Source organism: Prionailurus viverrinus, chromosome B3 (genome assembly GCF_022837055.1).
Source record: "Prionailurus viverrinus isolate Anna chromosome B3, UM_Priviv_1.0, whole genome shotgun sequence".
Classification (NCBI taxonomy): Eukaryota; Metazoa; Chordata; class Mammalia; order Carnivora; family Felidae; genus Prionailurus; species Prionailurus viverrinus.
The window spans coordinates 105,125,634-105,269,812 of NC_062566.1; the positions used below are offsets into that span (position 1 = coordinate 105,125,634).

Consider the following 144,179-nt stretch of genomic DNA (forward strand, 5'->3'; position numbering starts at 1 on the left):
GAGTCATCATTTATGTTGGCCTAATGTGGTCTGGGAAAGTCTCACTCATGTTTATATTTTCAGAAGGCCCCCAAACAACCCCTTTAAATTGAAAGAGATACAAATAAAGAGAGCAACAATAAGGAAACAGAGGTAGAAAATGCCACAGGGATTCTGTACCACCAAGGAACTCCAATTGCTGAATAAATTAAGTATAACTGGCCACTAACAGAAAGATGGTTGAAAACAGATCATTAAAATCATGATTTTATATTGAATTTCATTTTAAAATGGGCATTACAATGTAGCTTTGTAAGTGACCCAAACTGTTCATTTCCTAGGAATTTTCCGTTGGAAGAAAAGGAAATCTCATCATTTCTCTCTTCCCACGTTTACATACATCTTACCTGTACATACAACATATTGTATGTACATTTACACATGCTACATATGCATGTTTCTTTGGCGATATGTAAGGGATGTGCAGAATATTGGTGGGAGAAGGATATTACAACATTCAGTGTTTGGCAATAAAACAAGAGGCTTGGTTAGATCATGTCACTATGATGGCAAAACAGTTTGGGTTCTAGCCTCTTTACAGTACAAAGACAAAATAACAAAATTTGGGCTAGCTAGCAGGCACTATTTCTTACCTGCCCCTTAAGGCACACCTCAAATACCATGGGTTCCATAAAAACAGTTTGATGCCTACCTCAGCCCATTCATCTTCTCCTGCTGTAATCATATAATTCAATAGTACCTGTTATTGGTCAGACACTTCCAGCGTATGTTAATATATATAATTTTCCCTCACCCTTCTTCACAGTGCTGTAGCCACATTGGCTTCCTTCTTACTATTCCTCAGATGTTAACATTGCAGGCACAATCCCATCTTTTAAAAAAATTTTTAAGTGTATTTATTTTGAGAGAGACAGATACAGCATGAGTGGGGGAGGAGCAGAGAGAGAGGGAGACAGAGAATCCCAAGCAGCCTCTGCACTGCCAGACCAGAGCCCAATGCAGGGCTTGAACTCACAAAACAGTGAGATCATGACCTGAGCTGAAACCAAGGGTTGGATGATTAACCGACTGAGCCCATCCATCCACCCAGGAATCTTTTTTAGTTCACCATTGTTTTCCAAGAATTCAGAACAGTATCAGACAGAATAGTAGGTGCTCAACAAATATTTGATGATTGAACAAATGAACACCTGTCTCTAAACCTCACATCAACCCATTAGACAGGTAATACTTTTCATTTAAAATAAGAAACAAAAACTTAAAGATATCAGTAAATGGTCCAAAGTGACACAACCAGAAAATAGGAGCAGAATGACAACTGCACTGCTCTAGAGCACCTACATTATTGGATCTACTACTTTGACCTCAAAAGTGACATTAGTTCTATGCAGGGCCTCATTTTCCTGACCAGCACAGTGTCTTGTGTTCAATAAACACAGGAGTACTCTAATAAAATGAAGCAGTGACCCTAAGAATCTGTTTTTTGACTTGTTATAAAGAATAACATTAAGGAGTTTGGATGCTCAATAAACATAAGAGGGAAGGGAAGGAGGAAGAGGTCATAACCATCATGCATCATTAGCAGTTCCAATTTTCAGAAAGCAATCTATACGGGGGAAAACGGCAATGCAAATTAATTGTCCATTTTCTGGCCCCAACATCCTTAAGAAAGTCAAGTAGAACTCACATGTCCTAAGAGCCTACACATTCCCAGTTCCCTTAATTTTTCTTTAGAAGAATGGTATCTTACATTCTTATTCCAGTCTGTACTAGTCTAGAAACTGACTTGAAATTAATAAAATAACACTTTTAAAGTTTGACAGTCTAAAAACCAATGCCATGAGTTTACTCAAACTTTCTTTATGTCATTTTTCAGCTTGAGTATAAAGTATTATTGCCCTGGAAAAAGGGTTTATTAGAAATTATCATGAGGCTAGGTTTTTTGATATTTCCTGTACGTTCCCTTCTCTTACTACTTAAGGAATCAGGAACAAGGTTAAATTATATTTCATACCCAGCCACACATGAATACACTACCACTAAATGTGGAAGTGTTTATATGCAGAAATACACAAGGGCCCCTTGTAATCTGGCAATTAACTCTATGCAATACTGCCATATGAGATATTACGAAAAGGGAACATATTTGATAAATTACTCATGAGGATATTCACATCTCAAATGTGCACGCCTTGCCATTTGAGCAGTGAGAATAGTCAGGAAGTAAATCCTCAAGCATAAATTATGAATTTTGCATTCTGCCTTCCTTGAAAACAGGGTCTTTGTCTTATTCACCTTTGTAATTTCAAAGCTGAGCCAGTGCCTGGCACAGAAGAGACATTCAGTAAATGTTTATGGAATCAGATCAATACACCACAGGTCTCAGCCAGAGATCACCTGCTCCAATTAAACAATATATGAGAAGTGGCAATCTTTTTATTTAATTGGCTATCTGACTTTATAACCAGCCAAAAGTCTTGTGAGGTTCATACCAATTATGTGGGTAGAACTAATTGTGCTTTTTTGTTATCTTTTCTGCATGCAATTAATGCCATCAACCCACTGTATAAATTTGTATATTCTTCCAAGTCCTTCCTTCTCTATTTCTTGAAAGAGGAGACCATATGTTTGGCATGCATCACACTGAATACAATATTTAAGGCTTGCAAGTTTCCCAAACTACTGTCACTTGTAGAAGAAATCTGATGAATAAATACCAGAGCAAAAAGTGGAATACTTATGGGTGGTACACTTATTTTCTTGCCCTGTAGACTTTTCTAGGATTGCAAATGCCATGAAAATGCACACATGATATTTAAACAAGTGAAGGCAGTAAAAGTGAAAGTGGAATTGTTTATCTCCTGAAGTCCTTTGGAACAAGAGCCATAGAGTTATTTTTTCTTAGTATCCCAATCTTGAACACATTGGCCCTCGTTCATGATGAAGCGAAGGTATAAGGAAGTGGGGGAAAATGTTATGCCAAAAAAGCTTTTCTAAAGGTCAGCTGTTTATGGAAGCACCAACAGTTTGGTAACAGTGCTAAATGATACAACTGAATTCTTTTTATTGAACTCACTTGATGGCAGGTACTGTGAAAGCATTTTATGTGCCTTACCTAATTTAGCCTTCAATGTAACTTTGAGGAGAGAAAGGCATTAATTCTCATTTGACATATGAGTAAACTGTGGTTTAAAAATAAGCGACTTGCCCAGAGACACCCACACAGTACACGGCACAGCCAGGATTTGAATCCAAGTGTGGCTGATGTTCATATTCTTAACAACCATATCCAGAATAATTGGTGGACTGGAGAACACACTGCTATAAAGGTCAATTAATTTCTTGAGCATCCAAATTCCTGAGCATTATTCCTTATAACGTGTCAAAAAAATATCGGCTTCTTCTTATGGTCATTACTTCATTCTATTAGAAAGAACAACCCTGATGTGAGAAGTAATTAACTTTGGGAAAAAGATTTAAGTTAGAACACCAAAACGATTAAGTTTGCTGTATCACTGAGGTGCCTTTTCTGATTTTCTGATGAGAAAAAAAATCTTTCCCCACTGCCATAGAAACCCTGGATTCTGTTCTGAAAACCTGGAGGCCAGAAAACACTACTGATAGGATTTGAGAACACAGAGAAGCTCTGGAAACGAAAGGTTTGCTTGGAGAGGAGAGAAGCATGACTCAACAGAGGGTGGTGTCAGCATGCTGCACAGTGCGACACAGGGGCAAAGAAACGCTGAGACTCAGAACACGGTCTTATTCTTTCCAGCTCTGAATCCTAAAAAATGACTGATTTAACTCAACTCTAAGGGTGGGATGGGGGGATGGGGGGGGGCGCACCTGGGTGTCTCAGTCAGTTAAGTGTCTGACTCTCAACTCTCAATTTTGGCTCAGGTCATGATCTCCTAGTTCGTGGGTTTGAGCCCCATGTCTGGCTCCACACTGCCGGTGCAAGACTTGCTTGGGATTCTCTCTCCCTCTGTCTCTGCCCACCCCCTCAAAAATAAATAAAATAAACTTTAATTCAACTGTAAGAGGAGAGGTCAAGGCTAAGGTAAGAATAGCAGAGCTCACAGGGTACATCTAGGCCATTTTCTATTAACTTGATCACCAGGAAGAGTCCTGAAAGATCCAGAAGCAATTCATGTGGGAGGTATAGTGGTTTGTTTTCTAGAAATGCAAGAAATTAGGGTTTGAGGATCCACACCAATGAAATAGGAATACAAACTAACATAAAAATTGGAACTTACACACAGTTCAAATTATATTTAACTTTTATGAAATATGGTAAATTAGAAAGCGATGACCCGTGTTTTGCTCTAGTCTGTGCAAAACGTGTGTTACTCCTGTTATATAGCTTTGCGTTGTTATATAGTTTCTCTTGCTCTGTATTGAATTTCCTAATTATTTTTGATGAGACTGAGCTCTGTTCATTTCACTGCAAGACCAGGAGTCAAGCACTTTCTGCTTCTTACTCAGATTTACCCTTACAGTGGGAAAAAAGGGCAAAAAAAACCCCACAATACACCTTTTACTTTTTGCGTTGTCTCAAATACAGTGCTTACCAAAAATAGTGCATTCATGCAAGTGCTGATAATTAATGAAGTGATATCAACTGAAATCTATATGCCTTTTTATTCTAATGGTAAATTCTGCCCTGAAGACTGGAAGTGTTCTGCGAATGAGAAATTTATCTGCATCAAAATCCAGTATAATACCAGGCATGAAATCCTTTCTAATTGTACATGTAAAATCCTGCTTAATACTTGCTCTGACTACTTACTGGAAATGAGATGAGGGAAGAATTTGCTCAATATGCCTGCCTGAAAATGGACCAAGCATTCTGATATAGTGCTCTCTCACTGACCCATTTTTACAAATTCATTTAACTACTTGGACATCATCCTCTTAATTCTTAAAATCCGAAGCACACCCCATATTATTTAATACCTTAACGTTCCTATGTCTTTTTTCCTTTCAACATCTGATTGCTTTTGCACTGAAACTCCTTTCAAAAGTCTGAACTGGAACTCGATTACACATATTAACAGTTAAGGATTCCATTCCTAATCTTTCTATCAAAAAGGGGGGGATAATTTTCAGCATGAGACAGGCCATTTAACCTTTCTATTCCTCTGCTTTCCCATCTACCTAAGGGATCATAGTGTACTCCAGGGCTAAAAGCATGGCTTTGGCATCAGACCAACCTATAGTCTAATCTTTAGTAGATGTGTGATTTGGAGTATTTATTCTCTTTGTCTCATTTTCATCTGAGAAATATTAATAATAATATTATATTGTGAACTGAATTAAATGAGGAAGTGTTTGTGAAAACTCAGTAAACTTTAAAGTGACAGACACATAAATGACAGTTACATGGTCTGGTTGCGTGTCCTATTAAGATGCAGCCATTTCCACAATGTTGGGGTAAAGACAGTTTTATTAAAAATGGCTCATAAGCCAGAAGAAACTATTAGAGAAGAGGTTTGTTTGACCACATAAAAGTTCAAAAACCCTATGTGGCAAATAATAAATAGATAAAGAAGTAAATAAACTACTAAAACAAGGCTGAAGAACTAACTACCATCTGGGAAAAATATCTGCAACACATAAAATAAACAAGACTCATATCCTTAATATGCAAAAAAAAAAGTAAGAAAAGAAAAAGATAATAAAAAATCAGTATAAAATAAACTGTCACTAACAAAAATAGTGGATATAGGATATTCCAAGGTAATTTGCAAAGCATATACAAATGGCTTATGATCATAATAAATATATATATTCAACCCCACTAAATGTTGAGTGTCAGAAATAAAAATTAAACATTTTTTCAACTATCAGACATCTTTACATTGACAAAATCAGCAATGGCAAGAAGTAAAGAGGTGGGCACACTCAAAATATATTGTAGAGGATGAAGTTGTTACAGTCTTTCTTGTTTGGCACTATATACCCAATAAAAAATGTGAATGTCCTTTGTGCCAACAATCCCACCTTCAGGAATTTGCTCCCAAGTAATAAAATGTCCATGAACCAAAATATTTGTAGAAATCATGTTTACCATAAATTTGCTTATCATGTAAATATTGGAAGTGGTTTAGATGTTCATGAATATGCTTAAATGAAGTCTGTCGCAGCCATACAGAGCAGCACCATATTCAAAAGCATGGCATATACTTATAGTCACTGCCACAGAAAAGACATCCCCAATTCCTCTGCACTGTGAGCCTAGGAGTAGGTTAAAAAACAACAGGTGTAATATAGTCACATTTATAAAAATGCTATATACACATACATGCATGTGCATAGAGAAATGTCAGAAAGCATATCTACTCAAGTACCGGTAGGTAGTTATGATTTCTCATTTGTATTTTCTGGATTGTTTCATTTATCTTCACAAGGATGAATTATTTTTATAATCAGATAAAAACTGAAGCTATTTTCATATTAGAAAACAAATACCATAGCTACTTCCCTAGAGATGATATTTTAATAATGATATAAGTGCCCCAGGTCTTTTTTTTAATATGTTTTATAAAGTTAGAAGAGCATTCTGGGGTCCACAGGGATAAAAAGAAAAACATAAAAGGAAATTACAGCATTGTTGAGATGATAAAGCAGTGAGCATCACACATTCTGGCCTAGAGTAATACTGCCTCACCAAGTTTCTCGTCTTACTAGCTAGGCGTAAGTTACTGAATCTCTCTGTGCTCAATTTTCTCTCTTTTGTAAAATGTGAGCAATAATATCATTTAACTCATAAAGTTACAATGAGGATGACATGAGTCAATTTTATGTAAAGCACTTCCATTCATACCTGACATCCTAGAAAAAATGCTAGCTGTTCATTGTAACATGAGATCATGTATAGAATCATCCTTGCCCAGCATGGAAGTACAATAAATATTTACTATTTTTATAACCTACCTGCTCATCACGTGTCACCTAAGGACACTGAGAAGATGAATCATTTTCTCTGTCTCAGAATAAGGAGGGTCAAACAGTCTATGGAACATGAATAAATATATAGCATTTCCAAACCAAGGGTAGAAAGAGAGGTCAATGAAGGCTTGGAAGGCATGCCAAACAGCCCAAGTCCCAGGATATCTGAGGTTGTCCAATCTCAGCAAGGTGATATCAATTACTTTGACAAATCAATAAACTCCTATATAAAACTATTACTAATGCCTTACATTTATACAGTGCATGACAGTTTTCAGGGAGCTTGCCCATCTCCATAACAGGTTGGCAGTGTTTCTGATCACTGTGCCGGTCCAATGGTGAATGGAGACTGGTGTTTGGCCATCACTTTAAGATACCGACTCCCACTGGGGCAAGTGATACAGGGGAGCTGGAGGCCTAGGAAGAGTGGTGGAGAGAAATGCGGAAGAGAAGGCAGATGATAGGGAGAGGAGCCAGGATGCTGAAAACTTGTTCCTTTTTTTTTTTTTTTTTCTTGAGGTGGGGGAAAGGGCAGAGGAAGAGGGAGAGAGAGAAACTTAAGTAGGCTCCACCCTCAGCACAGAGGACTCCAATAAGGGCTGAATCTCACAACCATGAGATCATGACCTGAGCCGAAATCAAAAGTCAGACACTTAGCCGACTGAGCCACCCAGGCTCCCCCTGAAAACTCAGTCTGAGTGCAACAAAGAAAACAGGAAAAACAGAACTTCTCAAGTTAAAGCAGGGTGGAGGGATAGGGTCAGTTTGTTTATTCATTCATTCCAATGTACTGAGTGTGCTAAGGGCTAGATATACAATTAGGTACAAAAACCCCTATGTAGCTCACTGTGTGGTACCCTATCTGCTCACCCACCTTACCAGTTCCAAGGTGACCCTTTACAAATCTTCAGCCCTCCAGGGCAACTTAAAAACCACTGAACTTAGGTTTGTTCTATGTTAAAAAGAAATCCTCAAAATAAATTTAGGGTGTGTTCCCATCAAGCAAAAAAAAATACAATCTTGAAAATAAGATTCATTAAATAGAAAGAGTGAGTCAAGGGAATAAAAAGCAGAGCATAAGGAATACAGCCAATGGTATTGTAATAGTGATATAATGGGACAGATGTTAGGTACACTTATGGTGAGAATAGCATAATGTATAAACTTGTCAATTCACTAAGTTGTACACCTGGATCTAATGTAACAATGTGTGTCAACTATACTTAAGCAAAAAATAATAAGCAAGCAAGCAAGCAAGAAATACCAATAAATTATTCAAAGATGTTAGATATTCTAAAATGATTTTGTTTTCCTTCCCTTCCCTAACTACTACTAATAATTTATCTCATTATGAACTCAGTTCTGGATTTACACAATAAGAAAGAAAAATACTGCCTGAAAATAAAAACCAAGTAAAAAGTACAGAAAGAGATATGTTACCAAAACTCCCTAAATCAGAGGTCATGCATCAATTTATAAATTTATGAAACCTTCTTCTTACACAAAGAAATTATGTAAACTGCAAAAGAGCTTTTTGTTTCAATAAAGCAATTAAGTGCATTAATTGTTCTGTGTTATCACTTAAAGACGGCATAATTAATTTGTCATTCCTACCAAAGCCCGTGAGCTTTTGTATGGTTCTCTATCTTTAGCTATTTCAAAGCACTTTTCCAAACATTTATTTTATTTTAATCCTTTGTTGTAGAGCTGCAAAACATGTTCCATGGCAGACTGGAGAAGCTGACATTAGTTCAGAAACAAAAAATGGCCAAATGTGGCTCAGCATGTTCCCTAATTAAACACAGTTGCAGGGACATGGGCTCCATTTTCATTCTCCTGCTACAAAAAACCTACCGCCAAGTAAAAATAGGAGCTTAAAACCTATCACTTCTCTAAATAAATAGAAGATAAATTATGCTTGTTCTTTAAAATACAGGGAAGTGGTTTGTGTTTTCATGACTTTGTGGGTAGAATCTCAAAACCCTAATTGAATATGAAGTGTCTAATAGGCCATTTGTGATGAGAAGAAAATGCCTAGAAATTGAGCGTGATGGAGAAAAGGTTTGGAGACAACGCCAGCCTGGTGTGATCTAGTTTTGAGTCATCAACATTCTGGGAAATCTCAAATAAGTCGTACAATTTCTCATGACCATAAATGACCGGCTAGAGGTCCACACCTCTGGACCCGGGAAGAGCAGACAATCATCCTGGGGAAAAGCATCACACCAGAGAACTATACTTGTGTAGCTTTCCACACATCCCCCATGGCTGTGCTCAAGGCCTCAGATGAAATCAAGACTGACCTCTCAGGGTCCACCAGTTATGACCTGATTTCAGAACGGACAAGGACAGGTCCTTTCACCTGCCAGCCTGAAAGGCCAAGATATAATGAATAAGATACATCTTATTTTGCCCCTTTTGGCAGTGACAGACACATTGGTGGCTGAATTTTGAATATTCTGAGAATACCAACCACCATTTTTTATGCTTAAAAGCTTAAAACATGCTCCTTATGCTTTCTTTTATCTGGCCTTGTAGCAACCCTGTGACATACATAAGACTGCCCGATGGTATCTATGACCAACACTCTTATATTGGCTTATTCCAGGACAGAGTGATGCAGAGGATATATATTCTGGGTTTCACTTCGTATAGTGCATTTAGGTATCGAAATTGTACTTCCAGATTCAACTATATAAGGTAGTTTTCCTTCAGTATCCCTGAAGTTTTGAGACCAGGGAAAAGATTTTACTTGTATCCCTAGGCTTCAATATCTATATTTATATCTATACCTGTATCTATATCTCTCTCTACCTTTCAGAGACAGAGAAAGATATAAAAGCACTGAGGACATAAGTATGTACATGCACATAAATTTGTATCATAAAGTGGCTATACATATGAAATATGTCAGTTAAGTGTTTTATTAATAAATGAATAAAGATTTAAACGTTCTTTCTTTTCAGTTAAGCAAAGTGTGATAAAGAAAAAGAAAAAATAACAGATTCCAAACACATTAAGGATTGTCTGCCCTGTGTCTCTATGGACCACATTTTGTTGGCTAACTGGAACTCAGATCTATCATGAAAAACAAGGGAGAGAATACCATGTAAATTACTCTGTGTTTAACTAAAAGACATATGCCTCCCTATCGCACTCCAGAACTAATTAAAGCACATATTCATTTTAAATTGAAAATAAACCACAAAGGTTTAAAACAAACTAATGTATGGCATTAAACCATATGGGCTTTCTTTTGTGCAACTGCAGCTTGCCTACTTAACTGCTCTTCTAAATGTTTCCTCCTCCTCCTTGAAAATTCTCCAAAAGTACACTGTTACATTTTTCTCCTTGAGTACCATAATGAATATTCTTCAACATCAGATTTGTGTCAGCCTAAAATATACATTTGTACATATAATAAGATATACAATGTTATATAGAGATATAGGCATATATACAGGTAACGTACAGATACATATTCATTCTGCATCTCACAGGTAGAAGTTAGAAAATTCTAGTATCAACCAACTCCTTCCCACTGCCCTTGGCACATATACCTGGTGTCTTTAAAGACTTAAATTCCCAAAAAGTAGCCATTCTCTTTCAGGATGGTCCTAAGTCTGGATCTTGTGGCCACAAGGCAGCTTCTAATCAGCTCATGTAGGCTCAATTCTGGAATCGGAAGTTAGATTTCCAATTATGGATTTCCAGAGACTACAAATAATAGTGTAATATTTTAGTGCTTTCTGACATGATATTAAAGAAGAAAGAAATGCCTACATTAAGAAAAATAAAATCTGGAACATTCAGAGAGAAGACCTTGCAGGTACTGGCATTTTTGTTGTTAATGTAGAAAGCAGGAAAATAGGTAAATGTTTGTTCTCACCACTATAGGCTTGCACAGGCGTTAAAAATGACAACAGCTACCTACCGATCAATGCCAGATGAATGCTCATGTATCTTGAAATACCATATAGTAAACATTTCTAAATGTTTCAGGCAGAAAATATTGCAGGCGGTTAATACAGAAGGAATATACGGGGAGTAAGGGGGGAGAGGAAAGAAAAGGATGCAAAGAAGGTAAGGAGGGTAGGCTTGCATCAGCTACCTTGCTCTTTAATTCCAAGAAATCAAAGTTTATTTAATGCTAAGGAGCCTGAGATAAACTAGAGGTGCATCTTTATAGTCACTGTGATAAGTTCATGAAAATTTTAGATGGTCTACAACATAAAGCACTATGTTGGACATGATTAAAGAAGCTGCCGGTATTTCAAAGCTTAAATAGGAATTTTTTTAATGCAGATGGTTATCTAGATTATCAGGAAATCTAAAGTCCCCAAAGAACTAATGTTTGAAAAAATGCTAGGACAACAAATAGTAGAAAGAAGAGCCTCCACTGTTTTAGTCCATCCAGATTGCCTGAACAAAATGCCACAGACTGGGTGACTTACACAATAAAAGTTTATTTTATTTGCTCACAAGTCTGGATGCTGGAACTAGAGTTCCTACATGGTCGAGTGCTGCTGAGAGCTCTCTTCTTGGCTTGCTGAAGGCTGCCTTCTTGCCATGTTTTCACATGGTGGAGAGAGAGCCCTTTTATCACTTTCTCTTGTCACTTGCTTTTATCACTTTCTTAGAGCACCAGTTCTATCAGATCAGGGCTTCACTCTTATGACTTCACTTATCCTTAATCATCTCCTTAAAGGCCCCAGCCCAGGGTACCTGAGTGGCTCAGTTGGTTAAGTGGTTAAGCGTTGGACCCGATTTCGGCTCAGGTCATGATCTCATGGTTTGTGAGCTCGAGCCCCAGGCCAGGCTCTGCACTGATAACACAGAGCCTTCTTGGAATTCTCTCCCTCCCTCTCTTTCTCTGCCCCTCCCCAAGTCAAGCACATGCTCTCTCTGTCTCTCTCTCTCTCTCTCAAAACAAGTAAACATTAAGAAATAAATAAATAAATACATACATACATAAATACATAAATAAATACATAAGTAAATAAATAATAGAGGCCCTATCTCTGACACAGTCACATGGCAGGGGGTAGGTAGTGTCAGAAATATTTGGAGGAAACACAACTCAGTCCATAGCACCTACTTCTTGAGCTGTGAGTCAATGTTTATGGATGACCCAAAGGAAATACAAGTCTTTGACTCCTGTTCTGCCTGTTGTCTACTTCAAGCAGAATACTACTCAGGCCAGAGCATAGATTATAATGAGCACTTGTGTGAGAAGAAATAAACCCAACAGAAGACAAATTGACTTAAAAAGAAAGCAAAACATGAATAGCTGTAAAAGGGTTTATGTGTTCTGGGCCCATCAGAATTCATCCCAAGACACTGGAGAGTCTGCCCAAGAGATAGCTGTGCCCCTGCCACCCATGTATGAGGAATTTAATCAGCAAAACACTAGAAATAGGGCAAACCAGATTGTAGTTTTCAAATAAGAATAACAAAATTGTCCTGGGTTCCAAGAGCAAACTGGTGTACTAAGTATTATCCTTTGACAATGTTTGGAATGAATAAGAACGCTGAAATGAGAGGAATCGTTTCTAAGACCCATCAGTGATCCTGCAGTAGTCACAAGATAACCTCACTTCTTGCCTCACAGTCACTGTGCCTTGCATATTTACCTATACTTTAGTGAGACAGTAAACAGGTTTTCTATGATAGCCTGGAAGGGAGTTCTATGGATTGAGTACTCATTCGGATAGGTGGATTCTCAAGTAGTTGCATGACCTCTCCACGAGACGGTGACTGACAATTAACAGAGGTTTCCAGTAAGAACAAAACTAGTTATTTAGCATATACAATGTACCAGGCACTGTTCTGAGTACTTTATATGAGTCCATTGATTTTTTTCTCACAACTCTCTGAAATGGGTAATGTTATACCATTCTACAGATGAGAAACTGAGGCTTAGAGGGCTAGAGTAAAAGCTTCTCTTCCCAAGATTCCATCAAATCTTCTCAAGATAACTGGATCACCCTGACTGAAAAAAACCCAACAGCCAGTTCCCAGGTCCCATTCTGCTTGATCTATAAGTGGCACCTCCCATGGCTTCACTCGCCCCTCCTTAAAACACTTTCGTCACCTGGCCTACAGGACACTTCACTCCTAGGCTTCTTCCTACCTCACTAAGTGCCTTTTCTCAGTCTCTTTGCTGGTTTTGTCTTGTCTTACTGACCATTCAATATTAGAATGCCCATGGCTTCATTCTTAGACATCTTCTCCATCTCAATCCTATGGAGGGTTCAACCAGTCTCAGCCACATTTTAAATATCAGCTCTATACCAACAATTCCCAAACGTATACTTTTAGCCAGAATCTCTGCCCTAGAATCCTCTCTACCCAACTGCCCATTAGATATCTGCACTTGTATGTCCAATGAGCATATCCAACTTAACATGACCCATCAGAATTTAACTCCTAATTCTATGACATCTTCCGCCTAAAAAATCCCTCTGCCTTCTCCATAATCATTTCCATTCCTAGAGATGCATAGACCAAACCAAAACAACTTTGAATCATGCTTAATTTCTCCCTTCCTTTAGCACCCACATCTGATCTGTCAGCAAATCCTGTTGGTTCCAGCTTCAAAATATAACTAGAATCTAACCACTGTGCACCTTCTCCTCTATTGTTACCTAAGTCCAAGCTACCATTATCCCTTAGGAATATTATTCCAAAGCCTCCTTCAGTTGTCTTTCCTTCCCCTGTTACTCAGAGTGACCCTGTTAAAATGCCGTATCATGTTGTTTTCTGCTCAGAATCCTCCAGAAGTTCCCATCCTCAGACTAACATGATCTCTAGGACCCTGCGGGATCTGGTGCCCATTACCTTTCTGGCCTCATCCCACACCATTTTCTCCCTACTTCACTCTCCTAAACTCTATGGTTACTCAATTTATAATGGGGACAGAGCCTTTAATCATGATACTTTTAAGCCTGCCTTTTAGCCACTAATCACGAATTTTTATTAGTTGCTCTTCCCTTGCTTTAAATTTACATAGGCAAAGTTCTATCTGACAACAGAAAAGTCCCAAATACCACAATAGTGAGACATTTTATTTTCACTCCTGCAGAGCCAGTAGGGCCATCCTGTATAAACCTATTTACTTGAGACCCAAACCAAAGATTTTAAAGGCAGTGCTTATATAACAATGTTCACAAGATAGAGCTTCACAGGAATCCCTGTGATTTTCACCGCAAAGCAGCTTTCATCAAAGGCACATATGTTCCCCTCCTACACTGACTGCCTCAGTGAAGTGTTCCAGCTGACAGTATTCCAGCTGAAACACAAACTGAGAAACACCTATAACAGGTTTATCAACAAAATCCAAGCATCACTGTGCTGACTCACTGTGGACTATAGAATGCTATTTATTTAAGGCTGACAGAAGAGGAATTTTAGCCACTGCTTTAAATTTCGCTCATAGTACTGAGAGTGGTTTTTCCTCTCACCCCTTCATTGTTGACCATGTCTAGTCCTAAGACTACAACAGAATCTCGACTTTAAGACATTCAAGATACGTAATCCCGGCTTCACCCATGAACCCATGATGCTTGTAAATTGCATGCTTTCCTTTAATTCTAAAGTGGAAGCCTATGTGAAAAAGTTAAACTTCCGACTCAATCTGGCTAACAAAATAGACTATTTATACAAGGTTAGTCTGTATATTTAAGGGATTGGGGACAGATGCTCTATTGGAGATTGGGCTTGAGGATGAATGTAGTATCAGAGAGAGCCTGACTCTCATGAATACAGAGGGAAGAATACCACAGAGAATGATTGAGCAGAGGTTGTAATAATAGCACAGGACTTCCAAGGAACAGGGACCATGCAGCGTAGCTGAGAAGGCAAGCAGAGAGTGGAAGAGATGTATAGATTCAGTAGACAGATATTATAGCAGTGTGGAGTTAGCAAGATTGATATATTAAACTTGAGACTAACCTAGTAGCTTCAGACAAATGATAAATAGCAGTGGGAACTTTTAGATCAAGAGTTATATAAAACTGAATAATAAACAAATGAAAGAGAAACAAGAACCAGGAGAACTGACAGAACCAGGCCAAAGGGAAAGAGAGGCTCAACGAAAGATAGAGGATTGACCACATGTAGGTGCCTCTGCTTTCTCTCAAAACTCCATAAAATAACAGTAAATGGGTTTAAAGCCATAAAACCATAGGGATACAGAAAATGGGAGAACATACAAAAACAACAAAATTTTGAAATCTGGAAAAAATAGAACAAGTACTAGCTGACTTAGCAGATTCAAGAAAGCTGAATCTTACGTCAGCAAAAGAGAAAACCAAGGTTCACGCTGGTGTGCACTATAGAACCGGCATATATCCCAGGAATGGCTGCTACTACTACCCCCAAAGTGCGGGGGCAAGGGTGGAGTTGAAACTGGAGGATTTATTGCAAATCTATTTAAGGGGTGCCTGGGTGGCTCAGTCAGTTAAGCATCCGACTTTGGCTCAAGGTCATGATCTCATGGTTTGTGAGTTCAAGCCCTGCATCAGGCTCTGTGCTGACAGCTCAGAGCCTGGAACCTGCTTTGGATTCTGTGTCTCCCTCCCTCTCTGACCTCTCTCCCTCTCTCTCTCTCTCTCTCTCTCTCTCAAAAATAAAAATAAAATTAACATTAAAAAATTTTCAATAAATAAAAAATAGAAAATATTTAAGAAGCAGATAGATATCCATCTCCTATATGCCCTGCCTAATTCCAAAATCAGGCACTTCCCTTTCCACCCATTGCAGACTGAAGAGGGTCTCTGGACTGAGGGAAGAGCAAATAAAAATACCATATTGAAACCAAGGGGATTGTGTGAAAGTTTATGCTCTAAACATCACACTCTCAGCTCTATTTCCATTCAGCTTCCCAAAATCTGGAGCAAGGCTTATATTCTGCATCCTGGAATTTGGAAAACATTTTCTCTGGGAAAATTGAACAGAAATGATGTAAAAATATTGATGTTGATTATTCTCCACAAAATAAGCCAACAGATCTCTCTACATCAAGGCCATGGTCATAAGTCCAGCCATAATAAAACAACCACAATTCCCACATAATCTGCATAAAGCCTCCAACATAAGCAACAGAGACCAAAGCCAACAAACCAAAAATCAATTTGAAGGACACAAAGACTATGTGGGGATCTGAAAACTGTACCTAAACTATCTTACATCCTCAGAGACAATAGAGAAGATTTTTGAACTGATAAAGCAAAAACAGGATGTTTTAAGAAGGAACACAGAGAAAACTGTAGAGCTCTTAGAAATTAGCAGAAATGAAAACTTAGTAGAAGGATAGAAAGGCTAGAAAATGAGCCGGACAGGAGCACCTGAGTGGCTCATCTGTTGAGCATCCAACTCTTGACTTCAGCTCAGGCCATGATCTCACATTTCCTGGGATCAAGCCCCCTGACCAAGTCTAGCCTTCCTTCCCACACCCTGTCAGGCTTTGTGCTGAGAGTTCAGAGCCTGACTGGGATTCTCTCTGTCCCTCTCTCTCTGCCACCACCGTACTCCCTGCTCGTGCATGCTCTCTCTCTAAATAAATAAATAAAAATTAAAAAAAAAGAAAAGAAAAAAGAAGATGAGCTTGGCAGAAACTTCCAGACTGCAGACGAAAAAAACCCAGAAAATTATAGAAAGAGAATAAGAAAATTAGAAAATCAATCCAGGAGATCCAATATCCAAATAATCGGCATTTTAATAAAGGGGGGAAAAGGAATTTATCAAAAAAATAACTCAAGAAAATGTCCCAGAAGTGAAGAATAAATATTTCCAAATGACGAAGCAGACCTACTGAGAGTCTAGAAGAGATTGTAGAATCTAAAAGAGTAGATGACAACAGACCCATAAAAAGAGACTTTTGCCATAGTATTTCATAATACTGGGTACCTAAAGATTCTAAAGTTTTGCAGAAATAAAGAGAGAAGAAAACATATTTATAAGAATCAAGACTTGAATAGAATCAGTCTTTTAAAAAAAATTTTTTTAATGTTTGTTTATTTTTTGACAGAGAGAGAGAGAGAGACATGGACAGGGGTGAGACTGTGTGTGTGCGGGGGAGGGGGTGGTACTGAAAGAGATGGAGATACAGAATCTGAAGCAGGCTGCAGGCTGTCAGCACAGAGCCTGACCGGGAGCTTGAACTCACAAACTGCGAGATCATGACCTGAGCCAGAGTCCAACGCTTAACCAACTAAGGCACCCAGGCGCCCCTAGACTCAGTCTTTTAAATAATTCCACTGAAAACTCAAAAACAAAGGAAGGATATCTCAAAATTCTGTCATAAAATTATTTCTAACCTTCTTATCTTTACCCAGATGAGCTATCAGTTAAGCAAAAGGGTAAATGAAAGACATTTTAAGACATACACAACTTCAAAATATTACCTTCTATGCATCCTTTCTCCGTAAACTATTGTAAGAGTTGTTCTATCAAAACAGATGTAGTAAACAGAAGGTCCACAAAAGAGAAAGGAAAAGGAAACTCTGAGGTTCAAAGATGAAGGGAAAAATCAGGCTGAGTGAGAGATGTTGGTCAAGTCTATAGAGACTAGTCCAGACTGGGGAAATTCAGAAGATTCCAAGGAAATAGCCTCCAAAGACAGGAAGTTGATAACTACCTAATAAAAGCATATTTAGATGAGTGTTATATGATAGATGAGAAGTACATGGAAAACTAAGAAGGAAGGGCACCTGGGTAGCTCATCCAGTTGAGCATCCAACTTTGGCTCAGGTCATGATCTCAGTTCGTGAGTTCAAGCCCCCCATCAGGCTCTCTGCTGTCAGTACGGAGCCTGCTTTGGATCCTCTGTCCTCCTCCTCCCTCTGCACTTCCCCTGTTCCCAAACTCTCTCTCAAAAATATATAAACAGTAAAAAAAAATAAATAAATAAAAATAAAAAGGAAAATGACATAAAACCAAAAGTTATACAGGAAAATAATCATAGTAAACCACATAATTCAATTACAAACAGCGTTTGTGTAGTCATGATTTTGAAAACACACTATTGATTTCATCAAATTTGTGATCTATATATTTTTAGAGGCTAGAAAATTGAAAAATGTATATATGGGTACGTAGTGGTGGTTAAGGGATGGGGACAGAGCCAAATATAATTAAAAGAGAATTATATTTTAATCTTCCAAAGATGGAAGTCAATTTATAATGACTAAAATTGAAAATCCTCTCCAATAATCATGCTATTTATAGATAAAAAGATAGATATTTTCAAAAAACTGAAACAATTTTAAAGTGATTGCTGGGAAATGGAAAAGTGCATACGGATTAGAAAACTTCTATTTTTCAAAAATAAACCTTATAGCACTATTTGGTTCTTTATGTACATATATTACTTTGATCTAAAAATTAAATTAAAAAAATAGGCAGACAATCCGAATTGGCCCACAGAATAAATTAAAAACAAGTCAGGAAAAACCAGAGGTCTGAAAAATTCTTGATTTCCTTCCCTGTCTTTGTGGGTCCTGGGTCCTTTCCTGTTTATTTCAGCTCTCTCATCTCTGGAGTTGTCATATTAACCAAATCCCATTCTTTTCTAACCAAATCACCTTCCTATCTCTGGGAATCTCTCCAATAACTAAATTAGCAGTTAAAGTCACATAGCTATAGAAAGTCTTTCGCCAAACATCAGCAGCCAATGAAAGTTCCCTTTGGGTAAATGGACTTACTTGAACACATTTGTTTCAAGCTGCAAATTTCTCCAAAATACAGGTATATGATTTTGTTTCTTTAGTAAATAGTAATAACAGCAATGACATGGATATTTATACTTCTGATTTAGGCTGAAGTAGTTCTAACCTTGTCTGGCCTCTAAGAATAGAATATCCAAACTTTATCATTAAATTCTACATGTGGTACAGTTACTTCCAAACCATTTGAATCCCATTTGGTTCTCTTCTATACCCAATGAACAAAAAGGGATTGGGAGGTTGCAGTGAATCCCTTTATTCCAGGACCTACCCGTGATTGTGGGTGAGGAACACACACAGAAGTATTTTCAGTGCCTTTAACCCCTCATTCTTCCTAATGGCCGCTCTGCTGCCCTCCCACTGAAACAGTGTCAGTCACTTGTCAAGGGGAGTATGCATATAGCTAGGAACAAAGAAAGCAGCGTAGCTTTGAGTTTCAAATTAGACCTTTTTTTAAGCCCTTAGCCAAAACAATAATCTTGAAAGCATAGATTTCCTTTGCAAGTGCCAGGCCCTTGAGACAGCAAATGGCTTTTTTGTTATTGTTGTTCTTGTTGTGTTTTATTTTTACTGTTAAAATCTTAGCTCTTTTCCCAGAAAATATTGGAGGCAGGGGGAAAGGCAATGAAACATAAGTGGGCAGAATAGCAAGAAATATAGATGAAAAAAGAAACTTGAAATAGGGTAAGGGGAAATCCAAGAGCAACAGAGAAGTGTATCCTGCTTCCCATCCAGAACTCTCTGGTACATGGCAAAGACTACGGAGTGCAACCATAGGACAGATACAGCATGAAAGACACCTTCTGGAGGGCACCTGGGTGGCTCAGTTGGTTAAGTGTCTGACTCTTGGTTTTGGCTCAGATCATAATTTCATGGTTCGTGAGTTCCAGCCCGGCATCAAGCTCAGCGCTGCTGGTGCAGAGCCTGCTCTGTCTCTCAAAATAAATTAATAAACTTTAAAAAATATTAAAAAAAAAAAAGAAAGATACCTTTTGAAAGATGGAAAAGAGTGAGGTGGTAGGTCACAAACTAATTGAGCTCTGTATAGAAAAATGAAGTCAGCCACATATTCATATATCTAAGTTCTACTGTATAAAAATTTAAACTCCCCATTAAAATACTTAGATCTGGAGAGCTGGTATAGTTTTGCTTTGCTCTGAATACACAACCTTTTGAATATGGAGTATCAAAACCCAGTCACTTGTTCAAAAAGAATTTACTGAGCACCTACTATGCTCTCATTATACCAGATATATAGAGGTGAACCAGACAGACAAGTTCCCTGCCTTTATGGCTCCCACTTGAGCTGGGAAGACAAGCAGCAAATATGTAAAGAAAGAATTAAAGAACATAATTATAGCCCATAACAGAAAGATAATGATACGGAGGACAGAGACACTTTAGACAGATTAGGGAGGAAACTGCTCATGGCAAGAAATCGGAGAAAAGGGGCATATTTTATTAATCTCTGATTACTTTTCCCACCACAGAGCTAGGAAGAATAAGAGTTTATCTTGAAGAGTCTCTTCCCTCATGGCATCATCACCTTAGCCCCTTCCCGCCCCGGCCTACCAAGCAGCTCCCCACGCTCCAAATGTTTTCTCTACTCTGCTCTGAAATCTCAGACTCTCTTTCTTCTTCACTGTGACAGTGAGCTAGTTTGAAGCTCAGTCCATGCTGGTGTGCTGACAAGAGACTTACATCTTTCAGAGAACAAAGTGGCAGGTGTACAGGGGACTTTTGGAGGGAAAGACACACAAAATAGGGACCATCAGACAAAATGATCAGGGAGATATCTAGAAGTTGTCTAGCTCCCCTAAATCACTCCTTGGTGGGGGACAGTACTCAGCCTCAGATCAAGAGCTGCCCTTGATCTTTCAAAAATCTGTTCCCCAAATCACACTTTCCAATATTTAAGAGACAGAATATAATGATCCAGCAAAAGAAATAGAAGAAATAGCCAGAGAAATGGGAGAGAAACCAGGGAGAGATAAACATCAAGAAGCCAGAGATGTTTCTGCATGGATGAAAAAATGTCTATGAAATTTAGCAAATGTATTTCAAGTGGTGGAAGGGGAAAGAAGTCCACTTTTTAGGTAGTAAAATAAGATAAGAAAGTAAAGACTCATACTTCTGGAAGCTTGCTTTAAAAAAAAAAAAGAACTGGTAGTTAGATCACAGGCAAAGAGAGTGTGAACTCGAGTGTTCTTCTATTCATATATGTGTATTTTTTTGGATTGAAGAAACAATGAGCACGTTTACTGGCTGATGAGAAAGAGCCAGTAGAGAGCTAGAGAGATGGAAAACACAGCAGAAACAAGAGCAAATAATTGGAGGAAATAAACATTAAAGGATGAAACAGATAACATGACCATACCCTGGACCATCCACACAATTCTAGACTCATATACATTAACTGCTCACTCAACATCACAAAGGACCATTCCCAATTTAGCAGTTGCTTGCACCAAAAGCCTTAAATTAAATCCTGACTCTTGCTTTCTCTCATATTTTGTGGGTCTTAACATTTGTCCAGAGTCTAACCGATTCTAACTACCACTGCCATCATCTTGTACCTTGACTATTACCCTATCTGCCCTCTTCCATCCTTTATCTCTTGCAGTCTGTTTTCCACACAGCCATCAGATTGATCTTTATAAAACATAAGACAAATCATGCCACTCTTTGGCCCCAAACCCTCAAAAGCCTTCCCATCTGACTTGGAAAAAAAGTCACTAATTTGACCTATCAGGTCCTGTGTGGTTTGGCTGCCCCCTCACTCCCAACCTGCTTCCCTCTTCCAGCCAGTCTTTGTAAGAGGGTCAAGAAGGTACAGGGATGCATGTCTGCTACAGCCACCCTTTCCTTTTCAGAGAAATAAAAGAAAGGCCATCTGCTAAAATAGGAAAGGGCAGTCAGAGATTCAGGAGAGCTGAGAAGAAAACATTAGAATTGCACAAGAATAGCTACTCAGCAAAATGTGAGAGGGAGATGACCTAAAATAAGCAAAGATTTGTAAGATTATGAACAACGTATTGTAGTGGCACCTGTTCACATAGCTGTGGTTTACTCCAGCCAGTTCTCAGCAATCCCGAAACAGGAGCAAAAGAGGCAGGTAGGTAGATCCAGATTGGAATTTTTTAGGACACAGTGCAGTGACAGGACAAGGGAGGATGGAGTCTAGAATTCTGGTGTGTGTCTGGGATTGGGGGGGGGATGGGGGGAAGGAAGAGTGCTCTCTAGCTAGCTCCCCCTAAGAGAAGAGAGTTAGAAAATACACCTACTATGGGGTTCTTTTGAGGCCTTTTCTAAGAAAACTGAAAAGGCAAAGTCATAGGCAGCTTAGCATAAGAAAAGCTCCTGAGGTCAACACCACCCATCCCAAAGTCTCATTAGAAGAGTCACCTGGAGTGCCTGGGTGACTCAGTCAGTTAAGCATCTGACTTCGGCTGAGGTCACGATTTCATGGTTTGTGAGTTCAAGCCCCGCGTTGGACTCTGTGCTGACAGCCTGGAGCCTGCTTCGGATTCTGTGTCTCCTTTTCTCTCTGCCCCTCCCCAACTTGTGCTCTGTCTCTCTATGTCTCTCAAAAAATAAATAAATGTAAAAAAATTTTTTTAGAAAAGAAAAATCAACACCCATCTCTTTTGCCAAGTCTTAACTAGAGGTAGGAGTTTAAGTGTCCTTCCCTTACATTCATTTTAAATCAGTAAGGCTCCCAAATTAGATTTTCACAGATTAAGACTTTTGGGGGGTTGTTAAACATAAATTCAACTTTAAAGAAGAGAGTATCTAAAGGGCTAGCTCAGAACTAGCTTCAGAGAGAATCTTTTAAAGCCTCCAGTATTTCCTGACAGTCAACCAGAACATAACTCTCATCCCATAAAAATCTTCCTATCTACACACACAAAGCCCAAAACTACAACCATGTACCTGGCACCTCTACTCCCAGGGAGGCCTGATGCAGTCATTGCAATTTATGTAAATATTATGTAAAGACGTAAGAAGCAGTCACTTAGGAACTGGCTTAGAAATTGCTCCAAAGAAAATCCCCTGTCTGAGCATACCAAAGTAATTCTTAAATCCATATATAAAGCCTTCTGGGTATAACATTTATTTTAGCAAATTCTAAATATATTCATATGTGGACTTGTTAGTCTTTCAACCTTTGAAAAATTTTGTAAGTATTTTGTTTCCAGCAAAATTAAAAGTATAAACCAGTTGACCCTTGATGCCACATACATAAGGATCCTGTAAGTCCCCAGTGCTTTCTCTCTAGCAGAGCACAATTTCACCCACCAGGCAAACACCCACCTTGGGCAATAGGCACGTTCATAGGAATCAACACAAATTTATTAGAAGGTTACCATATAATTTCATAAGTAAAATTCTTCCCTGGCTGAAACCCCTGTTCTTAGAATGTGGGATTTCATAAAAACGTCTTTGCAAGTCAATTTCCTTTTCTATCTTGTAACATGGAAAGAAAACTCCAAGTGTATGTACCCTACCTAATAGTCTAATGTATATATATTTTATTGAACTTGAATGGTGATTTAGAAAAATAAAAGGCAACATTGGCAGTGAAAAATATTGTGTAAGCATTATCTGTCTGCACTAAGTTAAATTTTTCTTCATATTTTCCTTCATATTAGAAAAAAAAAGGTTTAGATCCCAAAAAGGCAAATTCCCCCATGTGATTCTCTCCCCTCAACTATCCAATGAAACTACTCATAGAAGGTCACCAATGACCTCTTAATGCTAACCAGACCCTCCTGAGTCACTGTCCCATTTCTCTTGTTGTTCTCCCTTTCTTCTTGAAGTTGCAAGAAACTTCTTCTGGAGCCATGCTTTCTTTTTATCCTTCTGGGCTCTCTTCTTTATCCTTCTGTGGCTCTCCTCCCTCAAGTGTCATCCTTCACCAGCTTCATTCTGAATCTACCCTGCCACTCTCTTGATATTGGTTACTTTCTCTACCCTGTGATTCACAAAGAGATCTCACCATGTTTTACATCTCTGGAACCCCAAAATCACACTTTTAACTGTCTAACCTAATGTACATTACCACCTAAATGACCTCAGGCACCTCACACTCAAACATGTTCACAATAGAACCATTCTCTTCCCCCAGGAATAGTTGCTTCTTTTTTCCTATCTCAGAAAAGAACGTGGTCATTCACACAGCTGAATTAGCCAGAAACCTTCCAGTCCTTTTGGATTCTTCTCTCTGTCATATTTGACACATTTATCCACTCACCAATAACAACTTAAAAAAGCATTTCAGTAATTTTATATACAATCTATTTTTGAGTATTCCAAAAAAACTCTGCAATGTAGTGATCTCCATTTTACAGATGAAGGTCTAGATAACTGGTGTAAATTCTTAATAATTGAACATAGGTTTGTCTGACTCTAAAGTCCATGGTCTTTTCATAAACTATGTTGTCTCCCTAGACTGTGGGAAAGTATGAATATGCCGCACCTGGCCTGCCACCTGCTTAAAGTTTTATTGGAACATAGGCATGCCCATTTATTTATGTCTTTGCCTCTTCTAACACTACAACAGCAGAGGGGCACCTGGGTGGCTCAGTCAGTTAAGCATCTAACTCTTGGTTTTGGCTCAGGTCATGATCTCACATTTCATGGGTTTGAGCCCTGCATCAAGCTCTGTACTGATAGTGCAGAGCCTGCTTGGGATTCTCTCTCTCCCTTTCTCTCTCTGCCCCTCCTCTGCCCATGCTCTCTCTCCTCTATCTCTCTCTCTCAAAATAAATAAACATTAAAAAAAAAAACACTACAATACCAGACATGAGTGGTTGCAACAGAGACTTGACCATGAAGCCTAAGATAGTTGTTAACTGTCATTTTACAGAAAAAACAATTTGCTGGTTCTGAAACTGTCACCTTCCATATCCCTACCCCCTCAATTTATGACTTCCTGAATCATTGCAACAGCCTCCAAACTGGTTTCTCTACCTGCAGCTTTTCTCTGCCCCAATTCATCCTCCACACCGAAGAATGAAATTCTTCTTTATCTCACAACCTTTAGGATAAATGATAAACTCTTTGCCAAGCTATGCAAGTGAAATACATGGAGTTCTACAAAAGGGCCAAGCCATTTCATTCCTGTTTTTTTCACATATGTTCTCTTTATTTCAAAAAGTACCGAAGTCCAGTATGTTTTTCTATTCTAATCTCATGAGTCACTTCCTCCCAGAAATCTTCCTGCATTCCTCAGGATAAGCTAGGTAAACTTTTTTCATTCATTCAACATGTTTAATGAGCATAACTTTCAACTAGGCACAATACTTTGTGCTAAATATGTAATGACAAATAGGACAAGGAACAGACCCTGTTCTTACCTGCTCTGTAGTTCAGCCCAACTTCTTTGTTCATCTGTTCAAAGTCTTAGCTTTTAGCTCACCGTATAAAGACAAATAAGAAGGAGATGACGATGGAGAGAAGTAGTGAAGATGGGGAAAGAGTTGCACATGGAAATGGGGACAGAGATGGAGATGGGGATGGGATGGGGATGGGGATGGGATGGAGATGGGGATGGGGATGGGGATGGAGATGGGAATGTGGATGGGGATGGAGATGGGGATGCGGATGGGGATGGGGAAATAGTTGCATGTGGAAATGGGAACAGAGATGGGGATGGGGAAGGGATGGATATGGGATGGGGATGAGGTTGGAGAAGGGGATAGAGATGAGGATAGGAATGGGATGAAAGGAGGATGGACATGCAGATGGATATGGACATGGAAACAGGGATGGGCATGATGATGGAGATGGGGCTGGAGACTGGGATGGGGATGGAGATGGGAATAGAAATGAGGATGGAGATGGAGAGAGAAGGTGGATGGACATGGACATGGACATGGGGACGGGGATAGAGATAGAGGGAATGGGAGAGAAAGAAAGATGATTCAGTGATTCTCTTGTCTGACACTCACCATACTACTAACTTACTGAGAGCCACAAAGTATCCAGTTTGTCTGCTTAATAACTGTCTGGGACAATGATGAATGAATTAAATAATTTTGAGTGATACTGAGACACAAGGTAGTTCCAGAGACCAGCTCTTTCAAAGAGACCAGACTAATTACTGAGCCACTGAGAAAATTTCCTGTTTTCTGGGAAAACTCAATCTTTATAGAATCTGAGAGGCTTTGTGAAAATGTGACTAGGCATAAAAAGAAACATGAGTATAAAAGAACATTCCTGCAAAAGATACAAGTTCTATTGTGATTAAGAAATGGAATAAAGTACACACCACATAGCCTTTTCCTAACTACCAGGCTATACATCTGCAAGTACTAAACCATGAATAAAGGTACTTATAACCCTGAACTTTGTGTTCCACAAAATGTTTTTCCTCATAGGATACTCAGCTTATTAAAGAAAAGAGATTTAAAAAAAAAGAAAAGAAAGAAAATCTTTTTTACAAGCAGAAGTAAAGCAGACACAAAGAATTGACCCAGTTTCCAAAATAAACATTAAGCTTAAAAGTCTCTCCATCTGGCTGAATCTAAAACCAGAAATGAAAATCAGCATGTTCACACTCCACTTCCTACCTACACCACAACAGCAAGGGCAAGAAAAAATTCAACATGTAACTTAGGATTGTATCTCAGTCACCTAAAGTCTCATGTTAAGATCCGAAGAATAATTGTTTTAATATTGGAAAAGGGCAACAGTTCACTTTTATTTTTTTAAAGCAGCATTTCTTTAATATTTATTTTATTTCATTCTACTTTTTTTCTTCCAAGTTTTTATTTAAATTCCAGTCCACTTTGAAACCTGCCTGCACATCTGTGTAGGCCAAATATCCTTCAGAGTTCCCACTGGTCTGGTGCACACACTTCTCCTTGGGCCCTACTCTTATGTCCTGAAGCAAATGTCTTTCAGTCTATCTAGCTGCCTAATTTCTATTCAAAAAACACTCTTCTTTCCAAAAACAATATTTTCTTTTGTCTACAAGATTTCCTGACAGTGTCCCCTCATTACTGAATATATTCCATAAAAGATGCACCTTACTCTCAATAAAATTGGCAAGATATGTAATATACATGAAAAACCCTAAAACCGGTAAGTGGAACGTCTTCCATTTCATTATTAACCTCATTACCAACAGCCAACCCAACTCTAAGAACAGTGGCATAACTGCACTAACAGAACCTGAAATATTTGTTAGCACAGACAGGAATATTAAAAGTCATTTATTTCAACTCCTGCATTACACAACTGAAAAACTAAAACCAAAGAGATTCAAAGACTCTCTAAGGTCACACAGGCCTTCACCCTCAACTTATTCTATATTCTCCCAATCTCTGGGTCTCACCATTTTCTATTTATTTCCTTTTCCTATGGAGAGAGATAAAAGCAATGTCTATAATCTCAGCTTGGCTTTTATCTGAACTCCACAGAGAATGCTAAATTAGATCATCAACTGGAGAATATGGTGCATGGCATCAGCCTCCTCTGCGTGATGTTGAGTGACCAGTGTGTAACCAAGGGCTCCCTGGTGGCTTAACCACCCACATGAAGATTCGAATTTCTCTTCATGCACATCTCACTAGCAGATGGTCCTGCTGTACTTCTAAATATGCTAAACCATTTGCCTGCTGCATTGTAAACCGTATCAGTCAATTACACAAGAGTTCTTAGACTGTTTGGGCTATCATCTATTACATCCTGTTTGAAAATTGCAGATTAGAGTTTTTATGACTACCTGCCTACCGATTAATCTCAGCAGTTTTCATATTTATAGTTTTTAGTCTTTCTTTGTTTTACTTTTAAAGATTTAATTTGCACGACATCCCACCAGGACAGATTCTGATTGCCATATACCACATGAGTCAGGCTGCTTCAATCTAGCAACTAAGCAGGCAAAAATAGGGAAAAAATGCTTTTAAATACAATAAGTACCCCAAGTCTAATCTTATTTTAATTTATTTTCATTTTTATTTATTTATTTACTTACTTACTTACTTATTTTTGAGAGAAAGAGAGAGAAAGAGAGTGCAAGCAGGGGAGGGGCAGAGGGAGAGAGAAAGAGAGAGAAATAACCTTAAGCAGGCTCCACTTCCAGCATGGAGCCCAACGGGGCTCCATTCAATGCCCTTAAGATCACGACTGAGCCAAAAATCAAGAGTCGGACGCTTAACCGACTGAGCCACCCAGGCGCACCCCTGCAAAGTCAAATCTTATAGCCCTTTGAAATATGCTGTGTACATGTTTACTAATGTATTTAACAGTGTATTAAAACAAAATAGGGGCGCCTGAGTGGCTCAGTCAGTTGAGCATTCTACTTCAGCTCAGGTCATGATCTTGTGGTTTGTGAGTTCCAGCTCCGCGTCAGGCTCTGTGCTGACAGCTCAGAGACTGGAGCCTGCTTCGGATTCTGTGTCTCCCTCTCTCTCTGCCCCTCCCCAGCTCATGCTCTGTCTCTGTCAAAAATAAATAAACATTAAAAAATTTTAAAAAAGAAAATTTTAAACAAAATAAAGCAAGCAAATGAACAAAAAATAGAGAAAAAGTGAGAGAGAAAAAGAGAAAGAGAAAATTTATGGTTGGACATAAATTATTCATGGCATAAAGTTATTTATAACTTATATTTTATTTTATATGTTTCTTTTTTTAAAAAAAAATATAGTGAAAGATGCAAGTGTATAGATTTTTATAATGGTTGGATTAAAGAAAAATACAATTTATATGATCATTTAGTAATGAAGAAACTAAGTAAGCAATTGCTTCTCTGATAAATCTTTAAAAGCGGATTCATAAAAATACATTAAGACAAAAGGATAATCATATCAGAAACATTCCATTCTCATATTTCTTTGTTTTATAGTCATCAAAACAAATCATCAGTGCACTAAGGTGCTTTCTGAATAGAAGCAAAATTAGTCAGTCTGCTAATCTTTGTAAAAAAGAAAAGAAAATAATTAGGGACTCAATAAGATTATACAAATGAAATGGATTAGAGAGCATTTCATGAAGGCATCATGACATATTTACTCTGCAAATAAGCAAAGACATTACCCACATCTTGATCTTTAAAAAAAAAGTATGCAGGGTATGCAGTATGCAGTTGAACTTCCGAGTCTTGATTTCAGCTCAGATCATGATCTCGGTGTTTGTGAGTTTGAGCCCTGCATCAAGTTCTGCACTGGCAGTGCAGGGCTTGCTTGCAATTTTCTGTCTCCTGTCTCCCCCCTTTCTCTGTCCCTCCCTTGCTCACTCTCTCTCTCACTCTTTCTCAAAAATAAATATAACATTTTTTTAAAGTATGCTATTTTCCACAACTGCTGTAGAACTCAACACAAAAATATCTTTTCGCAAATGTCCTCTGGCAGTGAATTTGATGAATGTCAGCAGAGCTGTCAGGTTCATTCATGAATGGACAAATGCAGAGGAATGAGAGAGAGTTAACTACCCTGCGGTAGTGTAATGGCTGCTACCAGAGCCATGGAGTTCTACCCAAGGCATAGAGCATGCCAAAGCTGAGAAGAGACAAAATTGAGATAAAGAATGCATGGTGGTAGATATATGTTGAGAAGATCGAAAAAAACTTTTCCAGTTCTATAATCTGAGCAAGGTGATTCTCCATCTTGGGCAAATGATGTAACAAAGGATTTAAGTCTAGTAAATCTCCGGGTAGCAGGAAGAAGAAATACCCTGGGATCCTGCTGATGCAGAAGGGATCAAAAGGGAACACAGAGTGACTGGAATTGAAGGGAGGCCACAGTCATAAATTTTGTCTGAAGATTTGTCTGATAGCAACAAGGAGAACCTTGGGACTGTGTTCCTGGATGGAGTCCGCATGCAATTCAGCATCAGGGGGGAAGGACCTAGAGGTCAGAGAGGAAAGCCCATTAAAGGAAGAAGAGGGCTCAGAAAGGACCTAGGAACTGGAACTGTTGCCATTAAAATTTCTCAATTTTGCTAGAAGGCATGGAAATTTCAGATGACTTTCTCCAGAAAAAGAAGCTATGATTTGAAAGTAGTGATTACTTCTTCCACAGAATATAGGCATTTTTCACAACAGAATATAGGCAGTTGGTATCTCCATCAACGTTTTGATAAAATACTTTTCTTAGTTACTGTGTTTAAAAGGTTGTAAGTGGTGCTTCTCAAACAGCCAGCATGAATTGACTAGAATCTTAACACAACTAAAAGCATGAACCTTTCTGTTTTCTATCTCCCTCTTCTCTTGCTCTCCTACTCTCCTTCCCCATCACACACACATACAGAGAGAGAGAGAGAGAGAGAGAGAGAGAGAGAGAGAGAGAGAGAGATGGACGCTAAATCCCTGGCTGTATCTATGGCTGATAACACATAGTGGGAACAGTAGTAGTTTGTTTTGTTTTCCTTGGTGTTATTGTAGGGGGAAAAAGTGATACTAAGACTACAAATAGCTTCAGTAGGTACATTTGGTTGATATTTTGAGCTTGTGTGTCTAATAAATTTTGGAATTATGAGAAGTTACTGTTATACTTCATGGGTCTTGACAGTTTTCTATCAACTTCTAGGGTTGTTTCAAAGGAAACATATCATTAAATTACTAAGGACCCGGGGACTAAGAAGGAAATTAAAAGGCATCTCCCTGGGGCGATCTTGGCAATAGAAACTGGACTTTGAGGCATAAAAAAAGAACAAAAACAAAACCAAAAACAAACAAACAAAAAGCTAAAGTCAACAGACAAAAAAAATGTCAGAAGCTAGTTTATAAACAGAAAACTGCTCAGGTGTTAAAAGGAAATAGCAGAAACTCAGAAAAGAAAAGGACAAAGTTTGAGACTAGGTGTTCATCTTGAAATCAAGACAAGAACTAAAGAGAAAGAAAAGAAGGAGAAAGACATTTAGATATAGCAATATATTTGGCCACACATGAAGTAGAGAAAGGATGGGCCCAAGTGAACCGAATGAAGTTTTGTTGGATTTCAAGGGGTAATGATGACTGAAAAAAGCCAATTTCAAAAGGTCACATTTTTCATGATTCCACTTACATAACATTCTCAAAATCACAATATTATATAGGTGAAGAGCAAATCAGTAGTTGCCAGGGTTTAGGGATGCTTTAGAGAAGGGGTGGGTATGATTATAAAGGGGTAACATGAGAAAGGTTTTTGTGGTGATGGGACAATTCTGTATCTTGATTTCAGTGGTAGTTACAGGAAGCTACACATGTGATTAAAAAAAAAACAGAACTATACACGCATGTTGTATCAGTGCCAATGTTGATCTTGTGCTGGATTATACAGGATGTCATTATTGGAGGAAACTAGGTAAAAGGCACAAAGGCCCTCTCTGTACTATTTTTGCAACTTCCAGTGAATCAATAATTGCTTCAAAATAATTTTTTTTAATCTAACTACGCTCAAGTGTAAGGCAAAATGCATTATATAATACAAAAAGTAGTATAGTAATAAATACCACATCTGACAAAATGTCTTCTGAATTTATAAAGCACCAATACATCTTACCAAGTTGGGTATATACACAACAGTTTAAGAAATCATCAGGATCTTTTTGTATGAAGGAACATATTTCTTCCTACAAGCCTCTGAAGCAGACAGCACCTGGAATTCTCAGTCTACCTCTTTAAACAGCGAGTGGAACCTGTGCCTTCTTGTTTCTGTACCTGCACAGAGGAGCACAGAGACGGAAGCTAAACTGCCAACATTGGTGCTCTGATAGCTATCAAATATTCTCACCTCTGAAACTGTGAAAACTGCCTTACTTTGACCTAAGACATTGACTTTTCATAGGCCTCTTGATACTCCTGGACTCTTAACATCTTTCCCATCATTCACAAAATATAGGGGTGCCTGGGTGGCTCAGTCAGTTAAGTGGCCGACTCTTGATCTCTCAGGTCATGAGTTCAAGTCCTGCGTTGGGCTCTGTACTATCAGTGCAGAGGCTGCTTGTGATTCTCTCTGCCTCTCTCTCTGCCCCTGCCCCACTCATGCTTTTTTTCTCTCTCTCAAAATAAATAAACTTTTAAAAAAATGTAAACCTCCCCAATGTGGAATCTCAGAAAGGAGGTCTTATACCACAAACCAATGACCATGACCTAAAGGCTTAACAAGTACTAATAACACTAATCATACCTCCAGTACAATGATCTTAAGGTTACACTGGGGGGTTAGAATTAGGCTTGGATAAATCATCTAAGTCAACTTGAAGGGGTATATAATGGTGAAGTCTCCCCCATAATCTTCTTTTAAAATAGCTTCTTTGATACATATTTCCTTAATTTCTGATCTGACACAATCCAGTCTCGGTCTGAGTGTAGAACACATGGTCTTTCAACTCCTTTAGAGAACATTCTAGTCCCAAGAACACCATCCAGGCATTTAGTACTCAGGAAGCCTGCTAACTCCCAGATATTTTTGTCATTGCCAAATGAGCTCGTATTTACTAATCCTTTAATTCTCTCAAAGGAGCATATATTAAACCTAGAGTGTTTATTAACCTAGAGTATTTGCTACGGAGCCTAAATTTATGAAACTTTTATTCTTCTTAATTGTAAAAACCTGCAGAAAACTATCCTGAGATCATTAGTCAAGAATTCAATTACTAACTAAAGTATTTTCTAAACTATGTATCACCCATCATATCCTGGCTGCTTTTTTTGGAATTTAATACACTGCCAACAAAACCTATGGGATGTGCCAGATGCTGCCTTTCTAGATGCTGGTTTCCCTTGGAAAGAGCTCTGCTGGTTACAAGGCTGTGAACAGAATTAAATCAAAGAGTTCCCATTCCGATTTTCGTACCACTCTATCAACACTGTTTTTCATGTGCTCAATACATTCTGAAAAGTAAAATGTATTATTTTGCATTTTATTTTCTAAGGCTGAATAAAAATTAAACCAATGCAAATAATATGGAATAAACACCTTTCTGAAGACAAAGTAGTTTCATTTTAATCTTGTTAGAGACTGGAGACTGGAAAACCACCAACAACAATAATTTTTTGGTAATTAAAAAAGAAAAATGAGATACTTACAGCCAACCATCATCATGGCCACTGAAAACATCTTCTCCACATCGGTGGTAGGAGCTATGTTTCCAAATCCTATGGTAGTAAGGCTTGTCATGGTAAAGTAGAGAGAGGACACGTACAGAGAATCCTTGCTGGGTCCTCCTTCCCATATCCCTGCACTGGTATTATATCGATACGGAGTCCCAATGCTCAAGGCCAGCTGGTAGAGCCAACTGTCTATTTGGATCGTGTTCGTCACTTCATCGATGACCTCATAGTCCCCAATGCTGTACCATATGCAGGCCAGCCAGTGGGCAACTAGTCCAAATACACATACCAGGAGCACGAGGACTGCGGCTCCATACTCTAGGTAATGGTCCAATTTCCTAGCAACACGGCCCAGTCGCAAGAGACGCACCACTTTTAAAGAACTGAAGAGACTGCTGATTCCCTAAAGAAAAGAAAAGAAAAGAAAAGAAATGACAGGACACTTTCAGAAAAGAAAAGGCTGGGAAACAATTCAATGGTTTACCTTCATGAACTTGATTGCCCATTTATATGCTAAGAACATACACATAATATAGCTATGACTTTAAGTCCACAAAAAAGCTAAAATGCTAAGGAAACTTTTTTCAAAAGCAGATTTATTTTTCCACCAAGAAATAAGATATTTCTGAATTATTAAATAAGACAACTTTTCATTAGCTGAGGAAGATCCAATTTATCTTCATAAGTGAAGTATAAATAGCACAGAGGAAAAAAAACCAAAGGAGAAAATTGCTCAAATGCAATATATACAGAGTATAGAAATGGGATGATGAAATCAGACCTTTTATTACTTCTTTCCTATAAAATTATTCCTCTACTCGAAAACATTTATTTTTACTTCTCATTTTGTAATAGCTATGAGCAGTAAAACTTCTGAAAAAGGAATCCCAATCTTACTGGCAAGCAAACAGGAAATACTTCTGTGCATACGAGGACAATGAGCAAATGCCATTGTTGCTTCCACTACCTCCTGTCACAGTCATGATAAGCACTAAATTTGTAGAGCTCTGAAAAAGTTAAGAGTTGAACGTAGAATGGGTACGTAATCTACAAAATCCGATCATCCTTTAGCAATAGTTACAGAAAAGAATACCGTAAGGGAACAGCAACAAGATAATTCATATTTTGCTCAAAGCTTAAAATCCAAATACAGCATCATCCAAATGGAAATACAGCATCTACTTTCTTCAATCAATGAAAGCCCCATAATTATTCTTTTTGGAAGCACATAATAAGCCATGTGGGGAAAGACGATAAATTCACTCCTGATGCAGGTAGGGAATATAGAGCTGTGATCTGGAAGCCTCTCGTCTGACCCTCACCTCCAAGACTCATGAAGACCATGACTCCCTTATTGCTAATTTTTTCTCCCAGAGAGGAGACAAGGAGTCTAGCATAACTTACCCTGAGCTTCCTTCTGACCAACACAGAAGAATTGGTTGGGATAGTGGAACAGATGTGACAGCAATAAGACTAATTTGGGCATTGTAAAGTTCTTGACAGTTAAGGTAAAAGGATTACTAATGTATTTGGTTATGTTCTACCCCATATGGTAGGTAGCATATGATTTCAATTTTTCAAAATAAATATTTGAAATAGAACAAAGAAAAGTAGAAACAAGAGAACTTGTACAAATGAAAGAGTAGCAGGAGCATTTTGACAGTTTTCTGTCTCAACCTCAATACCTTGGGCTCTATTTCAGCTCCTATTCTCAAATGCTGTGGCATCAGTACAGCCTTAAAATAAATTCTCATTTTGCTTGAACACTTGAGGGGGGAAAACAGATACCAAACTTTAGGCAGTTAAAAAAAAAAGCAGAATTATGAAAATTCAAAAGATGAATTGGCATAATTTACTGACAACAGATATTGAAAGGCAAGAGCACTGGGTGTTGTATGGAAACCAATTTGACAATAAATTATATTAAAAAATAAATAATAAAAGAAAAGAAAAGATAAAAGAAAAAGAAAAAGAAAGGCAAGAAGATTCAAGAGAGCTTGGAGGCTTTCAGAAATGGAGCCATGTAATCACGAACAATGAAGACAAAAATAAGCAGTTCTTAAGCACTTCCATGGGCCAACCTCTGAGTTAGGCCCTGAGAACATGAACATAAATATGCCTTGCTTCTTCTCTGAAGAAACCCATAGTCCAAATGCATGACAAACTCAAAACAGCATTAAATTAAAAATGAAGAGACTAGGGCAAGATGGCGGCTTAGGAGGACGCTGGGCTCACCGCACGTCCTGCTGATCACTTAGATTCCATCTACATCTGCCTAAATAACCCAGAAAACCGCCAGAGGATTAGCAGAACGGAGTCGCCGGAGCCAAACGCAGACGAGAGGCCCACGGAAGAGGGTAGGAAGGGCGGCGAGGCGGTGCGCGCTCCACGGACTGGCGGGAGGGAGCCGGGGCGGAGGGGCGGCTCGCCGGCCAAGCACAGCCACCGAGTCTGGCTTGCAAAAGCGGAGGGGCCTGACGGACTGTGTTCCCACAACAAGCGCGACTTAGCGTCTGGGAGGTCATAAGTTAACAGCTCTGCTCGGAAAGCGGGAAGGCTGGAGGACAAAGGGAGGGAGAGCTGCTGAGCCCCCTGACAACAGAGCTCAGTTTGGTGGGGAACAAAGGCGCTCGCCAGCGCCATCTCCCCCGCCCATCCCCCAGCCGAAATCCCAAAGAGAACCTGTTCCTGCCGGGGAACTTGCTCGCTCCGCGCAAACACCCAACTCTGCGCTTCGGCGGAGCCAAACCTCCGGCAGCGGATCTGACTCCCTCCCGCTGCCACAGGGCCCCTCCTGAAGTGGATCACCTAAGGAGAAGCGATCTAAGCCTGCCCCTCCTGCCCCCGAGCACCTTGCCTACCCACCCCAGCTAATACGCCAGATCCCCAGCATCACAAGCCTGGCACGGTGCAAGTAGCCCAGACGAGCCACACCACCCCACAGTGAATCCCGCCCCTAGGAGAGGGGAAGAGAAGGCACACACCAGTCTGACCGTGGCCCCAGCGGTGGGCTGGGGACAGACATCAGGTCTGACTGCGGCCCCGCCCACCAACTCCAGTTATACACTACAGCACAGGGGAAGTGCCCTGCAGGTCCGCACCACTCCAGGGACTATCCAAAATGACCAAGCGGAAGAACTCCCCTCAGAAGAATCTCCAGGAAATAACAACAGCTAATGAGCTGATCAAAAAGGATTTAAATAATATAACAGAAAGTGAATTTAGAATAATAGTCATAAAATTAATCGCTGGGCTTGAAAACAGTATACAGGACAGCAGAGAATCTCTTGCTACAGAGATCAAGGGACTAAGGAACAGTCACGAGGAGCTGAAAAACGCTTTAAACGAAATGCATAACAAAATGGAAACCACCACAGCTCGGCTTGAAGAGGCAGAGGAGAGAATAGGTGAACTAGAAGATAAAGTTATGGAAAAAGAGGAAGCTGAGAAAAAGAGAGATAAAAAAATCCAGGAGTATGAGGGGAAAATTAGAGAATTAAGTGATACAATAAAAAGAAATAATATACGCATAATTGGTATCCCAGAGGAGGAAGAGAGAGGGAAAGGTGCTGAAGGGGTACTTGAAGAAATAATAGCTGAGAACTTCCCGGAACTGGGGAAGGAAAAAGGCATTGAAATCCAAGAGGCACAGAGAACTCCCTTCAGACGTAACTTGAATCGATCTTCTGCACGACATATCATAGTGAAACTGGCAAAATACAAGGATAAAGAGAAAATTCTGAAGGCAGCAAGGGGTAAACGTGCCCTCACATATAAAGGGAGACCTATAAGACTCGTGACTGATCTCTCTTTTCAAACTTGGCAGGCCAGAAAGAATTGGCACGAGATTTTCAGGGTGCTAGACAGAAAAAATATGCAGCCGAGAATCCTTTATCCAGCAAGTCTGTCATTTAGAATAGAAGGAGAGATAAAGGTCTTCCCAAACAAACAAAAACTGAAGGAATTTGTCACCACTAAACCAGCCCTACAAGAGATCCTAAGGGGGACCCTGTGAGACAAAGTCCCAGAGACATCACTACAAGCATAAAACATACAGACATCACAATGACTCTAAACCCGTATCTTTCTATAATAACACTGAATGTAAATGGATTAAATGCGCCAACCAAAAGACATAGGGTATCAGAATGGATAAAAAAACAAGACCCATCTATTTGCTGTCTACAAGAGACTCATTTTAGACCTGAGGACACCTTTAGATTGAGAGTGAGGGGATGGAGAACTATTTATCATGCGACTGGAAGCCAAAAGAAAGCTGGAGTAGCCATACTTATATCAGACAAACTAGACTTTAAATTAAAGGCTGTAACAAGAGATGAAGAAGGACATTATATAATAGTTACAGGGTCTATCCATCAGGAAGAGCTAACAATTATAAATGTCTATGCACCGAATACCGGAGCCCCCAAATATATAAAACAATTACTCATAAACATAAGCAACCTTATTGATAAGAATGTGGTAATTGCAGGGGACTTTAATACACCACTTACAGAAATGGATAGATCATCTAGACACACGGTCAATAAAGAAACAAGGGCCCTGAATGAGACATTGGATCAGATGGACTTGACAGATATATTTAGAACTCTGCATCCCAAAGCAACAGAATATACTTTCTTCTCGAGTGCACATGGAACATTCTCCAAGATAGATCATATACTGGGTCACAAAACAGCCCTTCATAAGTTTACAAGAATTGAAATTATACCATGCTTACTTTCAGACCACAATGCTATGAAGCTTGAAATCAACCACAGAAAAAAGTCTGGAAAACCTCCAAAAGCATGGAGGTTAAAGAACACCCTACTAACGAATGAATGGGTCAACCAGGCAATTAGAGAAGAAATTAAAAAATATATGGAAACAAATGAAAATGAAAATACAACAATCCAAACGCTTTGGGACGCAGCAAAGGCAGTCCTGAGAGGAAAATACATTGCAATCCAGGCCTATCTCAAGAAACAAGAAAAATCCCAAATACAAAATCTAACAGCACACCTAAAGGAACTAGAAGCAGAACAGCAAAGGCAGCCTAAGCCCAGCAGAAGAAGAGAAATAATAAAGATCAGGGCAGAAATAAACAATATAGAAACTAAAAAAACTGTAGAGCAGATCAACGAAACCAAGAGTTGGTTTTTTGAAAAAATAAACAAAATTGACAAACCTCTGGCCAGGCTTCTCAAAAAGAAAAGGGAGATGACCCAAATAGATAAAATCATGAATGAAAATGGAATTATTACAACCAATCCCTCAGAGATACAAACAATTATCAGGGAATACTATGAAAAATTATATGCCAACAAACTGGACAACCTGGAAGAAATGGACAAATTCCTGAACAACCACACTCTTCCAAAACTCAATCAGGAGGAAGTAGAAAGCTTGAACAGACCCATAACCAGCGAAGAAATTGAATCGGTTATCAAAAATCTCCCAACAAATAAGAGTCCAGGACCAGATGGCTTCCCAGGGGAGTTCTACCAGACGTTTAAAGCAGAGATAATACCTATCCTTCTCAAGCTATTCCAAGAAATAGAAAGGGAAGGAAAACTTCCAGACTCATTCTATGAAGCCAGTATTACTTTGATTCCTAAACCAGACAGAGACCCAGTAAAAAAAGAGAACTACAGGCCAATATCCCTGATGAATATGGATGCAAAAATTCTCAATAAGGTACTAGCAAATCGAATTCAACGGCATATAAAAAGAATTATTCACCATGATCAAGTGGGATTCATTCCTGGGATGCAGGGCTGGTTCAACATTCGCAAATCAATCAACGTGATACATCACATTAACAAAAAAAAAGAGAAGAACCATATGATCCTGTCAATCGATGCAGAAAAGGCCTTCGACAAAATCCAGCACCCTTTCTTAATAAAAACCCTTGAGAAAGTCGGGATAGAAGGAACATACTTAAAGATCATAAAAGCCATTTATGAAAAGCCCACAGCTAACATCATCCTCAACGGGGAAAAACTGAGAGCTTTTTCCCTGAGATCAGGAACACGACAAGGATGCCCACTCTCACCGCTGCTGTTTAACATAGTGCTGGAAGTTCTAGCACCAGCAATCAGACAACAAAAGGAAATCAAAGGCATCAAAATTGGCAAAGATGAAGTCAAGCTTTCGCTTTTTGCAGATGACATGATATTATACATGGAAAATCCGATAGACTCCACCAAAAGTCTGCTAGAACTGATACAGGAATTCAGCAAAGTTGCAGGATACAAAATCAATGTACAGAAATCAGTTGCATTCTTATACACTAACAATGAAGCAACAGAAAGACAAATAAAGAAACTGATCCCATTCACAATTGCACCAAGAAGCATAAAATACCTAGGAATAAATCTAACCAAAGATGTAAAGGATCTGTATGCTGAAAATTATAGAAAGCTTATGAAGGAAATTGAAGAAGATTTAAAGAAATGGAAAGACATTCCCTGCTCATGGATTGGAAAAATAAATATTGTCAAAATGTCAATACTACCCAAAGCTATCTACACATTCAATGCAATCCCAATCAAAATTGCACCAGCATTCTTCTCGAAACTAGAACAAGCAATCCTAAAATTCATATGGAACCACAAAAGGCCCCGAATAGCCAAAGGAATTTTGAAGAAGAAGACCAAAGCAGGAGGCATCACAATCCCAGACTTTAGCCTCTACTACAAAGCTGTCATCATCAAGACAGCATGGTATTGGCACCAAAACAGACACATAGACCAATGGAATAGAATAGAAACCCCAGAACTAGACCCACAAACGTATGGCCAACTCATCTTTGACAAAGCAGGAAAGAACATCCAATGGAAAAAAGACAGCCTCTTTAACAAATGGTGCTGGGAGAACTGGACAGCAACATGCAGAAGGTTGAAACTAGACCACTTTCTCACACCATTCACAAAAATAAACTCAAAATGGATAAAGGACCTAAATGTGAGACAGGAAACCATCAAAACCTTAGAGGAGAAAGCAGGAAAAGACCTCTCTGACCTCAGCCGTAGCAATCTCTTACTGGACACATCCCCAAAGGCAAGGGAATTAAAAGCAAAAGTGAATTACTGGGACCTTATGAAGATAAAAAGCTTCTGCACAGCAAAGGAAACAACCAACAAAACTAAAAGGCAACCAACGGAATGGGAAAAGATATTCGCAAATGACATATCGGACAAAGGGCTAGTATCCAAAATCTATAAAGAGCTCACCAAACTCCACACCCGAAAAACAAATAACCCAGTGAAGAAATGGGCAGAAAACATGAATAGACACTTCTCTAAAGAAGACATCCGGATGGCCAACAGGCACATGAAAAGATGTTCAGCGTCGCTCCTTATCAGGGAAATACAAATCAAAACCACACTCAGGTATCACCTCACGCCAGTTAGAGTGGCCAAAATGAACAAATCCGGAGACTATAGATGCTGGAGAGGATGTGGAGAAACGGGAACCCTCTTGCACTGTTGGTGGGAATGCAAATTGGTGCAGCCGCTCTGGAAAGCAGTGTGGAGGTTCCTCAGAAAATTAAAAATAGACCTACCCTATGACCCAGCAATAGCACTGCTAGGAATTTATCCAAGGGATACAGGAGCACTGATGCATAGGGCCACGTGTACCCCAATGTTCATAGCAGCACTCTCAACAATAGCCAAATTATGGAAAGAGCCTAAATGTCCATCAACTGATGAATGGATAAAGAAATTGTGGTTTATATACACAATGGAATATTATGTGGCAATGAGAAAAAATGAAATATGGCCTTTCGTAGCAACGTGGATGGAACTGGAGAGTGTGATGCTAAGTGAAATAAGCCATACAGAGAAAGACAGATACCATATGGTTTCACTCTTATGTGGATCCTGAGAAACTTCACAGGAACCCATGGGGGAGGGGAAGGAAAAAAAAAAAAAAGAGGTTAGAATGGGAGAGAGCCAAAGCATAAGAGACTTAAAAACTGAGAACAAACTGAGGGTTGATGGGGGGTGGGAGGGAGGAGAGGGTGGGTGATGGGTATTGAGGAGGGCACCTTTTGGGATGTGCACTGGGTGTTGTATGGAAACCAATTTGTCAATAAATTTCATAAAAAAAAAAAAAAAGAAAAAAAAAAAAAAAAGAAAATAGTGCTGCTATGGACGTACTTCTCTAGCTAGCTTAAAATTTTAAAGGAACTATGATACTGCTGTGAAAATACTGCACAGAAAAGGTATTTCTACCTGAGTTTTTTTCTCTAAAAATGAAGAGAAGAAAAAACAGAGAGGAAATCGTTATCCTCATTCGAACTAAAGAAGTCACAACTCTCAACCAGATTGTGAAAATCAGGGCCTACTAGAATTAGGTCCAAACAGTGGCAGAGCAAACCCTCCTGATCTCTGACATGGGCAGAGCTCTCCAAAAGGAGATGGTCCACCCCAAAGGATACCTGCTCTGGACCCCACTTAATCAAAAAGCACCATTTTCTATGGCCATGATTAACACTACTTAAACATTACAACATATTTTGCAAGCATGCAAACTCTGCCACAGGTTCTACGACACCACTTTCTCCTGGGTTTTGCCAACTCCCCAACCGATATCTCTTTCAAAATCGTTTTCTAGGGCTACCCTTCTCCATGCTTCTATGATGTATTAGGGTTCTCATCATGATTTTCCTCAGCCCTCTCCTGGCTGATCTACTGCATATGCATGATCCTACTGACTTCTCTATATGGATGATTCACCGGTCCTGTCTCCTGAGTTCCTGACACAGAGGCCAAATACTCACTATACATCTGCATTTAAATGTGTCATGGGTGTTCACAAGGTAATTGGTCCCACAGGGAATCCCTTGTTCCACTTGAATGAGTTCTCCGTCACCAACTGTCATGAGTGACATCATTACCTTCCCTGTCCCTCAGACCTGGGCCTGAGCTTCCTGCCACCCCCAGCTGATTATCAAATGTTATCACAGGACATGAGCAAGTGCTCAAAATACATCTACTTAATAAACCTCTCAAAAATTTCCCTTCTTTCCTATTCCCAAGGCCTTGTCTTGGTCATGACTTCATATTTTTTCTTCCTTGTGCCACCGGAAGAGCCTATCAGCCACCCTAGCTCTGTTCCTACTCCCTTTAATTCAGACCACACTATACAGGCCACCGGTCTGGTATATATTTAAATCACATCTATCTATTCATGTACCTCTCCAACCTTCACTGTTACTTCATACCTACAGGATTAAGTATTAGCTCCTGATACTCCTAGTCCCTCAGATTCTTAGTGCCTGTTCCACAACAACCAACCGCTGTGCAATCTTCCCGTCCTTACCCCCAACGAACCCTGCAAGATTCATCTTTCTAATACACAGTACCCTCCAGGGACTCATCACAGACATTACATCAACCACAATCTCCAGGGCAGGCCTTCAAGGTGCCCAGCCTCACCTCTGTCTGGACCGCCAGGTCATCTCCACTATGCCTGTGCGTCTCAGTAGTGCTCCCATCAAACCAAACTCCTGTTTGCTCCCAAACATAATCCCCAAGGTTCACTTTGAATTTGTCCGGAGTGTACCCTTCAAGGACTTGTAAAATCAGAAACTGTTATTCAAAATTATTAATATGCAAATAAGCAAGCTTGCTTTATTTGGAAAGCTGTTTTAACTTTCTCATTCTCTATCGTTTTGTATTAAAGAGAATTTAATGCAATCATCATCAAAACTCAAACTGAAACAACTTGCTTTTAAAATGTGATGAAAGGGTGCCTGGGTGGCTTAGCCGGTTAATCATCTGACTCTTGATTTCAGCTCAGGTCATGACCTCATGTTCGTGGGTTCGAGCCTCACATCAGGCTCTGTGTGACAGCACAGAGACTACTTGGGATTCCCTCTCTCCCCCTCTCCCTGCCTCTCTCCACTTGTGCGCACATGCACGCACGTGCGCGTGTGCTCTCTCTCTCTCCTTTCTATCTCTCAAATAAATAAGCATTAAAAAAATAAATACATAAAATGCGATTAAATACTTAAAACTTGAAATCATGCAAACGTTCATCACCAGTATAATGGATAAACATCCATACATTCATTTAGTGGAATACTATTCAAAACTAAACATGAACAGACTATCTATATACAATAACAAGAATAAATCTAAAAAACATCATGTGGAGCAAAAAGACCAAATACAAAAGAGTGTATACTGCATGCTTGCACATACAAAAAGTGTAAAAACAGGTGTAATTCCTCTGTGGAATTAGAAGTCAAGATACTGGCTCCCTTTGTTGGTGGGGAAGGGTAGTGACTATGATGGGCATGAGGAGGATTGTGGGATTCTGGCAACATTCTGTTTCTTAATATGGCTAGTTATCATTACATGTGCTCACTTAGTGAAAATTCTTTGAGTTCCACACTTAAAACTGTCATTTTCTTTAAGCATATTATATTTAAACATAAAAAATAATGTCAAGGAAAATCCAGCAGTCACTGCTCTGTTGTTAACATCTCACCATAGTACACAACTCAAATTCGTGATTTCTTCAGCATCATGTGATTTTTTTGAGGGAGGGTCATATTCAATATTGTATTAAAATAAGAGACTTCCCTTACTTATGATTCACTCTCACAACTTTTAGATTGGGCCACAAATTGTATTTAATTCCTTGTTTAAACCAGTCCTCAAAAAATGCCCTCCTTCTGTACCAACACCTTTTTATTTTTTTTTATTTTTTTAAATTATTTTTTTCAACGTTTATTTATTTTTTGGGACAGAGAGAGACAGAGCATGAACGGGGGAGGGGCAGAGAGAGAGGGAAACACAGAATCGGAAACAGGCTCCAGGCTCTGAGCCATCAGCCCAGAGCCTGACGCGGGGCTCGAACTCACGGACTGCGAGATCGTGACCTGGCTGAAGTCAGATGCTTAACGGACTGCACCACCCAGGCGCCCCAACACCTTTTTAATAACAATTTCTTGATTCTGTATTTTCCACCAGTTTTATGTGCTCATTTATTTTCTGCTTCATTTCACACCACACTTTCCAGACCTTCTGTGCCCTCCTCTGAAGTCCAGAGGATTTCTGCCTCTATCCCAACCTCTGAGCTCTTAGCACACGAATCCCTGGGGTTCCACAGGTGGAAGAGAATTTCAAACACATGAAATGCATAATAGAACACAGCAGGGTTAATGGAGAACTTTCAGTCATCAGTCTTCTGCCTTTCCAGCTTATTTCCTTACTTGACAAGCCCCTCAGGCCACAGGAGCACAGCAAACAATATCCAGCACATATCGCTGAGGTATTAACTCCTCAATATTTTTATGGATTCCCACACTAAAGAGATGTGGGATGTTATTGGCATAAAAATCATATATTTCAATGATAAAGCCACCTAAAACACAAATCAATGCTCTCATTGGACCATCACTAATGATAGTAGGCAAATGGCTACTATCAGCTAATATATTTTCCTACCTTCTTCCCTTCTTGCTTTATAAAGAGAAAAGGGATGCTCCAAGAACTTTTTTATACAAAGATACATGACAAATAAGTGGGAGTGACAGAGGAGGAATGCAGGTTTGTAAAATCCAGTGCATGGTGTTTCACCTACATCTTACATTGCCACACACAGGATGTTGTGGTAGATTGTTTGCAAGGAAAAAAAAATGTAGCTGTGGTTATTTTCCTTCTTATATCCACACTGCTTGGCTGTGTGACTTTGCAGCTCCTCCCTCCGGGAAATAAGGTCATTCTCCAACCCTTGAATCCAAGCTGGCCCTATGGTTTGCTTTGGCCAACAGCATGTGGTGTAAATGACTTTGTGCCCGTGCTAAGCCTACACCTCAAGAGGCATAGCACCTCCACTCAAGGTCTAGGAACCCAGCTTACTTGCCATGTAAATACCTATGAGGTTTTTGAATGATGAGAGACCACAGAAGCAACCCTCTGAATCATCCATTTGAGCCATCCCAGATCAGTCAGCTACCAAGCAACTCAGCAGTTTACCACAAATGCATGAGCAAGCTTATCAAGATAAGTTAAACCTAGCCCAACTTAGCAGAACCACCCAATTTAGCCAAAAACTTGTGAGTTAAAGAAATGGTGATTGTTACTATCCATCAAGTTCTGGAGTAGTTTGTGATGCAGGGAAAAAAGGTAACTGATAATGGGCCACCTGGGTGGCTCAGTCGGTAAAGCATTTGACTTTGGCTCAGGTCGTGATCTCAAGGTTCCTGGGTTCAAGCCCTGCGTCGAGCTTCGCACTTACAAGGCAGAGACTACTTGGGATTCTCCCTCCCTCCATCCCTCTACCCCTCCCTACTCTCTCCCTCAAGATAAATAAACTTAAAAAAAACTGATACAAATGTGGGGAAAATATATCTGTTATGTGTTTATGTGTATAGAATTTCATACTTGGTATGACTTAATACTAGGGACTATATAGATTGTCACTAGATACAAAGGTCTCATTTTAATAAGACTGTCCAATATAGGTAAGATATGGGTATGTAAAATAAAATTTAACATATAAATGTTAGACATTATTTATCTTTTATATTGGGAAATGTGTCCCTATTCTGCTTTGAATAGATCCATGCCAATGAATATACCACGAGAATAGAAAACTCAAAATTATTACTTCACATATTTCCTAAATATTTTTCAAATCCAACCTCACCTAAAGTCACCATAGATAACTTTATTATACATGTGAATGAGTCGTTCAATACCTTGGCCTCACAGTTTCTTCACCAAATCCTCTGCAACAATCTTTCCATTTCTCCTCAGATACCCACTCCCAGGGTCATAACATGAAATTTGCCATATCCTAAAAGTGTTTCTAGCTCTGAAGTCTTGAACTTAATCACCCTGCTATCTGACCATTTCCTCTTCTCTATTGAGCAAAATGGTCCAATTACACCAACTGCAGAGTTCAATCTTATTGAACTTCCAGTCCACCAACAGATCTACTTTTTCTCAATCTATCAACTCTCTCCATTCTCCACTTTCTTCTTTATGCAGTCCCATAACATCAGTAACACTATATACCCTGAATTTCTTAACATCTCTGCCTCTTCATTGTAGCCTCTATCAAAATCCAAATCCTAGCTCCATTATCAGCTTTCTTCATGCTTGTGTTAACGGTCAAGAAAATCATAATCTTGAGCATATAATAGGGCAGATTACCTCCACTATAAACTCATTATCATCAATCTCAAAGCATCTTTCAACTACCTAGTAATTTTACTGCTTTTCGTAAGAATTTATGTACCCACTAGATTTCAAACTTTCTCTACTCTGCTCAAAATTCCAACCATTCCCCTCTTCAACTACATTCTTCCCTAGACATTTAAATATCTCATGTGTCTCTTATTAAGAAGAAAGAAAGAAAGAAAGAAAGAAAGAAAGAAAGAAAGAAAAAGAAAGAAAGAAAGAGAAAGAAAGGTAGTTTACAAGAAACTCCTCCCCCCTTCTCCCATTCCACACTATATCTCTGGTCCTCTTTTAATATCTAAGCAAATGTCAGCATTGGCCATTTGATTAAGCAAACCAGAAACTAAGAAGTATTCTTGTCAGAAGTATTCTGAAATTCCTCACACCCAATCTATCTTAAAATCCTGTTAATTTCGGCTCCTAAGTATCTCTCAGATGTATCCATTTCTCTCCATCTCTACTGTCACTACCTAAGGCCATGCTACTAGCATCTGTCTCCTGGATCTATAGATGTTTCCTAATAAGTTTCAAGTCCTTTATTTGTCCCCATCCAATTTTCTCTGAACACTATGTAACTCTTATACTTTTCAGGGCACCTGGGTGGCTCAGTTGGTTAAGAATCCGACTTCAGCTCAGGTCATGATCTCACGGCTTATGAGTTCGAGCCGGGTGTCTGACGGCTCAGAGCCTGGAGCCTGTTTCAGATTCTATGTCTCCCTCTCTCTCTGTCCCTCCCGACTCATGCTGTGTATCTCTCTCTCTCTCTCTCTCTCTCTCTCTCTCTCAAAAATAAATAAACATTAAAAAATTTTAATGAAAAAAAGAGTTACTTTACAAAATCACTCCCAGTTTAAAATCATATGATGGCTTCCCATTGTTCTTAAATCTGTTTTGGTTTACACAGACTTGCATGGTGTGGCCCGTGCCTACCACTCTAACCTCATCCTTCAACATTCTTCAGCTCACTCTTCATCCAAATTTCAGGTTTTGGATATGCCATGCTCCCTCCAACACAGGGCCTAGGCACTTGCTAGTCTTTCATGCCCTCTATCCTTAGCTTACTTAGCTAGCTCTTTTCATACTTCAGATCTCAGCTCAGTCACTGCTTCTCCAGGAAAACTCTCTTCTCCAGTCTAGATCAGGTCATTCCATTATATAGTCTCAAAGGACCATGTACATTCCCTTCAGGACATGTGCCTTAGTTGTGAGTGTATATGTTCTGTTAATCCTTTTATTTAGCACTCCCTTGCAAATAGTAAGTGCCAAATACTTATTGAAAGAATGAATACGTTATTTAAAGAATAAACTAACCAATACATAAGTCTCTCATAATAATTTCTGATTCCTCCACCACTGATAATTGTATTAATAATTAATAGTTATTTCATCTTCATGGATAGCACCATAGCAGGCAACTGAATAGAAACCACAGAACAGTAATAAGCTCCATTTCATAAGCATTGGGTCCTTATTCTAAATAGATTATATACATGAATGACTACATAGTGCATTTCCATTTTCTATTGTAGAACACAATCTAAAGACTGAAAGAAAATTGCAAAGTACATTTATTATCTGAACCTTTAACCCAGATAACAAATTCTATTGCCTCCTTTCTATTCAAAATTCACTTGTCCAATTCCTGCTACCAAGAGATCCATGGGGAAATAATCCTAATTACTCCATACATTAGTTAACATGCTTCAGAGAAGGATCTCAATTTAGATAACTTGTACATACTACCTGCTTTAGCCAATTTATATTCTTATCAAAACACAGTGGCATAGATAGATAGACAGACAGATGAAGAGCAGACATCTATCTTCAGTAATATCCATAATGTACTAATTTTTTAAGTGCTTCTTGTGGAAAAGACTTTCTCTTTAATTGGATCATAATGAATATAAAGCAGGACCAAAATACACACCCTAAAAAGAGGTATATTGCCTGAAGCTTCAATTTTTTTTACACATTATGATACATGTACAAGCAAATTAAGTTGAAGGATGCTTTAAATTCTTCAATAACTTGTTGCTGTCTTTACAATAATCCAAACGCCTTAATGCAACCTGCCTAACTCTATAGTTTTGCCTTGTGCATCTCTGTCTTCTGCTCTCTGTACTCCAGTCATAGAAAACTTAATTCTTTTCTTCAAAAATGTCATATTCTCTCACCTGGGAGTCTCTAAACATGATGTTTAAAGCACTCTCCTGAACCTACAAATCACCCCTTGTGCCTGGTTAACTCCTACTCATCTCTCAGGTCTGGGCTTAAATGTCTATCACTTCTTCAGAGACTTCCCTTAACTATCCCCATCCTCAAATAGATTAAGGCCCTTGTTTTAAAGCATAAGTACCTGGTCCAGGAAATGCTGAGGGAATAATGGAGGAGGCAGTGAGAGTTGAAACAAAGGAAGGCTGAAGTGGCCATGATGGACCAGGTAGCAAAAGTTATGAAGATTCAGGGATGAGATCCAACAGATAAAGAAAAGGAGAAGAGAAGGTAAAAATTTAGTCAGTAGAGAAAAGGCAGGAGAGGATACTGACAGGACTAAGTGAATCTTACTAATAGTAGAACACTCAGATCTACAAATTCTGGAAAAATAGAAGAGGAGGGTGAACAGTCATGTCCTCCAAAACCATTTTCTAAAAGTGGTCCTTTTCCAACAATTGTAATGATAATATGTGACAATGTGGTTTTTAAGGCTATTCTAAAAAGATGATGCAATCTCAAAGCAAACCTGGGAGACATGCAAAGAAGGTGGTCAAAGAGTAGTAGCTCCCCTTTTGTAAACTTTTTCCTCCCGACCCAATTCTTTGGCCCAACATCCACTTCCAGGCTCACTCCCCTAATATTACAACTTGGCTGCCTTGGACCAAGGCTTCCATAGCTCTGATAGTCCAGAACCACACATTAGTTCCTAAGGTCCCATGTTTCTTTTCCAATTTTCTAAAAAATACCTGCTCTTATATCTCCCATCACTTCAGGTTACTTGAGTCTCTTTTCTTTGCAACAACAACAGCAACAAAACCTTAACCTAACAGTTACATTTAGCCCAGTACATGTTTTCCCACATGGTTCAACTCCTGATCATCCCAGTTATTAGCTGTATCTTATTGCCCTATATTATGTCTGTATATAGATCATGTCACTATCTGAAATTACATATATACTTCTTAAATTTTCCATACATGTTTGCTGTTTTTATCCGCCAGAATAAAAACTCTGACCAAGACAACCTTAATGCACCTTGATTAAACTTTAGACGGGCTTTTTTCCTGACTCTAGGCCCTGACCTCCCTTTTCTTAGAGTCTTTACTTTAGAAAACTTTCAATTATAAATTATTTCTCTGCCCCTTTGAGATATAAATCTTCTCCCAGACTTTTGACAGTTGTACAAGCCAGGAATGTCTTTCTCAAGGACTTGGGAGCCATCCTTTTGAAACATAATCAAAAAAAATAGTACCCCTATCTCTCAGCATCTGTGGGCAGGTAGGAGTCTAACTTTGATGACAGCAATTAGCAAATATAGATGGCTTAATCACATTGACCAACTTCTCTGCCTTCTGTTTCAGCATGGTTGAGTTCAATCTCTCTTCCCTATTACAATAGTCTTGAATGAAGTCTTTGTTGCCATTTTTAACAAGTGTTCAGTACAATTTCTCTTTGACAGTTCCATGAAGATAAGGAGGATTTGTGTGCTTGTTCACTGTTGAGGTTCCCAATATTTAGAATAAAGAAGTAGCTCAATATATATCTGTTGAATGAATGGAGGAATGAAATCACAGAAGGTATTTTTTTTTTTTTGCATTTAAAGGATAACTTTGAGAGAAAAATAAATCCCTCTTGGCTATTCCTTTATATTTCTGAATATACTGCCACATCTCAAAATTCAATCTAAGTACATGGCTTACTAATCACACTAAGGAGAAGAAATTATCAGTCTTAGCGATATAACTTTATTACACTCACTGACAGGCTTCTACACGTGGAAACTGTATTCCCTAAATATGATTACTTTCTTTGTCAGTAAAGGTGAAAATGGCATTAAATATATGTGCTATTATTAAACTTTAGTTATATTTTAATACTGAACACAAAAAGTTCAAATGGTTCTAAAATTCTAGCAGGACAATATTTGAGTTAAAAATTCTGCTAGTCTAACAATTTGTAACTATTATAAAATAACTGTTGCACAAGCTTCTATCATCTATGCTTCTTCACTCATCATGGCCAAAACAATTACAACATCTGCAGAAGCTCAAACAAAAAATTTTGAGTATGGCCATTCACAACTCAGTATAAGCCTGTGTATAAATGTGAATATAACTTAAGATGGCTGATTTTGCCTAACACAATCACCTAAGCACAAACAAATCACAGTGAAAACTAGCATCTTCTGGAAAAATGCACACCAGGCATCTGATTGTAAAGTCCATATTTTTGTCTGCAATGCTGACCAAGTAAGCATTCACGCTCACAAGACTGTCATAAGCCATGCTTGTTCTCATTAGATATCTCAGAGGGATACAGGGAAGAAATCACTAGTTATGAGTAGGGCAGCAACAGGCATCCTCTTCCATAGGATTTGACCTCATAGCAGTCTATGTAGCAGTCCAGAAAACTATGCTTTGTACCCTCTCCCAAGGAGACAACCATCCTAACTTAAAAACTAGGGAACTGACCCTGCGTAACCCCACACTCAGCCTGGAGACTCAGCGCTGAAACCATGTTAACATGACTTTTATGTAATTCCTCTATCTTCCTTAGCATGACTTTATTTTTCCAGGACTCCAGAAAATCAAATGGTTTGATTTTTCACCATAGGAACTTCCCAAAGACCCATTAACTCTTCAACAGAAAGCATAAATAGTTTATGCCCTAAGGTTCTTTGAATTCTTTGCCTCAAAATCCTCATCTTGCTGTCTCCAGCAATCCTGGATTATTACATCTTGATACTTGAACTTTACTCAATCCTGATTCTTGACTTGAAAGATTTAAAGGCTTTAAAGGATGCCAAATATGGTTATCCATACACTTACCCCTGAGTGGATAGGAGAAAGTCAAGTGTGAGTGAACTACCAATCTAATCCTCAATAAATGTTTTGGGGCACTTGAGTGGCTCAGTTGGTTGAGTGTCCATCTCTTGACTTCAGTTCAAGTCATGACCTCATGGCTAATGAGTTCAAGCCCCGCAGCAAGATCCACACTGACAGTGCGGAGCCTGCTTGGGATTCTGTCTCTCCCTCTCTCTCTTCCCCTCCCGACTTGTGCTCTCTTTCTGTCTCAAAACAATAAACTTTAAAAAGTGTATATATAGATATACATATACATAGATTTTTTTTATTGTTATTAGAATCACTAGGTTGTAAAGGCGCTTTCTCACTCAGAGAAGGACTGGGACGTATATAGGTCTTAAAACTGTAGCTAAGATTTTTTTAAAGCAGGCTACTAAAAACCTAAGTCCTGAATACAAGGTAGAATCACCCCACAGGTAATACATGAAAATTTCATCACAGTAAAAGTCTCAAGCTCTTCATCGGAAAGAAAATTATCAGGATAAAGAGGGGCATTGCATAATGATGAAAAGGTAAATTCTCCAAGATGTAATAAGCCTTAATGTATATGAACATAACAAGAACATCAAAATATGTGAGGCAAAAGCAAGTAGAACTTCTAGGAGAAATAGATAAATCCACTGTTATAGTTGAAGTCTTCAACACCTCTCTGTCATAAATGGTCAGATCTACCAGGCAGAACATCAGTAAAGACATAGTAGAATTCAACAGTACCATGAATCAACTGGATATAATTGACATCAGTCAACTACTTTATACAAAAACAGCAAAGAAAACACATTCTTCTCAAGCTCACATAAAACATTAGCAAGATAGAACATATTCTAGACTAACACACACCTTAACAAATGCAAAAGAATAGAAATCATACAGTATTCACTTTTAGATCACAATGGAATTAAGCTAGAAATCAACAGAAAGATAGTTAGAAAATCCCAAAATACTTGAAGACTAAACAACACACTTCTTTTTTTTTATTTTTTTAATGTTTATTTATTTTTGAGAGAGAGAGAGACAGAGCGTGAGTGGAGGAGGAGCAGAGCAAGAGGGAGACACAGAATCCAAAGCAGGGTCCAGGCTCTGAGCTGTCACAGAGCCTGACACGGGGCTTGAACCCACACTGTAAGATCATGACCTGAGCTGAAGTTGGACACTTAACCGACTGAGCCACCCAGGTGCCCCAACAACACACTTCTAAATAAGAAATGGTTAGGGGTGTCTGGGTGGCTCAGTCAGTTAATGTCCGACTTTGGCTCAGGTCATGATCTCACCACTTGTGAGTTCAAGCCCCGCATCGGGCTCTGTGCTGACAGTTCAGAGCCTGGAGCTTGCTTTGGATTCTGTGTCTTACTCTCTCTCTGCCTATTCCCTGCTCATGCTCTGTCTCTCTCTGTCTCTCAGAAATAAATAAACATTTTTTTTAATAAGAAATGGTCACAAATAAATCTCAAGAAAAATTTTAAAAGTTTTTGAACTAAATGAAAATGAAAATGCAACATATCAAAATTTGTGTGGCACAGGAAAGTAGTGCTTAGAGGGAAATTTATAGCTTTGAATGCAAATAATAGAAAAGAAGGAAGATCTAAAATCAATAATCTAAACTTCTACCTTAGTAAACTGAAAAAAAGAAAAGAGAATTAAGTACAAAGTAAACAAAAAGAAAAGACATAATGAAAATTAGAACAAAAAAATCAATGAAATTGAAAATAAGAAATCATAAGGGAAAATCAACAAAACCAAAAGCTTATTCTTTGAAAATATAGATAAAATTATTAAGATTCTAGCCACACTTACTAAGAAGAAAAAACAAAGAGAACACAAATTACTAATATGAGAAATGAAAGAGAGAACATCACTATAGGTATCATAGACATTAAAAGGCTAATAACAACACTAATAAGAGAATACTATGAATAAATCTAGAAGAAAAGGACCAATTCCTTGAAAGACTCAATCTGCCAAAACTCACACAAGAAAAAATAGACTATTTGAAGAGAACTGTGTCTACTAAACAAACTGATTAGACAATAGCCTTCCAAGACAGCACAAGGCCCAGATAAGTTCATGGGTGAATTCTACCAAATATTTCAGAAAGAAATATAACAATTTTATACAGTCTTTTCTGGAAGATAGAACTAGATATGATACTTCCTAACTTATCTTTTGGAATACAGGATTACCATAATGCCAAAATCAGACAAAGACATTCTGAGAAAAGAAATCTACATACCAATATTTCTCATGAACATAGATGAAAGAGTCCTCAACAAAATATTATAAATCACATCAAGCAATCTATAAAATAATTACACAATATGACCAAGTAAGATTTTTCTTAAGTATGCACGGCTGGTTCAACACTAAAAAATAAATTAAGGTAAGACATAACATTACAGACTAAACAATAAAAATCGCATGATTACATGAATAGATGCAGAAAAACCATTTAATAAAATATAATAGCCACTCATGATTAAAAAAAGAAAAAGAAACCTCCCAGAAAACAGGGAACAGAACTTCTTCAACTTGATAAAGAATATTTACAAAAAACCTACAGCTAACATTATAGTCACATACATACAAGATGTATATACATGAGGAAAACCACAAAACTTTGATGAAAGAAATCAAAAAAGAACTAAATAAATGGAGTGATATCCCATGTTCATAAACAGGGATACTCAATATTGTCAAGATGTCAGTTCTTCTCAATTAGATCTATAGTTACAACACATTCCCAATCAAAATCCCACCAAGTTATTTTGTGGATATCAATAAGCTGATCCTAAAGTTTGTATGTAGAGGCAAAAATTGTGCAAAATAGCCAACACAATTAAGAAGAATAAAGTCAGAGGGCAGATGCTACTCAACTTCAACATCTGCTATGAGTCTCTAGTAATCAAGACAGTGTGGTGGAAGTAGAGACAAATAAGTCCATGGCACAAAACAGAGAGGCCAGAAATAGACCCAAATAAATACAGTCAACTGATTCTTAACAAAGGAGCAAAGGCAGTACAATGGAGCAAAGATTCTCTTTTCAACAAATGTTATAACTAGACATCCAAATGCAAAAACAATGCATCTAGACACAGGCCTTAAACCCCTCACAAAAATTCACTCAAAATGGATAATAGACTTAATTTAAAGCGCAAAACTATAAAACTTCTAGAAGATAATATGGGAGAAAATCTAGGTGACCTTGTGTATGGTAGTAATTTTTTAGATACACCAAAGGCATGATCCATAAAAGAAATAATTAATAAAATGAACTTCAGTAAAATTAAAACTCTGCTCTGTGAAAGATACTATCAAGAGAATAAGAAGACAAGCCACAGATCGAGAAGAGAAAATATTTGCAAAAGACATATCTGATAAAGGACTATTATATAAAATATACAAAGAAATCTTAAATTTCAACAAGGAGAAAATAAACAATTTGTTTAAAACATGAGCAAAAGATCTGAATAGACACCTAACCAAGGGAGACATTCAGATGGAAAATAAGCATATGAAAAGCTGTTCAACATCTTATGTTATTAGGGAATTACAAATTAAAACAACGAGTTACCACTGCACATCTATTAGGATGGCTAAAATCCAAAACACTGACAACACCAAATGCTTGTGAGGATGTGGATCAACAGGAACTGTCATTAATTGCTGATGAAAATGCAAAATGGTACAGCCACTTTGGAAGCTAGTTCAGCAATTTCTTGCAAAATTGAACATAATCTCCCCAGATGATCCAGCAATTGTGCTTCTTGGAATTAACCCAAATGAGTTGATAACTTACTCCTACACAAAACCTGCACACAAAGTTTGCAGCAGCTTTATTGATAATTGCCAAAACTTGGAAGCAACCAAGATGCCCTTCAATTGATGAATAGATAATACACTGGTACATCTAGACAATGTAACATTATTGAGCTCCAAAAAGAAATGAGCTATCAGCCACAAAAAGACATGAAGGAACCTTAAATACATATGAAAACCTGAAAGAAGCCAATCTGAAAAGACTATCTACTGTGTGACTCCAACCACATGACATTCTGGAAAATGCAAAACTATATAGACAGTAAAAGGATCAGTGATTGCTAGAGGGGAAGGGGAGGAAGGGATAAATAGGCAGAGCACAGAGGATTTTTAAGGCAGTGAAAGTATTCTGTATGATACTGTAATGGTGGATACATGTCATTATATATTTGTCCAAACCCAAAGAACATACAGCTATGGGTTTTGATAATAGTGTGTCAATGTAGGTTCATCAGTGGTAATAAATGTACTGCTCTGGTGGGGGATGTTGGTAATGGAGAGGCTAAGTGTATGTGGGGGCAACCTCTGCATGGAAAATCTCTGTACTGTCCTCTCAATTTTGCTGTGAATTTAAAACTGCTCTTAAAGTCTATTATCGTCTGTGCAAACACACTGATAAGAAAAATCAATAAATTCCAAGGTGGACTGGCCAGTGTTTCTAAGGATCTAATTAGATTAAATGTAGGAAAACTAAAAAAAAAAAAAAAAAAAAAAAAAGATTATGTAATCTCTACCTATACCACTCAAACATTATTGCAAATTATCTGTAGGCTTTAATGAAAAAGTAATGGCAACCAAATTGTATTAAATAGCAATTTCTAACATGCTCTATTTAGTTGAGGGTCTGAAATTCAACAGAAGTGAGAAAAAGAAATCAGAGGCTGAAAAAGTCACCAAAATCTATAAGTAAAATTAGCCTCTTTAATTTCCAATTCTTGTTTTGATGGCTAGATAAGAAACAAAAAATATGCAATGTAAATATGTATGCCAAAACATAATAATGCATGTGACAACTTCATAAGCATAAACTGCAAATAATAATAATAATAATAATAATAATAATAATAACAATTTAGAAATGTTTTTCCATAAGCTTTTCAGAAAATTTAAAATATTTATATACTTCCACTTAGCAGTAGCTGACCGATCCATTTTGCCCCCTGAAACAATACATTAGTGATCTTTTTCCCAATTTCAATGTGTCACGACCTAGTTTATCATGTTTAGCACTTACTAATACCACTCTCTGTCCTGTGTATATCAGGTTTCCTATGTCCACTTACACTATCAAATGGTGTTACCTGCAGCTGCCATATCTTTCCCTAATGCCCTATAATTCATTTCCAGGCCTCCCAGAAATCAGGTTCCGTGGACCACCCAGAGTGGCATTCAAACACACATACAAAAGAGCTTGAAATAAGATAAAAACAGAGAGGGAGGCAAACCTTAAGAGATTCATAAATACAGAAAATAAACTAAGGGTTGCTGGAGGGGAGGTGGGTGGAGAGATGGGTTAAGTGGGTGATGGGCATTAAGGTGGGCACTTTTCTTCAGGACAAGCACTAGGTGTCCTATATAAAAGATAAAGCACTGGGTTCTACTCTTGAAGCCGAGACTATATGGTATGTTAATTAACTTGAATTTAAAGAAAAAAAGAGCTTGATTCTGGGGCACCTGAGGGCACAGTCTGTTGAGCAACTGACTTCAGTTCAGGTCATGAGCTCCTGAGTTCCCGCCTGCATCCTCAGCTCAGAAATCCTGTCTCCCTCTCTCTCTGCCCTTCCCCCGCTCACGCTTTCTCCCTTAAAAAAGAATAATAAAAAAAAAAGTGCTTGATTCTATTCCTTGGATTCCTCGTTACATTTTTACCCTGAGTTATGGTTTCTAGGAAATCTGCATTACGTCTTCTCAAACAGAACATTTTCCTCTAATGGACGCTGTCTTCCATGCCTCACAACTCTCTTACAGAATCACATATTCAGTTTGTGAATTCCTAGTAAATCAAATTACCTTCAGAGTGCACATCAACTGAAACAATGTTGAAAATAAAGAGTTATTAAGTCCTGCACCCGCATCACATTAAAGGATTAAACTGCTATTTTCAGATTCATACTCTCCTATTCCCAAGCCACCACCAGCTCACTTCATCATAAGTTTTATGTCATTGTACAATTTACTAAAACCTTGCTAATACGTCATTGCTTCAGGTCAGTGAGTCACTGATATGCACAAAGAATAATAAAGGATTACCAAGGAGATGGGCCACATTCTTCCCTATCACAGGTCTTAGAATCAAGCTGAGGGGGAAAAAAATACACAAAGGAAATAATAATATTCTCTCAGATAGGAAAATTCTACAAGTAAAATTCACTCATGTCTCTATTCCCATTTATTCCTTATAACCACCCTGTGGTGTAAGTAATTAGGTATTCCTTCCTTTTTCTTACAGACACAGAAACTGAGAGCCAGAGTAACCATCCCAAAGGCTCACAACAAACATATCCTAAGGAAGGAATAAGACCCCAGGTCCCACAACAAATGGTACATGTTCATGAGCACATACAAAGCAACAAAAGAAAAATAACTTCAATTACATTAATGTGCACTCATGTACATAAATGAAGATGAAATACGATGAAGATATTCATTAGAGTTGCTTTGGAATAATTACTTTTTTAAAAAAGGCCCAAAATGGGAGTCACTTGTGCTAAGCCCGCCCGTGTCACAGAACCGAGACTTAACATCAACTTGATTGCAGTTTCAGCCTCTCCCAGGAATGTAATCTTAACCAGTCCATCTGGAATTACCTGGTCAGCACTAATGAAGTAACCTGCCTGATAGACCCCTGGCCTTCCCCTAAATGAAGGTGACGTTGCCTGAAATAACCCACTCTTTGCTAATTATGTCTTTGTCTTGCCCCCTTCTGCCTATAAAAGTCTTCTGTGTTGTACAGCAACTCAGAGCTCCTTTCTATTTGCTAGATGGGAAGTTGCCAAACTCATGAATCACTAAATAAAGCCAGTATGGCCTTTAAAATTTACTCGGCTGAATTTTGCTTTTTAACATAATGTAGGCAGGTTTCCCTGAAGAAGTATGTTCCAGAAAGTTGGATGTCATATAATAGATAATACAGAGTTGATCCACAGGAACTAAACCAGAAAGAAGCCAAAAATGGATAAAATAATGTGATCAAAGAAACTGATGGATATGTGGGTACATCTAAATAAGTATTGAAATTAAATAAGACAACAATTGGGGCACCTGGGTAGCTCAGTCAATTAAGCAACCAATTCTTGGTTTCCACTCGGGTCATGATCTCATGGTTCATGAGTTTGAGTCCTGCATTGGGCTCCACACTGACAATGCGGAGACTGCTTGGGATTCTCTCTCTGCTCCTCCCCGGCTCACGATCTCACTCTCTCTCTCTCTCTCTCTCACTCTCGCTCTCTCGTTCTCGCTCTCACTCTCTCTCTAAGAAATAAACTTTCAGGGGCGCCTGGGTGGCGCAGTCGGTTAAGCGTCCGACTTCAGCCAGGTCACGATCTCGCGGTCCGTGAGTTCGAGCCCCGCGTCAGGCTCTGGGCTGATGGCTCAGAGCCTGGAGCCTGTTTCCGATTCTGTGTCTCCCTCTCTCTCTGCCCCTCCCCCGTTCATGCTCTGTCTCTCTCTGTCCCAAAAATAAATAAATGTTGAAAAAAAAAATTTAAAAATTAAAAAATAAAAAAAAGAAATAAACTTTCAATAAATAAATAAGACTATAATATAATAATTAAAAGGGAAAGTTAAAAAATATAGATGCAAAATACAAGACAATAATAATTTCAAAGATGAGATGAACAAAGGTCCTTGAATTAATTAGGAAAAGAGTAAAGATACTAATAAGCCACATAATGATGCTAGAAATGTTAAGAGTAATCAGGGGCACCTGGGTGGCTCAGTGGGTTGAGCATCCCACATTGGCTCAGACCATAATCTCATGGTTCGTGACTTCAAGCCCCATATTAGGCTGTGTGCTGTCAGTGCAAAGCCTGCATCAGATCCTCTGTCCCCCTTTCCTTCTGCCCCTTCCCCACTCATTCTCTCTCCCTCTCTCTCTCTCCCTTTCTCTCTCTCAAAAATAAACACTTAAAAATAAATAAGTAAAATTTTTAAATATTTTTAAAAAGAAATGTTAAGAGTAATCAATTAACAGAAAAACTTCCAAACTAATGGAAGATATCCAGTAGGTGAGAGAAAAAAATCAATCCAAAAAATAGAAGAAAAAAGAAAAAAGGAATAAAAACAGAGAGAAAAGAACAAAGGTATTTTAAAGTAGAGAATAAAATGCTTTACGTAAATAAAAATGCAATTAATCTCAAAATATATGCATAGATTAAGCTTGTCAGTTAAGACTCTCAGATTTTACTGCTTCCAATTCTGTGTCTCCCTGTCTGCCCTCCCCTGCTTGCTCTCTGTCTCTGTCTCTCCCTCTCTCTCTCTCAAAAAAATAATATACATTTTTTAAAAAGCCTCTCAGAATCTATATAAGATAAAGATACAGCTAGAGTTGAATAATCTATAATAATAAAATTTAAAAGATATATCTATATATGCCAATACTAAATGAAAGCTAATTTAGCTTTATTGATATCAAGTTAAATAGATCTTGAACAGAAACAATCATTAAGGACAAAGAAAGTTAGACAATAATGTTGAGGAAATCTCCCAGACAGTATAGCAAAAATAGAAAGTGTTGGAAAATTGGAAAGAAGAAAAAAAGAAAACCAGAAGGCCAGTCCAATCCATATAATGTCTGAATAAAAGGAATACCAGCAAGAGAAAAGTGAGGAGAAGGGTGGAGAAAATAATTTCAGGAAAAAGAAATTAAGACATAAGACACACTTTTCCAGATTGAAAAGGGCCACCATCAGTGCCCAATAAAACTGATGAAAATGGACCCCACACTAAGGCCTATCATCAGAAAGTTTCAAAATCCAGAGACAAAGAGAGCACACCAAACTTCCAGAAAGAGAGAACAGGTGCCATGTAAAAGGGCCAAGGGGGCGCCTGGGTGGTGCAGTCGGTTGGGCGTCCGACTTCAGCCAGGTCACGATCTCGTGGTCCGTGAGTTCGAGCCCCACGTCGGGCTCTGGGCTGATGGCTCAGAGCCTGGAGCCTGTTTCCGATTCTGTGTCTCCCTCTCTCTCTGCCCCTCCCCCGTTCATGCTCTGTCTCTCTCTGTCCCCCAAAAAATAAATAAACGTTGAAAAAAAAAATTAAAAAAAAATAAAATAAAAGGGCCAAAATCCTAGTGGTTACAAGTTTCTTAACAGTTTTTAGAAGATGGACTACAATGACATTATGTCTTTCAAAACTCTGAGGAGAAATTCTCTCTAGCTTAGAATGTTATAAGTAGCCAAATGGTCGATCATGTGGGAGGTGGGAGCAAAAAGATTTGTTTAAGAAAATGATGTTGATAGGGGCACCTGGGTGGCTCAGTCGGTTGAGCTTCTGACTTCGGCTCAGGTCATGATCTCATAGTTCGTGAGTTCGAGCCCCACGTCGGGCTCTGTGCTGACAGCTCAGAGCCTGGAGTTTGCTTGGGATTCTGTATCTCCCTCTCTCACTGTGCCCCTCCCTCATTCATGCTCTGTCTCTCTCTCTCTCTCAAGAATACATAAAACATTAAAAAAAATTTTTTTTAAATGATGTTGATAGAATATTGCTTGCATCGATGTAATGAGAGAACATTTAAACAATTGGCAGAGAGCTTAGTGTTTGAATTAGTGATAAGTACATAAAACCAAGCAAATAATAAACCCAGACATTTATTAATGCTCGGGAAAATGTAAAGTGCAGGAAAACAATCATAGCATGTTTAAGGTTCCATATCTGTAGTAATAATATTGTGAACACCTAATATTTATTGAACCAAAAAGATGATATACCTGTATTGTGAGAACTAGGTGATGGGAAAAGTGCATGGACATAGTAAGAGTAGGGAGAAAATGCCATTTGCGAAGTCAAAGACTAGGCCTCAAACTGAAAAATCAGGGACGCCTGGGGGGGGCTCAGTCAGTTAAGCATCTGACTCTTGATCTCAGCTTGGGTCTTGATCTCAGGGTCATGAGTTCAAGCTCCGATACTTTAAAAGACAATTAAAAATTAAAAAAAGAAAAAGAAAAGAAAAACCAAGAGTTAGGTAGGTAATCTTGTTGTTTGCTGACATGCAAGCAATAATAAAAGAATCTCCTAAACAATGTGAAAGTGGTTGGCTCTAGGGTTGTTTTTGTTTGTTTGTTTGTTTTGTTTTTTCCAAAATGAGGTAATGTCAATCATTCTGCATAGAAGTTTTACCAATTTACCTTCCCCTTGGGCAATGTATGAGACTACCCACACGTTCACTTTATTAGTTCACGTCCCCTACAGAGTGCTGCCAAGTCAGGGTTACATGTGCAAGAGTTTTACTGAGATGAATACCTGGGAAAGATAAAGGGAAGAGGGAGGAGGCTTCAGACCACAATGCAGGTCTGACACATCTGAAGAGGTATTGGGTAGAACAGTCTCAGACCAAGTACAGGTAAATGGGGAGCCCCAGAGCAAATGCTACTCAATAGAGGAGTTCTCCATTGAGCAGGAGTCAACTATACTGTTTACCACCATTCTTAATTATTGGCTAAGAGTAGCCTTGGGGAAATATGGCTTCAGTGTATGAAATGCAACAGATCAGAAAATGCAGCAGCTGTCAGTCAAAAAAAAAAAAAAAAAAGCCTTTATTCATACCATTTGTGTCTTTCTGGGTGAAAATACTCCCACTGCGGCCATGGCCAGTTTCAAGCTACTAGTGTGACAGTGTGGTAACTCACTGAATGAATGCTGAGTTCGAAAAAGATGCTAACAGTTGTCTTTCCCAAACCAAGAGCTGGTTGCAGGAAGCTATGAATTGTGCTCTGGGTAGTAGGTTTTCATGAAGGAAGATCTGAGCAGTGCACCTTCTTAGCCACCATACTCACCATCCTAGTGTGTTAGCAAAGTTTTTGTTTGGTTTTTGGTTTTTGGTTTTGTTTGGGGGGGTTTTTTGGTGTTTTCTTTTGTTTTGTGTTTTTTTTTTGTGTGTGTGTGTGTGTGAGAGAGAGAGAGAGAGAGAGAGAGAACAATCGCATGTGGGGGGAGGGACAAAAGGAGAGAGAGAATCTTAAGCAGGCTCTGAGCTCAGCAGGTAGCCTGATGTGGGGCTTGATCCCATGACCATGAGATCATGACCTGAGCAGAAATCAAGAGTCCAACACTCAACCAACTGAGCCACCCAGGTACCCAAACTAAGCTTTGCTTGTAACAACCTGAAAATGGTATGTCAGTGTATAGTTTTACTTTGCATTTTACTTAATATGCATGAGGCTGAGGATCTCTTGATATATTTATATATTATGTCAAATACATTTATTATTTTGTAACACATTTAACGTATCTTCCCTTTTATGAGCTGAGCCAATCTTTTGATTCTTGTTATTAAAATATTGGTGTCTATGTTCTAAATGACTGAAATCTTAATATATAAATTCATATAGTAAGTGAAATATAACTTCTATCATCTCCTTCCCATATTTCACATTTTCAAAATAACCTCCTCTCAAGCCTTTCCAGAGGGTAAATAGGAAAGAAATAAATGTACCTTTAAAAGCTTGATGTAAATGGAATCTAAAATTATAAAATAATTTACTATCATTGCTCTTTTTTCTGTAATTTTTAAACTAATGTGTATGGCATCAAAACACAATGTCTGCACTTAACTTTCAGGGAAATAGGGTTTTTTTAATAATATTAAAGTTAAGTGAGCATAGAAATTGTATGGGAAAAAGTCACCAAATAGTTTCTATCTACCTCCCAACATACATAGAATAACAACAACAATGTAGTGGAGAATTTTCCATCTGGGCAGCTGACAAGGACCGAGTAGAATCTTTAGGGAAATTAAGTTTGTAATATTATCATTATGAACATATTTTAATAATAGATGCATTCTATATTGACTCATTTTTATGTTATTAGTTGAGATTATTGGTTGCATCCTATTAGCTTGATGTAGCAAGTTGAAAATCATCCACTATTAAGTTAGAAGTTAGGAAGCTCTGGATAAAGTGGTCTTTTAAGACATTACATATTTTAAGTGTTTGTAATTGTATAGATAACACACTGAATGAGCAGAACCTTGAACTAGACCAGACATCAGAAATCATCCAATATAGTCTCTAGCCACAAATGTGCTTAGACAAAATTTAAAGCAAAGGCTATAAAGAAGAACCCAAAAAGGCAAAAATTTAAGACTTTTCCATAAACTTTTTTTTATATTATCTCAATCAAGCACTGCTACCATATATATATGGAGAGGAGGAGACAAAAGATCTATGGATGCATAGCGTTTTAAAATGCTACAGTTTTCCAAAGAAAATACATCTGTTTCATATCTTTTAGTCAATTACCTAGTTCATAAACTGTTTTGCCCCAAATGCTATGACTTTTCTTCTGTTCCACCTCCTCCAACCACAACCTCCACTTTTCAAACCACAATTTCCAACCACAACCACTGTCCCAGTAATTGGTATTATCAACCAGAAAGCAAGAAAAGGAAGCAGATGAAAATTAACATAAAGTAATTGAATATTACAATTTATGGCAAGTAGGGTGAATGCTGAACATGTGGCTAAAAAGAAGTTTCGATTATCTGTAAACTTTTATCTTAATTTTCTCAAAACATATGAACCACAGTACTCAGAAAAAAAAAAAGAAACTTACCTCATCCACATTTTCAAAGGCATTGATGATGTCATAAGGTAAACAAGACAACAGATCGATCACAAACCAAGTTTTCAGATAATTCATCCTTATCAGCTTGGGGTCAGAAATGACCTCTCCACCAGGTCCCACAAAAGTCGTGTGAAAATTTAAAACAATGTCAACCAAAAATATAACGTCCACCACACTGTCCAGCACCAGCCAGGCTATGTTGTTCTGCTTCGTTTTGAAGGAAACGTTATAGGGAACCATAATGGCGGTGTAGAAGGTAAGAATTAAAATCACCCAATCCCAAGTAGTTTTAAAAGCACAATAGTGTAAAATAATGTGTGGTGGCGTCTTTGGCGCTTCTTGCTTATACTGAGGAAGGATATCTGATCCCAGCTGAAGAACCTAAAAGAGAGACAATGTGCATATAAATGACTTGGACATCTCTGTACAGTTAGTAATGACTTCAAACTCACCAAAACTCAAACCACAGCATAGTTTTCATGACTCCTGGTTTCCAGACTAATCACACCCCATAGTTCTGTCTCCCACTTCTGAGTTGTACCAAAGTTTGTTCAAAGGAAGTTAATCTGCTGTTCCACCTGGCTTTCTCTCCAGTGGCCAAATATTGGTTCACAAACTGGCCCCCAAACACCAAGGGCAAGAAGAAACCAAAGAAAAAGGCAGACCACACCATACTGTTAGGTGGAAGGTTTAATAAGCTAGGGAACATACCTATGAGGCTTGTGGCAGGAAGCCATGAGACTAGTAGATATCTACCACCCACCCACCAGAATCTTAAAAGATTAAGAGATGCCCTGGTCCGGTTACATATATCATCCAATGGTCCCCAAAACATCCTACTCTTTCAGCGCTATGTCCTTGAAAATGGTTCCCACTATGGGAACGGTGGGTAGAATGTACATTCGAAGGACAGGAATGAGAAGCCTTCAATTCCCTGGATTCAGCTCAAGAGTCAACCAGCAGTCACATCCTCTTGATGACTTCCTCCAACACCAACATTGATCCACAGCACTGCTGGAATCCACTTCTGAGACTGCATTCTGTACACTCACTTGCAAGCCTGCCTAAAATCACATCTCTAACTGATTATCCAGCACTTATTTGGGTGACTCACTGTTATCCATTCTTCACACATATTTAGCACCTCAGAGAGCATAACTTTGATTCTGATGGCCTCACTGAACCCCAGGACCACACTGTTGGTGATCTTGCTGTTGAGTGGGACTCAGCAAGGGCCCTAATGACTGGCATAGTGATATCAGGGTTGTAAATATTATAGCCTACTTTCTCCTTTTCTCCCTTCAACCAGGACTTGAAGAACTGTGTTTTCTGCCCAGATGAATGTTCTCTTTAGGGAAAAAAATGCTAAATACTCAGGTTTGCTTGTCTATACCTTTTTGGACAAATGGAAAATTTTCACTGCAAGGTTATATGAACCTTGACTTACTCTAAGCAGGTCTAATTAAAGAGGCAAAGACAAAAAGCAGATGACAGAGCAAGAGCAGAAGGCTGGGCAGCACTGGGCAAAAGTAACAAACACTGACTTAGCATTGTTTTGCAGAACATGGAACCTGGAAATTGTGAAAAGGAGTTGAAAGAATAGATCTGAGAGCTCTGCTCCATGCCATCAATGAAGCTAAGGCTGAGTGAACCTATATGTAAGGAGTTTATAAATGTGACTTTCATAAATAGTATTTCCAGCAGTTTTGTCATATTATATATCCAATTATTCAGTGTCTCCAGGGCTAATGGGGTCCAGTAGGAGTCAAAGGGTTACCATAAAATCATAAGTGCATCAATATTTTTTTTAACGTTTATTTATTTTTGAGACAGAGAGAGACAGAGCATGAACGGGGGAGGGCCAGAGAGAGAGGGAGACACAGAACCTGAAGCAGGCTCCAAGCTCCGAGCTGTCAGCACAGAGCCTGACGCGGGGCTGGAACTCACAGAGCGGGAGATCACGACCTGAGGTTAAGTCAGACGCTTAACCAACTGAGCCAACCAGGCGCCCCTAAATGCATCAATATTTGAATGTAAAAATAGATATAAACAAAAATACCTACTAGCATGTAACTCATAAGCCGCAAAGCAAAGCAAATATACTAGCACTTCTTGAAACTTGAGAGAGAATTATCCTGAAAAGTTTCTCTCATGCATAGAACTTACATAACTGAAAACTATGTATATAATACCCATCATTAATATTTTGAAACATAAAAAACATCACTGGTATTCTCTTTAGTTGTGTATTAAAACTATTGTTATTAGTTTGGGGGCTATAAGAACTATTTCTAAAGATTTTTATGTATTTATCCTCATTATCAGTGCCCAGCCATATTTGTCCCATAAGGTCTTAAATTACTTGGCAGCAAATTTTCTTACCAGGAATGAAAGCTTCATTTGGGGATAGAGCTTTATATATATAATCATGGTTTCTCTCTCACTTTACAACCAATGGTCTATCCATTCCAACTTCACTGTATTAGACATGAAAACTTTCTTCAAAGTCAATGTTAATATTTTACTATCTATATCTACACAGACCATAGACTGAGCACAAAGAAAGTATACCTAGAAAATAAACTCAGTGCCAGGGTGTATTATGACCTTCATGGGCCCTGAGCATTTTTGCTTTCCTGGACCCTTCCTCCAAAAAATATAAAATAAACTAGGAGCACCTGGGTGGCTCAGTTGGCTAAGCATCCAACTCTTGATTTCAGGTCAGGTCCTGATCTCACGGTTCATGGGATCAAGTCCTGTGTTGGGCTCTGCACTAACAGCATGGAGGCTACTTAGTATTCTCTCTCTCTCTGCCCATCCCTGCTCTCTCTCTCACTCTCCCTCTCTCTCTCAAAATAAACATTTAAAAATAAATAGATAGATAGATAGATAGATAGATAGATAAAAATTGCATTTTACAACTGCATTGTTGCAAAAAATAAATTAATATTATATATTCAATTTTTTAACCTAAAAGTTTAGTTTTTCCTTCTACTGTTAATAGAAATCCAAACATCCCATAGACCCCTAAAAGCACTGTAGCCCCACACACTGTGTTTATAGACAAGCCTGCCCTGCTCAGCACCTCAGCAGAACATGAGATGTCTTCTCTAGAGATGGAATGGGATCACTCCTAAGGTCAGTATCCCTTAAATCTGGTTACAATCTAGAATCATGTGGAGAAATTTTTTAAACTATGGTATACTCTTTCTCAGGCCCATATTTTCAAAATCTTTCTTGGGTGATTATAATGCACAGTCCAAGGTAAAACTCTTGTCTTTTATTTCCTTAGCCATCCAGGACCTAGTTCTTCAGACAGTGACTTGCATATGTAAAAGGATCCAGAAATGCTACAAGAAGACAAGGAGCAGGAGCACGCATGAACAACAAAGGAACACACATGCTTGTGCTTTGATGTCTCTCAGATGCAGAGCACTACTTTCATCTTCACTCTGACGCCAGTGCTTTTATAAAGCAGTGAGTAACAATTCTTCACTTTCATTGCTATTCCACTTGTACTTTCATAAGTGATGAGCCTGAGGTGGAGGGGGTGAAAACACATTTTCCGATGTATTTTTATCCCAATACAGACACATTCTTTCTCTCTGAATATCTGAGAGCATTGACGCTAATAGAATCAGGACCATGGACATGGCATTATTACGGAAGTTTATCTCTCCACCAGTATAAAAGTGAGAAGCTGAAGCCAGTCAGCAGGATATGGGTTCACGTGGACAATAGGGGAACTGCCTACACAGAGACCAGGATCTCTGAAACTGGGAATCGGCTCCAAATGTAGGTGTCCGGATGGAATTGAGATAAAATTTATATTTTTATCTTGGAAATTTATACTTTATCTTGGAAAAAGTGAAAGCCTGAAATTTACCAGCAAATCCATATACTCAGGTTGAACACATTATAAGACTCAGAGTAAAATTTTTGAAATGATATCCTTTTGCTAAATTGATGCTTCTTGTGGGTCAGCCTTTGGATTCAGAGCACATGCAAACAAAATATCTTTTGAGAATCTTGTTATCTCTTCATGTTCTCTGAAATCAAACCTACAACCTGACAGAAAACAATTTTGTGTCTGAGTCAGGTTTGTGAATTAGGGATGGTCAACAAAGAAACTAAAAATAATCAAAAGGCAAAGCAAAAAAATAAAAACAAAATAAAATCAGATGGGAAGAAACAGGAATGAAATTTCCTAAAAAATAAAAGTAAAAGAAAATCATGAGCCGTTGAGGGGAAGCTTCCCCAGTTGATGCAGAAGAAAAAAACCAACGAATGATTCAGGGTGCTAAGGTAAAAAATTTCCTCTCTATGATCCCTTTCCTCTTGTTCTTTCCCAGTGGTATAACAGAGAAAAGAAAAATTCTGAATAAGATATCATTAAGACCAGAAAGGAATCATAGCTATGAAAGTCAGCAGTCACAGAAACAAGCTCTTCCACTCCAGTTTGTTTTGTAAAAGGAAATGGACAATTAAGGCAGAAAAGAAAGTTGTAAAATCAAGTAGTACTTCATAACAACAATTATTGACAAAGGAAGTTGTATCTAACAATCTGCTTTAAGTCTTGTGCTAGTTGAGGGGCGCCTGGGTGGCTCAGCTGGTTAAGCTTCCAACTTCAGCTCAGGTCATGATCTTGCGGTTCATGAGTTCAAGCCCTGCGTTGGGCTCTGTGCTGACAGCTTAGAGCCTGGAGCCTGCTTCGGATTCTGTGTCTCCCTCTATCTCTCTGCCCCTCCCTTGCTCATGCTCTGTCTCTGTCTCTCTCTCTCTCTCAAAAATAAACACTTAAATTTTTTTAAAAGAACATTAAATCCTGTACTAATTGCATATTGTCTTTTAAAATATTGCGATTATCATTATTATTAATATTTAGTTGTAATCATGACCTTACCTTGGCTTTTAAAAATGTGTTTGCACATCAAAGTTTTAGTTTCTCCCCAAGATAACAGTGCCATTTAAAGCAGAAAGCCTTCCAAGTCCCCCAGTTAGCTATGGTCCAAGAAAAACTCCAGAACCCTCCAAATTCAAGGAACATACTTTACTTTCTAACCCTCTCCAAACCAAATTTAATATCTACAACCAGTTCAGAAAGATACTCTAGAATGCTTCAACTCACTTTTCTCCAGCAGAGCAAACTGATGAACATATACATTTAATTTTATCTCTCTCTGCTTTGGTAGGCCACCTCAGAACATTTTCTGAGTGCCCACTAACTGCTCTGCAGAGCTTTGGTAGCTTCATTAACTTTTGGCAACACTGGGAAGACAAGTGATGATTATAGAAGACACATGAACACCAAAGCTTCTACCTGGAGTTCTGTCCTCAATTCCTTTTCTCTCTGGGTCACTATACTTTCTCTGGGCAACATCATCTCATCCTATGGCACCAAGGTCTGCAACTCAGACCCAGACATCCCTCCAGAGCCAGACCCATAAATTCCTCTGCCTTTGAGGCATCCCCTCTTGGATTTTTCTGTCAGGCACTTCAAACTTAATATGCCCCAAACTGAACTCATAACCATTTCCCCTAAACCTTCTCTTCCTGTTCTTATATTTGCTATTTTATTAGCCAACAGTACTAGTCAACAAATGTGTTGACTCTAATCTTGGCGTGTCTGCATTCTGCCCACTTCTGCTTCTGGTTTCCTTGCTTAAAGCCATGGTCAACCTAACTGATTTACCATTAAGTCTCTTAACTGGTTTCCCTATCCTCCCATTCAACACAGAGCCACTAGGTCAAGCAGGGGGTCTTAATCATTTTTGTACAATGGATCCCTTTTGACAATCTGGTGAAATATATGGATCCCTTCTCAGAATCATGTTTTTAAATTAATACAAGAAAAACATAGCATCGTAAAGAAAACCGTAGGGACTAATCTCCCTTTGAGAGGTTTCTCTGAAGTACAAATATGATCATATCTTTTCCCAACACATGGGACACAAACCACCACTGTTTTACTACACATCACTTTAACTTTCCTTCCCCTGACCTCACCCACACTGAATTCATACTCAAAGTCATCATACTGTCTCACCTCTGTGCCTTTGCACCTGCTGGTCTCCCTGGTAGGAATGACCTGCATCCCTTCTTTACCAATCTCTCATATTTTTCCTTCAAGATTCACTCACCCCAGGTAAGCTTCCCTAGAGCCCCAAGTCTAGGTAAATGCTTTTGCATGTGTGTCATCCTACCTGTCACATTCTATTGTCAGGTTTTTTTGCAAGGATCTTTAGTTCCTTGATGGTAGAGCCCATTGCATATTCATCTTTCCATCCTTGATAGAGTACCAAGCACAGAGAAAACCCTCAGGTTATGGATGAAATGAGTGAACTTCCTATCTCACTTACTCGAAGAAAATCTCACCATCTACAGACCTCTACAGATATGACTTGGGATATCATGAACTTGTTTCCCATTTCAAAAATACAAGAGAATAAAAAGATATATTTGAAATTTCTATAAATCTACACAGGAAAAATAATTAGAGGATGAGTACTTATAATATAATAACCACAGATATCTATATTGAATCATTTCAGGGGGAAAAATGTGCTACCACCACCATCTTGGGAAGGAAAGTTAGTCTCCCACTTACTTCAGCTAATCTTGAATGTTTGTGGACCACCTCTGTTTTATTCATTGGCGTGAGCTGCTGCAAAACACTTCGGCTATTTGTCAAAGCCCGTGTCAATCGGGCAAATTTTGTCCAACCTTAAAATAAGGAGAGAAAGTCTCAGTTTTTCACATATAATGAATATGGAACCCAACATTCTTGCTAATATTCAGGGGATCTCAGAAATAGCATAACATCCAGAACTAATAAAAAGTATCAATCTAAAGCACTTTATTTCTACATAAACATCACCACATATTTCAAGTGTAGCTATAAAGTAATGGCTAATTTTTATGTGTGATCTTTGTGTTTTGCTCATATCTATTACATAGTCCCAGTACCCAAGGTACAGCTGTCCACAAAATTCTGTGTTCCCCCTTGCATTATATAGATTTGTTACTGGAAAACAACTGTCCAGCCAGGAATGTATTTCCCAGCACTCCTTGCATCCAGCTGTCCCCATGTTCCCAGTTCTCATCAATGGAATGAAAGCAGAAATGATGTGTGTCACTCTCACACATGCCACAACTTATGAAGCAGGTGAGACTTCTCTACACATTCTCCCTCCTTCTACCAGCTGGATACAAGTGACAACAAGCCCCTAGGGAATAGTAAAGCACTGAATCTGTGCATGGAAGGCTGCCATATGCCAAGGATCACCTGCCTCGGACTGTAACGTGAGCAAGAAATATGCTTCTGCTGTGTTAAGCTGCTGGAAGATGGGGGGGGGGGGGTATTTATTATAGCCTAATAAAAAACAATTTTATTGTGCATTTGTGTGTAGATATATACACATAAGAAAATGAAACCCAATTTCAACAAATCTCACATATTATGGTTCATATCACGCTTCCATCTTTCTTGTAACAGCAAAATGTTATTTCTCTCTTGTTAATTGCAGTGGTATCTAAATATCATTCTTTAAATATCTAGAATCTCTAACATTGTTTTCTGAAAGAGTAGTAATTTTAACTTTGGTGGGGGAGGGGATGTGAATTTAATGAGAAAGAAATTTCTTCCCAACGCCTCAAATTCCCATTATTAAATAATTAATTTCAAGGAAACATCAATGAGACATGAGTAAATAGAGCAAAACTAACCATACTCTGAGCCTGTCTCAATTATCCTTTTCTGGATATTCCAAAAGCTCTAATTTATTAAAGATTCCAATAAGACCATTTGATAACTTCTATGATATTGTACTTCACTAGGTTATTTGCCAAATAACTCCTTAAAAAAGGAAAACTTCTGATGGTCTCAAGGAATGACGGTAATGGCAATGATGAAATTTCAGACAATGTGACAAAAGATGAAGGAAAAAACCCTCAGCAGACACCCGTCAAATGCCTTTCAAATTATACTAGGTAGATGACATCATGTTTTACTACCATTCTTCAGGCTAATTCTGACTTCATTTAAGCTTTGTATTTCCCCAACTGTTCAGTTCCCTTTATGGTATCCAATAAGTGGATTAGAAAAAAAAGTAATCTGGCATCAGTTGATAGAATGTCCTTAATTCTTCACCAATGGACTTTATCCTAGTGACTAGAACAACAACTACAACAACAACAACAACAAAAATGTTAGGCTTTGGGGATTGTATGCAACCCTAAGGCTAACCCTGTGCAATGTGCTAAAAGGAGAAGAAGAACAACAACAACAACAACCATCACCAGATATGCCACCAGCTCTCTAAGAACTTAACATCAATGTAAAAGACCAACATGCAATCTGTATCACCAGTCTAGACTCTTCTTCTCAGCATTAGACCTATCTTGTATCTAATCAGCCATTAGCCACCTTTTACTAAGATGTTCTATAGGCATCTGACACTCAGCACGTCCAAAACTGATCTCATCATCGTCTCCCTCCATTTCCAACTCTTCACCTTTCATGTATTCCTGGACTTGGTGAATGGTCCCATGATATTTCCAGTTGTCCAATCAGAAACTTGAAATTTACCATCCTCCTTCACTATTACCTCCACACCCACATATCCAATCACTTTTAAGACTTATAGACTATAACATTAATAAATTCACTCAAGTTGAATCTCGTCTTTCCATCCCTATATGTCAGACAATCTTCCACCTGAGTTAGGTTGGCAGTATCTTGAAGACGATACTCTCTATCTGCTCTCTGACCATATACTCCCAAGCAACTCTACATTGCTGCCAAAGTGCTTCCCCTTTCCCTATTTCAAACTCTTTAAGATCCCCGGAGGCCTTCAGGATAACATTGCATTTTCTTGGTATATAGGTCATTTAGTTTCCGGCCCCAAAGATCTGCTCTGCATTCATCTCCTTCTACTTCTTTATACATGCTCTGTATAACAACTCTACCAAAATTAACAGCAAATTAAAAGAAGAATAAATTCAAAACTAAAATTAAATCTCCTAGGAATTCTCTGTACACCCCATGATATTCATTGTGTCCAGGTTTTCAAGCATTATAATCATTCTGCCTGCCTGAAATGCTTCCCCCCATCCCCTTATGTCTGGCTAACACTGACTGGAACCTCTAGACTCAGTTAAAGCATTATCTCCTTCTGGAACCTTCTTAGATCCACTCATAAGAGAGGTATCCTCCTCTGTGCTTGCACATCATAGGATAAATACCTCACATGGCACTTGCAACACTAATGGCAGTTGTTGATTAACATGTTAGTCACTCCCACTGAACTACTGTTCATCTCTCCATATTCAAGCACTTGATAAGGGCCTGGCATAAAACAGGCCATTAATTAATTAATTGACTTATTTGTAATTTAAAAATCAAATTTAAAATAAGTCCCATTTTGTTTTATTATCAGGGGTTGGGTTTGGTTTTGCTTTGTTCAGTAAAAGTGGCAAGGGTGTCTTCAGATGACATGTTGGCAATAGATACATTACAATATTTCAGGTGATCATTTTCTTTCTTACTTCAACTTGATATTATAATTGCATTGAATATTTCTAGAAACTTCCAAGGCAATGTTATACTAATTGAAGCTTCATATTTCTAAGACAAGTAATGTTACACACTTAGTACATCTAAGGAATGGATTAACAAAGAAGCCAATTTTTATTCCCAGAATGTAATAAGGTTTATCCAGAAAATATTTTGAAAAAAATTAAAAGAGATACTGAAAGAATAAATTCATTGATACATGGAAGAATACAAATCATTAAATGGCATGCGTTCTCTCATTTCCTACAGCCATGGCTAGGGTTAGGGCTTTCTTATAATTCTCAGTTCTAAACAATTAGCATTTTTCTCAAAACCCTTATACTACTCCTCTCTCCTCACTCTCAACCAATTACCTCGTCAAATGTTATTGAATAAGCAGAGGCCATAAGAAACATGATAGCCTTCAATTTCCTTTCTGTCCCCTCCATCTCTAGACCCACCCACATGGCACTGAATCTTGCCTGCCTCTTTATCATCTCAGAGAAGTAGGTATTTGCTCTTTTGTGACCATGCATATGTTCTATTTATGGGCATTTAAGTGGTTTCTAGATTTGTCTCTATCACTAACAACACAACAGCGAATTTCCTATGCCTATCCTTTTGTGCCCTTGGACACATCTGGAATTGCCTATGTTATTAACTAAATTAGTTCATTTGCTCTGTCACCAACCCCCACTATACAGTCAAACTTTGAAAAAATTGAGCAGCCATACTGTCTAGGTCAGAAAAAAGGCACATCAGCAGTTCTAACTTTTTCCAGCGATACATTTACTGGTCTCACCTTTACAGAGACCTAACTGGTATAACTGATTATTCAGCACAGTTCGCTGATGTTACTTAGATGTGGTCGATATGGGGTAATGTGAACAGACAGCTGAATATGAAGAGCCTAAAACTTGTTCTATGAGTTGTTCATGGAATTATGAGAACATTTGTTCTCCTAAAAGCTCAGGATGCCAACTCCTTCTTAATAAAACATTAGTTTAGCTCTATTGGGTTGCAATTAACCTCTTTGTCATGGACTGCCTAATCTTAAAAATAAGAGGAAGTCACAGAGGCAGTTAAATCAATCTTACTAGACTGCAACACAAGATTCTAATCTATAAGAAAAAAGCTTAGGTAAACAATTATATACTTGGCCAAAGAGACTACATGGTATAATTACTCATATTTCATCTGTTGTTTCCTCTCTAAAGAAAACCATTGGCTTCCCACAAGGGGAAGGTTGCTATTTTTGCTGTTAGTTTCATTCTATAGGAATTTTTTGTCTCAATTATTGGCATGAAGATGCCATAACTATTTGGCACAGGATATTTCACACTGTGAGTGTCTTGGCAGTTTTGGAATCTGTTTGAAAATACCGCACAGCTAAATGGGCAGAGATTTTGGTCATCTCTTTTAGAACACATATGGATAATCAACAGAATGGATTTCTTGGCTGTAATTTTTCCCCTTTGCATTATTACAAATGATGAATCAGGTACCATTGACTGATTAGCTGAGCAACAGTTCCAAGACCTCAGTACCAGGAACAAAAGATAACAAAAATGCTTTGCCCCCTTGATTATTATCAGTAAGTTTCATTGCTTTAATACAGTACAATACTGTCAGAATCAGAGTGTTCTCAATTGTTGCAGGAAAAAAGGAGAGCAGGGGATTAAGGTGACAAAAATGCAATAGTAAGTTTCCACTAGAAAGGATGAGACAGCATGATGCAATAGAGAGAATATGGGATTGAAAATCAGTCACACTTTGCATGTCAGGATCTTCAACAGTAAAGCAGAGATAGCAATACTAATTTTCAGAATTATAGGTAAGAGCAATAAAGAATATAAAGTTCCTGACATATAGTAACTACTCCATCAAAACAGGTTTCCTTCCCTTCAATGATTTTTACTACCATCCATCATGATGTACGTCAAAGGTATCATTGACATCAGTAAGTGCCATTCATTTTAAAGGCAAAAATCAACCTAGATTGAAGTTTTGGTATCGTGAGATTCATTATGAGGAAGAGGTGCACGTAAATTGCTATCACATTATAGTTACTATCCCAGATACAATTTAGAAACAATTGTATTTATTCAGAATTAGTTTACTCAAGTCTTTCAACTATGTGTCTGGGTTTCTTGGTAAAAATACCAAATCATGTAGAAGGAGATTAATGTTAATTCCAACCTTGGCAAATCTTCAAAGGACTTTCGACATTTCACATTAAGAAGGTAAAATGCCCTTGCTCTGGGATTAAAAGTCACATTCTGGCCTGTTAATGTATGGACTCACTTGTCTATTCTGCATCTTAAAACACTATTTCCTATGTCCTAGGTAGAACTCTACTATCTAAGTGCTTCCTCAGAATTTTGCAAACACCCTCCATGTCCTCCCTTGCAACAGCCACAACTCCCTGATCCTTCTCTCTGATTCTTTTCATCTTACTCACCTTATCAAATCCCAACTCTGGTTACATCCAACTCTTCATTACTTCTGCATCTATACACCTTCGACTAAACATAGGTGGAGTAAAATATATAATCATGCTCATAGATGCTTGTGAATTCATGATCACTAGCCCCAAGCAGACCTTCATGTTCAGCAAACCTGCTGAATTCCCGTTGCCCACTCACTTTTCCACCCTCTTAGATCACCATTTCATGCCTACTCCTCTCTCCCCAAACCTTCAATACTTCATCTCCTTCACCATGCTTACTCTCAGGTGAGAACCATGTTTTTTATATTACTGAGAAAATAAGGGCAATAAGAAGAAAATTTCCAATCTATATTTACTTGTTTGTCTTCCCCTCCCCCATTATCATATGAGGGAAGGAACTATGTACCTTCAGGACACAGGTGCAGAATGGCCTGCACCATTCTGTGTGCTTAATCAACATTTTTGGTTAGGGGGGAAAATTGGTAAAATAGATAAACAAGGGGAACAAAATTTCCTAGAAGAGTCCTGAAAAGTCTCGTGTTAAGTATTTCTGGTGCCCAAGCCCGAATTAAAGTAAATCTACCGTCTCCCAGTTTAATGCTCTACACCCAAATCATTTTGATATTACGGTGTTATCACGAAATCTTATCTGCACTTTCTTAAAAGTTCCACACTCCCTTTTACCCTTTTACTCAACTTAAGAATTTGAGAGACATATTTTTCCGCCAAGATTTCCAAACATACTTTCCTATGCTTCTACCTTCATAGAGATAGCAGGATAATTACTTAATGGCATAAATATTTTATTTCTATTGAATTTTTCATATTAATTTTACAGCTCATACGAATAATGGAAAGTAGCTCATATACAGCCTTCATGGTTACATTGTGCATTACTTGTTCAATAATCTGTTATGTATTTGACAGGTGTGGAAGAGTCTCAAAATAAAAGTCTGTTTAAAACAAGCTCTTCCTCTACAAATTCAGGCCCTGGAAAGAGATACTCTTCCCTAATGCTTTTCACAGTGAGGTCTGATTTCCCCTCTAAATTCTAATTTACATATCTATCCAGCACATAGTTCAAAATCAAAAGGTCTAAGTCGTTTGGCATTTATTCAAATACCATTTTTTTTATAAGAATGCGTGATGCAGTTAAGAGATTCTGCCACAGGAGGAACTCTGTGATTCTGATGTAAGGATACAGAGATGGAGGTGTAGGCAGATAAATGGAAGGGCATTAATTTGAGAAAAGTCAACTCTCAATATTAGCACCTTTTCCAATCTCACTTTGAATGCTGTCAACTTTCAGTTTCTATAAATAGGCTAAATATACTGACACCATCAACGTTCAGCAGGCCAAAACTGCAAATGTACCATATTCTCCCTAACTTCAGCTGTGTCATGAAATCACTTTTAAAAAGTGAGAGAAAATAATATTCATTGAATATAAACATAAACATAAACATAAACATAAATATAAATATAAATATAAATATAAATATAAATATAAATATTATTTAAGGGAAAAGACTGTGACATGAAGGCTTCTTACTCTGTATTATCGTCATTCAGTGCGAAGGCAAGAGAAATTCATCTGAAGAATATGTTAGGTCACAAATCGTATACCAATTATTTATCTCTTATTTTAAAACATATTATTTTAAGATATAGTCAGCTGTTGGCTATAGGTTTTTCATAAATGTTCCTTATTAAGTTGAGGAAGTTCCTCTCTATTCCTACTTTACTAAGAGTTTTTACCATGAATGGGTGCTGGGTTTTGTCATGTTTGTTCTATGTTGAATGATATGATGGTATAATCTTTCTTTTTCAGCCTGTTGAAGCGAAGATTACAGGGATTGATTTTTTTTCATGTCGAACCAGCTTTGCATATGTGGAATAGATCCCATTTGGTTGTCATGTGGGTTCAACTTTTATTGAGGGTTTTTATATCTATATTCATGAGAAATATTGGTCTGTAATGTTCTGTTCTCGCAGTGTCTTTTTCTGGCTCTGGTATGAGGGTAGTGCTGGCCTCACAGAATGAGTTAGGGGAGCTCTCTCTGCTTCCATTTTCTAGAAAAGACTGTAGATTTGCCAAAAACAAAAAATAAAAAACAAAAACATGCTTTGTTTTGTCAGTTTATTAACTATTGATTAAATTTATTTAATAGATATAGAATGATTTAGGTTAGCTGTTTCTCCCGGTGTGAGTTCTGGCAGTTTGTTTTTCAAAGACGAGGTCCATTTCCCCTAAAGTATCAATTCAGTGGCTACAGAGTTGATCAAAGTATTCTTTTGTAATGCTTTAATGTCCTTCGGATGAGTTGTGATGGCCCTTCTTTAATTTCTGATACTGGTCACCTGCATCTTCTCCCTTTGTTCTCACTTAGCCTGGCTAGAGGTTTATTAACTTTGATGATCTTTTCAAAGAACCAGCTTTGAGTTGTGGTGATTTCCTCTGTTTTCCTATTTTCTACTTCATTGATTTCTGCTCCAAGGTTCCTTATTTCTTGTCTTAAGTTTGCTTTGGTTTAAATTGCTCTTTTTTGTCTCCCCAAGGTGGAAGCTTAGGTTATTAATTTTACGTCTTTCTTCTTTTCTAATATATGCATTTAATGTCACATACATTTCCTTCTAACCACTACTTTTGCTGCATCCCATAAATTTGATAAGTTGTATTTTCATTTTCATTTAGTCAAAATATTTTTCTAGCTTACTTTAAGCCTTCTTCTTTGACCCATGGGCTATTTACAAATGTATTAATTTCCAAATATTTGGAGATTTCTTAGCTCTCTCTGTTATGGATTTCTGGCTTAATTCCATTGTGGTCTAAGAAACTGCCTTTTTTAAGCTTTCTATTCTTTTAAATTTGTCAGGGTGTGTTTTATGGCCAGAATGTGATCTATCCAGTGAATGTTCCATGTAAGCTTGAGAACACATATTCTATTGCTATTGGATGGAGCACCTTCGAATTTTAAAACAAATAAGCATTAAACCTAAATACTATTAGAAGACTATTCTATTTTTAAAAATAATGTTTAAATTTATCCTAAACCTCTTAGACACTGAGTCTCTGAGTAAAAGTAAAGGAATAGGTAGTATGAGTCCAAAAGTGAATATTCAATAGTCCAGGAGATGATTTAATATACACATTTTCAGAAACATTTGCAAATAAATTGTCCTATGTTATACTTTAAATGGTTTGCACATTGTAAAATTTTCCTCTTGCAATTTGATACTAACCAGAAACCGACCAGGTATAACATAATATATGTGAATCCATATGCAAGGAATAAAACTACAAAATTTTTCTATAATTAGGGTTACGGATGGAAAGATTAAATTTCTGTACCAGTTTTTTTTTTTAAGAGGTAAGAAAAGGAAGACAATGTTTGCCAAATACAAAGAGGAAGATCTCATTTTTAGTCTCTGGAGGGATTATTAAAAATAACATTTCATAAAATCTTCTAAGAGTATTTGAAATTCTTCATTTATATGACACCAGTTTTTAATTTAAACATAATTGGAGGGAATAAAATGAGAATATATTACCTAGAAAAGGGGATACATGCACACCACTGACTACTGCTTTCTATAGCCGTCTCCCTGAATATTATAGTCAGTATGACTATAGTCAGGATGTTTGTATTTTGCCAGCCACTCACTTGATAACAAAATTATTCTTCACATAAGCTAACAGCATCTACCCAAGACTATCTGCAACAGCTGAATGGGTAAAGGGTGAAAAGTAACCTGAAAAAAATCAGCTAATCAATCACTTATTAGTTCAACCAAATTCAATCAACCGATCAACTGTGCTGTAAAAGGACTTCACCTAAACCATCTCACAGGTTGTTAAATTTTGTGTTTCTAAAGCTCATCCTGGTAGAAGTTGTTGAAACTCCCATTATATTGATTCTAAATTAATAATGACCTGTGAAATTTCTTCCTTATAGCTTATCTAAATTCCTCTTATTATAATTCAAGTTAACCAATTCTCATTTCAACTTTGGATAGCCGTGCTATTTCCATTCAAATGATATGACTGGATAAAACTGATTTTGGATAATTGCTGGCATGAATGTAAAGAAAAGAAGTACTAATAGTAAAATTGTGTTTTCCAGTTCAACCAATGTATTTTTCTAAACAATAATAATAATAACAATATAAATAATTGACAGCCTAATTCTTAAGTGTGGCCATCCCTTTGGAAATTACCTTTTGTTGAATCATCCTCTATTGGCTGTTTGAACAATGTAATATCCTTGAAAGTACATAGGAACAATACCACCTTTTCATGTTCATTTCTTATTGGTGCAATTTGCATATAAAACCAAACAGGGGTTCCTGTAAGAGAGAGAAAGGACAATAGAGTGTGACAGATCCACAGCAGTGGTTTGGTCTCCTGCCTTCCCTCTGCCTTCAGCTGCCAACTGCTATGCCAGGAACCAGCACCAAAACAACAATATTTTCATTGCTTTCCAAATCAAGCAACTACCCGTTGCTCAAATATTAATAAACATTTTTCAACCCAAAATACCAGAATTTGAAAGGAGAGCAGAGGGTGTCATTTCACAATGCAGGAGCCCAATGGCAGTCTCACCACTTAAGTAACACCAGCATTCCCTTGAGGTCTGGGTCCCTACACCCCTGCTTCGCTCACCAAATTCCTTTTCATAGTTTCCCCATGCATGACCACTCCTCCATGCTTCTCCTTGTCACTTTGAGAAGTGTTTCCAATTGACTTCAACAGCAATCCCTGATGCTCTGATAAGCAGTCCTCTCGGAGGAACATTTGAAACACTATTCCTATCTCAAGCTTCTCTCATCAGTCAGAGTTATACAATGGCTCTATGCCTTTGACAGCACCCCTACATCAGAGAAAGAGGATGTCAGAAATACTTGATGCCTGTTGTACACAGAGCTCTACCTGAAGCTTGTAAGGCAATCTTAAAAAAAAAAAAGTGTCCCCAACCCTTGAGATTCTTCAGGTGTCTTTATGAGCCACTGCTTCCTATCTCCTTCACTCAAAGAATGAGGCTTGACTCTGCCGCTATGTTCTTTAAACAGTGGCTCCTGCAACCTCCACAAAGCAAAGAGTTTCAGAGCACTTAAGGCTTAGGATTTGGACAAACCAGGAACTGGCATTAGTTCAAATAATAAATATTTGAAGACACAAGAAATGCCTTCAAAGGAGTAATTATCCATTAAGCGATAAAACACTGAAGGAATGTTCCATCAAAATCAAAGACACAGTTTGCATCATATTCTTTCCAAGCCATCGTGCAGTAAAGCCTCTCCAAATTTCCTATCTTAAAGACATAGAGGCTTTTGTTAGCTTTGGGATTTGGGGAGTGAAATATGCAGCTATTAATAGTCTCTACGTGAGAGTTGATAGCCTATTAGTGGCTTGCAATGAAAACCAAATAGGAAAAACCTTCATACCTTTGGCCAAAAAAAGTCACATAATAATGTCACCGCAAAGGGGAATTTGTCATCTAGACAAGAAGAGATGGCTTAACTACCAGGTTCAAGAAATCAGAGAATTAGAGAGAGGAAATTTTTATGGAATATTCAGTTCGGGTCCTTTGCAACCTGGGGCCTATTGAAAAACATGGCCCTTTCCGAAATGATCACCGCTGACACAGGGATCTCAAAAGCCATCACACCATCTCCCAGACAGGCTTGTTCTTTATTTTCTGCTTCTTATTCTGCACTGTGTACCCAACAACTGTGAGTGATGTACGCAGTTTTACAAATCACCAGACACACATGCTCACAGATACATGGCCTATGGCTGTTCCAACACAGTCAACTTGAGACAGCAGGGTTATAAACAGAGAGAAAAGGGCATTAAAAATAAGTCATTTTCCAAGGTCTGTTAAAAATTTGAACATAAAGAGATGATGTTACATTTCCCATCTTCCTATAAAAACAGCAACTCTTCAAATTTTAGCATTGAGTCAGGGCTGTTTTTAAAATTGCTTTCAGATATGAAGGCAGATTTTTTTTTTTCAAGTTGAGCTACAGGGTCAGACTGCTCAAGTAGACAGAAGGTTTGCTGAGTGGCTGGTGAAATATCCATATTCTGGTTTTGGGGTTCAAGGGAGCAGGAAGTCTAAGAGGGTTAGACAGAGAGGACAGTTGTAGACGGAAACTCACGGCAGTGCCTTGGCACTGATTATCTGGAGTAGCCCAGGCTATCACAGGTCTGCCTTGGTGCAGACAGACCCCTTTAAATCATCATCCCAGAGCTACTGTTTTCTCCTCAACAGTAGAAGCAGCCTGCTGATCAGAGCAATGGGGTTTAAAAATAGAGCCTACAAACTGAAATGTCAGTGATGACACATGTTAAATCAGATACCTCAATCCCCTCATTTGCAAAATGCTGTTTAACCTAATTACTTAATGGAAGTATTGGGAAGACTTGGCATTCAGGCATTCCCAAAACATTTATCCACAGACATGTGAATTTTGCTATCTAACATTTTTAAAATTACAAAAACATACTTTTTTCAGTTGATGGTCACAATCCTTCAGGTAACAATTTGCAAGATTTTTTAAAAGTTGCTTTAAGTGTAAGAGAACTCTATTCAAATATATAAATGATATCTATCCTTCATATTAAAGAAAAAAAACTCAATGAAGATCAAAGAATTTCAAACCATTAAAAGAAAGCAAAATACTACCTTGGAAGGAAACGTTTGGGAATGTAAAATTCAAGTTGTTTCTAACATGATTTAAAGGATGTAAGGAAAACAGAATCTCCACAAACGTATTTTTGAGAAACTCAGAAACTATGAACTTGGCGTTCATGCTTTAAAATCAGGCAAAGAGTTGTTTACTCTTCTTAGTGTCAGAGTGAAATGATTTTAGTAATATGGAGTACCCTTGAGTTACTTGCTAAACTTGGGGCATATATCTAAGTCATTCAAAGGAAAACAACCCTATATGAAAATGATTGCAGGGGGCATATGGGTCTACTACAAATTATCAACACAGATATGGACCCGGTGAAAAAGACCCAGAAAACACCTCGAGCTTGACTTTTCTCTGGTAGATGACAGAGCAGATCATTCAGAATGGATTGTTTTCTAGGTGACAAGCCAACAGACATTTGGCTATGACTAAAGAGAAATACCTCTCTGGCCTTGATTCTAAAATGAAAGATAAAATGATAACACATTCCATAGGTAAAACCATTAAAAACCAACATTCCCATTACCAAGTACACTAATCTTAAAGCAATGCCCGTGGTTGTTGTTATCCCTTTGATGACCCATTAATAAAAAGAGAAAACTAAGTTCAATTCTAAATAACTTATAGTGAATAAATGTTTGAGGTAAGATAGAGAGAATGAACTATGCTGCAAACACTCCAACCCACTCTGAACATGGAGCAAGCGTTTCCTGTTGAAGCTAAAATGCTTCCCAAACTGGGGAAGGATTTAGTGACCATCAGTTTCCACTAAGGTAACAATTGGCTTTGCTATCATTTATCATTAACACTAAATAAATTGAAGCATTGTATGAAGTGACTATTCACTTAAAAAAAAAAAAAAAGATCAATTTGGGAAAAAGAAATAAAAGTAACCAGACTACTCAAAGAAAACAAATTAGAAAGGAAAGTTGGTGGGGCGCCTGGGTGGCTCAGTCAGTTAAGCATCTGACTCCAACTCAGGTCATGATTTCGCAGTTTGTGAGTTGAAGGCCCATGTTGGGCTCTGTGCTGACAGCTCAGAGCCTGGAGCCAGCTTTGGATTCTGTGTCTCCTGCTCTCTCTACTTCTCTCTGCTCACTCTCTTTCTCTCTCAAAAATGAATAAACATGAAAGAAAGAAAGAAAGAAAGAAAGAAAGAAAGAAAGAAAGAAAGAAAGAAAGAAAAGAAAAGAAAAGAAAAGAAAAGAAAAGAAAAGAAAAGAAAAAGAAAAAAAGAAAACTTGGTTGTGAAGTATACTAGTTGGTTGTTGTTTGGCTGGCTTTTCACTCAAACTCTGAAAGAGTCCAGATCATGGGGTCTCATGTTTATAATATAATTTATTATACAATGCACAATTTCTCAGTCACAAATTCTGTCCCAGAGAAGACCTCACCATAACCAACGCAAATTTACCAGCTGGGAATGGCCTATTCTGAAAGTAATGAATACTTTTGTAAGCCTTCCACACAAAAGAGTCAGAGTCTAGCAAAAGGCCATATTGGTAAAGACTGACCTCAAAGAGATATCACACGTCATTGATGAACATGTAGAAAAGTAATCACACATACTGTGATACTAATCACCTTTTCCTTTAACCATAAGAAGAAATGAATGAATTTGTCTGTCATCTTTAGTTGCTGTCATATAACTACAGGATCTTTACCATAAATATTATAAAACATTTTGCCATCTGACACACACACACACAAAATCACGTTAATGCACCGTATTTTTCTGTTATTCCTCAAAAGGTTGCTTTTCATAGGTAGAATCATTTATTAGTTTTGCTAATTTTATCAGCACCCCCTGCCTTTGCCAAGAAAAGAAACAAAGTTTTATATTCTCCCTACACTACAGCTCAATTACCACTAACCAAAACATATCGTTCATCAGAGTTGACACATCTTATTGATAATTTAGATACATACTGTTTTTCTTGTACAGAAGAACTTCAAAGCAATTTGACTCGTAGTTGTCAAAAGTCTGCCTCACTTTCTCAATGGTCTTCTTGTCAGTCAATTCTCCATACATAAAACTGGAAAAAACAATTCATTTCAGTTTTTTGTTTGTTTTTGTTTTGCTTTTCAAATGCTACATAAAATTACATAGCTGTCTTTTTGGGTTAAATATTCACATTTAGTTACAAAATAAAATGTTGCTCTCAAAAGAGGAAATAAATTATTGAAACGATGTTTTAATCATGACTGTTAAACTTCTTGCTAACAGCTAGGTTTAGAAGTTATTTCAAACGTACAGAGAGAGAGTTATCAATTTACATAGTTCCTATAGGCACAAATTTCAGTCACTACAGTTGAGTTAAATAAATTCAACAGCATGGTTCAAATTTCAGTTATCATAGTATAATAACTGTAAACATCTGCATAAAATATAAACTTTTCTGCTAGCTCCCCAGCCTACAAATGACTGGTAAATGAAAGATACACATCATAATCAGTAACCAATCCCATTACTTCTTTCCAAGCCCCTCAATATTGGTCATGGTGCATCTGTTATTAAGTTCGTGCCCACAAAGCATGTAGTTGTGTTGCCTCCTTGGTTCTCAGCAATGAGCCCACATGACATTTTACAAACATGGATCATCAAAAGCAGGAATTAGCTATCAAAGATTGGCCAGCAAATGATAATGCTGGAAGTGACATTCAAATTGAACACACATGAAGGTATAGATGAAACGTAGCTGCGGGAATGTTGACACTGCTGTCACTTGAGAGATTCTAGGGCACCTGGGTGGCTCAGTCAGTTAAGTATCTGACTCTTGATTTCAGCTCAGGTCATGATCTCACAGCTCGTGACATCAAGCCCTGCAATTAGGCCCTGCACTAACAGCATGGAGCCTGCTTGGGATTCTCTCTCTCCTCCTCTCTCTGCCCCTCCCCAACTGATGCTCGCTCTCTCTCTCTCAAAATAAATAAACTTTAAAAAAAATGGAGAGAGACTCTAGATATGCAAACAGAGGAATTGAGGGAGGGCGAACTTGTCAACATAAGTCAGGACAGTGGTTGTGACACAAAGGATCAAAGCTTCCCAGAGGAAGTGATGCCAGTAAAAAAAAAAATTCACATTAAAAGAGGTCTAGGAGAGAGTGCACAACAGTGAGAGTACAAGGATAAAATAGTCGAGGCTGATACAGACTTACAAAGGAGCATGAGCCTTTACTAAGAGAGAGAAAAAAAGCTCTCTTCATGTCATGCTATATTACGAGAAGGCAAGTATTCTTCAAGTGACTTGTGATCGTTTTTTACAAAGAAATGAAACACTTTAATTCTCAGTGTTTCTTACATTCTAAATCAGTGTGCTAAGTATTAGTTTTACTATTACTTGCATTTCCCTCCATTTATGATCAACAGTAAGAGAGTTTTTAATGTTTTGACAGATGTTGTTAAAGTCACAGAATAATCACAAATTTTTCCCCCGGGTGTTAAGATCGTATCACACAGTTTCAACTTGCATGGTCTTTTTTATCCTCCCACACAACAAGGAAACGTGAAGACTCCGTGTTACAATATAATGCACGAGTCTTCTCATCAATTCTTCCCATCAGTTAAGACAGGTGCAGGTAGGAGGGGGCCAACATGGCCGAGAAGTAGGGGGATCCATACTTCCCGCGGCACTAAAACAAAGACGTCCTGAAGCCAAAGGACTTTGAACCCCAAGAGTCTGGAAGGAAAAGAGACTGAATCTACCAGGAAAAAGCCAGCACAACTTGAGAGACCATAGGTAGGCGATTGCTAACGGGGGGAGATAAAACGGGCCGAGTAGGCACGAAGGGGGGGAGGGGGGGAAGGGGGGCTGGAGGGGAGGGGGGGTTGGGGGGGAGAGTCCCCTTCTGCAGAGACGAAGAGAAAGAGCGGCTAGGGAAGTTCAGAACTGTATCTGGACAAGAGAAAAACCTCGGACTGGGACCGAGAGGGAAGCCATCTCTAACTGCAGGGATTTCTTCAGACTGGGGCCGGCTCCCTGTTCACGCACCTGGGGAGGAGGGGAGCCAGCCCTGGGCTGGTGGTAGATCAGGGGCACTGTCTGCCCTAGAAGAAAGCGGTCCCCTCCCTGGAGGGTGGCGCCGTAGGACAAAGCCTGCCCCGTCTGCCACCCCCAGGCTCAGTGGCCCCCAGGGCGCAGTCGGCAGCAGGAAAGAGCAACCCCCTTCCTGGAGTGCTGTGGGGAAAAGACAAAGCCGGCCTCCATCCGCCACACCCGAGGGGTCGGTGGCACAGTCTGCGGAGGAGAGGCGGTCCTCCCTGAAGCGCGGTGGCACAAACAAAGCGAGCCAGGGCCACACTTCCGCCGCGCTGAGAGGCGTTTCCCCAGCACCAGAGTGCGCGGAGCCGGTCTTTGAATCCTAGCCAAGCGCAGGGTCAGGGGAGTTGGCAGAGCGAGAAGGACCGCGCCGTCTGTACCCGCGGCACAGTGAGGACGACTCAAGTGGAGTCCAGCGGGTCTGCTGAGAAGAGAATGGGGGACCACCGCCATTTTCCCTCCACCGCCACCACCAGGGAGGGGCCTCAGGGATGGGTCTGCAGGGGCCCACCGTGGAGGCGGGACCAGCCTACACCAAACCACGCCCCTCAGCGCTGGGTAACTGCGTATCCACTGGAGCCAGACAGACCCTGTTTAACCAGACGGACAGCTCCTCTAGAGGAGCGCTGCAGCATTGCCTGGATTAATTCTAGGTCAACTCTGGATATACAGATATAGTCTACCCTCCCCCCATTTCTCCTCCTTATCTCTTCCCTCCTCTACGCTGGTTACTCTGGTTATTGGTTTGTCTAAACAGACATATTTCATCCATTCTCTTGATACATGCTCTACACCTCCTTCTTTACTTTCCTTTCTCTCTCTGGAATAATGAAGCCATATGGTTTCTCTGTCTGGATAACTCTATCTTCATTTCTTTTTCCCCGCCTCCTTCCTCATTTTCCTTTCTCTCTCTCAGGATTAAGCCTTTTAGTCTCTCTGCCTGGTCAATGTTTATTTTTCCTCCCCCCCCCCCCCCCCCCCCCCAGCCATTTCTCTCTTTGTATGTGTTTGTCCATCAGCACCACTTCCACCCTGTCCTTTACTTGTGGCCGGTGTTTCTGGTTTTTTGCTTTTGATTGTTTTTAGTTTTTTGCGTTTTTTGTTTTTATTTGTTTTATGTTTGTGTGTTTGCATGCTTTTGTTTCCTGTTTGTCTATCTGTTTTCTTTTACAGGGCTATTCCAAGGAACAAATCAAAGCACATCTGGTGGAGGGTCCAAAACATCACTACGAGTAGGGAAATAAAATAACCAAAGTCACAACAACAGCGAGCAAGTAACACTCTCCAAAAAACACCTCCTGAAGGGCCAGGCCCTGGACGGTGTATGACCCTCCTTTAATATAGCAGTGCTCGCAGGTGCAGAGCACACAACAAACTTTTAAAACTCTTAAGGGACAGAAAACTAACCAAAATGACGAAACGGAAGAATTCTCCTCAAAAGAAATTCCAGGAAGAAGTGACAGCTAAAGAATTGATCAAAACAGATTTAAGCAATATAACGGAACAAGAATTTAGAATAATAGTCATAAAATTAATCGCTGGGCTTGAAAAAAGCATAGAGGACAGCGGAAAATCTATTGCTACAGAGATCAAGGGACTAAGAAATAGTCATGAGGAGCTAAAAAAATGCTATAAATGAGGTGCAAAATAAAATGGAGGGGCCACAGCATGAATTGAAGAGGCAGAGGGGTGAAGGTAAATTAAAGGATAAAATTATGGAAAAAGAGGAAGCTGAGAAAAAGAGAGATACAAAAATCCAGGATTAGAAGGGGAAAATTAGAGAACTAAGTGATGCAAACGGAACAGTATCCATATCATAGGAATTCCAGAAGAAGAGAGAGAGAAAGGGGCTGAAGGTGTAGTTGAACAAATCATAGCTGAGAACTTCCCCGATCTGGGGAGGTAAAAAGGCATTGAAATCCAAGAGGCACAGAGAACCCCTTTCAGACATAATTTGAATTGATCTTCTGCACAACATATCATAGTGAAACTGGCAAAATACAAGGATAAAGAGGAATTCTGAAAGAAGCTAGGGATAAATGGGCCTTAACTAATACAAAGGTAGAAACATAAGGATAGTAGCAGACCTATCTACTGGAACTTGGCAGGCCAGAAAGGAATGGCAGGAAATCTTCAATATGATTAGCAGAAAAAATATGCAGCCAAGAATCCTTTATCCAGCAAGTCTGTCATTCAGAATAGAAGGAGAGATAAAGGTTTTCCCAAACAAACAAAAACTGAAGGAATTAATCACCACTAAACCAACCCTACAAGAGATCCTAAGGGGGACTCTGTGAGTGAAATGTTGCAAGGACCACAAAGTATCAGAGACATCACTACAAGCATGAAACCTACAGATAACACAATGACTCTAAACCCATATCTTTGGACAATAACACTGAGTGTAAATGGACTAAATGCTCCAACCAAAAGACATAGGTTATCAGAATGGAAAAACAAAAACAAAAACAAAAACAAAAAACAAACAAGATTCATCTATTTGCTGTCTACAAGAGACTCATTTTAGACCTGAGGACACCTTCAGATTGAAAGTGAGGAGATGGAGAACTACCTATCATGTTACTGCAAGTAAAAGGAAAGCTAGAGTAGCCATACTTATATCAGACAAATTAGGCTTTAAATTAAAGGCTGTAACAAGAGATAAAAAAGGGAATTATATAATAATTACAGGGTCTATCCATCAGGAGAGCTAACAATTATAAATGTCTATGCATTGAATTTGAAAGCACTCAAATATATAAAACAATCACAAACATAAGCAATGTTACTGATAAGAATGTGGTAATTGCAGGGCACTTTAATACTCCACTTACAACAACTGGATAGATCATCTAGAAAGAATCAGTAAAGAAACAATGGCCCTGAACAATACATTGGACCAGATGGACTTGACAGATATATTTAGAATTATGCATCCCAAAGCAAGAGAGTATACCTTCTTCTCAAATACACATGGAACATTCTCCAAGATAGGCCACATACAGGGTCACAAAACAGCCCTCAATAAATATAAAAGAATTGAGATCATACCATGCACACTTTCAGATCACAATGCTATGAAACTTGAAATCAACCACAGGAAAAAGTCTGGAAAACTTCCAAAAGCATGGAGGTTAAAGAACATCCTACTAAAGAATGAATGGGTCAACCAGACAATTAGAGAAGAAATTTAAAAATGTATGGAAACAAATGAAAATGAACATACAACAACCTAAACCCTTTGGGATGCAGCAAACCCTTTGGGATGTCCTAAGAGGAAAATACATTGCAATCCAGGCCTATCTCAAGAAACAAGAAAAATCCCAAATATAAAATCTAACAGCACACCTAAAGGAACTAGAAACAGAACAGCAAAGATACCCCAAACCCAGCAGCAGAAGAGAAATAATAAAGAATAGAGCAGAAATAAACAATATAGAATCCAAAAAAAAAAAAAAACACCAGTAAAACAGATAAATGAAACCAAGAATTGGTTTTTTGAAAAAATAAACAAAATTGATAAACCACTAACCAGGATTCTCAAAAAGGAAAGAGAGAGGACCTAAATAGATAAAATCACGAATAAAAATGGAATTATTACAACCAATCCCTCAGAAATACAGGCAATTATCAGAGAATACTATGAAAAATTATATGCCAACAAACTGGACAACCTGGAAGAAATGGACAAATTCCTAAACACCCACACACTACCAAAACTCAAACAGTAAGAAATAGAAAATTTGAACAGACCCATAACTAGTGAAGAAATTGAATCAGTTATTAAAAATAAGAGTCCAGGACCAGATGGCTTCCCTGGGGAATTTTACCAGACATTTAAAACAGAGTTAATATCTATCTTTCTCAAGCTGTTCCAAAAAATAGAAAGGGAAGGAAACCTTCCAGACACATTCTATGGAGCCAGCATTACTTTGATACCCAAACCGGACAGAGACCCAGCAAAAAAAGAAAACTACAGGCCAATGTCCCTGATGAATATGGATGTAAAAATTCTCAACACGATACTAGCAAATCAAATTCATCAGCATATAAAAAGAATTATTCACCATGATCAAGTGGGATTCATTCCTGCGCTGCAGGGTGGATTCAATATTCACAAATCAATCAATGTGATACATCACATTAATAAAAGAAAAGATAAGAACCATATGATCCTGTCAATAGATGCAGAAAAAACATTTGACAAAATACAGCATCCTTTCTTAATAAAAACCTTCAAGAAAGTTGGGATAGATGGAACATACTTAAACATCATAAAAGCCATTTATGAAAAGCCCACAGCTAATATCATTCTCAATGGGGAGAAACTGAGAGCTTTCCCCTTGAGATCAGGAACACAACAGGAATGTCCACTTTCACTGCTGTTGTTTAACATAGTGTTGGAAGTCCTAGCATCAGCAAACAACAAAATGAAATTAAAGGCATTAAAATTGGCAAAGATGAAGTCAAACTTTCACTTTTCACAGACGACATGATACTCTACATGGAAAACCTGACAGACTCCACCAAAAGTATGCTAGAACTGTTACATGACTTCAGCAAAGTCTCAGGATACAAAATTAATGTACAGAAATTAGTTGCATTTTTATATACCAATAATGAAGCAACAGAAAGAGAAATAAAGAAACTGATCCTATTCACAATTGCACCAAGAATCATAAAATACCTAGGCATAAACCTAACCAAAGATGTAAAAGATCTGTATGCTGAAAACTATAGAAAGCTTATGAAGGAAACTGAAGAAGAAACAAAGAAATGGAAAAACATTCCATGCTCATGGATTGGAAGAATAAATATTGTTAAAATGTCAATACTACCCAAAGCAATCTACACATTCAATGCAATCCCAATCAAAATTGCACCAGCATTCTTCTCAAAGCTAGAACAAACAATCCTAAAATTTTTATGGAACCACAAAAAGACCCCGAATAGCCAAAGTAATATTGAAGAAGAAAACCAAAGTGGGAGGCATCACAATCCCAGACTTTAGCCTCTACTACAAAGCTATAATCATCAAGACAGTATGGTATTGGCACAAAAACAGACACATAGACCAATGGAATAGAATAGAGAACCCAGAATTGGACCCACAAATGTATGGCCAACTAATCTTTGACAAAGCAGGAAAGAATATCCAATGGAAAAAAGACAGTCTCTTTAACAAATGGTGCTCAGAGAACTGGACGGCAACATGCAGAAGAATTAAACTAGACCACTTTCTTACACCATACACAAAAATAAAACTCTAAATGGATGAAGGACCTGAATGTGAGACAGGAAACCATCAAAACCCTAGAGGAGAAAGCAGGAAAAAAACCCTTTGACCTCAGCACAGCAATTTCTTACTCAACACATCTCCAAAGGCAAGGGAATTAAAAGCAAAAATGAACTGTTGGGACCTCATCAAGATAAAAACCTTTTGCACTGCAAAGGAAACAATCAACAAAACTAATAGGCAACTGATGGAATGGGAAAAGATATTTGCAAATGACATAACAGACAAAGGGTTAGTATCCAAAATCTATAAAGAACTCACCAAACTCCACACCCAAAAAACAAATAATCCAGTGAAGAAATGGGCAGAAGACATGAATAGACACTTTTCTAAAGAAAACATCCAGATGGTCAACAGACACATGAAAAGATGCTCAACATCACTCCTCATCGGGGAAATCCAAATCAAAACCACACTGAGATACCACCTCATGCTGGTCAGAGTGGATAAAATGAACAAATCAGGAGACCATAGATGCTGGCAAGGATGTGGAGAAACAGGAACCCTCTTGCAATGTTGGTGGGAATGCAAACTGGTAAAGCCACTCTGGAGAAGTGTAGAGGTTCCTCAAAACACTAAAAATAGATCTACCCTATGACCCAGCAATAGCACTGCTAGGAATTTACCCAAGGGATACAGGAGTGCTGATGCATAGGGGCACATGTACCCCAATGTTTATAGCAGCACTTTCAACAATAGCCAAATTATGGAAAGAGCCTAAATGTCCACCAACTAACAAATGGATAAAGATGTGGTTTGTATATACAATGGAATACTACTTGGCAATGAGAAAGAATGAAATCTGGTCATTTGTAGCAACATGGATGGAACTGGAAGGTATTATGCTAAGTGAAATAAGTCAGGCAGAGAAAGACAGATACCATATGTTTTTACTCATATGTGGATCCTGAGAAACTTAACAGAAGACCAGGGGGGAGGGGAAGGGGGAAAAAAGTTACAGAGAGGGAGGGAGGCAAACCATAAGAGACTCTTAAATACTGAGAACAAACTGAGGGTTGATGGGAGGTGGGGGAGAGGGGAAAGTGGGTGATGTGCATTCAGGAGGGCACCTGTTGGGATGAGCACTGGGTTTTGTATGGAAACCAATTTGACAATAAATTATATTTAATTAAAAAAAAAAAGATAGGTGCAGGTATGGGGGCCCCTGGGGGCTCAGTCAGTTAAGTGTTCAACTTTGGCTCAAGTCATGATCTTACGGAGTTTGAACCCTGCATCGGGTTCTGTGCTGTCAGTTCAGAGCCTGGAGATCGCTTTAGATTCTGTGTCTCCCTCTCTCTCTGCTCCACCCCCACTCATGCTCTGTCTATCAAAATATGAATAAACGTTAAAATTTAAAGATAGGTGCAGGTATGGCTCATGGGAGGAAAATAATGGTGAGAAATTGAAGGAGACACACACTGTTGCCATGGTTATGGGGAACATACAAACATAAATTAAAAAGTGAGATTTTACATGCCACAAAAATTTCCTAATGTTTGAAATTATCCACTTTTCTAAGTGAATTTCACCAAACGTCTGAAAATCTACAAAATAGAACTCAGTCAAGGACTACAAGCCTCTAAAACTCTACTCTGATGCTTTCACAATCTTTAGCTGTGCATCTGGTTCTAGATACACAGTCCTACTAGTTAGCATAGTTGTCCAGATCATTTAGTCCACCAGGAGAGAATATGTGGCACTTCCAGATACCTTGAATAAGTTTTTTGAAGGTCCATGTATATCTTTGTTATTGTTTTTCATCTAGTTTCAATGACTTAGCATATTGGCCAGAGGCTGATCCAAGTGTGATAGAGACTAAAGCTTATACAATTTTAGGGACCCTCTTTAAAGAAAAAATAACATAAAATTATAAAACAAAATTAGGTACAGAGCTTTGAAAGACTTCCACTCAAGTGAGGGCCCCTGAAGGTTAAGATTCATGATCTTCATGGGAAATCTGGCCCTGAATGTATCAATCTAGAAAATTTATAACATGAAAAGCATAGTTGGATAGCAAGATCCAGAAAAACTAGAAGATCCTATAGGAATGCCGAATCAGAACCAGAAATTACAGAGTGATGGCACATCTTATGATAATACTAACCTAGGCAACTAGAATTCTAGAAACTAAGAAATGAAAGGAAATGGATGAGGTTTACCAAAGACTGCCCAGTCTGCATTCTGCATTTTCAAAAAAGAATTTTCATTGTCATCATAATAGTAAGTTAAGCAAGAGAATCTCAGAATAAAATGGCAGATTCTAACTCCATAATCTCGGTGTCAGACTCACATAGAAAGCTCTCAGAGCCTACCTGTAAGACAGCATTGAAAAGCCATTGCTTCCACCAAAGACTAAACTCTGCCTCATGAGAATTTTGTGAAAATCTCTTGAAGGCATTACTGTGAAACTAGAATTAAAGAGCACAAAGGCACCCTCCTTCCCCTCCAGAAATTAAGACACTAGTTTAATACTGTTAATATTTTTTATAGGGTGAACTTTTTAAATCAACCAGGTTTTTTTTTAATTGACTGTGATTTTTAATCTAAAAACTCCTTAATAGAGAGAAAAAAAAAAAAAAAACAAACATTGGGTTGCCTGAGTGGATCAGTCAGTTAAGTGTCTGACTCCTGACTTTGGTTCATATCATGATCTCACAGTCATGAGATCAAGCCCTACATCAGGCTTGGGGATCCTGCTTGGGAATCTCTCCCCTTCTTTCTGCCCCTCCCCCACTTATGCACACGCACATGCAAAATAAATAGATAAACATTTAAAAAAAAGAATGAAAGAAAACATTTAAAAAACAGAAAAAAAGTTAAGATAATTAAGGTAACTAAATGTTTATGGTCTTATAAAGAAAGAAAAAACCATTTAACTCTTGTTAGTAAATGTCAGAGCTCTATGGTTCAATAAAATAAAACACAATATCCGCAATTGGCCAACAGAAAAACATTTAAAAAAGAACATGTCTATAATATAACAAGCAATTAAGATAAAAATTTTGAAAAATCAACTCTAATAGGATTTAAAAATAAGTGACAACTCAAAATTCCAAAATTCTTGGAAATTGATGTGATAATACCACTTAATAACAAATACAGCACAAGTCAGATTCAGTGAAAATTCTAAAGATGAAAACAAGCAACTTTTTAACATTTATTTTTGAGACAGAGAGAGAGAGAGACCATGAACAGGGAGGGTCAGAGAAAGAGGGAGACACAGGATCTGAAACAGGCTCCAGGCTCTGAGCTGTCAGCACAGAGCCTGACATGGGGCTCGAACCCACAGACCGCGAGATCATGACCTGAGCTGAAGTTGGACGCTTAACCGACTGAGCCACCCAGGTGCTCCACAACTTTCTAAATAAAGTCAGAAAACTCTATAATGTATTCTTCACTCATTTAGCCCTTTTAGCGGTAAAATTGCCTGTCATAATAAAGGCACTTGAAGAAAAAAAATCCTAGATTATTACATTCTGAATACTTTCTTAAAGTTAGTCTTCTATTTTGTTATATTGTTTCACTCACATTTTTCATTTTATGTTTATTAAACCACATATTTCCAGTGACAGAACACATATTTGAAGTGGTAAAATTCAGCAATTAACTAATAAAAAATATTTCAAAACAAACTATAAGGAATGTCTGAAATGTATTATCCATTCTTCCAGTGAAAGGACATATTTCCATCTGAAGTTGCCCAAACTGACTAAATCAGTGCTTCCACAAAGTCTACAGGAATATGGCACATTTGTTTATTTGCTTGGCTATTTTACACGTAAATGTTGAGTGTCTTTAGCAAGGTTTCCAGCAGCCTGACTCTGGATGACTAAAGCTCAATGAAGTCTTTGAATGGTTAATGGAATCTGAAGGAAACCAAGATTCAGAAATGGTAATCCTCAGGCTTTTGAAACTATATACCTATATCATAATTTTACACATTTCTTGCATATATCCTCCAGGAATATATAATGGGAATACAGAGAAACATTTCAGAACTTCAAGCTGCTCTCTCACACAGAATGCCAAGCTTCCCTTACAGTAATTATACATGACTACTACAAGTGCACTGTTATCTTATTGAAAAGAAAAGAAAATTAGATGCACAGATGCTATCTGTCTCCGTTATAATATTGAGTGATCATGATATAACAGAAGACCACTGCACCATTTACAAACTGCATAATTCATGGGCAAATCATATAATTGCTTGGACTCTCAGTTTCCTCATCAGTAAAATGATGATAATGTTCATATACCTCAGAGGGTGAGGGCTTTAAAAGGATAATGCACATGCAGTTGCAAATTATAATGTGCTATACACTGCCTGAATTATTACTGGAAATGCTCCCTATGGGTGGGGTTAGAAGAAAGCTCCTCCAGCCCTAGCCCCAACCCCACTACTCTCTAGCTCCTCTATAATTCTAGAACAGGGGTTAGGCCATGCTTGCTAATGGGCAGGGTCACTGTATCTTAAAGGGATACATACATCATTTTGTGTGTCTTCTTTTTTTGTGAGCCAATGAGGGTGAAATATAAATCCATTCAGGACCTGCTCCTGAATAATCTTGCCACTTTTCTTGCCACACGATAAACCGGTGATAAAATTTGGTCTTAGGATAGGGAGAAGTTTTCCTGAGGTCTGGCCTAGGCTATATCCAGCAGGCCTGAGCATTCAGCAATATACCTTTCATGTCTTTCCTGCCCTAGCAAATTTCTAAGGTCAGGTAGGTTTGCTTTACAGCAGGATTTACTTATTCTTGGGTCCTTTATTCTACCAGCAAAAGCTCACAACAAGCCTTATTATGATACCTACCAGCAAGAATGGCTGTAAGTGTTGACAGATTTCCAGGAGAGACAGGAACCTCACAAACAAAAAAATATATAACCTATTCATGAGTTCTGCCAATCTATCTTAATCTGCTAATGGTCAACGATGTTCCTGGACTAAAATGCCATATTCAGTCACCACAAAAAGGATAATATTATTTATAGGCTGTAATTCACAACCTAGGATAGCTTCATCACAGAAACCACACAGATTGACTTAATGCAGTGGGTAAATGTGGTCTCTAGCTCAGAATCAGCCACAAGAATAAAATTATCACAAAAGTTAATGGGAGAATGAGCTCAAATAGTCAAAGAATCAAAAAGAAGCCTGAGAGAGAGGGAGTAAGGAGGAAATTTTAGAAACAAATAACACAGCTTTCAAAATCTGAAAGAGGTAATTTCAAAATAAATCAAGGAGTTACTTTATACAGTGAATCATAACCAAAAGGTTTCACAACCCATTAATTTATAGGAGTTTAAGAAGATTTAGATAGAGTCATAATGGTAGATCCATGGTGTGTAACTAATGGAAACTAGGGGTGGCACTGGACATCTAACCTTTGGAGTGTGACATCCCTGAGGCACCTCTGCTCTCCAACACTTTCCCTCAGTGCCACCGTGTGAATCAGAGCCCTCAGCCAAATGTCACCACACCGAGTGGCATCCCTCATGCGTACTGTGCTCTGGCTGGCTGAAAGGACCCTGTGCTAATGAAACTCCTTGTGAAGTACATCCAATAAAGTGCCTCTTAATTGTTTCATTGTCTAATTTGATGGCTTGGGTAATGGATTATTAATGAGCCTTCCAGAAAAAAAAAAATGTATTTGAAAGTATCTATCTACTCCAATCCTCCGTACCTGTATGATTGCTCTTCTCACCTCTCTAAAAACAGCACAGCTCTGGGGCGCCTGGGTGGCTCCGTCGCTTAAGCATCTGACTCTTGATTTCAGCTCAGGTCATGATCTCATGGTTGGGAAGTCTGAGCCCCACATTAAGCTCTGTGCTGACAGTGCAGAGCCCCCTTGGGATTCTCACTCTCCTTCTCTGTCCCTTTCCTCGCCCCCTCCCCCGACTCAAAATAAATAAGCGCTTAAAAAATAAAAATGAAAACAAACAAGAACAGAGGGATTTTTAAAAATCTCAGGTTAATCAAAGGTAAAATGCTAAAGTGATTTCTACCCTACTTATGATAGTATGTTTTGATGCCTTCAACCAACGTCAGGGCTTCCTGGGGGTCATGAGATAAGATCAGATGCTACTAAATGCCATTCCCCCAAAACCTACAGTCACCTTTAAATATGCAGTACGTTTTGTGTCCTTCAATAAATAGCAAAATAGCCCAAAGGCTTGGAAATGCAATTATTAGACAATGAAATGGACTAGATTTGAAATTCCTGGTAATCCTCAAGTATCATAAGAATGTGTTTTGAAATTTTAGCCAAAACAAAATGAGATGGTACATAGGACATATCACATTTTTTTAAAGTTTATTTATTTACTTGAGAGAGAGAGAGAGAGAGAGAGAGAGAGAGAACGTGAGCAGGTGAGGGACAGAGAGAGAGAGAAAGAGAGAATCCCAAGCAGGCTCTGCTCTGTCAGTGCGGAGCCCTACTCGGGGCTCGAACTCCCAAATAGTGAGATCATGACCTGAGTTGAAATCAAGAGTCGGACGCTTAACAGACTGAGCCATCCAGGCGCCCCACCACACATCACATATTTAAAAACAGAAATGTAGATGCTATTGTGAAGTACAAGGATTGAGGAAAATGGTAATACTCCTTCATGGCTGCTGAGAGAGGAAACAGAAAGGTACTCTGGACAGCCATCTGGCAGCAGTTAATTTATAAATTCGGCATACATTCTACTCTCCGGCAACACTACTTCTGGGTGTGGAGACAAACAATTTCTCACACAGGGCCACAAGAAGATGTGTATGAAGATATTTGTTATTGAATGTAGCAAAATGTCAGAAGTTCGAGTTCACGACTGCTAGAATAGATAATAAAACAGAAGGCTGTGAAGACATTTGGGCACTATACAGCGTCAGACATAATGAAAGAGATTGTCATATGGCAACATAAAAACCTCTCAACAACAAAAGGTTGAGTGAAACAGTAAGAAACTATCAATCTTACTGCATGGTATGACTTATGTAGATTTTAAAAACAAACACACACAAAGTAACATCACTTCAAGAATATACTTATTTAATAAACAAACAGAAGATGGATCCGAAAGACACACAATAAACATGCTACAATGAATAGCTATGGAAAAGGAAGGGGGTGGAATGAAGGGGAAAGGAAATCAAAGACAAGAAAAAGAAATAAAATAAAAGGGAGACTTTTCCCAGAAGGATCACAATACTATGGGAAGAAACTGAGGAGTATGTTTAGTTTAGCAGTTAATTTGTTGCACCTGGTCTAATGGGAGACTGAGAAGGACAAAGAGAAACAAGAAAGCAGAAGAACTAAATATTAGCTTCTTGATATTGCAAAATCACAATGAACAGTTTTTCATTTTCTCAAACAATTCATGTTTGATTATTTTAAAATACTTTAATCCATCTAATGAAAGCTGTATAAAAAGATGATTTATTGTTTCAGCATATAAAATGACGTATATTTTCTTCACAAACGGATGCCCACTGACTTGTAGTTTCTTATTCTGTTACATTTGCCTAACATTTGTCATTATGAAACTCAGTAAAATTCTTTGAAATATTTGCAAGGCTATCCTCAGTATCGAGTTATCTCCAACTGGAATTCAGTGATTCCAAACTCTATAATAACTTTTAGCTTTAACAATGTGTTTCTAAATGTGTATATAATTTTTGTCTTTCCTTCTCGTTTCCTTGTGTGTAATATTCAAAGGCTTTTATAGATTTATACTGGAAATAGAAAAAAGCCATATGTAAAAAAAATCAGAATCATAATACAGACACTGTTCTGTAACCTTTTTGTTGTTGTTGTTGGTTGATTGGTTGGTCAGTTCATTTTTTTTACTTAAAAAATATGTTGTTAGCTTCTTTCAGTGTCTTATCCTTCCAACATATGATTTAGAAAGTTTGGCTTTGCCATAGTATTTTTTAACAAACCTACGACTGGACATTTTAACTATTTCCAGGACTTCATTCTTCTAAAAAATGCTGCAGTAAACATAAAATGAGTAGAGTTTAATTTTTTAAAGGGACAAAGAGGTTTAGAAGCAGAGTACATTAAAATCAACTATGCCTATAAGAAAACCTGATAAGGCTCAAATATCACCTGCTCATATATCAGATGCTAGTCTTCATTGTTCCGCGAAGGCATTAAACTGGTTGCGATTTCTAGGTTAGCAAAACACACGGGGTGTTTCATGCAATCAAGTAATAATTGTTTACATAAGAATATTACTTTGAGGGGCCCCTGGGTGGTTCAGTCCATTAAGCGTCCGTGTCTTAATCTCGGCTCAGGTCATGATCTCAGGGTTTGTGGGATTGAGCCCCACCTGAGGCTCTGCACGGACAGCACAAGACTGATTGGGATTCTCTCTCTGCCCGTCCCCTGCTTGGTCTCTATCTCTCAAAACAAAATTTTTTTTTAAAAGAAAGTTATTTAAGGGGTGCCTGGGTGTCTGTTGCTCGCTCTCTCTCTCTCTCTCTCTCTCAAAAAAAAAATTGAATAAACATTAAAAAATTTTTTTCAAGTTCTTTTCTAAAAGAGAATATTATCATTTGGAAAATGCCATCTCTAACAACAGTGAAGAAAGAAGAGCTGGGGGGAGGTTTGCATACTTCTTCCCACAGTGAAAAAGCATAACCCAATCCAAAGCCCTCTGCTCTCTTACCACCTCGAATACCATAACTCTTGGGAGCACAGAAGCACGTGAGACCTGGGTTAGGGTTTGTTGCAAAGTGAGCCATCTAATTCAGCAAAGACAAATGCAAAACACTGAGCTGTGTCCTTAGTGCATACAAAAGTGAAGGAGATGAAATGCCTACCTTAAAGACACTTATAATCTGACACTGGTGGCAGGAGTTAAAAAGCTATTCTTCTACAGGAGAGAATATGCTGCAAGCATTTGTTTTAATAAACCCTTTTGTAGGACAGACCTCACATGCCAAAGAAAACAGGATAAAAGTGGAGGCAGATACGTGGAATCAAAGACAGATGGGTACAGGACTTTACAATATATTCAGATACGAAGAGCAATATGTCTCTAAAATGACAAAAGCAATAGCGATAAAACCCCAAGGGATAAGGAAAGCTAGTTGAAGGCCAGATGATGATGCCAAATAATGAACCAAAAGGGAGTCAGAGGAGCAAAACCACATCTCATTGACGGAATCATAAATAACTTCAGGTAGAAAATGGCATCTGAAACAGGCATGACATAATGATGGGATGTCCACAGTCCAAAAAGAGGAAATGGGCATGAGAGCATCTACAGTCCCTGGAACTCTCTACAGAGCCTGTTCCACAAGTAACGTCTACCATAAAACTAACGTTTTCCTAACAAGCCTGCTGAGACATAAGGGAACAGAGAAGCTCAATACAGACCTCAACCTCCCAGAACTTAAAACACACACCTTAGTGCAATGGCATCCTAGGAGCTCACACTCATCCAATGGATGAAAAAGGCATGAAGACATCAGTGCTACCTAAGGCAGTCTCTCAGTGGGGGGAAAGGGGAGCACAGTTTTCCATCACTCCTGTTTACCAATTTCAGACCTGGGAGTGAAGACCAAATGTGAAAATAACTTTAGAGAGAAAAAAGATTGTAGGGACAAGATAAGTGAAGGAAGAAGTTTGAACAGATTATTTCTCAAACCTGGCTAAACTCAGAATCATCTGAGCCGATGGTTAAAGGTACTGGTACCTGTTCCTACCTCCCACCTCAGGTGATGCTGATTCAGTAGGTGATTCCCAGAGGTGAGGTCTGGGAATCTATGTTACACAAAATCCCTCCAAATGATTCCTACATGTAGTCAGGTTTACACTCACTGGTATAAGATGAATCCCTGGCTTCCTTGAAGATGCAGAATATATATATATATATATATATATATATATATATATATATAGTGTATTGTATATGTTTTTAGCATAAATATACAGGAAAAAAAGATAAAGAAATCCCTGTATTTCCCCGGGCCAGTCCCTTAACATAACCCTCCCTCAATTTTCTTTTGTGAAAAACAAAGGATATGAAGTAGACAATAATTCAAATCCCTTATAGTTCCAAAGTACCATGATTTTGGTGCTTAGTTAAGTGAGAACTTTGAAGAGAAATTATCTCCAGTAAAAAACATCCCATCTGGCCTTACTGAAATACTGTGAAAAAGTTTTAGGATCTAAATTGGTTCTCTTTATAGAATTTCCTTTCTTTTATACGACCTTTTTTCTTTTTCATAATACTCTCTTTAAACTCACAAATATGGCATATTTTAGAAAGAATTGTAATAAATAATATAAATGCCAGATTCTGTTTTACATGAGCCAAAGAAAATAGCAAGTTACAATGTATCAACATTACCAAGTAGATGTGATTTACTCAAGATGTAAAAACTTCATTTTGACGTTCTTTAATTTTTTTTTTCATGTTTACTTATTTTTGAGAGACAGAGAGTGAGCGGGGCAGAGAAAGAGGGAGACGCAGAATCCGAAGCGGGTTCCAGGCTCGGTGCCCCTCGATGTTCTTTAAATGTTCCTGAATTATGTCCTACTGGGGTGGGGGCCGTTTACTCTACTCTGTTCAAGACAGTTTTAGCAGCTCAAGAAGTGCTGATGCCATCAGTGGTTGCCTGATACGGGACGCTCCTTTGATCACTCAGCACCTGAGAATAATTCATGGCTCATTGTAAGTATTCAAAAGTATTTCTTGAAAGAATTAGTAGATTTACAGATATGGGAAAATCTTGTTCTTTGCACAAGTTCTCCCCAGTGGCTCTTAAACTATATGTTTGCATTAACAATTTAGTCTCCTTAATATTCTAATACAGTTTCCTGCTTTTATACTGTCCTACAGTTTTTGTTTGTGAGTGTAGACAGATTCTAGCACCAATGGGGGAGGATGGGTGGCAACAAGTCTCCACACCAACAAACAATTCTTGGGACACCAGCTGGTTGTATCACTAGCTAGACCCCAAGACCTGACCTTTACTGCCCACCTGCTTATATGCACCGAACTTTGTCCCACATTTTTCCTTAAGCTTTTCTTTCCAGCTTATCTCTTAACTCCGGCAAATGGAAAGTGAAACCACCCTACTAGTGACAGCCACTGCCCTGACAAGACCTCCAGCAGCCGGGACGGCCTAGAGCATTTGAGCTTAACCTCAGACTCACACCTGCACAGATGGACCATGGAGTGACCTCTAGAATGACCGACAACTACATTTAGCTCATTATAGTATAAAATCTCCACCCAAGGAGGACCACAAGGCTCATCTACATAACATACAACGTGTGGACAGGCATGTTTCCTTAAGACGCATGCACGATGTTATGCCCGCTTCTACATACAATGACAAGGCTTCCCTGTCTAAATACTCATCCTAATCCTAAATAAAAGGAATCCATTCACCCTTGCTCTGGGGAGGCTTTGGAAGCCATTCCCCTGTATCTCCTTATTTGCTGCGAATAAAGTTTTGTTTGCACAACAACTCCATCAGGTAGTTTCTGACTCACCAAGGAGCAAACTCATGTTGGTCCAGTTACAGCTGTCCTACAATTCAACTCAATTCCGACACTACCTGGAGATACAGCATAAGATTCAGTCCTACAAGACCACCCCCCACCCCCCAACTCCAGACACCAATTGAAAGCACAGGTTGGTACCTGTACTTCGGACCTACCGGCTACAGACTGGACGTTTTCGCAACCTTCGTGGGTTTGTTTAATTTGCTAGAGCAGCACACAGAGCTCAGAGAAATCTTTTCTTTACTAGATCACTGGTTTACTATAAAAGGATATAACTCAGGAACAGCCAGACCAAAGAGATAGATGCACAGGCAAGGTATGGTGGAAAAACAGAGTGCCATCTCCAGGTGCGCTACTCTCCCAGGCCCTCCACACGCTCACCAACCCTGTCCTTTCGTGTGCTTGTGGCTGCTACACTACACAGTCCAGACTGATTAAATCCCTGACCATTGGCAATTAATTCAGCCTCCGGGCCATCCCTTCCCTAGAGGCTGAGAAGTTGAGGAGCAGGAGTACTGAAAGTTTCCACCCTCCTAGCACCTAGATGGTTCCCATGGCAACATCCTCCACACTAAGGTTACTTAAGGGCCTTCCGAAAGTCGCCATTAACATAACAAAAGACACTTTTATTTCTCTGATCACAGAAAATTCCAAGAGTTTTAAGAGACGTGTGCCAGGAACTGTGTCAGATACCAAATATATATTTCCTATTATAAACCACAACATCACAGTGAGTCTAAGACAGGAGCTTCCCCTTATCTGGGGAGGATATGTTCCAAGACCTTCTCCCAAACACCTCCCCCAACCCCTGTGGATGCCTGGAATTGCAGATAGGACCTAACACTGTATAAACTGTTTTTTCCCTAGACATACATACCTATGATAAAGTTTAACTTATAAATTAGGCACAGGGAGAGATCAACAACAGTAATAATAGAATAGAACGATTATAACAATATACTGTAATAAAAGTTATGTGAACGTGGTCTATCTCTCTCCCAAAACACCTTATTATATTGTACTCACCTTTCTTGTGATGATTTGAGATGAGAAAATGCCTATATAATAAGATGAAGTGAGGTGAATGACATTGGCATCTGGAGGTAGTGTTAGGCTACTCTGGACGTGACATTGCATCAGAAGGAGGAGCATCTGCTTCTGAAAGTAGTTAACTGGGGGTAATACACCATGGGAAGCACAAAACCACGGGAAACAAAACCTCAGGAAGGAAAACCAGGGACAAGCGGGGGACTCCTGCAAGTGTAGCCATGAATCACAGTCAACATTTAGTTACACTTCAGAGAAGATTCCTGAGCTCTTCTAGGACCTACCTGCAAGTGCTGCTTTTCTGCATGACGTCAGCTCGATGATAGCCAGAGAGTTTGCAAAAACCATCATTACTATAAACTACTGGCCAATCCACAATCTGGGCGTTTCCCAGTAAGAAACTCGATTCTAAAGAAGAAAGAAGGAAAAGGAAGTTTTTTATCTGCATTTAACAATGTACTTCTTTCAAGGAAATGAAAAGACAAATTCATAGATAGACCAACGCAACAATGGTTTGTTGTGGTACCAATAACAAAACCTATTCTGGAGATTGACATAGTCAGTTGGGCGTGATTATCAAATGAGATCTGCAATAAGTACAAGATTTGCATACAAACAAAAACCCCATTGAAGAGAAGCCAGTTTATAATACCTCTTTGCATTCAAGTATATTCTAAGCTATGAAGAACAAGTATGATTAATATTAAATAAAAGTTAGTGACTATAATAATTACACAGATTAATTTATTAAGACGAGGGCTACAGTCACTTCTCCACAGACTAAGAAAATGAACTTGATAATATTGAAGCAAACTTGTATGACTCCTCCAAAATTCTATTATAATTTTGACATATAATTTTGTCCATGAGATTGATCATGAGAAGTCTAATTTAAAATAACAGAAGAGTCTTTTTTTAAATAAAATTATTCAAAGATATTCTTTTCAACCACATTTTACACAGAATTTGGAAACTATCATTATTCTAAATAAAAGGAACATTTCTGATCTATTTTACATAGAGAAGTGGTTTTGCATTAGGTATAAAAATTAATACAAAAATAATATCTTTTGGTATCAACCTTGATTGAAAATCTAACCGTTTTAGGCAGCACCTTTAGCAATTTTGTAAATCAGATGATAAATAAGTTAACATTATAGTGAAACAAAATTAGAATAATATTAAAATATAGAAATAAAATATTTTTTAATGTTTATTATTCATTTTTCAACGTTTATTTATTTTTGGGACAGAGAGAGACAGAGCATGAACGGGGGAGGGGCAGAGAGAGAGGGAGACACAGAATCGGAAACAGGCTCCAGGCTCTGAGCCATCAGCCCAGAGCCTGACGCGGGGCTCGAACTCCCGGACCGCGAGATCGTGACCTGGCTGAAGTCGGACGCTCAACCGACTGCGCCACCCAGGCGCCCCTATTATTCATTTTTGAGAGAAAGACACAGAGTGAGAGTAGGGGAGCAGTAGAGAGAGAGAGGGAAACACAGAATCCGAAGCAGCTCCAGGCTCTGAGCTGTCAGCACAGAGCCTGACACAGAACTAGAACTCACAAACCGTAAGATCATGACCTGAGCTGAAGTCGGATGCTTCACCGACTGAGCCACCCAGGCACCCCTAAAATACTATTTTTAAAATAAATATTTTAAAAGAGTAAATTTTAGGGGTATCTGGGTGGCTCAGGCAGTTAGGCATCTGACTCTGGATTTCAGCTCAGGTCATGATCTCAGGGTTTGTGAGATCAAGCCCTGCATTGGTTTCTATGCTGACTGTGTGGAGCCTGCTTGGGATTCTCTACATCTCTCTCTCCCTCTCTCTCTCTGCCTCCCCGCCCCCCAGCTCATGCTCACACTCTCTCTCTCTCTCAAAAATAAACATTGAAAAATAAATAAATAACTAAAATAAAAAGAGTACATTTTTAAGGGAATACTATAATTCAAAAATTCAAAATATCTACCAAAGAAATCTCTCTCGAACTCATATTCAAAATAGCATACTAAAAAGAGAAATTAACTTATGATTTTAAGACTTTAAGCTTAGGGGCACCTGGGTGGCTCAGTTAAACATTGACTTCAGCTTGGGACATGATCTCATAGTTTATGGGTTCAAGCCCTGCACTGAGCTCCCCACTGACAGTGCAGAGTCTGCTTAGGATTCTCTCTCTCTTCTCCCTCTCTCTCTGTCCCTCCCCCACATGCACTCACTCACTCTCTCTCTCTCTCTCTCTTGCTCTCTCTCAAAACAAAAAAAAAATAAGCTTAAAAAAATAAATAATAAAGACATAAACAAGTTGAAAGTGAAAGTATGGGGAACATACACTACACAAACACTAAGCATAAGAAACCCAATGTGGCTATATTAATGCAAAAGACAAGAATAATAGAGATGAAAAGGAACAATTAATAATAGCAAAAGGGTCAATTCATTAGGAAGACATAACAGTCTCAATTGTATATAAAAGTATGTATACAAAAGTAATGAAAGAGCTTCAAAATACATGAAAGATAAAAATGACATAACAAAAAAGGAGAATTCAACAATTTCACAATAAAAATGGAATGTTTACTCTCTCCCACATCAACTGGCAGAACAACCAGCTGTAAAAATGATTGAGGATATAGAATATTTAAACACTATCAACACTATCAACTAACTCTAGCTAACTGACATTCATAGAATACTCTACAGAATGCTACAGAATACACATTTTTCTCCAGTGCACGTGTAACTTTTACCCAGACAGATCTGATTTTGAGCCACAAAAATGAAGTCAATAAATTTCAAAATATGGAAATCACAGAGTATATAGTCTCACCTCAAAGCAATTAAATTAGGAATGAGGTGGGTTTTTTTTAATTATCTAAAAAAAATCTACACAATTGGATATTACCCAATTCCTTTCTAGACTGGGTCTAGAAGAAGAAATGGGTCAAAGAAGAAATCAAAAGAAATTTAGAGGATATTTTTAACTGGACGTTAATGAAGTAACAACACATCAAAGTTTGTGGGATACACTTGAAGCAATACTTAAGGAGAAATTTCTCATTTTAAATGTTTATATTTTTAAAAGATGAAAGTTTTAAAATCAGTTATCTAAACTTTTATATGAAGAAATTAGAAAAGCTATTACACCCAAATTAAGTATGAGGAAACAAAGACCAGAATGCAGATCAATAAAATAGAAAGTATTCAAAGAAAAGTGAAACTTGAGGCGCCTGGGTGGCTCAGTTGGTTGAGCGTCCGACTTTAGCTCGGGTCATGATCTCACAGTCTGTGAGTTCGAGCCCCATGTCGGGCTCTGTGCTGACAGCTCGGAGCCCGGGGCCTGTTTCAGATTCCGTGTCTCCCTCTCTCTTTGACCCTCCCCTGTTCATGCTCTGTCTCTCTCTGTCTCAAAAATAAATAAACGTTAAAAAAAATTTTTTTTAAAAAGAAAAGTGAACCTTGACAAAGTCAAAATTAATTCTTTGGAAACATTAATAAAAATGATAAGCCCCTAACAAGTCTGATAATTTAAAAAAAAGAGAACGAGAGAGTGAAAACACAAGTTACCAACATTAAGAATAAAAGAGAAGACATCACTGGATATATTACAGATAGCAAATGATAATAAAGGTATAGTGCAAACAATTTTTTGCCAATTAATTTTAAAACTTTGATGAACAAAATTTCTGAATAAGAAAAACACCTTAAAAAGCACAAAAAGAAATGAAAAATCTTAATACTTGCTATCTATTAAAAAAAAAAAAAACTAGCCCAGAAGGCTCCAGACTCAGTGAAATCCTTCAAATATTTAATTTTTTTGTTTATTTATTTTTGAGAGAGAGACAGAGTGTGAGCAGGGGAGGGGCAGAGAGAGAGAGGAGACACAGAATTTAAAGCAGGCTCGAGGCTCTGAGCTGTCAACACAGAGCCCAATGTGTGGCTCAAACTCACAAACGGGGAGACAATGGCCTGAGCTTAAGTCGGACGTTTAACTGACTGAGCCCCATAGGGGCCCCCTTCAAATATTTAAATAAGACATAATACAAATATTACACACTCTGTCAGAAAGTATATGAGGAAATATTTCTTAACTTTTTTTAATTTATTTTTTTATTAAATATAGTTTATTGTCAAATTGGTTTCCATACAACACCCAGTGCTCATCCCAACAGGTGCCCTCCTCAATGCCCATCACCCACCTTCCCCTCTCCCCCACCTCCCATCAACCTTCAGTTTGTTCTCAGTATTTAAGAGTCTCTTATGGTTTGCCTCCGTCTCTCTGTAACTTTTTTCCCTCTTCCCCTCCCCTTGGTCTTCTGTTAAGTTTCTCAGGATCCACATATGAGTAAAAACATATGGTATCTGTCTTTCTCTGCCTGACTTATTTCACTTAGCATAACACCCTCCAGTTTCATCCACGTTGCTACAAATGGCCAGATTTCATTCTTTCTCATTGCCAAGTAGTATTCCATTGTATATACAAACCACATCCTCTTTATCCATTTGTCAGTTGGTGGACATTTAGGCTCTTTCCATAATTTGGCTATTGTTGAAAGTGCTGCTATAAACATTGGGGTACAAGTGCTCCTATGAATCAACACTCTTGTATCCTGTATCTTAACTTGTTTTATGAGGTCAGCATTATCATAACACCAAAACCTGACAATGGCTGTTAAAAAAAGATTACTGACAAACAGATCTTAGGAATGTGGTTGCAAAACTCCAGAAGAAAATATTGGCAAATAGAATTCAGCAATATATATATAATAACCAAGTAGGGTTTTTCTCGTGAATGTAAGGCTGATTTATCATTATGAAATCAATCAATGTAATCCATCACATCAATAGAATCAAAGAAAAAAATCATACGATTGTTTCTCAATAGATGCAAAAAAAAAGCATTTGACAAAACTCACACTCGTTCATGATTAAAATCTCTGAGCAACCTTGGAAAAGAAGGAAACTTCCTCAAACCGACAGATGATACCTACTAAAAAATCTATAGCTAACATTATTCTTAAGGGTGGAATACTGAATAACTCCCCCCTTAAGATCAGGAAAATGTCAGGGATGTATATTCTCAATGCTTACACTCAACATTTTATTGGTGGCCCAACTAGTAAAATAAGGCAAAAAAAAAAAAAAAGTAAAAGGGAAAAAACACAAAAGATACAAATATTGGAAAGGAAGATATAATGACTTTCTATTTGCAGGTGGTATGATTGTTTACAGAGAAAGGCCTAAGGAATATTTAAAGGAACATCTAAAATTAATAAGTGAATTTAGTGAGGCTCCTGGGTGGCTAGTTGGTTAAGCATCCAACTTCAGTTCAGGTCATGATTTCATAGTTTGTGAGTTCAAGCTTGGTATCAGGTTCTTTGCTGACAGCTCAGAGCCTGGACCCTGCTTTGGATTCTGTATCTTCCTCTCTCTCTCTCTGCCCCTTCTCTGCTTGTGCTCTCATTCTCTCTCTCCACCCCCCTCAGAAATAAATAAACATTAAAAAAATAGTAATAAGTGAATTTAGTAAGGTTGCAGGAAATAAAGTCAATATAACAGTTAATTTTGTTTCTATATACTAGTATTAGACAGTTGCAAAGTGAAAAACAATTTCACTTAGAAGGATATCAAATACTTAGAAATAAATTTAACAAAAGATGTGCAAGACCTCTAGAATGAACACTAAAAAAATTCTCCTTAGTTACATTAAAGGACACTTAAACAAATGGAGAGCTATGCCATGTTCATGAATTGAAAGACTGGATATTTTTTCAGACATCAACTCTCTGCAAATTGATCTATAGATTCAATATAATCCCAGTGAAAACAGTAGTTGACAAAGTAATCATAAAATATTACGAAAATATGAATTACCAAAAATAATCCAAAATAAAATCTGAAAAAGAAGAACCAAGCTGGGAAAACATACAACCAATAAAGCAAATTAAAAAGTTCAGAGATAGACCCTCACAAATATGGTCCACTGGTTTTTTGCATAGATGCCAAAGCAGTTTAATGGGTAAAGAAAAGTCTCTTCAATGAACTCGGCTAAAACAACTGTATGTCCACATGAACAAAAGTTGAACCATCACTGCTACGTCACACCACACACACACACACACACACACACACACCAATTTAAAGTGGGTGATAGACGTAAAGACAAAGGTGAAAACTAAAAGGAAAACACAGGAAAAAAAAATATTTGCAACTTTAAGGAAGACAAGAATTTCTTAGATAAGACTCCTATAGCAATCACTGTAAAAGAAAGTGTTAATAAATACATTAGACACCATCAAATTAAAATCAAGTGCTCATTCAAGGACATTTTCAAAAAAAAAAAAAGGAAAGGAAATCCATAGACTAAGAAAATATTTACAATACAGATATCTGAGAAAGAACTCCTATCCAGGACTTACCAAAAAAAATCCTACAAGAGGACAAATGACCCAGTGAACAACATGGGCACATAACTCGAACAGACATTTCACTAAAGAAGATAAACAATGACCAATAACCACAAGAATAAGATGCTCACCATCATCAGGCAGCAGGAAAATACAAATTAAAAGCACAATGATGCATCACTCAACCACTAGAGTAGCTGTAAAGGCTAATAGGACAAAATGTTGATGAGAGTGAAACAACTGGAACTCTTTATAAAATACTAATCAGAATAGAAAATAGAACAATCACTTTGAAAAATAGTTTCTTGTAGAGTTAAATATTTAACCATGACCAAGAAATTTCATTCTTAGGCATTTCCTCAAGTGAAACAAAAACATATGTTAACAAAAAGACTTGTAAGGAAAATGTTCACATCAGATTTATTCATAGCAGTCAAAAATGAAAACAAGGTAAATGTCCATCAGCAAGAGAATGGATTAAAAATTGTGACATAGTCCTACAAGAAAAGCCACTCGGGTCTAAAATGGAACAAACTACTCACACATGCAACAGCATGGGTGAGTCTGATAAACATTATAATGATAGCTAGAAGCTATCATTTCATTCATATGAAGTTTAAATACAGGCAAGGCTAATCTATGGTGATAGGGATCAGCACAATGATTGCTAAAGGGGATGGGAGGGAGACTGATAGGAAAGAGTCAAAAAGAACTTTCTGAGGGAGGTCATTGTTCTCTATCTTCATAGAGGTATAAGCTACACAAGTATACACATTTGTCAAAACTAATTGAACTGTACACTTAAAATTTGTGTGTTACCACTAATAAATTAATTCCCTCAAATTTAAAAGAAAACACATGGAAGAAGGAGGACCAAAGATTCAGAAGTTTTAGGGAAACTGTGGCATTTGAAATGAACCTTAGCTATGAGAATCGTAATACCTTTCCTTGATACATAGGGTGGTTATAGTAGAGATTAAAATGAGCTTATTCCTACAAAAATGCTTCATAAAGTATAAATAAATGCTTCTATAAATACATGACATTTTCATTTATGTATAGCATCAAGTATAAATAAATATAATATGATCACCAAAAATTAACTTTTCTCCTCTTACCCCAGGCTGGAGTCTAATCAGTTTACTCTCGCTAATCCATATGCTGTCCACTTCATGATGAGGCAACAGTGGCAGTCCATTCAGCTACATGTTCTCCCTGACTCAACTGATCTTACTTTTGACATTAATGTTCACTGTCTCCCCTGAATTCCTGCCTCCATCATCCTACTACTCCTCATCCAAATATAGACTCCCAAGTGCTTACGTCATCAAATTGCCTCTCAGATTTAGAAAGCCTTCTAAAATCCAGCTATACCCTGGGGCGCCTGGGTGGCCCAGTCGGTTAAGTGGCCGACTTCGGCTCAGGTCATGATCTCGCGGTCCGTGAGTTCGAGCCCCGCGTAGGGCTCTGTGCTGACAGCTCGGAGCCTGGAGCCTGTTTCAGATTCTGTGTCTCCCTCTCTCTCTGACCCTCCCCCGTTCACGCTCTGTCTCTCTCTGTCTCAAAAATAAATAAATGTTTAAAAAAAATTTTTTTTAAATAAAATCCAGCTATACCCTCCCTACCTATACAAACATATTTCTCATTACTCCTAAAGTCTCTACTATTACAATTAAGTCAGTTTTCTCATTATGGCCCCAAAATATACTCACTCATGATGCCTATTGTCCACTTGAAACACTTTTCCCCCATCTCTTTACCTATCAAAACCTTTCAGAACCAGACACATTCTATGAGTACCACTTAGCCTACATCCCCCTCTGACTACCACCATATCTGTCTCCAACCCCTCGCTGGACAAACTTTCCAAAAAAGTTGTGTGTTCCCATTGGTTCCATATTCTCAGCTCCTATTCATACAACTCACTCCTATCTAGTTCTTTCCTTACCACTCCAGGACAAACAAGATCACCAACAGCCTCTACATGTTACCAAATCCAAAGGATGCTTTTTATTCATCTCACTTGACAATTCAGAAGTCCTGGTAACCACTCCTTAAAATTTTTCAATCTTTAGCTTTCATAAAATGACTGTCCCCTGGTTCTCTGAACAGTCCTCCATTTCCTTTGCAGGCTCAACATTCTTTATCCAGTAAGTAGATACTAGAGTTTCTCCACATCAGTTCCTCTTATACTTCACCTATCTCCATAGATTCCGTAACTCATTAGTTTATATCTTCAAACCAGACCTCTTTTATAAATTCTAGATCCTGATATCCAAGTTGACATAGATATCCTCTAAGATATCTTTAGTGGACCTCAATATAATAGGCCCATGACCTTTCATTCCCCCAAATCAGGTGCTTTTCCAGTGTTTCCTATCTTAGACAATGGGATCACCATCCATGCAATTATGTAAGCCAGAAATCTTGGAGCCATCTTTCAACATCCTTCTCATTATCCTTATACTTAATCCATGACCAAATCCTATTAATTTTATGTCTTCAAATTTTCAAATCTCTCCATTTCTCTGGATCCTCGCTATCATCTCCCAAATCCAAGCTTCCATTATCTCTCCCCTAGATCACTCCAACAGCTACCTAATTGTTTTACACCAACCCTGAGATTTTTTTCAATGGATTGTCCATACTGAAGCCAAAGAGGTCTTTCCAAAATTCAAATTGATTCATGTCCTCTACACTGATTTTTCTTATGTTTTTGTAAGCTTCAAGTTCTCTCCCATCATAGGGTCTTTTAACTTGTCATTCTCTTTGCCTAAACACCAGTCTTTTCCTTACTTATATGATTGATACCTGCAGTTAGTTAGATCTTAACTCAACTGTCATGACCTCAGTAAATCTTTCCCTGACCTTCTGACCACGTCATCCCTAATAGTTCAGACATAATGCACCTCTTCCTCACAGCCCTTATCACAGTTACAATTTTATACCTATTTGTGTTATGATACGATGAATGCATATCTGCCTGTCGGGCTGTAAGCTCTATAAGGACAAAGCCTATATCCATTTTGGTCCCATTTTATCCCCCTGTACCTAACATGGTGCCTGGCACATAGCAGATGTTTGCTTGTTGGTTGACTATTATCAATAAACACAGGAATTAATGTATTCATGTGAGATTTCTTTATATAATTGATATCATGAAATTTAGTATGCACTGCCTCTCTAAATACTTTACATATGCTACTTTTTAACTTCTTGGATAATGTAGTCCTCAGGATTCTAAATTTTGTGCCTACTGTGCCCACAAAAGTTTCAGTATAGTAATTATTTATTGATTGAAATAATTGCCTGTATCCCAGGAAACAGAAACCAAAGATTCTAAAAATGAACTACCATAAACATGAAAAGTCCTACTGAGGGAGGCTTTCTCTCCCCAAGAAACTAATCAAACCAGTGTTTTTCAAACTTTTTTTAAGTTGAAGCTCATAGTAAGAAATTAATTTTACATAATATCTCAAAACATGTTTACACAGGTGCACACATGCACCTACACAAACACATAACTAAAAAACAATTTCTCAGAAAACACTTACCACGAGAGGTCCTCTTTTTTTAACTCTATCTCAATTTTTTGGTGTGCTAGTCAGGACCCATTAAATCAATTTTATACCCTGAAGTAAGAGTTCTATTTCACAACACCCTAAACAGCCCCAAAGTCTTGCAGACCTCCCTCTGTCATAAACAGACTTGTTTTCAAGACATTTGTTAGGCTTTGGATTAGGAGCTCTAACTGTTCCTAGTTAACTCTGCTATTAAAAATATTAAACTGCTCCCATCATACCATTTTCAATAATGAGAAAATTAAGACTCCAGCTCAGAAGGGCCTAGCTATGATCATTCATTTATTGTTGATATATTACTTCACTTATACTCTAGTAACTCCACGGAATAACAAAATCAAAGCAACCTTTAGCAGAGCCCAAACTCTGTGCTAGGCATCGGGACAGATCATCTACCTGTTATCTACAGATTATCGTACCCATTTTCTCTAATCTGGAAAACAACTCCTTTCTGTGATGAGTCAGAGACTCATCGAGACCAGATTCTTCAGGAGCAGCAACTACAACAGAGGTTCTCTACATTCTAATTCTTGACTGAGATATTTGCAGATTCAAACTTTTTTAGGTAGAATTGTGTCTTTTTTTTTCTTTTGCTGGAATAGAAAAGTAGGAAGTCTAAGAATGAAGTCCTAAATCAACTCACAGGAGGGAGGATTAATTGTCATATTAGCTTGAAAGCAGAGCTGTTCAGAGAAAAAACAAAACTCCACAGAAATTGGAATCGATCCCATTTTTTATAATATATACTTGATTTTAACCAATAAACATAGGATATGGACTATTCAGATATTTACCAGCTACACATTTGAGTATTCACTTACAGATTCAATCAGACCTAACAACTCAGAAGAGTTTTTTTAAACAACTTAAAGATTAACAAATAGTCTAGGAAATATGGCGTCCATTCATCTTTATGCTTCAAGTTTGATATTATCCATTTAGACCATCAGAGCGTGAAGTAACTCTGTGTTCACTAGCCCTTACCTCAAGGTCTTAACAATTGCACATTAGCGATATGTGCTCTGGGTTTATGGAGGACAAGCATAAGAACTGCTTTTCTCATTTCTGAAGGTTTTATAAAATTGTAATTGAGAAAATAGCCACAGTGCTAGGTACTTCATATAACAAGTTATCAACTGGTAAATATTCATAACAATCAAATTACCACAAAGAGCCCTGTTCCCAAACTTTCTGCCAACACTCGGACCCCTTCTCAATACTCCCAAGGGAGCTACTCCAGAAAACCTGGGGAGTTTTTATTAGGTTATTGGTTTCCTCACACACAAGCTGGAGACAGCAATACCTACCACTCTGGGTAGTTTATGGAGATGAAATAGAGTAATGAAAGAAAAATATTTATAAATCAACTATTGGAGCAAAAAGTCTTTATTAACTAATAATTGTTATTATTTATTATGTACAAGATTCTTGTACAATTGTGTCATATATGCAGACAGAGCATCCTATGTGTGAGTTCTGTATATGTGTGTACAAGCAATGAACTAGAAAAAGGACATAGATATTTAAATAGTGACCCTGCAAACCAGAACCTATAAAAATTGTATTTATCACTGAAATACACTAAATACACTAAACTACAAAATAAAATATTAGGAGGAGAGGGGTGGGGACAAAAGAAGGGGAAACAGATTTCCTTTTCATGTCAAAGGTTAAATTAGATGAAAACTGATAAATACTAAATAGACTGTCCAGGATCTTCCTTGGGATATTTGTCTATTTGTTAATTGAAATATAATTTGTGAATCTGAAACATTCACACAACTGTTCCATTTCCTATACTCATAAAAATTATTGTTTTAGTGAATGTGAAATCTGGTATTATTAACAAACATTAATAACAGGGTAGCAAATTAATTAAAATTGTTTCCTGAAAATTTTTAATTTCTTTTGGCTTTAAAACATGGTGGAGTGGGGTGCCTGGGTGACTCAGTTGGTTAAGCGTCTGACTTTGGCTCAGGTCATGATCTCACGGTTCGTGGGTTCAAGCCCTGCATCAGGCTCTGTGTTGACAGCTCAAAGCCTGGAACCTGCTTCGGATTCTGTGTCTCTCTCTTTCTCTGCTCCTCTCCCATTCATGCTCTGTTTCTATCTCTCTCAAAATAAATAAACATCTAAAAATACATATTTTTTAATGGTGGGGAAAGCAACCTGGCAACCGAGAGATAACTTCTCCACAAAGGTGATGAGTTGCAAATCTTGAAAGTGAGACCAGTTAAGAAGTTTTGGAAACACAAAGCTATTAAGTTAATTGCTCAGAATTCTTGGTGACCACCACCATCCTCATTGTTCTGGACTGAATGTTTGCGTCCTTCCAAAATTCATATGTTGAAACCCTAGCCCTCATGTGAAGGCATTAGGAGGTAGAACCTTAGGGATGTGGTTAGGATTCAAGGTCATGAGGGTGAAGTCTCTCATGAATGGGATTAGTGCCCTTGTAAGAGACACAAGATAGTCTGCCTTCTCTGCTGTTCTCCACATTGTGAGGATACAATAAGAAGTCAGCTGTCTGCCACCAGGAAGAGAGTTCTCACTAGAACCCAACCATGCTTGATCTTGGACTTCCAGCCTCCAGAACTGTGAGAAATAAAATAAAGAAGCCACCAGATTTATGACATCTTGTTAGAGTAGCTCAAACAGATTAAGATATTTATCAACCAATCTTGCTAGGGAAACCAGTTCTGATTTGTCCTCACAACTCTTGGCACACCAAGAGCCATGAATTCTGGAAAATTCAACCTTCTTGGGATCCAGACTGTTTCAGTCCTTGAAGATGTTTGCATGCATTTCTTGTCCAAATGATTCAAATACGCACTATGTTCCTGCATGAGGGGCCTAAGAATCAGGTCATTATCTCTACTGGGTGGTGGCAGTCTAGTACAGCATTTCAGAAGCTGTAATTCTACACATGAGCAGATTCTCAAGAGAATCTCTGCAAGAGGCTAAGCCTTGAAACATCTCCTATTCTTTTAAAGACCATTCAGTGTTTTCTCAGAGATAGACATGAAATAAAACAAGCACTCTTCCCTGAAGGGTTAGAAGGAGGTCAAAAAATAAATCACAAGACCCTGATTCACAATGGCCCAGTAGGAATCATTATGAGTTGCTCTCAATTTTGATTCCATATTTAATGGGGATGAAGATTGAGGAGAATTGGAAGGGGCCCCAGGAGTTACTCATTCCAGGCCTCACCCCTCAAAGATTCCGTTTTAATAGGTCTGGGTGTGATCCAGGCACCGGTATTTGTTTTTAAATTTTCTGAGGTGGTTCTAATGGAGCCAGAATGGCTACTGCAATAATTCCCAAATACTGGCGGCTGCCATAGAATCCTGTCATGAGTGTCAAAAATATCAAAAATAAAGATTGCTAAGTTCTAATGCGGACACACTGAATAGACTCCCTAAAGATGAAACACAAAAACACAGCCACTGAAGGCAAGTCCCATGCGCAGCTAGCTTTGGGAAACTGACCTAGTACTTTGCTACTCAAAGTGTGGACCAGAACCACCTGGAAGTTTGCTAGCAATGCAGACTCCAGGACCCACCACAGACCTGATGAATCAGAACCTGCATTCTAACCAGATCATCAGGTGATCTTCAAGCCCACGAATGCATTCATCTTACACTTGCTTTCCTTCCTTTCGTGGGTGGGAAAGCAGACCAGGAAAGTGAAAGGACCCAGTGCACACAGGAAAAAAGTGTCTGGTGGGGGACAAACGCACAGCCAGGCCTCGCTGACTAAGGCTTTCTATCCTATCACAGTGTATTTTTGAACTGCTATCTAAGCTTTTGTTTTGCTTTGTTTGAACATAAAGGACGCACTTCCTTGTTACAGCACCATTTCTTCGGATAATAGGGAAATAACCACATTCTATGTTACTGCATATTAATGCCATTTCTAAAGGAGATCATATACAAACTATGAGGTCAATAGTCTTGGCCGATAGAAATTTCCCAAAGAAAAGAAGTTATATTTGATCAATAACAACAATATAAAAGTATGGGAGATATTCCTTCCCTTTCTACAATTCCAGAATTGTAGCAATTCCAGAAAAGCAGTGTTTTCCTATGAGCTGCTCCACCACTCCCTGTATCTGACATGATAATACAGGTGTTTCTTTGTTTGTTTGTTTGTTTGTTTGTTTGTTTTGTTTTTAAGAAAACTATACCCTTCTGTGGTCCACAAATTCCACAGACATTAACAAAGTGAAACACCTTTTGGGTGTTACAAAAAGTGTAACCTTTTGGGGGGTTAAATATCTCTCCCTCTTGGTCTCTTTCTATTTCTCTCTCCCTCCCTCCTCATCCCCTCAACTTTCTTTGCAAGATGACCCTCAGAGCCCTAGCACTGAGAAGTTTTCATACATTTTAGGAAGTGAGGAGACACACGACTTCCAGAGTACTGAGGAAGAGCGAAGACACCAAGTGGGGCTGAGAAAGGAAAAGCACTTCACAAAAATAATCCACAAACACTGAACAAAACACTGTCACTAAGGTACAGTTTTTCCAAGGTCTAGGGTTGCCTCTGAAGGCAACCGACAGGATTTTCCCTCTGACTGTATTCATTTAGTCCTTACTTTGGAGAAGCACACCACCCAGAAACTGGGGCTGTTATCCTTACTAGGCTGAAAGCCTTACTACCCAGGACAGAGCCCCTCCGACAGAGGTTCTGTGCAGGTGGAAGCCCAGAAAGCTAGCTGAGAGCTATTTCAAGCTGCTCTCCAGATCCCAGGGGCCTCTGTGGAGAAGGGCTTGATCACAGCTGCTCATAGCTTCAACTTCCACTCCACCCTCCAAATCTTCTGAATCAAAGAGCTAAAGAATGCACATTCTGAAAATCAATGACCAAAGAGGGTAATTTGAAGCTTAAAAGCAACAAATAAAATCCACGTAGTAATTGCTAACGTTTTCCAAAAGAGATTGGTTAAAGAGGGCATTTCAACAATGCTTCTTGTGAAATGTTCACTATAAATTTAAGTTTTGGTTTGAGATTTTGGTTTCATTCAAAAATGTACTTGGTTTCTGGTCTAAATCAGCCTCTTATGAAAATCTGAAGCTACCTGTTTCTAATCCACAAGGACAACTAGACCAACCAAGCTAATTAGCCAGCCTGTAATATTCTTTTCTGAACGTCTGTAAGTAGAGTACAGAAGTCTCCTCTGTACACAGTCACACTGAACTAAGCCCCCCTTGCCTTCATTTGTCTTCACTTCAAGGGAATGAAAGGGAGCTAGATAAAGCCATGATGCAGGTGATGTCCAGAGTTTCACTCCGAAGCTGGCTCTCAGGGAAACCTTCCCTACCTCTATCTATACTCAGATGCTCAAGGCAAAACCCAGAAAGGCATCCTTCACACCTCTTCATTTATGCCATCCAATTCACCACTAAACCCTAATAATTCTACCAGTGAAACATGCATGTCCGATGCATCTACTTCTCTCCATCTCTACTGCTCCCAGACCAGCCCAAGCCACCATTATCTCTTGCCTGGTCTAGTCCAACAGTCTCCTAGCTGGTCCCCTACTATGACTCCTCCTCCTTCTGACCTAACTTGTTGTTACAAAAATAATCCTTATGGCCTGAGTGGAGATTTGTCCACTGCAGTTGGAATACAATGCAAACACCTTGCCCTGAAGAGCTAAGCCCTGACTTTATCTTTTTGTGCTCACTGCAATCCAACCACACTAGCCTTTGAACTTCACAAACTCGGCCCCACATTTTCTCTGTCTCTCCTTAGGACGGTTCACCTGTTTTCTCTTCACCTGAAATATTTTTTCTGCCCACTTATCATCTAGCTATCTCTTACTTTGGTCTCCACTTTACACTTCTGTCTTAGAAAGACCTTCCCTGACACCATCTCCCAATTGAAATGAATCCCTGTATTTCCTTTTCTTCCTTTTCTTCACAGTGCTTACCACAATTTGTAATTATATATTTGATATGGGTTTGTCGAATACCTTTCTCCCCTACCAGACTTCAAGTCCCCTGAAGTCAGAGACCATGTCTGTTTGTTCATCACTGAATCCCCACAAGTGTTTGTTGAATGATCAAATCAAATATAAAAATTCTGATTTCTATTTAAAGTCATATAATCAGGAGCGCCTGGGTGGCTCAGTCAGTTAAGCATCCTACTTCGGCTCAGGTCAGGATCTCATGGTTTGTGAGTTCGAGACACATATCAGGGTCTGTGCTGACCGCTCGAGCCTGGAGCCTGCTTTGGATTCTGTGTCTCCTCTCTCTCTGCCCCTCCCCCACTTGCACTCTGTCTCTCTCTCTCTTTTTCAAAAATTAACATTAAAAAAATTTTAAGTCATATAATCAACAAACAATAATTAGAGCAAGGCTGGACATTGTCAAGAATATAGATAAGGACCGTGCTGGGTATTTTTCTTCAAAGAACTGACAATTCTGAAAAAAAAAAAAAAAATCAGAGGTTCCTAGAAGATTTCCCTTCACCCTGGAAACTTGAAAATTTAAATCATGGAGTGTATATTACTTTTTAAACTTGTCTTCTGGGTGAGTGATATCTATAGATACATTTAAGTTTCATAGAACAGTAACAGCAGAACAATCCCCAAAGCACATACAGCACATGTTATTTGGGTTAAATACCATCCTGGCACAGATGGCTAAACAAAAGCATAAATAACTTATATGTCATATCCACATCCACAACATTGATTTCTGGGAGATGCATTGCTCACTTCCACTATGTAGTAACAGAATATAAAGCTGGTCTCTTTCCTGTTCTTACAAATACACCTTTACCCTATAGCTCTATAGCAAGGGAATGTGTGCATATGTGTGTGTGTAGACACATACACTTTGTACCTTCCACAATGAGACTAATTATTATATAATAATATTGGCAACATTAGGCAGACCATCACTGTGAGAGTTTGAAATATGCAAAAAATATCTGTTAATTTATTCATACTTGTTCAGCTGTCATCAAAGATAAACATATGCCTCCACTTTTCATCTCCTTCAAGATCAAAGGTACATTTTTAGGTTTCTATGTTTCTTTGATGGCATTAACTTCATCATTTTTCCATCTAGCCAAAGTGGCTCAGAATACTTGAGATTGTTTACCACATATTTCTAAAATTTTAATGGTAGGAATAATAGCAATTTTGTTATAGAAAATATTTCTACACACTGACACAGAAAAGAATTCCCAACAATTCAAAATTTCTACTTTTGATAGTCGGTATTTCATGAGAAGATGGGTTTCTAAAAAGTATACTGGTCAGAATTATTAGAAGCAAAAGGTAACTGCAGTAATGACCTGTATGACTCATGTTTCAGAATACAACAGAAAACCTTAACCCTGACATAAATAATGATGAATTTTTACGGAAGTTTATTACAATGAAATTTCTTAAAATACCTAAAGCCATAAGACAGTCACTAGTTACATAATCTTGGACAAAAGCTAAATCAGTCAAAATGTATTTATCAGGGGGGAAAAGTGTTACATATTTAATGGTTAAGCATCACTTTTAAATCCTGCAAATAAACAAACCTTGTTTTTGCAAACGAACTGCATCTGTTCTAAAGGGATTATATATTTTCTTTGAAGTTAACCTTTTAAGGCAATCAACACTAATGGCTAGATAACTAATGAAGAATTCCAATTAAAAGATGAGTGTAACCTGCACACCTGGTAGAAATACAGAAGCGAGGCTTTTCTGAATGCATTTACAATCTAATTAATTTTCTAAAGCTTTGTTCTATTTTCTTTCCTACTATCTATGCAATAGGAACTAATTGTGCAAGGAAAAGATACAGATCACAAATTCAATTCAATTCTCTCCTTTGGCCAGATTTCACTGGGCCAGTTACAAAAAGCCTGACATTTCTGCCTTCTTCTTTGGCCTCTGCAAGCACTGCCAGTTACTGAGCTAAAAAGTACTGATGTTTCTTTGGCTCTAAATAGTAGTTTTTTGTTGGAGGGAAGAGTAGTGTTTGTTTGTTTGTTTGTTTGTGGTTTTGGTTTTTTTTCCCCCCAAAGAAGTAGGCCCTTGGTCAAGTGAGTCCAAATGCTTTAAGCTTAGACTCATCAATTTATGACTTAAAATCTCAACTACTTAATATTTTGTTTTCTTCAGGTTAAAAAAGGAAGGAAGAAAATCTTCCCTGCCTTACCTTATCTAAAGAAAATAGGAAAAGGTGAATATTTATTAAGCCCTTACCATGACAAGGTACAGTACAAGAACTGCTACATTTATGGCTTTGCTGAGTCTTTCCACCAACTTGCCAGGTAAGACTTCTAATCCTACAGAGGCCCAGTGTTTCACCATGGGTAAGGGCTCCTGTTACCAGGACAGGAGTCTCTGTCATCAAGATGGAATGCCTTTGCTCTGTGGAGAGCACTGTTCCCTGAGCCTTAGAAATGTCCCCATAGTGCCTGGGTGGCTCAGTCGGTTAAGCTTCCAACTTCAGCTCAGGTTATGATCTCATAGCCTGTCAGTTCGAGCCCCGCGTTGGGCCTCTGTGCTGAGAGCTCATAGCCTAGAGCCTGCTTCGGATTCTGTGTCTCCCTCCCTCTCTGCCCCTCCCTCACTTGCGCTCTGTCTCTCTCTCTCAAAAATAAACATTAAGGAAAGAAAGAAAGATGAAAGAAAGAAAGAAAGAAAGAAAGAGAAATGCCCCCACAGAGTCTCAGAAAGATTTCATGTTACTTTGACTATGGTTGCTCTAGGAGAGAGAAAGACTGCTTTAGAAATGAATGAGGAGAATGTATCATACCTTTCATTCCTCACACAGAGATAAGACATTTTGTTCCTGAGCGCAGTTAATGAAGCAACTCTTCTTTCCACCTGTAAGTCTTTCTTTGGTTCATCATATCTACATACATTGGCTTCATATGATGTCAGTTGTGGACATGTTTCATGCCCTGAGATAAATCAGTATAGTTAACTGGCATGAATTTACTTACTTTGCACACAAGTGCTGTGTAGTAATAATAACTAAAAACGATATTTAGTCATTTAGTAGTAATAACTAAAAACAATAACTAATCTGGTTAGAAAGCAAGACTAATATTATACTGACCTGGAAGTCAAAGAAGACCCTCGGGTTTCTAGACTAAAAGACTAAAATTAACAACAACAAAAAAAAGTTTTTATTTGAGTCTAGCTGCAACACACAATGTTGTGTTAGTTTCAGGCGTACAACATAGTGATTCAACCTCTCTATAAGTTATGCTATGATCACAAGTGTGGCCACATTCTGTCACCATGTAATGCTATTACAATGTCATTGACTATATTCCCTATGTTGTAACTTTTATTCCCATGACTTACTCATTCCATAAGTAGAAGCCTGTATCTCCCACTCAGCTTTACCCATTCTGACCATCCTTCTATCCTCCTTCCCTCTGACCACCATCAGTTTGTTCTGTATTAATTTATAGGTCTGATCCTGCTAAAAGACTAAAATATGAGAGACACCTTTGACAGAGATGGGGAAACAGCAAAGCACGTAAGTCTGTTTGAAGCTAAAACTGATGATAAATTCAATTCTGGCCACATTTGAGGTTTAGATTACTTGTGAGAAGTACAAGAAGTATAAGAAGAGGCCACTAGAAACACAAGACTGGGGCACAGGGAGGATAAAGTTTAAATTATGACAGAGGACAAGCTTGCTCTGAAAAGGAGGGTGCATGTGTGTAAGAAAGATTGTTGAAGTTTGAACCTGGAAGACTATTCAGTCTTCAGGAGAGGGGAGGGAAAGACAAGGGACAGGGCAGGGAAAAGAGGAGAGAGGGAACAGGAAAGCAATAGAAAGGGACTAGAAAGAGAATCCAGGAAAAAGGGCAGGAGAAAGTGCAAAGTCATGAAAGACAAAAGTGAAACAAGTGTCAGAGAGGGTAGCGGAGCATAGTGTCGAACCCTGCGAGGTCAGAAAAATACGGAAAAATAAAAGGGCTTTGGATTCACAAGAAGACTCATTTGTAATCTTCTAGGACATTTCAACATTACAGACAGAAATCATTTGAAAGAAGTGCAAAGGAAAATGGTGACCAAGAATTAAAGACATCAACTACAGATGGTGCATTCAAAGATTCAAACATCTAGGGGCGCCTGGGTGGCGCAGTCGGTTAAGCGTCCGACTTCAGCCAGGTCACGATCTCGCGGTCCGTGAGTTCGAGCCCCGCGTCGGGCTCTGGGCTGATGACTCAGAGCCTGGAGCCTGTTTCCGATTCTGTGTCTCCCTCTGTCTCTGCCCCTCCCCCGTTCATGCTCTGTCTCTCTCTGTCCCAAAAATAAATAAACGTTGAATAAAGACCCTTTAAAAAAAAAAAAAAAAGATTCAAACATCCAAATGATAGTAGCAACTAAACGCACGGATACTGACATAGTATTTGTTGTGTGCCACATACTGTTCTCAGTACTTTGTATATACTACCTCATTTAATCCTCACTCCAATACCATGAGCTAGGTACTCTTATCATTGTATGTTACAGAGGAGAAAACTAGGGAAGAATAAGCAAGTTATAGTGCTAGCCCCTCACAGAAAAAAAAAAAAAGAAGCATTATTTCTATCATTGTGCATATTATGTATCCCCAGAACTTAGATCCGTGCCTAGCACGTAGGAGACAATCAATAAATTTTCGTTTCAGTAATGAATTATTAACCAAAAAGAATATGAATGTCAAGCAAAAGGATGGGAGCTGTTTGTAGGGGACTTTATTCTGGAGCCACTTAACCCTGGTTGAAGAATTCTTCTATTCTCTCAATGCTGTAAATATATGAAAATAAACTCATTGTGCTTTAATTGCCCCAAATAAAAAATATGCCGGCAGACAGAATGATCAGAAAAGATCAGGATAAGATCTTACAGAAAAGATCAGGATAAAGGTTAACTCCTCCCCTCAATTCAAGTGAGTTGTCTGATTTTCAGTTAAACTTGGTGATCTGAGACTGGCCCTGCCATCTCTAAAAAGCCAAAATCCGGGGCACCTGGGTGGCGCAGTCGGTTAAGCGTCCGACTTCAGCCAGGTCACGATCTCGCGGTCCGGGAGTTCGAGCCCCACGTCAGGCTCTGGGCTGATGGCTCCGAGCCTGGAGCCTGTTTCCGATTCTGTGTCTCCCTCTGTCTCTGCCCCTCCCCGGTTCATGCTCTGTCTCTCTCTGTCCCAAAAATAAATAAACGTTGAAAAAACAAATTTTAAAAAGCCAAAATCCATTTCCTCTCTTCTGTGGGATACTACACAGAACCACAGGGCAAAACTCACTCAGAAGATACTTAAACTGGTAAGGATGGGTTCCCAAGGATAAAACTTGCCATGTCCTAACTGCAAAATTGTTTTTTAACAAAATTAATCAGAATCTACAAATTTCTCTATGGTTCTTTCTTATATAAAAGAGTCTAGCTTTTAAACTCTTAGAGGGTAGAACAAGAGCAGTAGAAAAATTTTTATCTGGAATAGGAGATGAGCATGAGAACACTTATATGTTCGCTTCTCGTGCTTGCACGAGTCCCGTGTGAGTTGCCCTGTACGATGCCATTTCTGCTTTCAGATCTACCCATTGACTGGATACCTGAAACTATGCAATTACTTATACAAGCTTACTTAACAGACTTAATCAGCATTCCTTTGGGGAAAAAAAACAATTATGGACTTGTTTAATTTAGGAGACAAAATCAAAAGACATTTATTCAACTAGTACTTGGTGCTATGTACTCTTCATAGTGGAAGATATAGAAATACGAGTGAGGTATGACCCATATCTTTAAGGAGCTTAGTTCATATAGCAACATGTTCATGACTTTCTAGTTATATGTCATTACCTCCAGGGACTGCTATAACTGTGCACCTAAGCTCATATCTCAAGTAATAGGACTTCATATTTAGTATGTATATTTCTCTAATAGGAACAGACCCCGAGAAAGAAATCCATTTCAATAATATTTCAAATAGCTTTCAACCACTCTTCCTTTCTAATTTTTTTATTGCTCCTTAATTAATTTTTCTACCTTTTCCATATGAAAACGTAATGTATTTCAAAACTACTATCTTTAATTTTTCTATTTAAAACTAATTTTATTTGGGACATTTTGAAGCATCTCCCAATACTTGGTTTCTAATCCTACGAAAAAGAAAAAGAAATTCCTGAAACCAAGATTCAGACTTCCTGATTGACAAGAAACAAAACCTCTTAAAGTAATATTATCTCCAACCCTATTCTGAGGAAAATTCAATAAGTTTGGAAAATTTCAGAGAATGTTTGTTTTAGCTCTGTATTTTATTTTAAAAGTCTGGGGGCACCTGGGTGGCTCAGTCAGTTGAGCGTCCGACTTCGGCTCAGGTCATGATCTCATGGTCCGTGAGTTCGAGCCCCGCATCAGGCTCTGTTCTGACGGCTCAGAGCCTGGAACCTGTTTCAGATTCTGTGTCTCCCTCTCTCTCTGACCCTCCCCCGTTCATGCTCTGTCTCTCTCTGTCTCAAAAATAAATAAACGTTAAAAAAAATTTTTTTTAAAAGTCTGGATAACATGAAAATATTGGAATCATATAATATCCTAGGAAAATAACTGTAAATCTGTGAACTACCTTTCAATAAAATCAAAGCGCTGTCAAGAACTGATCTTACTTCACTGATTTAATATGAATTATATCAAGATATCTCACAGAGGAAAAATGTTGTTGAAATAGAAATATATATGGACATTATTTACATGGCATTTTTCTGCAAAACTTTGTATTTCACATAGATTACCACCATGGTGAAATGGTTTATTACAATAAAATTTTGTTCATCTGCTGAAGTATTATATTAGTCTCAAATGTATTTAAATGTGTTTCTTTACATAAACTGTTTTTATTAATAACCAATTCATTTAGTCATAAAATAAATTTATTTAATTTTAGCAACTAAAGACTGCAATAATTAAAAGAAATGAGTATCTTTCTTCATTTTGCTTCCCTATATGTCTAATATTTTAGATTTTTTTTTCTTCCAAGAGTAACAATTAATTATGTTGATTTTAACCTCCAATCCAACTGGAGGGAAAAATCACAAAAATGGAAAAAGGAAGATATGTACTACTTGGTTCACCTGTGACAGAACCGATAGTGACCTCTTGTGGTAAATACTATCTACAGAGCTTTGGAGAACAATACAACCTTTTTCCTAGGCCGGACACTGGAGAACACAGAAGCACTCTTCCTCCATGCTCGCAAACAGCCATTATTAACAATGAAAGTAAAAGACAAATATTGACTAAGCTAAAGGATTTCTTGTTGGAAGTCAACTCAGTCACCGTCAATTAAAATATTCCTAGCTGCTGTCTTTTATTAAAAAATAGTGTCTTACATTGTTCTTTCAGGAGGGCAGTTAAAGGATGGCCAGGTACATGGAGTTCTCACACACCCTACTTCTGGAACCACCCAAAAGACAGACAAAGAGGACGATTTCTAGTGAAGACAAGAGTGACCTGGAATAAGCAAAGTTCTGGTCAACAAAGCATTGCTACTCATTACATAACACACTGTGGGCTCTAGAGCAAGAGACAAATCCACTGGCTTACTTATAAATATAATTTAGGGAGTGGTCAGTATAATTTCAACCTCAGTGATATTTTCAAAGTAAAAATGATACACTGTAATACCTGAGGAAACCAAACACAACACGGTTCTATCAGTATTTCCTCAATAGCGGTTTAGATGTCAAAGAAAATCGTTCAAGAAAAAATATCAGGAACTTTATGCCCCCCCAAAAAATCATGTTTTTCATCATTTCTTTTACATTGGATGCTACTAAAAAGGTATGATATCTTTTTCTGTTTTATTTTTAAATCACTAGTTCTCTATTTTTTCTCCTATAGGTTCTCTTTTAAGATCTCAGTTTTCATAAATATTAATTATAGCAAAAAAAAAATAATTTTGGATTTTCCTATGAGATGACTCAGCCAAGAAAGTGCTTGTACAACACTGATATCTCAAGCAATAATGGAAAATCGAGTATATTGAACTGGTTGATAAAATACTACCTTTTCTGTTTTCTTCTTTCCTGAGCCCCTTTTTTTTCCTCTAAAGAGAAAAACATTCATAGATTTTAATAATGTTTAAAATATTAAAGAACAATAATTAGATTCTAATAAAAAGACATTAAATTTGGTATATATAATATATCAAAATGGCAACCTAGTTCACAGTCATGGAAACTAATCATTTCTGCCTATTTGCTAAGGAACCAAAGACAACATATGAATAAAATGTGCTGCCCAAAGACATAATCAGATTGAAGGTCTTGGAAATGTTTTGTTTTGTTTCATTTGAATCTAAAATTTCACCTATAATTCTTAAGATACTCTTGTTTTCTTTCAGGTATTTACCCTCTACCCACAAGTTTTCTGCTCCCTACAGCCCAATGTATACTGATGAAGAGTTTGCACAAATAATTACAATTTAAACAAAGAAAGACAGCCTAATAATGTGCCAGACATGGGTTCAGTCAAGAAGCACTTTGGGCTGGGGCTGTCTACAAGACCTGTCATACATGTAATGAACTCATCCCATAGTTCCCAAACTTTCCATTCCTAGCAACTTATTTTGAACCTCCTAGCCAAAACTGTATCCAAACCTTGCTATTACACTTATACTTCTGACCTTTGCAACTTCTTAGACTACTGATAATGTGTTCTCTATATCTGCTAGAATCAAATGTTAAGAATTATTATAATTCCTTTTATTTATCTAAAACTTATCTTGTCTTTTATCTTAAAATTAAAAAGAGGAATTTCCTACTTCTACTATTGTGGGATTTGGCCATAAAGCATGTTTGTATCCATCCTACTCAGTGGCCCTCATTATTTTATTTTATAGACTTTGAATCACCAGTAACACTTTGAAATGCTTCCCCAGAACAGACTGAGTCAACCAAAGAAGGAAAATAAAAATCCAATCTCAAGAGGTGTAAAGTAACAGCAAATAGGAGATAGTGCTACTCTAAGACACAGAATGAAGCACTGTTATTGTGGGAAATTGCAAATGAGAACTCAGGAACTTTATTAGGAAGTCCTCTGGTTTAAAAGCTACATCCAAATAGACCACACTTTGTGCTCTTTTGTTCCACAACATGAAGTTCTCTGATGGATGTCTAATTGGCTGCAATTTCAGTTCATTAGTTATATCCGTGGACAAATTAGTGCCTGATGCTTTCTCTTTGTGTCCATTACTCTTCCAAATCTGATATTCCCCCTCTCTTTGTCTCTCTTTCTGTATATCTCTCTTTTGCTCTTTGTGTGTAAGAGAGAGAGGTTGGGTGTTTTTTTTTCCTGTACATCCATCTTCGTATCTGGATGGATGCCTGTCTGTGGTGTATCTGTGTACATCTCTCTGTATACGTGTCTATCTCATCCAGCTCTCAGTAAAAGACCTGATCTTTTCATAAGAAGAAAATGGTGATGTATCAGAAAGAGAAGCATTTCATGGGGTAAGGGTAAGTAGGCAACTCTCTTCGATTTCTGTCTGTTCCACTAAAGCTCTGCCAACACTTCACTTTCAATGTTGTTAAAAGTTAGTGAATAACGAAATCTTCACTGTGACAAACTTCATCCATCTGTGAGAATCCTGAAGGGAATTTCCTCTGTTAGTTTCAATTAAACAATTTCTCAGAATGAATTTTTCTATTTCTCTGCCAAATCATATAGAAATGACAACAACTGTGGGCTACTCCCACATGAATGTGCAGACCAATTGAATACTGTAATTCTCAATTTCTGGGGCTCTTCCTGTAAAAGTAGTACTGAGACTTTCTAGTTTTTACTACCTGCACATGCACATATTTACCTCACCGGCCCAATACATTGCAAACAAAGCTCGGAGGTTTCGAGTAGTGGTATTAAAAGCTAGCCATAAGCAATTAGAAGTGGCATTTTAAATGCCAGAACAGATAAATTTTCATTTGCACTTGGGGTTGTTATCCACTGAAAGAAACATTAAACCAATGAAGCAATTATGAACACAAAGTGTCAAAACAATCAAACACTCATCAATTTGGATGGTAGATATAAAATAGAGGTGGCAGAAGCAGATATTTCCAAGCCACATTAAGGTAAGCCTTAATTTCCTACTATATCTGAAATCAAACATATTCTCAAAGCTGGCTCATCGCTCCACTCTGTAGAAGAACTTTCAACCAAAGATGCTATACTAGTAAACTGCAGTCAAGGAATTCTCATCTTCTTTCAGGTCATCATGCAGAGGAACAGAGAGCCTATGGGCTTTATTTTTTCAGGCATTCTCTGACAAGTCCCCTCACGGACCAGATTGCATGGAATTGAAATAACCCAAGAGCATGAGAAAGCTGAAATAAAATGTATGTATCTGAAATAGTTGATCCCAATAGACTTTAAAGTTCCCAAACTGGTTGTTTTAATAATAACATCCCCTTGTATTCTAGGTCTGCATTTAACAGGAATACATGAAGGTATGTATAAATGTGGAAGTTGCCTACCATTATGAATTTGTATTTTATATTATCATAAAAAATAAAAAACATATTTCAAATCACACTGGAATGGCCAAAAATATTATAGATTTTTTAAAAAATTAGACCAAGACTGTTAGCTATTTTTTTTCAACCCAAAAATTCTGCTCTAGACTTGTATAATATCAGATGTTGACCAATGTGGAAGAAATAAAGTCACAAGCTTCAAATTAAAACCAAATACCACATCAGAGATTTATGAAAAATACCTCAGGACACTTATATATATACACGGTCCCAAAAATCAGGGGAACTATTCGCAAGCTTCGTTTTTGAAGAGATCCTAATCTAAGAATTAGTATAATCTAGTCAACCCATTCAGGGAAAGCATAATTGTATTTAATTATTTATTATTATTTTAGTGTGACTCTGTCTTACACACTAGGCAGAGAGCTTCTTAGGAGCAGAAGTGTCTTCATCATTTCTTTTATCCAAAGGACCCCACAGAGTGTCTGTTGTATATGACACCCAAGTAAATATTGTTTCAATGAATGAATAAACAATGAATTTTGGAACTGCATAGAGTATTTCCATTGCTTTGGCCCAAGCTCTACTGTAATCAATATGCAGCAATATCTTTCTCATAAGTCTCCCAATAAAAGATCTCAAAATAAAATAACAGGCCTCCGAAGGAAAAAAACTTTGAAGGACACTTTACATATCTTGCTTATAAAATTGGAAATTATATAAAAGGATTAAAACAACATGAAAGAGGTAGATTTCAGTAACATGCAAAGTTTATAAGGTCTTAAAATGTGAACTATATAATGATCTCCATTCAGAATATCTTGAAGGAAATGACTTTATAAATGGATGGCATTTTAAAGACACTTTAAGGCAAGAAAACCTTACAATCAGTAGCAAAGTAGAATGGCCTTTTTTTAAATTCTTACTCCAGTTCTTTAAAAGCACAGTAGCTATTGCTTCCCTTTCACATTTCCCCTGTTTAAGTCAAATGAAATATATCAAATAGATTAATAATGAGCAATGCACAGTGGAAAAAAATTAAAATAAAGAAACTTTCAACACAAACTTAACCATAGTAATTGGCTTCCCATTTTTCAAGTACTGACTCTGTTAGGTTCAACTCCAACTCCTCTCCCTAGCACAAGGTTCCCTTCAGCAGTGCTCATTGGGCCCAAAAGCCATTCCAGAGACTTAAACCTTATTAAGTAGCCACTTTCACAGCCATTCCCAACTCGAGGGAAACCTTCCCACTGAGATTAACTCTAAGAATCTGATCAGTCCCTGAAGCCTCCTTGAGGGGGGAAAAATGTGGGGAAAGGATGAACAAGAAAGATATCCCTCAACAAAGGAAAACTCAACTTTATTCTCCAGATGAACCTACAGTCTCCCAGCTCCCCCTTCCCTTCTGGGCTCTGGACAGGTGGGAGGGAGGAGAGTCTGTCGTGGGGAGGGGATGCAACTAACTTTCCTTCACTACCTTATTCCCCTGCCGACCCCAAATCAGGTCCAACTAGTAACTGAAGCCACCAGGTAGGGCTGTCTGCATCCCCCTCCCCCTTGGGAGAGGGATGGGATGGGGAGGATGGGGGGCGCGCGTGGGCAGGATGGAGGTGGGGGTGTTCTGAACTGCAACTCTTCTTACCACTGGAGCGCCTGACGATGTTCTCCAAAAATGTGTTCTGCGGTGCCACCAGCCCTCTCTTGCCCCCCGGCATCCTGGGTCTGGAGAGCAGCGGCCAGGATCCGCGGCGGGGGAGGGGGGGATGCAGGAAGAGAAGGTGGAGGAAGAGGAGGTAAAGGTGGAGGAGAAGATCGAGCCGAAAGAAGAGGGGGCGCGGCGGCGGCGACAGGGTCCCCTGACTGTGTCTCCAGCCCGACCTGGATGAGCAGCTCTGGGGAGGAGGACCAGGCAGTTCATGGTAGTAGCGCTCCCCCGGCCGCCGCTGCCCAGACTGTGGCGGTGCCGCACACGGGGCTCGGGAACTGCAGGCTCCGCGGGGCACAGTGCGCCTGCGCCGCCCCCGCTGTCGCTGTCCCGCCGGTGCTGATGCTGAAGCTGCTGCTGAGGCTGCTGCTGCCGCGGCGGCGGTCGCCTGGGCGCGGACTCAGCATTTCTCCCGCTGCCCCGCGCCCCGAGGCCGGGGAGCGGGAAGAGTCACCCCTAGCTCTGGCTCCCAGTCCCTCTCAGCCCAGATGCGGACCCGTTTACTGAGCCTTCCTCTCCTCCCGCGCTGGCCCACCCCTCGCGCGCAGCTGGATCAAGGCTGCCCAGCTGAGCCCAACTTCTGCCGGGCTGTGCGCCCGGTAGCCGCTCCTCTCTCCCCAGAGATCCAGACACACGTTCGCTGTCCAATGGGGCCGTGGAGCGGGAAAGGAAGAAGCAGGCAGGATGCCAGAGAGAGCAATGGGCAGTCGGAGGGGTCACATCTCAGCTTCTCCCGCCGGGGTCCCGAGCCCCGGCTGCTCCCGAGGACGCAGCTGTCGGGGCGAAGGTGTAGATCAGCTCCCGCTCCAGCTGAGGCTGAGGCGCGGAGCAGGGACTGACAGGGCGGCGCGCGGGGACGCAGAGCAGCCACCTGACGCTGCTACCGCCCCCCTCCGGCTTCCGCGCCCGAAGCTCTGCCGAGGAGCTGTCAGCACCCGCCCTGCCCCACGCCCAGGAGCCGGGGCCAGCCAGGGTCTGCGCGCAAAGCGGGCGCGGGAATGGCCCCTGCGCCTCCCACCGCACCTGGCGCGCGGGGGAGCCTCCGTGCCCGGGAGCCCCAGAGCTCAGGAGGCGAGCGGCGAGCCCGCCACCAGGGCTAAGTTGCGGGAAAGGTTACACTTAATTCAAGGAGTGGGAAACGGGGGTGGGTAAATTCACACGCGAGAGAGGGGGAGCGCAGCGGACAGGATTTGTGGTAGAAAAACAGTGAAGGTGGTGGAAGGAAACAGCGCGCAAGCGGGGGGTGCAGGAGAGAGGCAGGCAGGAATCTTTTTTAACAACCCTCCATCAGCTCAGAACAGGGGACAGAAGTGGAACCGTTAGCATACACAGTCCCAAAGCCGGAAGCTACCACAGAGAAGGGAAAATGGCATAAGTGCGAATGGAGCGCGGAAGGATGGAAAGGAAAGGGGGAGCTCACGCCGTGGCACCTTCTTTTATCTAAAGCAGTGGTTCTCACAGGAATCCTGGACTAGCAACATCTCCTAAGAACTCGTTAGAAATGCAAATTACCGGGCTCTACCTCGAAGCTAGGTTAACTAGGCACACTTGGGGCCAACAACCTGTTTTAACAAGCCCTCCGGGTAAGGTGATGCATGCTCGCTCAAGTTTCAGAAGCACTAAGGCTTCCCTTCCAGAGGCTCCACTGAGCCTGTCTAGAAAGGGAGATTGCTAAGCAGGGTCAAGGACACGGGACAAAAATGCGGCTGCAGCACGCTGAGAAGTTGGTGTCCAGGCGAAGCGTTGAGTAGTGACAGCAAAAGGACGGTTGTGTGGGGGCGTCGCTTTTTGCTGGGGTCATGGTAGGTTAGAGAACCGCTGTTAGAAATGATGGAGGCTAAGTTGCCCGGAAGCAGCAGGAATCCTCAGGCTGAGGTCCGGGAGATCTGCTTAGCTTCGGCTTGGGTCAGGGAGGACAGAGGGAAGGTGTCTGACTTTGTTTGAAAACCCCTAGATTGTTAATCACTGGCCTCGTGTTACGACCACTCTCTCCAGAGCACCCCGGTGTAAGGCCTTTGCCTTTGGCCAAGAGACGCATAAACACACAATCAGAATCCAGGTTTTAGCCTCGGGTCCTTTCTTCCCTCTCCTCTCTGAAATTTTCACCCAAGTCCCAAAGCTTGGGCGGGGCAGCTGAGCAAACCCAGAAGGTTGACGCAAAGCAAAGAGCAGTTTGCTCTGCTAGGATTCCTTCTGCAAAAAATCAAGAGACTGTGGAATAACACTGGGCTATTTTAGCTTTCTACTCAAGTACTGCTGGTGGTGCAAGTTAATTCCCCTACAGTTAGAACGTCTTCTAAATGCATTAGGGTGTATTTAGTTAAATAGCAAGGAACTCAGGCACACGCTGGATCCCTCTAATCCGCCTGCCGCCGGCAGGGTTCAGATTTGTGGTTGAGGTTACGGCTCCCTCCCTGCAGTTGACTGGGAGTGTGTAAGAGCGGGAGAAGTGGAAAGGCATTTTTAAACACACAGTTGGATCCCCCCCCCCCCCCCCCCGGTGGGTCTTACATAACCTGTGTTTGTGGAAGCTAAACTGGTGTAGGGACACAGCATGGTCCTAGACTAATGAGCCATTCACAGACTGGGGTGGTAATAGACAGGCTAAGATACAGATGTAGATATAGATAGATATAGATATAGATATAGATATAGATATAGATGATATAGATATATAGTGTTTATATATGTTTTATATATATAACTCATAGATTGCAATCCTAGACTCTAACATGATATGATAAATCCATCAACATCATTAACAGGAAATACTTCAAGACTTCAGATCTATATGTTCTTTTGCACATCATCAGCTGCCCACATCTCGCCTCTGGGTATTGATATAAATCTCTGTTTCCCAGCATTTCCCATCTAGTATAAATATCTCTGTTCCTAATTACTCCTCTGTGGGTGTATTAGCTCACACTTCCCAAAGAGGAAACTCTTTTGGACTCCATTAAGACGCAGTCACACAATTACTGGTAGAACTTCCCCGTTTATTTCCATCTGCAGACTTAATTAAAGTGACATTTATCTTTTCTTCTTTGTGCTTAAGTGTATAGCATTATAACTTCTGGATTATTTTAATCATTGTACAAAAAATTCGGGAAAGTGTCAAGCCTCTGGCTTCCACACTTGTCTTAATCTTCTAGCTTAAGTTTTTATTTTACAGAGGAAGAAACCACGACCCAGAGAGATGAAATGCCTGGTCCAAGGTGACACAGTGCTTTAGAGGCTGCGCTGAGCCTAGAATCAAGCCTTCTGACCCTATAGCAAGAGCCCCTTGTAAATAATGGAAAATAATCTGATGTTGGCTAAGAGCTGTAACAACAGGCAACTTCCAGTGATCTCTCTTGCCACCGCTGATTTCACAGCACTGGAGAGAGAAGAAACCCCTGGCAACAACTTGCAACAGCTCCTAATCAAAATACAGTTGAGCAAAGCGGAGTGGCACCGTATGGACTGACTAGCCCTAAGGAATGTGCCGGCAGATTGCAGCAAGGTGCCAATACAGCATTTTAAAAGTGTTTTGCAGACAGAGTCCATATGTTATAACCAAACTGCAGGATTTCACAGGTGAGCAATAGGAACCGAAAGTCTTCAATGTCACACAAAGGGCTTCTTTTTGTTTGTTTCATCGCAAAGATCCCATCTTCAAGCGGAATCATGTGTCCTTCTTTCGTGAGGCCCTGTTATTAGAGTGGTGTTGTCTGTGAGAACCAGGGGTTCCAATACCCAGAGGTGTGTGCTGACACCTAAGTCATAGCTCTGAAGCGAATGGATGCCAGCTGAGCTGCAGGTGTATTCTAGTGTAACAGCATCCAACATGAAAGTGAAGACTTAGAAATCTGATGTATTAGGAGGTGATGGTTTGTAATTACTACTGGCTCACTGAAGGATTCTTTGATCAAGCACCCCTCCTTTGAAGATTTTTTAATGTAGTTTCACAGTAGTGTAATTACATGTAAACTCTCAGAAATGTGTTAGAAATAGGTCCGGTCTGACTTAATGTTGGATCCCTCATGTGAAAATAACCTACCCACTACTCTCTAGGGGAATGATTTTTCTCCCCATCTCCAATTTTTGTTTCCGAGATAACCCCAGCATGGGTTGAAGGTGAAATCTGAGGATGCTGAAGGGGTACCTCTGATGGACGAACAGGAGCAAAGAAGAAAGAAAGGGGCCAGACCCTGCTTTCCACCTTGGCCTCCAGGGTTGGTCTCATTAGAAGCAGTTATCTGTCAGAACTGTTTCCTCCTCCCAGACCCATTTCCCAAGCGTCACTCTCTGCTTGCCCTCAGAGCCCTGCTCCAGCTCTAAATATTCACACATTACTACTCAATTCCTTTGCGTTCACAAAGTCCTTACACTTATAACCTCCCTCCTTCTCCTCTTCTCCCGCCCCCTCCCCAATCTAAGTTGAGATAAAGGAGAATAGACAGCAGGATATTGTATAGAGAGACATTGCTTAGACTCTGGACCCAGACTACCTGGAATTTAATCTTGCCTCATGCTAGCTATATGACCTTGGGAAAGTTATGTAGCCTCAGTCTCCCCTTCTGTAAAATGGGGATAAAAATGATCTACTTAATAGGGCTGTTATAAGGGTGAGATGAGTTCCTATTTGAAAGTCATTTAAATGATATCCAGCGTGGAACGAATGCCATATGGGGTTTATAAAGTAAATAAATGTTTTTCTCTCCTTCTGCTTTCATTTATAGTAAAAGTTCTAGGTGGTGATCATCACTAATGTTCACCAATATCCAGTTGCCTTCGCCACCTTCTTGAAGTTTGTTGTGGCCATAAACTAGTTCTGGTCAATGAAATGTGAATGGAGGTGATGTGTGTTACTTCCCGGTAAAAGCAAGTAAGAGCCAGAACTCAATCCTCAATGCTCCTCTTCCCCTGACTCACTGACAACGGAATGCCAAGCAGCACAAGGAAAACAGCTGCCCAAAAGAGTCACCTAGACCCTTGGTGACATCCTACAAACAGGAATTTAAGCCTTCGTTAATTAAAACCCACAGATTCTGGCATTGTTTGTTACTGTACCCTAACCTAGTCTATCCTGACTGATACAGGTTATGAACTTGCTTTAGGTACAGGAAATTAGGGGAACAATAATTCCTTGACTACAAATTAGAATCACCTGCGGGTTTATAAAAATCCCAACTTTCAGGACACAGCCCTCAGACCAAGTAAATCAGAATTTCTGAGCATGAGACTCAGACATCAGTAGTTTCAAAGTTCCTGAGGTGATTTCACTGTGCATCAAGGTTGAGAACCACTGTCCTAGAGCAACGCTGCACTCTGCAGGAATCTCTGGGAGTTAGATGTCATGCCAAGATTGTCAACTCCCAAAGATCAGACCTTCAGTTACACCTACCCAGCCAAGACCCAGCTCCACTATATCCAACTTTGAGTTTCTCCATACTTGTACCTACTGAGCGTCTCAGGAGACAATTTCGAAATCTCCAAGACGGATGCATCATAAATTCAAGGCCTCCGAACCCCTCACTTTCTCAATGCAGCCCAGTCCTTCTACACATTCCTTGTCAACCGTCCCTTCCATTCTCTGCAGTAGCTTTTTCAAAGCTTCTCCTCTGTCTTCACACCTAAGATGTCACCCTCTCACCTCACAGTCTCAGATGACTCAAAGAACAGATCATGCTGTCAATCCTTAGACTTCCTGCTTTGCCTCGCTCTCTTCCTTTTCTTCTTTCTTCGAGGTGAATAGGAAGTGATTTCCTGCACCATCCCTCTACCAGTGCTCTGCGTCCTACTCACTAGTGCCTCTGGAGGATCTCATGTTACTAATTGCTTTCTTATTCCTTGCTCTTCAATATTTCATATGCTTTAAGAATGCTTTCTTGGGGCACGTGGGTGCCTTAGTCCGTTAAGCATCTGACTTCAGCTCAGGCCATGATCTCGCGGTCCGTACGATGGAGCCCCACATAGGATTCTGTGCTGACGGCTCAGAGCCTGGAGCCTACTTTGGATTCTGTGTCTCCTTCTCCCTCTGCCCCTCCCCCGCTCACACTCTACCCCCCCCACCTCTGTCTGTCTCTCTCAAAAATAAACATTAAAAAAATTTTAAGAATGCTTTCTTAACTTGCTGTTCCCTCTAGCTTTTGTTCTGTCTCTCCCATCCTTTCATGTCAATTTCTCAGAAGAGTGGTCTGTAATAAGTGTCTCCATGTCCTTGCCTCCTTTCCACTCCTTTACCCACCGTGGGTTGGCCTCCACCCAACTATTTCCCTCACACTGCTTTCCCAAAGGCCATCTTTCACATTGCCAAATCCAGTGAGGCAATGTTGTTTTTAATTTTACTCGACCTGCCTATAACATTTGGTCCTGTTACCACTCCTCTGTTCTTGAAACATTCTCTTACCTTAGACTGACTGGTTTGAATACTGATTTTGTGACCTCAGCATTTTAATTAACCTATCTGTGGCTGAGTTTCTTTATCTGTAAAAATAGAATAGTAATAGGGCCTACTTCATCTGGTTGATTCAAGAATTAAATGAGATCGTAGAGGTGGACAGTCTTGTATCCACATTTCTGAAACTGAAAACTTTGAAATCCTGGACTTTTTTTCCCACAAATTTGTCACAAATGTATTTGCCAGAAAAGCCTGACATGAATTATCATGAGGCTATCTGTATTCTTCCTTTATCCCACTTGCTGTGAATATTGACAAGTTTTGCTGCATAGATATTAATGTGTTTGATCACAAGGATCGCCACCCCTAACTCTGACCGGGGAGCTACAAATATACAGAAATCCACAAATGTCTGAATTCCAAGACACAGATATCGTTCCTGCAACTCTAGACATGTATACCTATGTGCTGACTAGCTCTCTCTGCATGGCAATTCCACAGGGATTCCCTAATTCAACATATCCAAAATGTCCCCCCCCCCCAGTGTTTCCTATCTCAGGAATGCCACCTCCAGCTCCTCCCCCACCCCTCCCGAGTTGTCCAAGTTACTAACTTGAATTCTTCTTTATCCTTATCCCCCACCTTCAATGCTGCTCATTCTCCTCCCGTGCATCTCTTAAAAGTATCCAGCACCCATTATCACTGCTGGCACTCCTTAAGGTCAGGGTGCAGCCAGGGTTGAGAGTTATTGTATCCCTAATTTCCTGTACCTAAAGCAAGTTCCTAATCTGCATTAGTCAGGAAAGCCTAGGTGATGGTGCAGTTACAGACGGTGCCAGAATTCATCTTGCAATTGCACTGCTGCAACAGTCCTCTGAACTTGCCCTGCTCCTTCCGGTCTTTTCCTGTCCTACGCCTCTCCAGCTCCATTTCTGAACTCTACGCCAGTCCATTTTTCACCCTTTACTTCTTAAGGCATAAATCTATTTGTGTCACCCTTCTAAGTTCCCCTCTACCCTCAGGTGAAAGTCCAAAGCCCTTAGCTGGCCTTTTTCTAGCCATCCCTGTCTGACTCCTGCTTGCATAGTTATTTTCGACCTATCACTTCCTATTGCGACCCCACATCCTCATCCGTCTTGGTTCCCTAGAGCCCCTTCTATTCCTTGTACTTACCTCCTTCACCTATGTCCTGTGTCACCAGGCATATTCCTTCAGATCACAGATTAGACATCATTTCCTCCAAAAGGTGTCTTTGACTTCCAAGACTTGAAAAAGAGCCCTTTCTGTGTCTTCTCCTCATGCCACCATATGCTTTCTTTACTGCAGTGGCTGTCTCGCTGTTGGAAAGAAAAGATTACAAATACAGTTGAAACCCTAGATACGTCCTCGCCAGGGCTGCTACTAGCTACTTTGGCATCTTGGTGAGAATTAGGAAAAGATGTTTCCTGTGGACGGTCACAGAACTAAAGCGGGGACACCAGTTGGTAAGATGATTATGGGCTGGATTTCGCCCTTGATGGGTCCCTTGGTGGGAAGAAGAGGTAGGCTTTCTAGGAGAGAGAACTAGAAAAAAGGAAAAGCATAATAATAGCAAAGCTTATGATGTGTGACAAAAAGTAGATAATTCAGACTTAATAAAGAGAATGGGAGGTAGGATTGGAGGCACAGTTAGGGACTCATTGGACCAGCTTAAGGAGCTTGGGCACATTCTGTAGCTAGCAAAGACATGTTTTGAGTGAATAAGGGACATGGTATTCTAGGAAAAGGAACCTGTATTTAATGGGTGTGCGAGATGCTTTGGACACTCATCACCAAAGAAAATGTCTATAACTCCATATGGTGCTGGATGTTAACTAGACTTATGGTGATCATTTCACAACATGCACAAATTCGAATCGTTATGTTGTATGAACAGAAATTAATATAATGTTATATGTCAGTTATACTGCAGTTGTTTTGAAAAAGATGCTCTGGAGAGAAAACAAGACCAGGATTGGAGAAACCAGATGAGGAACCCCTGCATATGAGGACATTTTTTTTTTAATTTTTTTTCAACATTTTTTATTTATTTTTGGGACAGAGAGAGACAGAGCATGAACGGGGGAGGGGCAGAGAGAGAGGGAGACACAGAATCGGAAACAGGCTCCAGGCTCCGAGCCATCAGCCCAGAGCCCAACGCGGGGCTCGAACTCACAGACCGCGAGATCGTGACCTGGCTGAAGTCAGAGGCTTAACCGACTGCGCCACCCAGGCACCCCTAAGGACATATTTTTGAAACATTAATAAGGGCTCTCTTCCCAAATCTCCATATTTACCAATAGTCTCTTGCTGCCATTACACTGTCACTCCTCACAACAGCTCACCTGTTCTGGCTTTTGAATTTCAAAAGTGTAGGCATTGGAAAAACAGAAATGCAATAAGCAAAATGTTATAAATAAGGCTATGTGTATTCTTACCAGGTGCCAGGTACTGTTCTAAGTACATGTATTTATTTTTCATTTAATCTCCCTTAATTCTAATAGAATAAATTAGAATTTCATTGACTCCAATGAATATTTGTTGAGCATTTATGTACCAAGCACTACAGTAGGTGTCTACATTGTTCCCATTGAACCAAAAATGACACTGAGGCACGGAGGAGTTAAGTCACTTGCACAAGGTCTCAAAACTGATAGGTGATATAGCCAGGATTATGTACCCAGGTATTCTGTTTTCAAAGCCCAAATTCTTAACCCTTCTGTTGATCCAGTGCACTATATGACTTCCCAAAAGATTTGGGAAATAACTAATAAGAACCAGTTTTCTTATATATTCTCACTTCCAGCCTAGATGAGAAAAAATTCCTCTGTGCTAAGAGAAGTGAAACAAGCTGGAGAGAAACCAAAGAGTAAGAAAGTCCTTTCTCTACTACAATGTGGACAGAGCCCTGGATTTCCAAGGGAAATAAAAAATTAAAAAAATAAATGATAAGTGTACAGGAGCCCAGACAGAGAAGATCTGCTCCATTTCCTGGGTAGAATTCCAGGGAGGCAACAGGACCCTAGGGAAGAGATTGCTGAGTTGAGTGACTAGAGAACTGTGATCTTAATTAGCATAGAGAATTTCCCCAGACCTTGGTGGGCATGTGCACTTGAACATAGTGAAATGATTCTCACATGCCCTAGAGGTCCACAAGGAAACAGAGAAAGTGAAACTCAGTGAAATTAAATCACTTTATATTATTGGTTTTATCTACCTGTCTCCCTCACTACATCGTGAACTCCTTAAGGTCAGAGATCAAGTCTTCTGCATATATGTTTCTTTAGCTCTGATTCAGTGCCTAGAACATGCAGGCTACAGAACAAATTGATTTGTTAATTATTCAATGTTGTGGGGAACATTTTAGTGTAGAATTAAACATTTTAATTTCTACCCACACTTCACACCATACACCACCATAAATTCCAAATATGCTACTAAGTTAAGCATGTAACAATTATGCAAAATAGGCTTCTAAATTATTTTTGAAGCACAAGGAATTATAAATAACAAGGTAAAGCAGGTTTGATTACATCAAAAACCTATCACCTGCACACACACAAAAAGCATAATGTAGATGAAGAGGAATTTGAAGGAATGGGGAAAATTATTCATAATTCATGTGATTGTGACTACAAGAAGAATAGTTCCTCAAATGTTTTGTTGCTATTTATAATGTGATAGCTACAGACATAAACACTTTTAAGTTTAATCTGAATTATTTATAATCTGCACTTTCTCCATCACTTTGTTAAGTTTCTATAATCAACAAAACGATAAATCAAACCCTGATTTGTGCATTAGCTGATTTCCATAGCTGACTTCAAGTTTCCAATGTGACATCACCAAACACGAGGTTGGAAAATGATGCGCATAGCACGCCATGATACAGAATTTCCACCTTATAGATATTACAGTCATAAATAATGTCAAGAATATAGATAACAGTAAAATGTAGTAACATAATTTAGGAAGTGATGAATTTGGTGTATTGTGTTCATTTTTAATGTAATTTATTTCATTGCAAATTAATATAATTGAATCTTTATTAGTGACTGTGTTTCACAATCCACTCACCAGACCCTTGAAAATTTTAAAGTTGCACTAGCAGGTGCAAGCTGGTTCCAGCAGCCCCACAGAACACAGGGCTGCCGCTGGTTGGACATTTCCCCGACTGGACAGAGAAGGCCAGCCTACAGAATGAAGGTTACTCCCCAGGGGAAGCCCTGCGGGGAGGGACCAACAGAAAGGATTCTGCCCAAGGATTTTCTCAATTTTCTTTTTTTGCTCCAGCTAGATGGAGCTGAGTTTTTGTTGCCACCAAACAGTTACGAAATGTGAAAGGCCCTGTTTATTTACAGGGCTTTATTACTTCCATTTCTTAAAATAGCTGTACCCAGAGGGTATCACCTCTGTTTTACAGGTGAAGTATTTTGGTTATTAAATGCTGTCTCATTTAATCATCAGAATAATCCATAAGATGTCTGGATGCCTGTTTTTCTTTGTTCTCATTTTTCTGATAAACTGTGGGATGTTAAAAGGCTCCTGCTCCAAGGTGGGAGTCAAGTCCAGTTCTGTCTGACTGTGAGGCTGCTTCCTCAGCCTGCATTCTCAGCAAATGCAGGGTTACTTAACAGTAAATAGATCAGTATCTATAACGTGACTAAGCTTTCGACCTAAAGAACAGAAAAAAATGTATTCATTGGCTTCCTCCACCCTCCACAAAATAGCCATTCGCATCATTGGCAAATATGTAAATTCTAGCTTATAGCTATTTTTTTCTTTATCATCAAGATAAATGAGAATACCAACCAATATTCATGTTGGAACTACATTATCATCAATGACCATTGCAGGTCATCCACAGAGTCAAGAGTTAGGCAAAAATCCTTGAAAGTATCCTGTAAGAATCAATGGGCTGGTGCTGAATATTTTAATATTACTTGCAAATTACATGCTACACACATTTTACATCAACAGGATGTATAATAAATTTAAGTATGTGTGCATATATATATGGATATTGATACATATATATATATATATATATACATTTTTTTAAGTCAACCAGAGTCAGCCATAAACATTTACCCACATGCTAGTGCCTAAATTCATCAATTCTGAGTTTAGCAATGCCAGTTCAAACAGAAACCTTTCTTCTCAATATCTACATACCAGTCCAGAGGAAGCCCCTAAACGGGCCCTACCTGTGTCACCTGTCTACATGTCTGTGCCCGCACCAGGAAAGGTTGCAGAGGCGATGTAGTATAGGAACTGGCTCAGCCTGGGGTGTGCACTGGGCAAGACCATGTTTGGTCATCTCGCTGACTATCGAGACAGACGCAGTACCTTAAAAGAAATACAGATGCTGGAGAAACAAGCACAAATAGATACCCATTTTAGTAAGTCC

General features: G+C 38.8%; 1 protein-coding gene across 1 annotated transcript; it reads right to left on the reverse strand.

Moving 5' to 3' along the window:
• Positions 1–32,668: 32,668 nt before the first annotated feature.
• On the reverse strand, positions 32,669–93,801 carry KCNH5 (potassium voltage-gated channel subfamily H member 5). Its single transcript, XM_047863055.1, has 6 exons — positions 93,794–93,801; positions 84,229–84,335; positions 79,819–79,947; positions 70,206–70,321; positions 63,587–63,979; positions 32,669–33,121 (listed from the first exon to the last, which is right to left on the reverse strand). The coding sequence occupies exons 2-6, from the start codon at positions 84,329–84,331 to the stop codon at positions 32,669–32,671; spliced, it is 1,194 nt and encodes a 397-aa protein (XP_047719011.1). The 5' UTR covers positions 84,332–84,335; positions 93,794–93,801.
• Positions 93,802–144,179: the final 50,378 nt, after the last annotated feature.

Bases quoted from the DNA above. Each gene is read 5' to 3' on its own strand.
- KCNH5 (XM_047863055.1), bottom strand. From the start codon at position 84,331: ATGTATGGAGAATTGACTGACAAGAAGACCATTGAGAAAGTGAGGCAG. The intron at 63,980-70,205 runs GTAAGTGGGAGA...TCTCTCTTTTAG, and splicing joins AACATTCAAGATTAGCTGAA to GTTCTTCAGCTGGGATCAGA. The intron at 33,122-63,586 runs GTAAGTTTCTTT...TCTTTTCTTTAG, and splicing joins CCTTTGAAAATGTGGATGAG to GGAATCAGCAGTCTCTTCAG.